Here is a 129,621-nt window from a genome sequence, read left to right as displayed (position 1 = left end):
GGTTGTGGACAGGTGTCTTTTATACTGATAACAAGTTCAAACAGGTGCCATTAATACAGGTAACGAGTGGAGGACAGAGGAGCCTCTTAAAGAAGAAGTTACAGGTCTGTGAGAGCCAGAAATCTTGCTTGTTTGTAGGTGACCAAATACTTATTTTCCACCATAATTTGCAAATAAATTCATTAAAAATCCTACAATGTGATTTTCTGGATTTTTTTTCCTCATTTTGTCTGTCATAGTTGAAGTGTACCTATGATGAAAATTACAGGCCTCTCTCATCTTTTTAAGTGGGAGAACTTGCACAATTGGTGGCTGACTAAATACTTTTTTGCCCCACTGTATATACTGGGGGGAGGGGGAATTGTGTGTTTTGTTAGGTATATTGTACTGTTGAAGCTAAAAACACAAGTATTTCGCTGTACCTGAAATAACATCTGCAAAATATGTGTATTTGACCATTTTATTTGATTGTGTGGTCGCACTCAACAGATGGGTTTTGTAACTAGGAGTAATGCTTGAAAATTTGCTCACGGACACCATTGACCTCATCCAAAAAGTACATTTCCTTGTGGATGGTTTCTGTTCCATTTTAGTGCGTAGCAGTCTAGTGCCAGGGATGTCTGGAGTGCCTCTCCAATCAGTCATTGGACAGCCTGTAATTGACTCTGATTCCCAATAGCTACAAAGCATGAAGCGTTCTCTCAGTCATTTCCCCAGACCAGAGCTCTGCTCGACTACACTGTTGCCATGTTCACCTGTTGAAGTGATAATGATAGAGAAGAAAGACAGTGTTCTTTACCCTCATGGGAGAAACTTCATTTTCACTACTTGGCAGAGCGAGAGAGAAAGAAACTGGATTGTCAAAATCAAATCAAATTGCATGTGTCACATGCAAGGTGTAGATTTACAGTGAAATGCTGTACAGAGAAAATGATAGAAAAACAATTTTAACACAAGGAATGAGTAACTTGTAAAGTAGTTAATGATTGGAGTTGGTGATTAAACTATTGCCTTGTGTTTTTTAATAGCACATCAACAAAGATGAATAGGCAGATTCCCATAGATAGAGGACTCTCAAAGACTTTCTCTGCTGACATACGCTTTATCAAAGGCTACATGACAGCTGGTAATGATGTGATTCAGGAAAGACATGATGAAGCCAGACAGTTTCCCTAGAGTCAGCTGGCTAACATGAGCCAACTGAACCTCTCTCTGCTCCAGCATGTAACCTCAGCCCCCCTGTCAGTCCTCCTCCTCCCACAGCTAGTTAAGATGCAGAGGGGGAGGGGCCTGGGGAACGGGGACAAGACATCTGCTAATGAAATGGACAAGAGGTTTAATTAGCAAATAAAATACAACTCAATGAAGGCCTCTTCTTTTAGAAACACTATCATCCCCTCATCCACTTTCATCCTAATTATTTGTGAAGGGAGCCCCTCTATTTGGTGCCATGGAACCCCACTCCTGGGCCTGTTCTGTTCTTGCTCTGGCTGTTTGGGGGCCGGGGTGTTCAGTCCAGATGACTTTACCTCCTTCAGTCAGTGGAGACTGTTCAACAATGGTGAGCACTCCAGCCAAGAGAAATTAGTACAAATTGAATATGAAATCCAATGGAATATTTTTATAATTATCCCTCTATTTGGAGGAAACAGGGAAGCACACTGTCCTTTCTCTCCTAGACCCGTCTGTCTGTTTTCATTCCTGCAATCTCCACACTTCAAATTCATTAATGGTCTGTTTTTGTTAGACAATGGCAACAAAGAAAGCAAAATGACAAATATAAAATCTGAAATGGACATGAAATTATCAAGTGGGTGTCACCCACCACTCAATGCACTGAGCCAACTTTCCTAGAAATGCAAGAACATGCAGTGCTTTCAGAAAGTATGCATACCCCTTTACTTAATTTACATTTTGTTGTGTTATAGCAGGAATTAAAAATGTATTAAATATTTTTTTAAATGCTCACCTATCTACACACTACCCCATAATGACAAAGTAAAAACATGTTTTTAGAATTTTTTTGCACATTTATTGACAGTGAAACATGTATTTATATAAGTATTCACACACCTCAGACTGAATCAGTTTTTCCTCCAGGATTTTGCGTGTGCTTAGCTCTACTCCATTTAGTTTTATAAACAAACAAAAAAACTCCCTAGACCTTGCCAATGACAAGCATACCCATAACATGTGGCTGTAACGTTCGTCTGGTGGTGTATGAATGGACCAAGGCGCAGCGGGTGATGAATACATAACTATTTATTACAAACAGACGAAACACTGACAAAACACTAGAACAAACTACAAAACAATAAACGAAGGCAACAGACCTGAAACAAACGAACTTACATATAGACGAAGGACGCAAGAACAGGAACAGACTACCTAAAACGAACGAACAAACGAAACAGTCCCATGTGGATTACACAGACACAGGAACAATCACCCACAAACAAACAGTGAGAACAACCTACCTTAATATGACTCTCAATCAGAGGAAACGTCAAACACCTGCCTCTAATTGAGAGCCATACCAGGCAACCCAAAACCAACATAGAAACAGAAAACATAGACTGCCCACCCAAAACTCACGCCCTGACCAATAAACACATACCAAACAACAGAAAACAGGTCAGGAACGTGACAGAACCCCCCCCCCTCAAGGTGCGAACTCCGGGCGCACCCCTACAACTCAAGGGGAGGGTCTGGGTGGGCATCTGTCCGCGGTGGCGGCTCCGGCGGTGGACGAGGACACCACTCCACCACTGTCTTTGTCCCCCTCCTTAGCGTCCTTTGAGTGGCGACCCTCGCCCCCGACCATGGTCCAGGAACCTTCACTAAGGCCCCTCCTACATAGAGGAGACAGCTCAGGACAGAGAGGTAGCTCAGGACAGAGAGGTAGCTCAGGACAGAGAGGTAGCTCCGGACAGAGAGGTAGCTCCGGACAGAGAGGTAGCTCCGGACAGAGAGGTAGCTTAGGACAGAGGGACAACTCTGTACTAATGGCAGCTCCGGACTGGGTGGCAGCTCCGGACTGGGTGGCAGCTCCGGACTGAGTGGCAGCTCCGGACTGAGTGGCAGCTCCGGACTGAGTGGCAGCTCCGGACTGAGTGGCAGCTCATGACTGGAGGGCAGCTCATGACTGGAGGGCAGCTCATGACTGGAGGGCAGCTCATGACTGGAGGGCAGCTCATGACTGGAGGGCAGCTCATGACTGTAGGGCAGCTCATGACTGTAGGGCAGCTCATGACTGTAGGGCAGCTCTGGCAGCTCCTGACTGGCTGGCGGTTCTGGCAGCTCCTGACTGGCTGGCGGCTCTGGCGGCTCCTGACTGGCTGGCGGCTCTGGCGGCTCCTGACTGGCTGGCGGCTCTGGCGGCTCCTGACTGGCTGGCGGCTCTGGCGGCTCCTGACTGGCTGGCGGCTCTGGCGGCTCCTGACTGGCTGGCGGCTCTGGCGGCTCCTGACTGGCTGGCGGCTCTGGCGGCTCCTGACTGGCTGGCGGCTCTGGCGGCTCCTGACTGACGGACGGCTCTAGCGGCTCGGGACAGACGGGCGGCTCTAATGGCTCGGGACAGACGGGCGGCTCTAATGGCTCGTGGCAGACGGGCGGCTCAGAAGGCGCTGGGCAGACGGATGGCTCAGAAGGCGCTGGGCAGACGGATGGCTCAGAAGGCGCTGGGCAGACGGATGGCTCAGAAGGCGCTGGGCAGACGGATGGCTCAGAAGGCGCTGGGCAGACGGATGGCTCAGAAGGCGCTGGGCAGACGGATGGCTCAGAAGGCGCTGGGCAGACGGATGGCTCAGAAGGCGCTGGGCAGACGGATGGCTCAGACGGCGCTGGGCAGACGGATGGCTCAGACGGCGCTGGGCAGACGGATGGCTCAGACGGCGCTGGGCAGACAGATGGCTCAGACGGTGCTGGGCAGACAGATGGCTCAGACGGTGCTGGGCAGACAGATGGCTCAGACGGTGCTGGGCAGACGAGCAGTGCAGGCGGCGTTGGGCAGACAGCCGACTCTGACCTGCTGAGGCGCACAGTAGGCCTGGTGCGTGGTGCCGGAACTGGTGGTACCGGACTGGAGACACGTACCTCAAGGCTAGTGCGGGGAGCAGGAACAGGGCACACTGGACTCTCGATGCGCACTATAGGCCTGGTGCGTGGTACCGGAACTGGAGGTACCGGGCTGAGGGCACGCACCTCAGGGCGAGTGCGGGGAGAAGGAACAGTGCGTACAGGGCTCTGGAGACGCACAGGAGGCTTGATGCGTGGTGCCGAAACTGGAGGCACTGAGCTTGAGACACGCACCACAGGGAGAGTGCGTGGAGGAGGAACAGGGCTCTGGAGACGCACTGGAAGCCTGGTGCGTGGTGTAGGCACTGGTGGTACTGAGCTGGGGCGGGAAGGTGGCGCCGGATATACCGGACCGTGCAGGCGTACTGGCTCCCTTGAGCACTGAGCCTGCCCAACCTTACCTGGTTGAATGCTCCCCGTAGCCCGTCCAGTGCGGGGAGGTGGAATAACCCGCACTGGGCTGTGTTGGCGAACCGGGGACACCATGCGTAAGGCTGGTGCCATGTACACCGGCCCGAGGAGACGTACTGGAGGCCAGATATGTAGAGCCGGCTTCATGGCACTTGGCTCAATGCTCAATCTAGCCCGGCTAGTGCGGGGAGGTGGAATAACCCGCACCGGGCTATGAACACGTACAGGAGACACCATGCGCTCTACTGCGTAACACGGTGTCTGCCCGTACTCTCGCTCTCCACGGTAAGCATGGGAAGTGGGCGCAGGTTTCCTACCTGCCCTCGCCACACTACCCTTTAGCCCCCCCCCCCCCCCAAGAAATTTTTAGGTTGTACTTGCGGGCTTCCAGCCTTGCTTCCGTGCTGCCTCCTCATATCGTCGCCTCTCCGCTTTAGATGCCTCCAGCTCCGCCTTGGGACGGCGACACTCCTCTGGCTCTGCCCAGGGTCCTTCTCCGTCCAGAATCTCTTCCCATGTCCAATCCTCCTTGACCCACTGCTGCTGTCGTTGCTGTCCGTTAACCCGCTGCTTGATCTGGGTTTGGTGGGTGATTCTGTAACGTTCGTCTGGTGGTGTATGAATGGACCAAGGCGCAGCGGGTGATGAATACATAACTATTTATTACAAACAGACGAAACACTGACGAAACACTAGAACAAACTACAAAACAATAAACGAAGGCAACAGACCTGAAACAAACGAACTTACATATAGACGAAGGACGCAAGAACAGGAACAGACTACCTAAAACGAACGAACAAACGAAACAGTCCCATGTGGATTACACAGACACAGGAACAATCACCCACAAACAAACAGTGAGAACAACCTACCTTAATATGACTCTCAATCAGAGGAAACGTCAAACACCTGCCTCTAATTGAGAGCCATACCAGGCAACCCAAAACCAACATAGAAACAGAAAACATAGACTGCCCACCCAAAACTCACGCCCTGACCAATAAACACATACCAAACAACAGAAAACAGGTCAGGAACGTGACAGTGGCCACCATCATGCTTGAAAATATGAAGAGTGGTACTCAGTGATGTGTTGTTTTGTGTTGGATATGTGTTTGAATTCAGGCTGTAACACAACACAATGTGAAAAAATTTAAGGGTTGTGAATTCTTTCTGAAGGCACTGTATCAAACCAAATCAAATGTATTTATAAAGCCCTTCTTACATCAGCTGATATCTCAAAGTGCTGTACAGAAACCCAGCCTAAAACCCCAAACAGCAAGCAATGCAGGTGTAGAAGCACGGTGGCTAGGAAAAACTCCTTGGAAAGGCCAGAACCTAGGAAGAAACCTAGAGAGGAACCAGGCTATGAGGGGTGGCCAGTCCTCTTCTGGCTGTGCCGGGTGGAGATTATAACAGAACATGGCCAAGATGTTCAAATGTTCATAAATGACCAGGGTCAAATAATAATAATCACAACGGTTGTCGAGGGTGCAACAGGTCAGCACCTCAGGAGTAAATGTCAGTTGGCTTTTCATAGCCGATCATTCAGAGTATCTCTACCGCTCCTGCTGTCTCTAGAGAGTTGAAAACAGCAGGTCTGGGACAGGTAGCATGTGCGGTGAACAGGTCAGGGTTGCATAGCCGCAGGCAGAACAGTTGAAACTGGAGCAGCAGCACGGCCAGGTAGACTGGGGACAGCAAGGGGTCATCAGGCCAGGTAAACCTGAGGCATGGTCCTAGGGCTCAGGTCCTCCGAGAGAAAGAAAGAATTAGAGAGAGCATACTTACATTCACACGGGACACCGGAAAAGACAGGAGAAATACTCCAGATATAACAGACTGACCCTAGCCTCCCAACACGTAAACTACTGCAGCATAAATACTGAAGGCTGAGACAGGAGGGATCGAGATACACTGTGGCCCCGTCCGACGATACCCCCGGACAGAGCCAAACAGGCAGGATATAACCCCACCCACTTTGCCAAAGCACAGCCCCGACACCACTAGAGGGATATCTTCAACCACCAACTTACCATCTTGAGACAAGGCCGAGTATAGCCCACAAAGATCTCCGCCACGGCACAACCCAAGGGGGGGCTCCAACCCAGACAGAAAGATCACGTCAGTGACTCAACCCACTGAAGTGACGCACCCCTCCTAGGGACGGCATGGAAGAGCACCAGTAAGCCAGTGACTCAGCCCCTGTAATAGGGTTAGAGGCAGAGAATCCCAGTGGAGAGAGGGGAACCGGCCAGGCAGAGACAGCAAGGGCGGTTCGTTGTTCCAGTGCCTTTCTGTTCACCTTCACACTCCTGGGCCAGACTACACTCAATCATATGACCCACTGAAGAGATAAGTCTTCAGTAAAGACTTAAAAGTTGAGACCGAGTCTGCGTCTCTCACATGGGTAGGCAGACCATTCCATAAAAATTGAGCTCTATAGGAGAAAGCCCTGCCTCCAGCTGTTTGCTTAGAATTTCTAGGGACAGTTAGGGGCCTGCGTCTTGTGACCGTAGCGTACGTGTAGGTATGTACGGCAGGACCAAACCAGAAAGATAGGTAAGAGCAAGCCCATGTAATGCTTTGTAGGTTAGCAGTAAAACCTTGAAATCAGCCCTTGCCTTAATAGGAAGCCAGTGGAGAGAGGCTAGCACTGGAGTAGTACGATCCAATTTTTGGGTTCTAGTCAAGATTCTAGCAGCCGTGTTTAGCATTAACTGAAGTTTATTTTGTGCTTTATCCGGGTACCCGGAAAGTGGAGCATTGCAGTAGTCTAATCTAGAAGTGACAAAAGCATGAATTACATTTTCAGCATAATTTTTGGACTGAAAGTTTCAGATTTTTGCAATGTCACGTAGATGGAAAAAAGCTGTCCTTGAAACAGTCTTGATTGATATGTTCGTCAAAAGAGAGATCAGGGTCCAGAGTAACGCCGAGGTCCTTCACAGTTTTATTTGAGACGACTGTACAACCATCAAGATTAATTGTCAGATTCAACAGAAGATCTCTTTGTTTCTTGGGACCTAGAACTAGCATCTCTGTTTTGTCCGAGTTTAAAAGTAGAACATTTGCAGCCATCCACTTCCTTATGTCTGAAACACACGCTTCCAGCAAGGGCAATTTTGGGGCTTCACCATGTTTCATTGAAATGTACAGCTGTGTGTCATCTGCATAGCAGTGAAAGTTAAAAATATGTTTTTCTAAATGACATCACCAAGAGGTAAAATATATAGTGAAAACAATAGTGGTCCGAATACGGAACCTTGAGGAACACTGAAATGTACAGTTGATTTGTCAGAGGACAAACCAGCCACAGAGACAAACTGATATATTTCCGACAGATAAGATCTAAACCAGGCCAGAACTTTTTCGTGTAGACCAATTTGGGTTTCCCATCTCTCCAAAAGAATGTAGTGATCGATGGTATCAAAAGCAGCACTAAGGTCTAGAAGCACGAGGACAGATGCATAGCCTCGGTCCGACGCCATTAAAAGGTAATTTACCACCTTCACAAGTGCAGTCTCAGTGCTATGTGTCATGGCCGTCGTAAGAAGCGGACCAAAGCGCAGCGTGGTGAGCGTACATTTTCCCTTTATTAAAAATGACGCCAACAAAAACAATAAACCATACAAAACGACCGTGAAGCTTAAGGGCTATAGTGCCACAAACAAAGACAACTTCCCACATAGAAAGGAGGGAAAAGGGCTACCTAAGTATGGTTCCCAATCAGAGATAACGATAGACAGCTGTCCCTGATTGAGAACCATACCCGGTCAAAACATAGAAAACAAAAACATAGAATGCCCACCCCAAATCACACCCTGACCAAACCAAATAGAGACATAAAAAGGCTCTCTCAGGTCAGGGCGTGACACTATGATGGGGTCTAAAACCAGACTGAAGCGTTTCGTATACATTGTTTGTCTTCAGGAAGGTAGTTGCGCAACAGCTTTTTCAAAAATATTTGAGATGAATGGGAGATTATAGGCCGTTAGTTTTTTATATTTTCTGGGTCAAGGTTTGGCTTTTTCAAGAGAGGCTTTATTACTGCCACTTTTAGTGAGTTTAGTACACATCCGGTGGATAGAGAGCCGTTTATTATGTTCAACATAGGAGGGCCAAGCACAGGAAGCAGCTCTTTCTGTAGTTTAGTTGGAATAGGGTCCAGTATGCAGCTTGAAGGTTTCGAGGCCATGATTATTTTCATCATTGTGTCAAGAGATATAGTACTAAAACACTTGAGTGTCTCCCTTGATCCTAAGTCCTAGCGGAATTGTGCAGACTCAGGACAACTGAACTTTGGAGGAATACGCAGATTTAAAGAGGAGTCCGTAATTTGCTTTCTAATGATCATGATCTTTTCCTCAAAGAAGTTAATGAATTTATCACTGATGAAGTGAAAGCCATCCTCTCTTGGGGAATGCTGCTTTTTAGTTAGCTTTGCGACAGTATCAAAAATACATTTTGGATCGTTCTTATTTTCCTCAATTAAGTTGGAAAAATAGGATGATCGAGCAGCAGTGAGGGCTCTGCGGTACTGTCTTTCCAAGCTAGTTGGAAGACTTCCAGTTTGGTGTGGCGCATTTTCCGTTCCAATTTTCTGGAAGCTTTTTTCAGAGCTCGAGTATTTTCTGTATACCAGGGAGTTAGTTTCTTATGACAAATGTTTTTCGTTTTTAGGGGTGCGACTGCATCTAGGGTATTGCGCAATGTTAAATTGAGTTCCTCAGTTAGGTGGTTAACTGATTTTTGTATTCTGACGTCCTTGGGTAGGCGGAGGGAGTCTGGAAGGGCATCTAGGAATCTTTGGGTTGTCCGAGAATTTATAGCACGGCTTTTGATGATCCTTGGTTGGGGTCTGAGCAGATTATTTGTTGCGATTGCGAACGTAATAAAATGGTGGTCCGATAGTCCAGGATTATGAGGAAAAACATTAAGATCCACAACATTTATTCCACGGGACAAAACTAGGTCCAGAGTATGACTGTGGCAATGAGTAGTTCCGGGGACATGTTGGACAAAACCCACTGAGTCGATGATGGCTCCGAAAGCCTTTTGGAGTGGGTCTGTGGACTTTTCCATGTGAATATTAAAGTCACCAAAAATTAGAATATTATCTGCCATGACTACAAGGTCCGATAGGAATTCAGGGAACTCAGTGAGGAATGCTGTATATGGGCCAGGAGGCCTGTAAACCGTAGCTATAAAAAGTGATTGAGTAGGCTGCATAGATTTCATGACTAGAAGCTCAAAAGACGAAAACGTCGGGGGGGTTTTGTAAATTGAAATTTGCTATCATAAATGTTAGCAACACCTCCACCTTTGCGGGATGTGCGGGGGATATGGTCACTAGTGTAACCAGGAGGTGAGGCCTCATTTAACACAGTAAATTCATCAGGCTTAAGCCACGTTTCAGTCAGGCCAATCACATCAAGATTATGATCAGTGATTAGTTAATTGACTATTACTGCCTTGGAAATGAGGGATCTAACATTAAGTAGCCCTATTTTGAGATGTGAGGTATCACAATCTCTTTCAATAATGGCAGAAATGGAGGAGGTCTTTATTCTAGTGAGATTGCTAAGGTGAACACCGCCATGTTTAGTTTTGCCCAACCTAGGTCGAGGCACAGACACGGTCTCAATGGGGATAGCTGAGCTGACTACACTGACTGTGCTAGTGGCAGACTCCACTAAGCTGGCAGGCTGGCTAACAGCCTGCTGCCTGGCCTGCACCCTATCTCATTGTGGAGCTAGGGGAGTTAGAGCCCTGTCTATGTTCGTAGATAAGATGAGAGCACCCCTCCAGCTAGGATGGAGTCTGTCACTCCTCAACAGGCCAGGCTCGGTCCTGTTTGTGGGTGAGTCCCAGAAAGAGGGCCAATTATCTACAAATTCTATCTTTTGGGAGGGGCAGAAAACAGTTTTCACCCAGCTATTGAGTTGTGAGACTCTGCTGTAGAGCTCATCACTCCCCCTAACTGGGAGGGGGCCAGAGACAATTACTCGATGCCGACACATCTTTCTAGCTGATTTACACGCTGAAGCTATGTTGCGCTTGGTGACCTCTGACTGTTTCATCCTAACAGTGGTGCCAACGTGGATAACAATATCCCTATCCTCTCTACACTCGCCAGTTTTATCTTTAGCCAGCACCATCTTCAGATTAGCCTTAACGTCGGTAGCCCTGCCCCTGGTAAACAGTGTATGATCGCTGGATGATTCGTTTTAAGTCTAATACTACGGGTAATGGAGTCGCCAATGACTAGAGTTTTCAATTTGTCAGAGCTAATGGTGGGAGGCTTTGGCATCTCAGACCCCGTAACGGGAGGAGTAGAGACCAGAGAAGGCTCGGCCTCTGACTCCGACTCGCTGCTTAATGGGGAGAACTGGTTGAAAGTTTCTGTCGGCTGAATGAGCGACACCGGTTGAGCATTCCTAAAGCATTTCCCTCCAGAAGCCATGAGAAAGTTGTTCGGCTGCGGGAACTGTGCGAGGGGATTTATACTACTATCTGTACTTACTGGTGGCACAGATGCTGTTTCATCCTTTCCTACACTGAAATTACCCTTGCCTAACGATTGCGCCTGAAGCTGGGCTTGCAGCACAGCTATCCTCGCCGTAAGGCGATCGTTCTCCTGTATATTATGAGTACAGTGACTGCAATTAGAAACCATCATGTTAACGTTACTACTTAGTTTCGGCTGGTGGAGGTACTGACGAACCACATCCAGATAAAGCGTCCGGAGTGAAAAAGTTGAATGAAAAAAAAGTTGAGCGACGGAAAAACCAAAAATAAAGTAAAAACCGTAAAGTTGTCAGGTAGCAAAGTAAGGTTAGCAACAAAACGCACAGCAGCACGTAAACAAGTCAGCACGTAAACAAAAATCCCATTTTATTGGTAGCATTAACATATTTTGCAGATGTTATCGCAGTGAAATGCTTGTTTCTAGCTCTAGCTCCTACAAACACAAATCCCCAAAATAAAAATAACGAAATGATGAAATATCAGAAAGAGCAAAGGGTGGCTACTTTGAAGAATCTCAAATATAAAATATATTTTCATTTGTTTAACACTTTTTTGGTTACTACGTGATTCCATATGTGTTATTTCATCGTTTTGATGTCTTCACTATTATTCTACAATGTAGAGCATTTTAAAAATAAAGAAAAACCATTGAATAAGTAGCTGTGTTCAAACCTTTGACTGGTACTGTACGTCTGGTGTCTGAGCCATTGAATTACAACTCCACTTTGTCCATGTACTGTCGTTTTGCCTCTATGATTGCCTTACGGAGGCCATAGCTGGTCTGTTTGTGCACATGCATGTTCCCAGTCACCTTGCCGTAGTTGAATGCTGTGGTTTGCACTTTCTATCCACAGTTTTTGGTTTGAATAAGTTCTAATCATCACAGTGGGAACAACATCCTCTATGCACTTCCTGATGAAATCCGTCACCGAGTCATTATCAGAGGCAACCCGGAACATTTCCCAGTCCGCGTGATCAAAACAATCTTGAAGCATAGATTCCGATTGGTCAGACCAACGTTGAACAGTCCTTACCACGGGTACTTCCTGTTTAAGCTTCTGCCTATAGGAGGGGAGTAGAAAAATGGAAGTGTGATCTGATTTGCAGAAGGGAAGGTCGGGGAAAAGCCTTGTTGCCATCCCGGAAAGGGGTGTAGCAATGGTCCAGAGATCTCGATGTGCGAGTAGCACAGGAGATGTGTTGATAGAACTTTGGTAGCATTTTTCTGAGATACATTTTTTAAAATTCCCCAGCTACAATAAATAATGCCTCAAGAAATGCAGTTTCGAGTTTGCACAAAGTCCAGTGTAGTTCCTTGAGAGCTGTCATGGTGTCGGCTTGGGTTGGGATATACACGGCCGTGACGATTAAGAAAATTATCTCAGGAGGTAATGTAGTCGGCATTGTGTTTGTGTGTGTTTGTTGGTGTTGGTGTGTCATTGTATGTGCGAGTGTGAATAGGATGGATGGGACATTTCTGAGTAGTCTATGACAAGTCCTGCTACACCTTTATTGCTGCCTTTATTAAAATATGGGTTGTGGGTTGCGGACATGTTAATGGTGGGTCACGACGTGTCAGAGTATAATTATTTCATTAATTACTTGAATTGATTTGGCCAAGTGCAACTGAGCTCTCTGTTCAGTGCGCTTTTTGCTTTGCTGAGGTGTCTATGCTCAGTTTGGCAGCTGCGCGAGTGGGAGTGAGATGCACATGTGCTTCGCTGTTTGACAGATCTTTTATCTGCAGTTTTCTTCAAGATCACTCCGCGACCCACACGCTGCAGCGCTGTCGTTCAGCAGCAGATGATGCGCTGTCAGCCACTGACTTGTCATTCCCACTCACCATCACTCACCGATGTCACCAAATGGACCCAAGCTAGCCACAAGTTCTGACTGAGCTCAATCGTCATGAAATGCAAATACAGCAATGACTTTCTCTCTCTCGGTTTCATACAAACTTTGATATATAACAAGGAGCGCCCACAATGTTTTTTTTGTGCGGGGAAGTGCTTAGTGATTAGTCTCTCAAAACGAACAAATTAATAACGATACATCCTGACCAAACATCCACAGCATGATGTTAAACCCAGGGAGTACTTTCAGAACAGGGCATAATGCTTCAGGAAACAGTGTTTCGACAATGGAAGAGTAAGTCAACTAGCAAGGCAATGTTGTCATTTTATAACAGGTGATGATAAGCAGAAAAAAGGGAGTACTATCTCTCATAGTTGTCACGTTCCTGACCTTATTTCCTTTGTTCTGTATTGTTTAGTTGGTCAGGACGTGAGCTGGGTGGGCATTCTATGTTATGTGTTTCTATGTTGGGTTCATTGTCAACTAGCCTGATATGGTTCTCAATCAGGGGCAGGTGTTTTACGTTTCCTCTGATTGAGAACCATATTAAGGTAGGCTGTTCTCACTGTTTGTTTGTGGGTGATTGTTGCTGTGTCTGTGTTTGTTCGCCACACAGTACTGTTTCGTTTCGTTCGTTCGTGTGTTCCTTCCTGTTCGTGCGTTCATGTTTTATGTTCTCAAGTTCAGGTCTGTTCACGTCGTTTTGTTATTTTGTACAGTCTTACAATCTCTCTCCACCAGGTGTAGCACTTCTCTCATCGTTTAAAAACAAGAAATGGACAGTGACGGGGTTAAGGGGGGGATACCTAGTCATTTTTTTCGTCATCATTGCATGCGATCATCATTCTCAAAGCCGATGTTTACTTCTAAGATCACTTTAGCACCGCCCTAAAAACCAGATTCAAATTCGACACAAACCTTCAAATAGGTATGTAATGACACATTATATAAACTCTTTATAGTGTTTTATTTACATTTTAGAGGCGATAAGGTGATAAGTTGGACAGATCGAGTGAAAAAAGCAATTTTCCCACACGACATCTGTCCTTCTCACTATAACGCATTAGTTTCGCTTCCCCACCCGCCATTTTTAAAAAGTCCCGACGGGGCTCATTGCCTGCTTGAATTATGCAGAAACGCGCAGTGTTTAGGTCATGTAATTGATTTTGTTGGAAAGGGGAGAAATTGTGCTTTACAATGGTATTGACACTACAGTTGATCTGGAAGTATTACGTTTTTGGGGCGCTAAAATAAGGGCAATTGTACGGACCAAGGCTATGTACGAGTTTACGTGAGTTTACGTTACTGTACATCTTACTGTAGAAAATATTTTTGAAAACAAGTCTAGGTTGGAACTGTTGCTGTTAAAATACAAATTATTTTTATTCTGAACTGGAAGAAAATTATTAAACCCATCACACAGATGTAGACCAGAACACACACCCACAGCTGATAAGATAAATCAAGAGTAGGTCGAATTCAATTCAACATATTTCGAATTCATTTTAGTGCATGATAGTTCATTGTAGGTGGCTAACAGGCATTCAAAGGGAACAGAGCTATCCTCAAAGCTTCATACCAGGTGAGTGTGAATATTGCCAAGGGAAAAAAGAAGCCCCACAATATAGGAGAGGAGCTCATCAAACCCTGCCTGAGGGATGTCTGTGTCTCTTGGGTGAAGAGGGAGCAAAAAAAGTGAACTCAATCGTACTTTCCAATGACACAGTGGGCAAAATAATGAGATATGTCAGTTGACATACAAGCATCTGTGACAGAAAAGATGAAACAGCACAATAAATTATCTCTTCAATTAGATGAGTCTGTGGATGTGGCTGGAATTCCGCAGTTGATGGTATATGCAAGATACTTATTTGATGATGAGGAATTTATTCCAGGAGGAATTTATTTTCTGTGACCATATACAAACAACATCAAGGGGAGAGGACATGTTCAGGGTGGTAGACACTCATTTGAAAGACTTGCAACTTGAATGGGGAAATTGTGTTTGGATTAGCACTGATGGTGCAAGATGCATGATTTCATAACGCATGTCCGCAGAGTGGTGCCCAACGTGAAGCTGACACATTGTATTCTGCACAGGTAGTCTTTAGCCAGCAAAGCATTAAACCTAACCTAAGGGCCGTTTTTGACTCAGTGTTAACAGTGTTGAATCTGATCCAGAAGAGACCTCTTCAAACAAGGCTGTTCAGAGAGCTTTGCAAGGAGATGGGAGCAGACCATGAGCACCTGCTCTTTTATTGTGAGGTTAGGTGGTTTCCAGGGGGAGGGTCCTGGAGAGGCTGTGGGAACTGAGGAGATCAATTCACCCATGTGTGAAGCTGTGAAGAAAGACATGGCTGAGATCACATGGCCAGCCTTCAGCAGAACTTTGACCGGTACTTCCCTAAACAACAGAGATCTCAAAAACTTCAATGGGTGAGATATCCCTTTCAGGCAGTCTCCTCATCAGACCTAGGACTGTCTGACAGAGATAGAGGCCTTAGTGACATTGCAAGCAAGCAATGGCAGCGAGATGCTTTTTGAGGCAAACACACTCATACAGTTCTGGGTTGCTCATCTATAGCAGGAAGCGGTCTCCTGCCTGGCTGAGAAAGCAGTAGATGTTCTGATCCAGTTTGGCACCACATACATGTGCGAGTCAGGGTTCTCAACTCTGGAGTACTTAAAAAACAAGTACAGAAACAGACTCAATGCTGAGCATGACCTCAGTGCTGCACTGTCAAAAACAGAGCCCAGAATAGACCTGCTTGTTGAAAACTTCAACCAGCCACACACCTCTCATTAGGAGTGTGTGTGTGTTTGTGTTTTCTGTTATACATCTGTATGATGTGGTCAATCACTTTATTCCAGTTCAGAAGGAAAAGCATTTCTTGTATTTTAACAGCAACAGTTCCAACCTAGACAGATATGTATGTGTTATTAATAAGGAAAAATAAACATGAATTGATATTTATATGGGTATTTCATTTAATTGTTATTTGTTTTTGCCTATATTGCATTTGAGCTAAGCATAAGGGCAATGAAATGTACCGATATTTACTTATAGTTGCATGTTTTTATAAGCTTGGGTCCCAGGAAAACACAGAATTTCTCATTTGGATCCCAGGCTGAAAAAGTTTAAGAACCCTTGCTTTAGTGGATAACAATGATGTAATCAGATCACCTCAGTGACGTTATTTCGTAACAGGTCATTTGATCAACACAATAGTATTTCATTTTTTTATGATGGTAAGGAAAAGAAAAATACTACATACACATTACACCAGAGCTCTCCAAACCTCTTCCTGTTTTTTTGCTCCAACCCTAATCTAGCGCACCCAATTCTAATAATTAGCTGGTTGATAAACTGAATCCGATTAATTACAACTGGGGCTGGAGCAAAAACCTAAAGGCTAGCTCTCCAGGAATAGGTTTGGAGAGCACTGCATTACACCAATAAAAGTGCAATGCACTTTTGATGATATTTGGATGAAACCAGATCAAAAAAGTAGGATAACCAAAGTATAAAAAATTACTGTTGCTGGTACATTGATAAAGTTTGATCATAAAGTTACTGACCCCTTCCCCCGTGTCAAAAACTTGAATTCAGGAGGCAGGATTATTAAGGGCTTAGTGTGACATCACATGAAGCCTCTCATTTGAATACATCAATGGTAACATCTTATCTCTTAACTAATTTAAATAAGAACCCTCTTGTAACTGTCATTGCAGCAAGCATGTTCGCAGAGTGGTGTGGTTTACATAGCTAGCTAGCTTGTCTACTGGTGCCAAAATTTGACTGTAGGGTGTCAGCAAATATAATTGCAGGTTTTCCCTATTTATTTATGGCAAAGATACTTATAGGTTTTCCCTTTCATCTGTGTCTGGTGTTAGCTAGTTACGGGCTAGCTAGGTCTTCAGCCAGCATAGAGCAAAAGGGAGGGAAGAGTTGTTCAAAACTCCCACAGAGTTGTCATGTCAACACATCTGTCAGTGCTGCGGCAAACTGGAACAGATGAGAGAAGCCAAACTGGAGATGTACACTGACTATACATAACATTAAGAACACCTAAGCTGTGTTCGAATACTTTTGGACCTAGACTTGGCGCTCCGGTACCGCTTGCCGTGCGGTAGCAGAGAGAACAGTCTGTGACTAGGGTGGCTGGAGTCTTTGACAATTTTTAGGGCCTTCCTACCGCCTGGTATAGAGGTCCTGGATGGCAGGAAGCTTGACCCCAGTGATGTACTGGCCTGTACGCACTACCCTTTGTAGTACCTTGCGGTGGTAGGCCGAGCAGTTGCCATACCAGACAGTGATGCAACCAGTCAGGATCTTCTCGATGGCACCATCGGAGAGGATCTGAGGACCCATGCCAAATCTTTTCAGTCTCCTGAGGGAGAATAGGTTTTGTCGTGCCCTCTTCACAACTGTCTTGGTGTGCTTGGACCATGTTAGTTTGTTGGTGATGTGGACACCAAGGAACTTGAAGCTCTCAACCTGCTCCACTACAGCACTGTCGATGAGAATGGGGGTCCTCCTTTTCCTGTAGTCCACAATCATCTCCTTTGTCTTGATCACTTAGAGGGAGAGGTTGTTGTCCTTGCACCACACGGTCAGGTCTCTGACCTCCTCCCTATAGGCTGTCTCATCATTGTCAGTGATCAGGCCTACCACTGTTGTGTCATCAACAAACTTAATGATGGTGTTGGAGTGAACAGGGAGTACAGGAGGGGACTGAGCACGCACCCCTGAGGGGCCCCCGTGTTGAGGATCAGCGTGGTGGATGTGTTGTTACCTACCCTTACCACCTGGGGGCGGCCCGTCAGGAAGTCCAGGATCCAGTTGCAGAGGGAGGTGTTTAGTCCCAGGGTCCTTAGCTTAGTGATGAACTTTGAGGGCACTATGGTGTTGAACGCTGAGCTGTAGTCAATGAATAGCAATCTGACATAGGTGTTCCTTTTGTCCAGGTGGGGAAAGGGCAGTGTGGAGTGCAACAGAGATTGCATTATCTGTGGATCTGTTGGTGTGGTATGCAAATTGGAGTGGGTCTAGGGTTTCCAGGATAATGGTGTTGATGTGAGCCATGACTTTCAAAGCATTTAATGGCTACATACGTGAGTGCCACGGGTCGGTAGTCATGTAGGCAGGTTGCCTTAGTGTTCTTGGGCACAGGGACTATGGTGGTCTGCTTGAAACATGTTGGTATTACAGACTCGGACAGGGAGAGGTTGAAAATGTCAGTGAAGACACTTGCCAGTTGGTCAGCGCATGCTTGGAGTACACGTCCTGGTAATCCGTCTGGCCAAGCGGCCTTGTGAATGTTGACCTGTTTAAAACCTTTTTGGGATAGGGGGCAGCATTTTCACTTTTGGATGAATAGCGTGCCCAGAGTGAACTGCCTCCTACTCTGTCCCAGATGCTAATATATGCATATTATTATTAGTATTGGATAGAAAACACTCTGAAGTTTCTAAAACCGTTTGAATGATGTCTGTGAGTATAACAGAACTCATATGCCAGGCGAAAACCTGAGAAAAATCCAACCAGGAAGTGGGATATCTGAGGTTTGTAGTTTTTCAAAGCTTGGCCTACCGAATACACAGTGTCTATGGAGTCAAGTTGCACTTCTTACGGCTTCCACTAGATGTCAACAGTCTTTAGAAACTGGTTTGAGGATTCTACTATAAAGGAGGGGCTCATGAGACCTGTTTGAGTCAGTGGTCTGGCAGAGTGTCTCAGGCTCGTGACGCACGCTCCTGACAGAGTTAGCTCTTGTTCCAGTGCTTTTCTTCAGACATAGGAGTTCTCTGATAGAAAACACTCGCAAGTTTCTAAAACTGTTTGAATTATATCTGTGAGTAAAACAGAACTCATTTTGCAGCAAACTTCCATACAGGAAGTGAAAAATCTGAAAAAGAGGCTCTGTTTCAGAGCCTGCCTATTCAACTGGCTTTTATTTATTGATATGCATGCACTTCATACGCCTTCCACTAGATGTCACCAGGCAGTGGAAGGTGGAATGGGGTGTCTAGCTTGATCTGAGGCCGAACAAGAGCTTTTGGAGTGACAGGTCCGGTATTTTCTTTGTCTTCGACGGCGCGCGAGGGACCTCGACATTGTCTTCTGAAAAGCGTTCGGTATACACGGTTAATATCTCCGGCTCTGATTTTATTTGATACATATGATAATAACATCATAAAGTGGGTTTTTTCAACCGAGTTTTATCAGGTTATTCAACATTTATTGGGACTTTTGGAGTTTTCCGTTCTTTGCGCCAAGAGAGGATGGGAATGTTAGCAACCTTGGCTAGCATTGTGGCGCGAATTCGACAGAAGAAATGGACATTCTAAAACCAAACAATGATTTATTCTGGAAATAGGACTCCTTGTACAACATTCTGATGGAAGCTCAGCAAAAGTAAGACAACATTTATGATGTTATTTCGTATTTCTGTGTAATATGTTGATGTCTATTCTCCGCCGTGTTGGTGAGCACTGTCTCACAATAACCCAAGCTGTATGTTGTGGTAAAGTTATTTTAAAAAATCTAACACAGCGGTTGCATTAAGAACCAGTGTATCTTTCATTTGCCATACAACAAGTATTTTTATGTAAAGTTTATGATGAGTTCTTTGGTCAGATTAGGTGAGTGTCCAAAATATCTCCGGAGATTCTGGTGAATCGTTGCTACGAATTCACAATGTATAACCAGGATTTGTAGCTATAAATATGCACATTTTCGAACAAAACATAAATGTATTGTATAACATGATGTTATAAGACTGTCATCTGATGAAGATCTTTTGCTGGTTTTTGCGAAAGCTACCTTTGCGGTGAATAAATGCGTTTGTGTGTTTGGCTATTGTGGTAAGCTAATATAATTCTATATTGTGTTTTCGCTGTAAAACACTTAAAAAATCGGAAATATTGTCTGGATTCACAAGATGTTTATCTTTCATTTGCTGTACACCATGTATTTTTCATAAATGTTTTATGATGAGTATTTATGTATTTCACGTTGCTCTCTGTAATTATTCTGGCTGCTTTGGTGCTATTTTTGATGGTGGCTGCAATGTAAAACTATGATTTATACCTCAAATATGCACATTTTCGGGCCTCCCGGGTGGCGCAGTGGTCTAGGGCACTGCATCGCAGTGCTAACTGCGCCACCAGAGTCTCTGGGTTCGCGCCCAGGCTCTGTCGCAGCCGGCCGCGACCGGGAGGTCCGTGGGGCGACGCACAATTGGCATAGCGTCGTCCGGGTTAGGGAGGGTTTGGCCGGTAGGGATATCCTTGTCTCATCGCGCTCCAGCGACTCCTGTGGCGGGCTGGGCGCAGTGCGCGCTAACCAAGGGGGCCAGGTACACGGTGTTTCCTCCGACACATTGGTGCGGCTGGCTTCCGGGTTGGAGGCGCGCTGTGTTAAGAAGCAGTGCGGCTTGGTTGGGTTGTGCTTCGGAGGACGCATGGCTTTCGACCTTCGTCTCTCCCGAGCCCGTACGGGAGTTGTAGCGATGAGACAAGATAGTAATTACTAGCGATTGGATACCACGAAAATTGGGGAGAAAATGGGATAAAAATAAAATAAAAAAATATAATAAAAATAAAAATATGCACATTTTCGAACAAAACATAAATGTATTGTATAACATGTTATAAGACTGTCATCTGATGAAGTTGTTTCTTGGTTAGTGACTAATTTTATCTCTATTTTGTCGGTTTTGTGAAAGCTACCTATGCGGTGGAAACATGGTGAAAATATGCGGTTGTGTGTTTGGCTATTGTGGTTAGCTAATAGACATACATATTGTGTTTTCGCTGTAAAACATTTTAAAAATCGGAAATGATGGCTGGATTCACAAGATGTTTATCTTTCATTTGCTGTATTGGTCTTGTGATTTCATGAAAATTATATTATATGATATCCCTGTCCCGTTAGGCTAGGCTATGCTAGTCAGCTTTTTTGATGAGGAGGATCCTGGATCCGGGAGGGTGATGAAGTAGAGGTTAACATGCTGATAGAGATGTTGTAAAACTGATTTAAGTTTCCCTGCATTAAAGTCCCCGGCCACTAGGAGCGCCGCCTCTAGATGAGTGTTTTCCTGTTTGCTTATGGCGGAATGCAGCTCATTGAGTGCGGTTTTAGTGCCAGCCTCGGTCTGTGGTGGTATGTAGACAGCTACAAAAAATACAGATGAAAACTCTCTAGGTACATGGTGTGGTCTACAGCTTATCGTGAGATATTCTACCTCAGGCGAGCAAAACCTTGACTTCTTTAGATATCATGCATCAGCTGTTGTTTACGTATATGCATAGGCCCTCACCCCGTGTCTTACAAGAGGCTGCTGTTCTGTCCTGCCAATAGAGTGTTTAACCCGTCAGCTGTATGTTCTTAATGTCGTTTAAGATATTACAGTTTTTAATGTCCTGTTGGTAAGATATACGTGCTTTCAGTTCGTCCTATTTATTTTCCAGTGATTGAACGTTAGCTAGCAGGATGGAAGACAAGGGCAGATTAGCCACTCGTCGCCTGATCCTCACAAGGCATCCTGATCTTTTTCCGCAAAACTTACATTTCCTTTTCCAGCGAATCACAGGGATCTGGGCCTGGTCGGGTGTCTGTTGTATATCCCTCGCATCTGACTCATTGAAGAATAACTCCTGGTCCAATTTGAGGTGAGTAATCCCAGTTCTGGTGTCCAGAAGCTCTTTTCGGTCATACGAGATGGTAGCAGCAACATTATGTACAAAACAAGTTATGAATAACGCGTAAAACAAACAAAATAGCATGGTTGGTTAAGAGCCGATAAGACGGCAGCCCTGCCCTACTACGCCATCTTTAGGTCTCGAACACAGCTCTACTCTTTCCATGACATAGACTGACCAGGTGAATCCAGCTGAAAGCTATGATCCCTTATTGATGTCACTCGTTAAAACCATTTCAATCCATGTAGATGAATGGGAGGAGACAGGTTAAAGAATGATTTGTAATCCTTGAGACAATTGAGACATGGATTGTGCATCTGAGGCATTCAGAGGGAGAATGGGCAAGACAAAAGATGTAAGTACCTTTGAATGGGGTATGGTAGTAGGTGCCAAACATAGGGCTGTCACGGTCGTCTTGAGGTGAATGAATGGACCAAGGCGCAGCGTGATATGAATACATCTTCTTTTATTTTACGACGAAGATGAACACGAAACGAAACACTTATACAAACTATACAAAACAACAAACAACCGTGAAGCTACAAACGAAAGTGCACACACAAGCTACTTACGTTCAACATAGACAATCTCCCACAATCACCTAAAGCCTATGGCTGCCTTAAATATGGCTCCCAATCAGAGACAATTAATGACATCTGTCTCTGATTGAGAACCAAACCAGGCAACCATAGACTTTCCTAGAACTCTCTCCTGAACACAACCCCATACACTATACAACACCCCCTAAACAATACACACACCCTAAACTAGACAAAACACACAAACTTCCCATGTCACACCCTGACCTAACTAAAATAATAAAGAAAACAAAGAATACTAAGGCCAGGGCGTGACAAGGGCTGTTGTGGTGTCAATATTACCGGCAGTCAGGAGTCATGACTGCTGTCATGGTAACTAGCCTTCTTCAAAACTGCGCTCTGATGCCTCTGATGATCATTAGTAGCCTACCAAACTTGAGCCTACAATATGTGCGTCTCCACATACACAGACCTAGGCTATTGATGGATTCAAGACAAAGTCTTTTTTATTGATCTCAGATTCTCAGTTTGTCAGTGGCGAAGTAGCCTGTCATTTCGATAATTTGTGCGATATTAAAAAAGATTTTGCCTGTCTCCAGTCATCTAAAATGACTTGCATGAAATGCGTTTATAAAAGGACACATTTCTCCGGAATCCTAGGCTACTAAAAATGTTCCCCATGTGTGCAACTTCTGTAAGTGCCTTAACTCTACTGTTCTATGCCACAATGCAAATGTGAAGATATGCATGCAATGCTTTATTATAAAGGTGATTTTTTTTTTAATCATGCATTCCGCTCGCCAGGTCACCACCCTCTTGAGCTCACTTTTTGTTCCGGCACCTTTAAAAAAAAAAGTTTTTTCGTCGTATCCAATTGGTAGTTACAGTCTTGTCTCATCGCTGCAACTCCCGTACGGACTCGGGAGAGGCAAAGGTTGTGTTCAAAAATGCTTTCCAGTCTCTCTGACTCACCCATTGATGCGCAGCTCACTCGCTGGTGATGGCCGATGCGTATGTGCCAAAAGCCTATCTCGCTCTGGTTTTACTTAAAACAATATTTGGAACTTGATCAAATATTTTGGTAGCCTACAGCATAAGGATTAGAGTCTTCTCTTTTCAGCAGGAGTCATTGCTTTTCAACCTGTGTTTTCCCGCGATTGTATTTGAACTATTACCTGTTTTGTCTGCATGCTGTTCACTTACTGATTTTCACATTATGTGGCAGGGGAACTACTGGAGAGGCAACTCGAATAAACTTAGATTTGCTTTATTATAATTTTAACATTGCAAAAAGTGAAGAAAAAAATGTAATGCATTGTGAGGTACCGGATCCAGCCAAATAGATTCTGGAACGAAACAGTCCAAAACTGAGAGGTGCAGTGACCTGTTCCGGCAGGATCCGGCTTAAGTAAGTACTGGTAAAGACAAGATTAAATTAAGAATAGTCTGAATGGTGAGAATATTATCACTTGTGGATGATACACAGCCCATGCATTTCTTTTGTGACTTTTTCAAATCATAGTCATCATGTAACCTAGCCCATAAGCCTATTTGTTTTGCTAAGGTTTGTATCACAACTGAAGTGGCCAAATAACTCCAAACGTAGCCTATAGGCCCAAGACCTCTGGAACATGATTGGAGAGCCCATAGCCTGCAACAGTGTTTTCCAAACTCGGTTCTGGGCGCACTTTTGTTTTTTGCCCTTTGCCCTTGCCCTAGCACTTCAAATAGTCAAAGTTTGATGATGAGTTTGAAATGGTTTGTCGAGATCTGTGTGGAAGAACTTGACTGGCCTGCATAAAGCCCTGACCTCAACCCCATCGAACACATTTGCGATGAATTGGAACGCCAACTGCGAACCAGGCCTAATCGTCCAACATCAATGCCGATCTCCCTAATGTTCTTGTGGCTGAATGGAAGCAAGTCCCTGCAGCAATGTTCCAAAATCTAGTGGAAAGCCTTCTCAGAAGAGTGGAGGCTGTTAAAGCAGCAAAGGGGGGATGTTCAACGAGCAGGTGTCCACATGCTTTTGGTCATGTAGTGTAAGTTCAGAAGTAAAAATGTGCTCAACAAGTCACATAATGAGTTGCATGGACTCACTCTATGTGCAATAATAGTGTTTAACATGATTTTTAATTACTATCTCATCTCTGTACCTCACACATATAATTATCTCAGTCGAGCAGTGAATTTCAAACACAGACTCAACCACAAAGACCAAGAAGGTTTTTCCAATGCATCGCAAAGTAGGGCGGGCACCTATTGGTAAATAGGCAAAAATATTTTAAAAAGCAGACATTGAATATCCCTTTGTGCATGTTACAGAGTTTAATGGCTGTGATTAGGGCTGTTGTGGTGATGGTATTACCGCCACACCGGCGGTCACGAGTCACGAAGGCAGTCAAATTCCATGTGACCGTTTAGTCACAGTAATTAGGCTTCTTTAATAAGATCTGATGCTGATGGTCATTAGTAGCCTACCAAACGTGCTAACTGCCTGATACTCAGCACTCTATTGTCTCTCTAATCACTGTGACATCAATGCAAATGTATTTGAAAATCTAATCAAACACTTCATGAGAGCCCATGAGCTCATGTTGCGCAACATTTCAATAAGCTATGCAATTGCATGAGAAAACAGAGTGATGGCCTCTACTAAAAAGAGGAGGATCAGCTTTTTATAGGCTAAGCCTACTATATTTATTTCTCAACTTTCCTAATATTAAGCAAATTGCTTATATTTACAACAGGAGTATGGCCTACCTGGCTGGCATAAAAATAAACCACAGGGAAAAGTGTCCTCCATTTGCCATAGAAGTGCATATATTTTGTTCCCGCTGCCCATTTCGATACAGGTGCATGATAATGGTCCATTCTAAATCAAAACAAATTTCACACATATATTATTTAATAAATGTAAAGACAAGATTAAATCAAGAATAGTCTGATGGGTGACAATATTAGCCTATCAGTTGTGAATTATATATTATCAATGATTCCCAGCATAAGAAACAATACCTTTTCCCCCAACTTTTTCACATCATAGTCACACACCTAATGTAGCCTAGCCCATAGGTCTAAATGTTTTAATAAGGTTTGTATCACAACTAAAGTGGCCAAATAACTTCTTAAAATTAAGCACATTAATCCGCTTTACAAAGGGTGTAGAGCCTAACTGGCATACATAAGCAGCGAGTGAGATTCAAGTTTGGGGAAGATCATTTTCACCATAAACATACACCTTTATAATAAAAGCATTACATGCAAATTTGCATTATACTTCACTTTTGATAATGTTTTTTTCTGCTAATGGAACATTCACACATATAGCCTACTACCATGTGCGTATAGCTACGCTTATAATGTGAAGAAATAGCCTAATAGTTTATCAACATTTTAAGCTAAACGTTCTGATCTGTTGCGTCAGCCACATTGCGTAGAAACATTTTTTTGATGCTAGTGGTTGTATTCCTTTGGGATCTATCGCATCCCACAACTGTGAAATATTTGGGATATTTATTTCTCGCACAGAATAGAATGTCGACCTTTGTACTATGGGGGATAGTAGATTTACATAGGCTAGTGCTTTTGCTGTTCGATAGGCCTACTCATCTTGTTGGCTGACGAAAAGTATATGTGGACAGTTCTTCCAATATCTTCTATATGCACCTCAGAATTGGATAAGGACACGGGTAGTTTCGTCCCCGATGTGTAGGTCTTTACTTTGTAACCTGTGAGAAAGACCCGATCACCTGATCGCACAGCACTCAGGGAGAAGGGCACAACCACCACTGGCCGCAAACAGCATGGATTTTTTAGCGTGCATTACGGCCACACAAAGGGGATGCAGCTGTGAAATTCTAGGCATTATCAAGTTATTGTCAAATTGTGAATGAGTGACTAATGTAGTGTGTCCAACCTGCTCAGAAAACAAAGCAGAGCTCATGCCTTTCAAATTACTTTTTTAGATCATCATTAGAGCCGCATCATGCTGTCATCAAGGCATTTGGTAAAAGACCAAGTCCATATTGTGGCAAGAGCAGCTCAAATAAGCAAAGAGAAATGACAGTCCATCATTACTTTAAAACATGAAGGTCAGTCAATACAGAACATTTCAAAAACTTTAAAAGTATCTTCAAGTGCAGTCACAAAAACCATCAAGCACTATGATGAAACTGTCTCTCATGAGGAAAGGAATTCCCAGTGTTACCTCTGCTGCAGAGGATAAGTTCATTAGAGTTACCAGCCTCAGAAAATGTAGGCCAAATAAATGCTTCACGGAGTTCAAGTAACAGACACATCTCAACATCAACTGTTCAGAGTAGACTTCATGGTCGATTTGCGCAAAGAAACCACTACTAAAGGACACCACTAAGAAGAAGAGACTTGCATGGGCCAAGAAACATGAGCAATGGACGTTAGACTGGTGGAAATCTGTCCTTAGGTTTGGTGAGTCCAAATTTGAGATTTTTGGTTCCAACCGCCGTGTCTTTGTGAGACGCAGAGTAGGTGAACGGCTAATCTCCACATTTGTGGTTCCCACAAATAGAGCAGGAGGTGTGATGGTGTGGGGGTGCATTGCTGGTGACACTGTCTGTGGTTTATTTAGAATGCAAGGCACACTTTACCAGCATGGCTACCACAGCATTCTGCAGGGATACGCCATCCCATCTGGTTTGCGCTTAGTGGGACTATTATTTGTTTTTCAACAGGACAATGACCCAACACACCACCAGGCTGTGAAAGGGCTATTTCACCAAGAAGGAGAGTGATGAAGTGCTGCATCAGATGACCTGGCCTCCAAAATCACCTGACCTCAACCCAATTGAGATGGTTTGGAAAGAGTTGGACCGCAGAGTGAAGGAAAAGCAGCCAACAAGTGCTCAGCATTTGTGGGAACTCCTTCAAGACTGTTAGAAAAGCATTCCAGGTGAAGCTGGTTGAGAGAATGCCAAGAGTGTGCAAAGCTGTCATCATGGCAAAAGGTGGCTGCTTTGAAGAATCTAAATTATATTTTGAATTGTTTAACAGTTTTTTTGGTTACTACATGATTCCATACGTGTGTCATTTCATAGTTTTGATGTCTTCACTATTATTCTACAATGTTGAAAATAGTCAAATTAAAGAAAAACCCTGGAATGAGTAGGTGTGTCCAAACGTTTGACTGGTACTGTATATATCATTTTAAATACAGTTGAAGTCGGAAGTTTACATACACCTTAGCCAAATACATTTAAACTCAGTTTTTCACAATTCCTGACATTTAATCCTAGTAAAAATTCCAAGTCTTAGGTCAGTTAGAATCACCACTTTATTTTAAGAATGTGAAAAGTGAGAGTAATAGTAGAGAGAATTATTTATTTCAGCTTTTATTTCTTTCATCACATCCCCAGTGGGTCAGAAGTTTACATACACTCAATTAGTATTTGGTAGCATAGACTTCAAATTCTTTAACTTGGGTCAAACGTTTCACGTAGCCTTCCACAAGCTTCCCACAACAATTTGGGTGAATTTTGGCCCCTTCCTCCTGAGTCAGGTTTGTAGGCCTCCTTGCTCGCACACATTTTTTCAGTTCTAACCACAAATATTCTATAGGCTTGAGGTCAGGGCTTTGAGATGTCCACTCCAATACCTTGACTTTGTTGTCCTTAAGCCATTTTGCCACAACTTTGGATGTATGCTTGGGGTCATTGTCCATTTGGAAGACCCATTTGCAACCAAGCTTTAACTTCCTGACTGATGTCTTGAGATGTTGCTTCAATATATCCACATATTTTACCTCATGATGTCATCTATTTTGTGATGTGCACCAGTCCCTCCTGCAGCAAAGCACCCCCACAACATGACACTGCCATTCCTGTGCTTTACGGTTGGGATGGCGTTCTTCGGCTTGCAAGCCTCCCCCTTTTTCCTCCAAACATAACGATGGTCATTATGGCCAAACAGTTCTATTTTTGTTTCATCAGACCAGAGGACATTTCTCCAAAAAGTACGATCTTTGTCCCCATGTGCAGTTGCAAACCGGAGTCTGGCTTTTTTATGGCGGTTTTGGAGCAGTGGCTTCTTCCTTGCTGAGCGGCCTTTCAGATGATGTCGATATAGGACTCGTTTTACTGTGGATATAGATACTTTTGTACCTGTTTCCTCCAGCATCTTCACAAGATCCTTTGCTGTTGTTCTGGGATTGATTTGCTCTTTGAACCAAAGTACGTTCATCTCTAGGAGACAGAATGCGTCTCCTTCCTGAGCGGTATGATGGCTGCGTGGTTCCATGATGTTTATACTTGCGTACTATTGTTTGTACAGATGAACGTGGTACCTTCAGGCGTTTTGAAATTGCTCCCAAGGATGAACCAGACTTGTGAAGGTTTTCTTGCTTTTTCTGATTTCTTTGGATTTTCCCATGATGTCAAGCAAAGAGGCACTGAGTTTGAAGGTAGGCCTTGAAATACATCCACAGGTAAACCTCCAACACCCTGGCCTTAGTTATCTTTGTTTTCTTTATTATTTTAGTTAGGTCAGGGTGTGACATGGGGGATGTATGTGTTTTTGTATTGTCTAGGGTTTTTTGTATGTTTATGGGGCAGTGTTCAGTCTAGGTGTTTGTATGCCTATGGTTGCCTAGATTGGTTCTCAATTAGAGACAGCTGTCTATCGTTGTCTCTGATTGGGAGCCATATTTAGGCAGCCATAGTCATTAGGTGGTTTGTGGGTGATTGTCTATGTCTTTACGTTAGTTGCTTGTGTCTGCACTTTCGTTTTATAGCTTCACGGTTATTTGTTGTTTTTGTATAGTTTGTCAGTGTTCGTTTCGTGTTCGTCTTCGGTAATAAAAGAAGATGTACTGTTATCACGCTGCGCCTTGGTCCTCCTCTCTTCATTGTTACGACGATCGTGACAGTTTAACTTCTTTGGGACTGGGGGGCAGTATTGAGTAGCTTGGATAAAAAGGTGGCCAGAGTAAACTTCCTGCTACTCAGGCCTAAAAGCTAGAATATGCATATAATTAGTAGACTTGGATAGAAAACACTCTGAAGTTTCTTAAACGGTTTGAATGATGTCTGTGAGTATAACAGAACTCATATGTCAGGCAAAAACCTGAGAATAAATCCAACCAGGAAGTGGGAAATCTGAGGTTTGTAGTTTTTCAAGTCATTGCCTATCAAATATACAGTGTCTATGGGGTCATATTGCACTCCCTAAGGCTTCCACTAGATGTCAACAGTCTTTAGAACCTTGTTTGAGGCTTCTACTGTGAAGGAGGGGGGAATGAGAGCTGTTTGAGTCAGGGGTCTGGCAGAGTGCCATGAGCTCAGTCTCGCGCACTCCCGTGAGAGTTAGCTGCGTTCCATTGCATTTCTACAGACAGAAGAATTCTCCGGTTTAAACATTATTGAAGATTTATGATAAAAACATCCTAAAGATTGATTCTGTACTTCATTTGACATGTTTCTAAGAACTGTGATATGACTTTTCGTCTGAACTTTCGCCTGGACTTGCCCGTGCCTCCTGAGTTTGGATTTGTGTACTAAACGCGCGAACAAAAAGGAGGTATTTGGACATAAATTATGGACTTTATCGAACAAAACAAACTTATTGTGGAACTGGGATTCCTGGGAGTGCATTCTGATGAAGATCATCAAAGGTAAGTGAATATTTATAATGCTATTTCTGACTTCTGTTGACTCCACAACATGGCGGGTATCTGTATGGCTTGTTTTTGTGTCTGAGCGCTGTACTCAGATTATTGCATGGTGTGTTTTTTCCATAATGCTTTTTTGAAATCTGACACAGCGGTTGCATTAAGGAGAAGTTTATCTATAATTCCATGCATAACACTTGTATCTTTTAGCAATGTTTATTATGAGTATTTCTGTAAATTGATGTGGCTCTCTGCAAAATCACCAGATGTTTTGGAAGCAACACATTACTGAACATAACGCGCCAATGTAAACTGAGATTTTTGGATATTAATATGAACTTTATCTAACAAAACATACATGCATTGTGTAACATGAAATCCTATGAGAGTCATCTGATGAAGATCATCAAAGGTTAGTGATTAATTTTATCTCTATTTCTGCTTTTTGTGACTCCTCTCTTTGGCTGGAAAAATGGCTGTGTTTTTCTGTGACTAGGTGCTGACCTAACATAATCGTTTTGTGTGCTTTCGTCGTAAAGCCTTTTTGAAATCGGACACTGTGGCTGGATTTACAACAAGTGTATCTTTTAAATGGTGTAAAATACTTGTATGTTTGAGGAATTTTAATTATGGGATTTCTGCTGTTTTGAATTTGGCGCCCTGCAATTTCACTGGCTGTTGGCGAGGTGGGACGCTACCATCCCGAATATCCCAGAGAGGTTAAAGGCACAGTCAACTTACTGTATGTACATTTATGACCCACTGGAATTGTGATACAGTGATTTATAAGTGAAATAATCTGTCTGTAAACAATTGTTGGAAAAATTATTTGTGTCATGCACAAAGTAGATGTCCTAACCGACTTGCCAAAACTATAGTTTGTTAACAAGAAATTTGTGGAGTGGTTGAATAGTTTTAATGACTCCAACCTCAATGTATGTAAACTTCCGACTTCAACTGTATATATTTTTTTAAATATATTTTCCTTCTTTATTATTTCCCCCTAACCCTGCCACCCTTACCCTATTTGGAGTAAACTAATGGACCACAATAATTCTACTTCCAGCTTATACATACTATATACATTTTACGGGCACACTATATTTTACATTAGTTTTCTTTTGTTTGTTTTTAGTCCCAGCCTTCAGCTACCCTCAACCCCTCCCATTTATCTCTGAAGACCATCCAGTTTTAACTGCCATATATGTTTCCACTGTGCTGTGATGTTTAATTAACAAAAGTTCAGAATCTTTCTATTCTCATAGTTGCTACAGATTATAAAAATAACATTTTTGCTAAGAGTATTGTTATATTATTGATCGATTGACAATGACTTTTCAAATCTTCCAACAGTGCTATTTGCAGAGTTAGCTCCAAGTTAGCAACTAAAAACAAGCTACATATGGTCAGTACCAAAACAAGTGATCTAATAATTCAGTCTCTTCCCAGCAAAATCTGCAGAGCTGGGATGGTTGTATCCCCCTTATATAGAACATTATATTGGTTGCCAGAATCCTGTATAATAATTTAAATAGAAAAACTCTAAGTTTTGTTTTGTGTATCAGTTCATAAACCATGTGCCATGGAATGGGTACATCGAAAATCTCCTGCCAATTATTTTGTAACCTGTATGGCACAACTGTACTTTTTTTGGTCCTTAAATGGAACTGGCATACTTTTTTATTTAGCACAATTTTCTTTAGTCTTTAATGCCGACAGACATGTTCCTTACCTTCTACCCTTTCCACTTTTTGCGATAATGCTGCAATCAGTTGGTTGTAATTTTGGGATTGAGCAGACATTTCCATATATTTCTGTTAACTGCATGTGTGAGGGAATCAGTTAGTATATTTTAGTTTAACCATAATATTTGTTGAAATATTTTTTCTGTCTTTTCAGGTGGATTAAACTGAAATATTAACCAGCTTTCTATGGCTTGCATTAAAAATAGCAGTATTTTGGAGATCATTTAATTTTCAAATATCCAAAAGTGAGAGGATGTAATCTGAATGAAGTGAAAAGGGCCAATCTTGAACACAGGGTGAGCCATTCTTACTAATCCGCTAGAGAACCAGTTTGGATGTAAGTATAGTTTTTGTATGACTGAAGCCTTTAGTGAGAGGTCTAATGCTTTAATATTTAATCATTTCTGCCCTCCAAATTCATATTCATTATATAAATATGCCCATTTACATGTTATTATGTTTATCTTTGGTCTATTACGGGGGCACTCGGCACTGCTGCAGGAGGGATCCCTCTCCATACATACAGTGTGAGGAGATTTACTAGGTGATGAAAGTGCACGGAACATTGTGGTTCACATTTCTTTCGAGGGTTTGGAGACCACACAACCACAACTTCACTCAGAGAAATACAGATCTTATAACGCAGATGTCCAGAATGAAAGTGTGAATTTGTGTAGTGCTATATTCCTATAGCCAGACTCAGGATTACAGTCAGTGATGAGGTCTAGGTTAACATTTTATGAGTGTGAAATCGATATAATTAAAAAGGTGCACAGTGGTGTGCCTGTCTGCTCTGCTCGTTGGAATGGCTGAGTGCTGAGCTGAGCGCTGACATAGACCTGATGTGTATTAAAGAGACCTGATTCTTTCCTATCTCCATAATTCTATTCCTGTCTGTGGAGCCATAAGGAGCCGTGTTGGGTCCTGTGACAGAATGTGAAATGGAGAGGGTGAAATATGTTTTTAATGGACCTCTCTGATTAAGGCACCTCCAGTTGTCATGGGGATTGTAAAGGAGCGTAATAAGATGAGGGATAAAGGAGCCATCAGCACTTTTGTGAATTAGTATTGAACCGAACATAGAGCCTGTAATAATTCCAATGGCTGGGAAATTAAATGGTTCCTTGGCGACATCACATTATGTTCACAATGTCGAAGCTGCTTAACTGCAAGGCTGCTCAGCTCACCAGAGACAGGTCCTTATAGTGCTGTGTGTTGTTACTATGTAATAACCACTTTAGCTCCTTCACATGTTATTTACTGGATTAGATGCCAGCACTATATAATTCAAGAGGAGGGAACGAGATGGGCTAAGGAAGATTGAATTTCCAGGACTGCACTTACTGACAGATGATGCATGTGGTAGATGTATAATTTCCACCTGCAAATGACTACTACTGTATATCTTCCTACTTACCACATATTAGGTGTGAAGTCACATCCGTAAATCCTCTGAACCATATGCATCTATCAACACGCCGATGCATGAAAGCAGACCTCACTATTCAAATCTCTTTTCTCCTTTGCTTAGTTATATTCAAGTTGGGACCTTTCTCCAGCATTGCGTCACAGTTCCACTGAATATTTCAGAACAAACATCCATTCCACCATGCAGGCTGCACCATAGAAATAGAAATATCATTACATTTCTATAGACCGCAAACTGGGAGCTGTACTCCTGTGGGAGGTTCTAACATTCCAGTCAGAACCTGAGGAATGCCCCAAGGTGGGGTTTCCCGGACTGGACCCGCAGTTAGGCTTCCGTCCCTGGGCTGTGTTGGGCCAGACATCCATCTACAGGCTGTGGATGTCTCTTCCACTGGTCTGACTACAGACGGATGTAGACAGAGTTGTAGGACAAATAGTGCAGACAACATTCTGTTAGGCCAAATGTTCTCTGCTGCATGCTGCAGTACAGCAGAGCAAACGTTCCTGGCTGTAGCGGCTGGTCCGGAGTTATTACTGGCCTCTGTGGGCCTCATTAGCACCTCTGAACAGAGCCCCATTACCTTTACATTCTCTCTTCCTTGTTCTCCCTCTCACTCTGTCTCATTTTGATATGATACATATCACCTCCCTCTGCCCCTAGGGATGTGTATCCATATCCACAGCCAGTTCCATGTCAAACTAGCCTACTATGCAGGGGCACACTGGCTGCGGACATGGCTCTCTGGTTACAGAGTATGGATGATGACATTCCTCATCCATCACGACTGGCACTGATGATGGACCGTAAAGGCCTTTGTTATCTTTAGGAAACACAGAGTACGGGGGAGTGGTGGTGTAAAGGTCCTTTAGTCCCATATGAAAAACTAACATCCATTCCAATTTCCTACAGGGTATATACTGTAGTTAAAGAAACCATCCTCCTCTCTCATTTGTACTGAGGAGGCCAGGTGAATGACATTTGTCATCATAGTGCTATATCATCCCATTCTTACAGGCAACATGGGATAGAGAATACACATTAATGTGAGAGAATATCAGGGATAACATCCATGATCTCAGTCACATGGGATGTACACTCAAAAGAAAATGTTCCTGAAGGCACCTTTAGGGGCTCCTCAGATTGCAACACCGGCAGAACCCCTAAAGGTGCCTTCAGGAACCTTTTCCCTGAGGAACCTTTTTCATATAACTTTCTAGGGTTTTACATTTCTGTAGGAACCTTTTATGTCCCATGTATTCTATTAATAATAACAATAATAAATACTTAATAATAATACAAAAAACATTGAGTGGCAAACTTGTAAAGACACAAATTAATTGTATTAACTTTGAAAGTTACAGAAATCCAAATGTGCAATCAATAAATAAAAACACAATAACAATTATTGTTATTAACTATACCAATCAAAAGACCCCATCTTACAGATACAAATTATATGTTTAGATACATACAAAATATTTCACAGGCCAATAATAAAACTCATAGGCATGTAGAGACACTAAAAGCATTAGCACATTGAATAACAGCTTCTAAGTGGTTTCTAATTTGAGTAGTTTGGCTGTTACAACTGACCTGCCGTTACTTCGTGCTCTGGTCTCCCCTATCCCTCTCCGCAGCAAAAAGTTTGCCATTCAACTTTTGTTTAGCAATTTACCTCCCTCATCAATTCCCACAGAACATTTCTGAATGCACAGAATAGTGCTTTTCACTGATGCTGCATACCAAATATGAAAAAAGAAATGAACCCCCATTGCCAGTCCCAATCACATGGAGATGTCCTCAGGCTCTTCAGTGAGTAGCTCCTCTCCATCCAGGAAGACTTGGACGTGGCTCTCATCCTCAAAGGGATTCCCAACTATTCTTATGGTTGGTGATGGGAACTTTACACAATGTAAGAATAAAAAAATAAAAAATAAGATTAAAGTTGCTCAAGTCATATTTCTAAGTAAGTTAACTTACTCACTAGCTTTAAGCACCAGCTGTCAGAGCAGCTCACAGATTACTGCACCTGTACATAGCCCATCAATAATTTAGCCCAAACAACTACTGTACCTCTCCCCCTACTGTATTTATTGATTTTGCTCCTTTGCACCCCATTATTTCTATCTCTACTTTGCACATTCTTCCACTGCAAATCTACCATTCCAGTGTTTTACTTGCTATATTGTATTTACTTCGTCACCATGGCCTTTTTTTTGCCTTTACCTCCCTTATCTCACCTCATTTGCTCACATTGTATATAGACTTATTTTTCTACTGTATTATTGACTATATGTTTGTTTTACTCCATGTGTAACTCTGTGTTGTTGTACGTGTCGAACTGCTTTGCTTTATCTTGGCCAGGTCGCAATTGTAAATGAGAACTTGTTCTCAACTTGCCTACCTGGTTGAAAAAATGTGAAACAAATAAATAAATATAAAAACAATGTAGCACATTGAGAGCATCCTGAGTGGTTGCATCACTGCCTGTTATGGCAACTGATCGGCCTCCGACCGCAAGGCACTACAGAGGGTAGTGCGTATGGCCCAGTACATCACTGGGGCCAAGCCCAAGCTTCCTGCCATCCAGGACCTCAATACCAGGCAGTGTCAGAGGAAAGACCTAAAAATTGTCAAAGACTCCAGCCACCCTAGTCATAGACTGTTCTCTCTGCTACCGCATGGCAAGAGGTACCGGAGCGTAGTCACTTTTACTCTTTTACTCACTTTTACCTACATGTACATACTACCTCAATTACCTCGATTAACCGGTGCTCCCGCACCTAGCCACCGTGCTTCTACACCTGCATTGCTTGCTGTTTGGGGTTTTAGGCTGGGTTTCTGTACAGCACTTTGAGATATCAGCTGATGTAAGAAGGGCTATATAAATAAATTTGATTTGAATTTGATTTGATATAGCCTCCACATTGACTCTGTACCGGTACCCCCTGTATATAGCCTCCACATTGACTCTGTACCGGTACCCCCTGTATATAGACTCCACATTGACTCTGTACCGGTACCCCCTGTATATAGCCTCCACATTGACTCTGTACCGGTACCCCCTGTATATAGTCTCCACATTGACTCTGTACCGGTACCCCCTGTATATAGTCTCCACATTGACTCTGTACCGGTACCCCCTGTATATAGACTCCACATTGACTCTGTACCGGTACCCCCTGTATATAGCCTCCACATTGACTCTGTACCGGTACCCCCTGTATATAGACTCCACATTGACTCTGTACCGGTACCCCCTGTATATAGTCTCCACATTGACTCTGTACCGGTACCCCCTGTATATAGCCTCCACATTGATTCTGTACCGGTACCCCCTGTATATAGTCTCCAAATTGACTCTGTACCGGTACCCCCTGTATAAAGCCTCCACATTGACTCTGTACCGGTACCCCCTGTATATAGCCTCCACATTGACTCTGTACCGGTACCCCCTGTATAAAGCCTCCACATTGACTCTGTACCGGTACCCCCTGTATAAAGCCTCCACATTGACTCTGTACCGGTACCCCCTGTATAAAGCCTCCACATTGACTCTGTACCGGTACCCCCTGTATAAAGCCTCCACATTGACTCTGTACCGGTACCCCCTGTATATAGCCTCCACATTGACTCTGTACCGGTACCCCCTGTATAAAGCCTCCACATTGACTCTGTACCGGTACCCCCTGTATAAAGCCTCCACATTGACTCTGTACCGGTACCCCCTGTATAAAGCCTCCACATTGACTCTGTACCGGTACCCCCTGTATAAAGCCTCCACATTGACTCTGTACCGGTACCCCCTGTATATAGCCTCCACATTGACTCTGTACCGGTACCCCCTGTATAAAGCCTCCACATTGACTCTGTACCGGTACCCCCTGTATAAAGCCTCCACATTGACTCTGTACCGGTACCCCCTGTATAAAGCCTCCACATTGACTCTGTACCGGTACCCCCTGTATATAGCCTCCACATTGACTCTGTACCGGTACCCCCTGTATAAAGCCTCCACATTGACTCTGTACCGGTACCCCCTGTATATAGCCTCCACATTGACTCTGTACCGGTACCCCCTGTATATAGCCTCCACATTGACTCTGTACCGGTACCCCCTGTATAAAGCCTCCACATTGACTCTGTACCGGTACCCCCTGTATATAGCCTCCACATTGACTCTGTACCGGTACCCCCTGTATAAAGCCTCCACATTGACTCTGTACCGGTACCCCCTGTATATAGCCTCCACATTGATTCTGTACCGGTACCCCCTGTATAAAGCCTCCACATTGACTCTGTACCGGTACCCCCTGTATAAAGCCTCCACATTGACTCTGTACCGGTACCCCCTGTATAAAGCCTCCACATTGACTCTGTACCGGTACCCCCTGTATATAGCCTCCACATTGACTCTGTACCGGTACCCCCTGTATATAGCCTCCACATTGACTCTGTACCGGTACCCCCTGTATAAAGCCTCCACATTGACTCCGTACCGGTACCCCCTGTATATAGCCTCCACATTGACTCTGTACCGGTACCCCCTGTATATAGCCTCCACATTGACTCTGTACCGGTACCCCCTGTATAAAGCCTCCACATTGACTCTGTACCGGTACCCCCTGTATATAGCCTCCACATTGACTCTGTACCGGTACCCCCTGTATATAGCCTCCACATTGACTCTGTACCGGTACCCCCTGTATAAAGCCTCCACATTGACTCTGTACCGGTACCCCCTGTATAAAGCCTCCACATTGACTCTGTACCGGTACCCCCTGTATAAAGCCTCCACATTGACTCTGTACCGGTACCCCCTGTATATAGCCTCCACATTGACTCTGTACCGGTACCCCCTGTATAAAGCATGGCTGTTATTTTACTGCTGCTCTTTAATTATTATTATTTTTTATTTTAAAATGTATTTATTATTTACTTGACACTTATTTGTTTTTAAACTGCATTGTTGGTTAAGGGCTTATAAGTAAGCATTTCACTGTAAGGTCTACACCTGTTCTATTTGGCACATGTGACAAATAAAATGTTATTTGATTTGATTTGACCTTACACAGTATTACTTCTAACTTTGCATTTGACCGATGTCAGTGGAGCAGACTCAGTCAATTACATAACCTGCGATTGTCTCGCTATGCTGCTAAAAATGTGATGGAATAAACAATGTGAGAAGAAAAAATCCAAACCAGCACATTATGATCTGGGTGGGCACAATGTGGTGTAAAAACTGTATTAGTGTGTGAATAATGTGAGAAGGACAATTAAAGAATTCTTACAAATCCCTTCCCCTTGTGGTCTCTCAACGAGGAGTACTTCTGAATGAGTGCTGTTCACACATCCATGTATTTCTGGTTAGAGGGGTACCCAAAGCAAAATAGAAAAATACAAGATTGCATTTAGACTAACAATTATGTTTGGAATACAAATTACATTGTTTGAAAGCGTTGATTATTATCAAGTAAAAGTTTAGTATGTGCTTTGCTATCAGCTGCAGTGATTATGACAAGACAGTACTAAACATTCAGTTAGTATTGGAAAAGACAAAGGAATAACACAGAACACAATTTAATCACACTTCAAATACATCCAAAGACTTTACAGAGGCTAAACTGTTTGTAGATCCATAGTGAACTTTAAGAATTGTCTTGTTTTGGTCTGAAATGCAGAAGACAGATCAGGCCACCCAATACACCAACCTGAAATACATCAGTAAGAAATAAACACAACATAAACAACATGAGTATTCAATATCAAATGCATCTAACTAATTTCATCTGTTTTATCTATTCTTCTTTTTGTTAAGTTGAACATAACCTACATATATTGGGTCTTCTCTCTCTCTCTCTGTATGTATGTATGTATGTATGTATGTATGTATGTATGTATGTATGTATGTATGTATGTATGTATGTATGTATGTATGTATGTATGTATGTATGTATGTATTGTGCATTCGGAAAGTATTCAGACCCCTTCACTTTCTCCACATATTGTGACATTACAGCCTTGTTCTAAAATGAATTTAAAAAAATGTTTCCTCATCAATCTACACTCAATACCCCATACTGACAAAGCAAAAACAGGTTATTAGAAATTTTTGCAAATGTACAAAAAAAACAACCAGAAATGCCTTCTTTACATAAGCAGACCCTTTGCTATGAGATTAGAATTTGAGCTCAGGTGCATCCTGTTTCCATTGATCATCCTTGAGATGTTTTTACAACTTGATTGGAGTCCACCTGTGGTAAATTCAATTGATTGGACATGTTTCAGAAAGGTTCACACTTGTCTATATAAGGTCTCACAGTTGACAGTGCATGTCAGAGCAAAAACCAAGCCATGAAGTCGAAGGAATTGTCTGTATAGCTACGAGACAGGATTGTGTCAAGGCACAGATCTGGGGAAGGGTACCAAAACATTTCTAAAGAATTGAAGGTCCCCAAGAACACAGTGGCCTCCATCATTCTTAAATGAAAGAAGTTTGGAACCACCAAGATTCTTTCCTAGAGCTGGCCGCCTGGCCAAACTGAGCAATAGGGGGAAAAGGGCCTTGGTCAAGGAGGTGACCAAGAACCCGATGGTCACTCTGACAGAGCTCCCAAGTTCCTCTGTGGAGATGGGAGAACCTTCAAGAAGGACAACCATCTCTGCAGCACTCCACCAATCAGGCCTTTATGGTAGAGTGGAAACACGGAAGCCACTCCTTAGTAAAAGGCACATGACAGCCAGTTTGGAGTTTGCCAAAAGGTACCTAAAGACTCTCAGACCATGAGAAACAAGATTCTCTGGTCTGATGAAACCAAGATTAAACTGTTTGGCCTGAATGCCAAGCGTCACACCTGGAGGAAACCTGGCACCATCCCTACGTTGAAGCATGGTGGTGGCAGCATCATGCAGTGGGGATGTTTTTAAGCAGCAGGGACTTGGAGACTAGTCAGGATCGAGGGAAAGATGAAAAGAGCAAAGTACAGAGAGATCCGTGATGAAAACCTGCTCCAGAGCGCTCAGGACCTCAGACTGGGGGAAATGTTCACCTTCCAACAGGACAACAAACCTAAGCACACAGCCAAGACAATGCAGGAGTGGCTTCGGCACAAGTCTCTGAATGTCCTTGAGTGGCCCAGCCAGAGCCCGGACTTGTACCCGATCTAACATCTCTGGAGATACCTGAAAATAGCTGTGCAGCAATGCTCCCCATCCAACCTGACAGAGCTTGAGAGGATCTGCAGAGAGAATGGGAGACACTCCCTAAATACAGGTGTGCCAAGCTTGTAGTGTCATACCCAAGAGGACTCGAGGCTGTAATCGCTGCCAAAGGTGCTTCAACAAATTACTGAGTAAAGGGTCTGAATACTTATGTAAATGTAATATTTCTGTTTTTTTACTTTTAATGAATTAGCAAAAAATATATATATATTTTTTTGCTTTGTCATTATGGGATATTGTTTGTAGATTGATGAAGAAAGGCTGTATCACAACTGTGATTGGGAGTCCCATAGGACGGCGCACAATTGGCCCTGCGTCGTTCCAGGTTTGATCGGTGTAGGCCGTCATTGTAAATAAGAATTTGTTCTTAATTGACGGCATCCCTAGCCACGTCCTCAGAGCATGCGCAGACCAGCTGGCTGGTGTGTTTACATACATTCAACCAATCCGTGTCCCAGTCTGTTGTCCCCACATGCTTCAAGGTGGCCACCATTGTTCCTGTTCCCAAGAAAGCTAAGGTAACTGAACTAAATGACTATAGCCCCATTCCACTCACTTCTGTCATCATGAAGTGCTTTGAGAGACTAGTCAAGAACCATATCACCTTCACCCTACCTGATACCCTAGACCCACTCCAATTTGCTTACCGCCCCAATAGGTCCCCTGACGATGCAATCGCCATCACACTGCACACTGCCCTATCCCATCTGGACAAGAGGAATACCTATGTAAGAATGCCGTTCATTGACTACAGCTCAGCATTTAACAGCATAGTACCCTCCTCAATAAGCTCGAGACCCTGAGCCTCGACTGTGCCCTGTGCTACTGGGACCTGGACTTTCTGACGTGTCACCCCCAGGTGGTGAAGGTAGGAAACAACATTTCCACCCCGCTGATCCTCAACACCGGCGCCCCATAAGGGTGCGTTCTCAGCCCTCTCCTGTACTCCCTGTTCACCCATGACTGCGTGGCCATGCACGCTTCCAACTCAATCATCTAGTTTGCCGACGCACTATAGTGGTAGGCCTGGTTGCCAATAACGACGAGTGATGAGGGCCCTCAGAGTGTAGTGTCAGGAAAACTACCTTTCACTCAACGTCAACAAAACGAAGGAGATGATCGTGGACTTTAGGAAACAGCAGAGGGAGCACCCCACCCATCCACATCAACGGGACAGTAGTGCAGAAGGTGGAACGTTTTAAGTTCCTCAGCGTACACATCACGGACAATCTGAAATGGTCCACCCACACAGACAGCGTGGTGAAGAAGGTGCACCAGCGCCTCTTCAACCTCAGGAGGCTGAAGAAATTTGGCTTGTCATCTAAAACACTCACAAACTTTTACAGATGCACAATCGAGAGCATCCTGTCGGGCTGTATCACCGCCTGGTACGGTAATTGCACCGCCCTCGACCACAAGGCTCTCCAGAGGGTAAACTACCTGCCCTCCAGGACACCTACAGCACCCGATGTCACAGGAAGGCCAAAAAGATCATCAAGGACAACAACCACCCGAGCCACTGCCTGTTCACCCCGCTATCATCCAGAAGGCGAGGTCAGTACAGGTGCATTAAAGCTGGGACCGAGAGACTGAAAAACTTCTATCTCATTGCCATCAGACTGTTAAACAGCCATCACTAACATAGAGGCTGCTGCCAACATACTGACTCAAATCTCTGGCCACTTAAATAAACAGACTTAATAAAGGTATCACTAGTCACTTTAAATAATGCCACTTTATATAATGTTTACATATCCTACATTACTCATCTCATATGAATATACTGTATTCTACACCATCTACTGCATCTTGCCTATGCCGCACGCCATCACTCATCCATATATTTATATGTACATATTCTTATTCATCCCTTTACATTTGTGTGTATTTGTTGTACTCAACTAGTCTAAAGAAGGCCAGTTTTATTACTTCTTTAATCAGCACGACAGTTTTCAGCTATGCTAACATTAATGAAAAAGGGTTTTCTAATGATCAATTAGCCTTTTAAAATTATAAACTTGGATTAGCTAACACAACGTGCCATTGGAACACAGGAGTGAGGGTTGCTGATAATGGGCCTCTGTACGCCTATGTAGATATTCCATTAAAAGTCAGCTATTTCCAGCTACAATAGTAATTTACATGAACAATGTGTATCATTTTGTTTAAATTAGGACTAACATTTCTAAATATTGAATCTAGCTAGCTAAAGTTAGCTAACGTTAGCTAAAATATACATGTAGCTACCAAAGATTATAGCTACAACAATTACCAGCTAACATTAGGCTACAGTCTATAGCTTTGCTGATGAAAAATGAAGAGTCCATTACATGATGTACATTATGTTTTTTTTTTGTTTTTTGATAGTTTGATTAATTATTATCTTAGCTAGCGAATAGCAAACGTTCGCTCACCTTCCCCGTCGATCCATTGCAAGTCATCTCTTATCTGTCGCGTCTCCAACCATCTGTGCACTTCCAGCTTCCAGTCTTTTAACCAACCTTCTCAATTTTAATTACGAGCGCCCTTTACTCATGAGCGCACCACTGATTCCAAAACGAACCCTTCTTTTGAAAAGGGTTCTTCAAAGCACCCCTTAAGTCTACAAAGGTTAAAAAAACTAACTGACGGCAGAGTATAGGTTCTTAAATTAACCTTAAGGTTCTTTTTTTTAACCTTATATTTTCCTAAAGGATCCTACAGGAACCTTAAGGTTAATGTTTTACCTTAAGATTTCCTGAAGGATCCTCCAGGAACCACTTATTTTTAGAGTGTAGTACAGGTTTGTGCAAATTTCATTAAGACGAACAGCAACACTAAGACAAAACATCAAAAGAAGCGGATCCGGCATTAAGTCTTTTAAAATGCAAACTGAAATCCAATATGCCCAGGATTTCTCACTTTCTTCCATTTCTTTAGGCAGCAAAGCAGTTTTCATTAGTCACAGATCATATTGAATATTTTTTTTATATTACAACAAACAGATTTCTATCAGATTAGCTGTGTAATGGCTTCAGTTTCACAGTCTTACCGTTCTAAGAGTTTCTGAAGTGTTTTTGATAAAGCTATCATTTTCAAGCCAACACCAATTCAATTTCGACTCAACTGTTGTAAATAATTAAAGGCCCAATGCAGCCATTTTTACATAAATATCAAATAATTTCTGGGTAACAATGAAATACCTTATTGTAATAGATTTTCATTAAAATGGGCATAAATACTGAAAACTAGATTTTATTGGCAGAGAGGTTGGGAACAATTTTTTTTATTGGTCTAATAACCAATTTACCGCATGGTGATGTAACCATGGAAAGCTGAACCTCCCACCCATGAAAACCTGCTGATTAGAAGGTCCTGTGTATATTGTATTTTCAACCAGCAACTAACAGGACATTTTTTCATACTTTTACAGTGTTAGTTTCATCAGCTCTTGTACAATATGATACAAACACAGGAAAACATATTTTGACTGCACTGTGTCTTTAATCGTGTAGCCTGTCTTAAAATATGCTGAATTGCCCCAGTGTAATGGAAATACCATGGGTTAGAAAGCAGAAGGTTTTGTCAAACAAATTTCCTGCGAAATAGAAATGGATAGTTTCTTTCTAGAATGTTCTTAAGACATTGCGATTTGTCTTTTATGTCGGCAGTATTTTCAATGGTTTGAACATCCTATCCTCTGCCTGGTCATTCAAGTATCAATGGAAGAGAAATTGTGCCATCCAGTTGTCACACAGTATTACGTTTACTACTTTTAGACTTCTACAGTAATGGTCAATGTCATTGCCAGACATGTTCTTAGTGGAGCTGCTCTGACACACTAGTTCTGTCCTGTCATAGAGATTGCATGTAGCTGATTGGGACCCATAACATTTTTAAGTGAATTTCACTTTAATACTGTGTCACTTGTTTATGCTCCTTTCTGTGTCAAACCAGTTTTTGATAACTCACTTATGAACCTACAAATAGGGCCTCGAAAATGTAAGAACACCATGTTTACTTGATTGATTAAGTGCTCTTCATTACCCTGGCATGACACAATGCCACAATCTGAAAAGTCCATTAACAATTGCCCATCATGTAGAGTATCAATGTCGACGATAATCTGAGCAAACTCCATATTTGAGCATGCACCAAGTTTGGCTGTTTTCTACAGGTTGATGAGGTATTTCAAATGTAGACCTGCAGTTCTGTTTCTTTTATCAGCAACTGTAACATTCAACGTAATCAGTGCTTTATGTTTCAGGGAGACCACTACGTTTGCCTGGAATAAATCTAAGTAATCACAAGTAATCTAATCTAGTATAATCTTATTTGAGGTCCATTTTATAGATTATACAGTGAATTAAAATGATCTGGCAAGCTGCAAATCAGATAAAGGATCAAATAGTTGTTTTATAAAATCACAATTACACTGAGATCTACTTTAAGATCTCCTGTGGGGTCTTAAATTCCAACCTCTGATCATAGTACACACAGTGCAGTACAGCACATCATAAATGGTAACTAAATATTAGTGTCATGGACAATATTTTCTTACTTTAATTCCTCTCAGATTTAGTTCAATAGAGGACTTTTATTGTATTTGATAGAATTCAGTGATAAAGTGAGCCTTCAAAGTCTAAAGCCTTCAAACTCAACTCTGGACCACGAAGCCAGTTCCACTGAATCTTTTTATTGCCTCCCTCTAATCAGGGACTGATTTAGACCTGAGACACCAGGTGTGTGCAATTAATTATCAGGTAGAACAGAAAACCAGTGGGCTCCGGACTTCGTAGGGTAAGAGTTGAATACCCCTGGTTCTGAGTATCTGTATTTTCTCCTGCTAATTCCTCCGATTACTTTATTGGAGTTCCCGACACCTTTGACCCATATTACATCCAAGCAGGATATTAGGGAAAGTTATTTAGTTAATCTCTAACATCAGTGCATGCGCATTATTGCATTTTTATTTGATGGGATCCTCTTCATTGAACTAATATCATGTCCTGTAATCCAAATTGGTCCAGTAATTGGAGAGGCTATATCTATGGTGACCGACGGGCGTGGGCAACCAAGATGAGCACCGTGTGATAACAAACATTGCCTCTGACGAGACCCGGCGTAGAGGAGAGAAGGAACAAACAAAATAAACAATAGGAGGACAGGGAAGTGAAATGGGATTAGTAAACCAGACAGGAATGACAGGAATGACGGGAAGGATTAAACACACACAGCTTCAAAGCATCACCTTGGCTGGGACTGCCTGCCAAACCGTCAGATATTTTCTTCATCTGAAGAATCCCCTTTACTCTCATTCCTTTTCTAGAATCAACTTCCTTGTGTCTTGTAAAGATTGAGGGAGAAGCTGGAGTGAAAATGGATTGACTGGAGTTGCCTTCTCTGTAGTCATAACTGCCTAGCTGTAACATTGCCTATGAGGTAATGCCTCGGGCATGTAACAAACCACTGATGCTCTCTCACTATGTGGTCATTCAGCAGTAGGCTATGCATATAATGTGTATTATTATTTTCTCTCACCTGTAAAGTGTGAATGGAGTGAAAAACTCAAACTAGCTTGACAAATGTTTGTAGGCTGACCGACAAACTGAACAAAAGAGCGGGGCGAGTTTTAATGGGCTCACCCTGCCTTACTAATAAGCTAAATTTCAAGAGCTAAGAGGATTATGTTTTGTTTCAAGTAAATGAGATTTATCAGACAGTGATTTCATGCTCTTGGTGCTGAGATTGGGAGTGGGGCAAAAGTTCACTCCTGTAATTCCCACCTACTGCCCAACAATAACATAATTAAACTCTTATGACTTCTGACACATGCAGAGGTTTTTGAGCTACGGTTCTTTCTTAAAAGCTACTAAGAGCAGTCTCCTGCACGCTATGGCTTTCTGCAACTGTATGAGTGTTACGCAATCTGCTAGGCAGATATCATCAATCTACAATCTAAACAGCCCATGGATTATTCAAAAGAGCTTTTTTGGATGTACCTTACTGTTCAGTTTTGTTCTTAACCTTAAAATATGGGGGAAATAGTTTTATATGAGCCTATACATTTTCATATTTCCCATTATCTGACATTTCTGTATAGTCCTCCTGAGGCTTTTTGTCTCTTACCTCACCGTACTGTCAAAACAGTTGAACAACAACCTTGTGGAGAGGTGAGGTGAGAGGGATTGAGGGATAATAATACACATCTCAGGTACTCCAGTGCATTGTGGGCCAAGCCAAACCTTCAGATGCTTCCTCTGACCTGACAGCACTTAGTCTATTCATTCCATCTATGGCTGATCAATCACAATCTGTCCACAATCCAATGGATTTTAGTTTGATTGAAAAGAAAGCCTACTGTGTTTTTTATGTTCCCTCTGTTATTTCATTTTGTCTTTATAAGAAGCCCTGCTTCCAAAATCCGAGTGAGAAACGTCTTTATGATGCAGCCATGGCAAATTTTGCCTGCTGGGGTACGATAATGACTAGCATTTTTACCAACTTCGTTCCCATCCTAACTCAAAACATAAACATGCTAAAACATATTTCTCACGAGAAAGAAACATAACTGGAGTTGTTTTCCTGACTGTGAGCTCCCTTGTGGTATGCTAACTCACCATGACGTTGTGACAGATAGCAGAGTTGGTCTGACATGAATTAAATCTGAAATGAGAGCCAAAAGCTAAACCCTTGCCAAAGAGCAGAGCCTTGGACGCCGTCCCGCTGGTGTGAAATATGAGAGCCCCAACTAACCCCTCCAGTCCACACACACCTAACCCCACAGTGATCAGATACCAGGTGTATTGGTCATGATAAACTCAACAACAACAAAAAATTGACAGATTTTTCACATTGTTGGCTTGGGTATTCAAACCTGAAACCTTTTGGTTACTGGCCCAACTCTCTAACCACTAGGCTATGTGCCCCTTCTGGGAAGGATGTTTATCCTCCCATACTCTTGCACACACACATACATATACTATACACACACAAACATGCTTCTGCTGGGTCTGTTCGGACTTATAACATGGGAGTCCAATAACCTGTTTCTTATCATCCTCTCTACATTACCTGAGTAGTGATGGAGAGCAGTAAGATGGTAAGACAACAGTTGGGATGGACAATACCTTTTAAATCCTAATTTAGAGACAAAATAAGAACAGGGTAGAGTAGTCTTACCTTGGTCACATGGACAAACTCTAAATTAGTCCAAAAAATATTAACATCATTCAGTAATCATTACTTATTTTTGTCTTCCCACATCAATGCAGTGCATTCGGAAAGAATTCAGATCCCTTGACTTTTTACAATTATTTTTAAGTTACAGCCTTCTTCTAAAATTGATTAAATCGTTTCCCCCCCTCATCAATCTCCACAAAATACATTTGTTTTTGCTAATTTATAAAAATAAAAAAAAATTGGTATCGCTTTTACATAAGTATTCAGACCCTTTACTCAGTAATTTGTTGAAGCACCTTTGGCAGCAATTACAGCCTCGAGTCTTCTTGGGTATGACGCTACAAGCTTGGCACACCTGTATTTGGGGAGTTTCTCCCATTATTCTCTGCAGATCCTCTCAAGCTCTGTCAGATTGGAGGGGGAGCGTCGCTGCTCAGCTATTTTCAGGTCTCTCCGTAGATGTTTGATCGGGTACAAGTCCGGGCTCTTGCTGGGCCACTCAAGGACATTCAGAGACTTGTCCCAAAGCCACTCCTGCATTGTTTTGGCTGTGTCGTTGTTCTGTTGGAAGGTGAACCTTTGCCCCAGTCTGAGGTCCTGAGCGCTCTGGAGCAGGTTTTTATCACAGATCTCTCTGTACTTTGCTCTTTTCATCTTTCCCTCGATCCTGACTCCCAGTCCCTGCCGCTGAAAAACATCCCCACAGAATGATGCTGCCACCACCATGTTTCAACGTAGGGATGGTGCCAGGTTTCCTCCAGGTGTGACGCTTGGCATTCAGGCCAAAGAATTCAATCTTGGTTTCATCAGACCAGAGAGTCCTTTAGGTGCCTTTCTGGCAAACTCCAAGCGGGCTGTCATGTGCTTTTTACTGAGGAGTGGCTTCCATCTGGCCACTCTACCATAAAGGCCTGATTGGTGGAGTGCTGCAGAGATGGTTGTCCTTCTTGAAGGTTCTCCCATCTCCACAGAGGAACTCGGGAGCTCTGGCAGAGTGTCCATCGGGTTCTTGGTCCCCTCCCTCCCTGACCAAGGCCCTTCTGTCACAATTCCAATGGTGAAATGAAGGAGTCAGGTGCAGAGAGCAGGGTAGTTCCGAGCAAGTGGGTATTTATTATTTCAACCAGAAATAATCTATGAGACGGCTACGCCACACAACAAAGGGCGCGTCAAAAAATACAGTCCAACATAAATTAGGACAGAATCCACTATATAAATCACCACCACAAAAAACAGAATAACAAGCCCGCCCAAAAGTCGGCGGGCCAACTGGGTTTAAATAACACACTAACCCTAAACACAAAACAGGTGTAACCAATTAGACAAACCTAAATGAAAACAGAAAAGGGGATCGGTGGCAGCTAGTAGGCCAGAAACGACGACCGCCGAGCGCCGCCCGAACGGGAAGAGGCACCATCCTCGGCGGGATTCGTAACAGGACCCCCCCTCCCGACGCGCGGCTCCCGCAACGCGCCGACCCCGGCCTCGAGGACGACCCGGAGGGCGAGGAGCAGGGTGATCCGGGTGGAGGCGGTGAAAGTCCCTCGAGGGAAGGATCCAAAATGTCCCCCACCGGTACCCAGCATCTCTCCTCCGGACCGTACCCCTCCCAGTCCACGAGGTACTGCAGGCCCCTCACCCGGCGTCTCGAGTCCAGAATAGTTCGTACCATGTACGCCGGGGACCCCTCGATGTCAAGAGGGGGCGGAGGGACCTCATTTTCCTGAAGGGGACCAGCTACCACCGGCCTGAGGAGAGACACATGAAACGAGGGGTTAATACGATAGTAAGAGGGAAGTTGTAACCTATAACAAACCTCGTTTATCCTCAGGACTTTAAATGGCCCCACACACTGCGGCCCCAGCTTCCGGCAGGGCAAGCGGAGGGGCAGGTTTCGGGTCGAGAGCCAGACCCTGTCCCCTGGTGCGAACACAGGGGCCTCACTGTGGTGGCGGTCAGCGCTCCTCTTCTGCCGTTCACTGGCCTGCCTGAGAGAGTCCTGGACTGCCCGCCAGGTCTCTCTAGAGCGCTGTACCCACTCCTCCACCGCAGGAGCGTCGGTCTGGCTCTGATGCCACGGAGCCAGGACCGGATGGTACCCCAGTACGCATTCGAAGGGCGACATGTTCGTTGATGAGTGGCGGAGTGAGTTCTGGGCCAACTCTGCCCACGGGACGTACCTTGCCCACTCTCCTGGCCGGTCCTGGCAATACGACCTCAGAAACCTACCCACTTCCTGGTTCACTCTTTCCACCTGCCCATTACTTTCGGGGTGATACCCAGAGGTAAGGCTGACCGAGACCCCCAGACGCTCCATAAACGCCCTCCACACCCGGGACGTGAACTGGGGACCTCGATCAGATACGATGTCCTCCGGCACCCCGTAATGCCGGAAGACGTGGGTAAATAGAGCCTCCGCAGTCTGTAGGGCCGTAGGGAGACCAGGCAATGGGAGGAGACGACAGGACTTAGAGAACCGATCCACAACGACCAGAACGGTAGTGTTCCCCTGAGATGGAGGAAGATCAGTCAGAAAATCTACCGATAGATGAGACCATGGCCGTTGTGGAACCGGGAGGGGTTGTAACCTCCCTCTCGGTAGGTGCCTAGGAGCCTTACTCTGTGCGCATACCGAACAGGAGTAGACATAGAGTCTCACGTCCTTAGCCAAGGTGGGCCACCAGTATTTCCCCCGAAGACCCCGCACTGTCCTCTCAATCCCCGGATGACCCGAAGAAGGTAGTGTGTGAGCCCACCGAATCAATCGATCATGGACACCAAGCGGTACGTACGTAAGGCCAGTCGGACACTGAGAAGGCGCAGGTTCTACCCTCAACGCCCGCTCGATGTCCGCGTCCACCTCCCAGACCACCGGGGCCACCAGCCAAGAGGCTGGAAGGATGGGAGTCGGATCGATGGGCCGGTCCTCGGTGTCATAGAGACGGGACAGCGCGTCGGCCCTAGTGTTGAGGGAACCTGGTCTATAAGAGATCGTAAATCTAAAGCATGTAAAGAACATGGCCCACCTAGCCTGACGCGGATTCAGTCTCTTCGCCGCTCGGATATACTCCAGATTGCGGTGGTCAGTCCAGATGAGGAAAGGGTATTTAGCCCCCTCAAGCCAGTGTCTCCACACCTTCAGGGCTTTTACCATAGCTAGTAACTCCCGGTCCCCCACATCATAGTTCCGCTCCGCCGGACCCAGCTTCTTAGAAAAGAAAGCACAGGGACGGAGCTTCGGTGGCGTGCCCGAGCGCTGTGATAGCACGGCTCCAACACCAGCCTCGGACGCATCCACCTCCACTATGAACGCTAATGAAGGGTCCGGATGCGCCAACACGGGAGCCTCAGTAAACCGTGCCGTCAACTAGTTGAAGGCTCCCTCTGCCTCGGCCGACCACCGTAGACGCACCGGCCCCCCCTTCAGCAGTGAGGTAATGGGCGCCGCCACTTGGCCAAAACCCCGGATAAACCTCCGGTAGTAATTGGCAAACCCTAAAAACCGCTGCACCTCCTTTACCGTGGTCGGAGTCGGCCAATTACGCACGGCGTTAACGTGGTCACACTCCATCACCACCCCTGAGGTGGAAATGCGATAACCCAGGAAGGAAACGGCTTGTTTGGAGAACACACATTTCTCAGCCTTGACGTATAGGTCATGCTCCAGCAGCCGCCCAAGGACCCTGCGCACCAGGGAGACATGCGCGGCGCGTGTGGCAGAATAGATCAAGATGTCATCAATATATACTACCACACCCTGCCCGTGCAAGTCCCTGAGAATCTCATCTACAAAGGATTGGAAGACGGCTGGAGCATTCTTCAACCCATACGGCATGACGAGGTACTCATAGTGGCCTGATGTGGTACTAAACGCTGTTTTCCACTCGTCTCCTCCCCGAATACGCACCAGATTATACGCGCTCCTGAGGTCCAGTTTTGTGAAAAAACGCGCTCCGTGGAATGATTCCACCGCCGTAGCGATGAGAGGTAGCGGATAACTAAATCCCACTGTGATTGAATTGAGACCTCGATAATCAATGCACGGACGCAGTCCTCCCTCCTTTTTTCTCACAAAAAAGAAACTCGAGGAGGCGGGTGACATGGAGGGCCGAATGAACCCTTGTCTCAGAGCTTCCGTGACATATGTCTCCATAGCCAACGTCTCCTCCTGTGACAATGGGTACACGTGACTCCTGGGAAGTGCAGCGTTCTTCTGGAGGTTTATCACGCAATCCCACCGTCGATGAGGTGGTAATTTGGTCGCTTTTTTCTTACTAAAAGCGATAGCCAAATCGGCATATTCTGGGGGAATGCGCACAGTGGAAACCTGGTCTGGACTCTCCACCGACGTGGCACCGATGGAAACTCCCACACACCTACCTGAACATTCCTCTGACCACCCCTGAAGAGCTCCCTGTCTCCAGGAAATGAGGGGATTGTGAATAGCTAGCCAGGGAACCCCCAACACCACTGGAAACCCAGGTGAATCAATAAGGTAGAAACTGATCTGCTCCCTATGATCCCCCTGCGTTACCATGTCCAGCGGAATCGTGGCCTCCCTGATCAGCCCTGACCCTAACGGTCGGCTATCTAAGGAGTGCACAGGGAAAGGTGGGTCTATCTGCACCAGCGGAATACCCAACTTACGGGCGAGTCCGCGATCCATAAAACTCCCAGCTGCGCCTGAGTCGACTAGCGCCTTATGCTGGAGAGAGGGGAAAAACGCAGGGAAATAAATAACCAAAAACATGTGACCGACAGGAAGCTCTGGGTGAGTCTTGTGCCTACTCACCTGGGGTGGCCGAGAAGTATTCCGCCTGCCATCTCTACTCCCAGAGGCACTCCTCCAGCACCGGTCCGAAGTGTGTCCTCTTCGGCCACAATAGGTGCAAGAGAAGCCACCTCCTCCGGCCCCCCTAGATGCAGCCCCTCCCAACTCCATCGGAGTTGGAGCGGGAGGGCTGGGGGGTGGAACTGACAGGACCCCCTCTGAACGCCGCAGGCCCACTACTCTGGGTAGTGGTCTCGAACCGAGTCTGGGCCGTTCCAGACCGCGTTAGCCCATTCCAGGGCTCTACCCGTCAGACAGGAGATGAGGAGGCTAACACTCTCCTCTCCCGAGGGAGTCGGATGAACAGTAGCCAAGTAGAGCTCCAACTGGAGCAAAAACCCCTGGCACCCAGCCACCGCTCCGTCGTACTCCCTCGGGAGCGCGAGACGCAACGCGCCGGAACCAGACGCTGACGTGGAAGGAGTAGGTTGCGACGTCCGTGAAGGAGCTGGGATAGACGTCGGGAAACCACTCCTCTCCCATCGCTCCATCCTCTCCATCATCATGTCCATCGCCGACCCAATCCTATGGAGAATGGCGGTGTGATGGAGGACACGCTCCTCCATCGATGGAAGAGGGGTGGTTGCTGCTTCTGCTGACTCCATGGTTTGGTGCGGGTTTCTGTCACAATTCCAATGGTGAAATGAAGGAGTCAGGTGCAGAGAGCAGGGTAGTTCCGAGCAAATGGATATTTATTATTTCAACCAGAAATAATCTATGAGACGGCTACGCCACACAACAAAGGGTGCGTCAAAAAATACAGTCCAACATAAATTAGGACAGAATCCACTATATAAATCACCACCACAAAAAAACAGAATAACAAGCCCGCACAAAAGTCGGCGGGCCAACTGGGTTTAAATAACACACTAACCCTAAACACAAAACAGGTGTAACCAATTAGACAAACCTAAATGAAAACAGAAAAGGGGATCGGTGGCAGCTAGTAGGCCGGAGACGACGACCGCCGAGCGCCGCCCGAACGGGAAGAGGCACCATCCTCGGCGGGATTCGTAACACCTTCTCCCCCTATTGCTCAGTTTGGCCGAGCGGCCAGCTCTAGGAAGTGTCTGGGTGGTTCCAAACTTCTTCCATTAAGGAAAGACAGAGGTCACTGTGTTCTTGGGGACCTTCAATGATGCAGAAATGTTGAAGCATTGAAGGTCCCTTGCCCAGATCTGTGCCACGACACAATCCTGTCTCGGAGTTCTATGGACAATTCCTTCGACCTCATGGTTGTGTTTTTGCTCTGACATGCACTGTCAACTGTAGGACCTTATATAGACAGTTGTGTGCCTTTCCTAATCATGTCCAATCCTTTGAATTTACCACAGGTGGACTCCAATCAAGTTGTAAAAACATCTCAAGGATAATCAATGGAAAGAGGATACACCTGAGCTCAATTTCGAGTTTCATAGCAAAGGGTCTGAATACTTATGTAAATAAGCTATTTCTGTTTCAAATTTTGGATAAATTTGCAAAAATGTCTATTTTCGCTTTGTCATTATGGGGTATTGTACACACAAGATTGATGAGGAAAAAAGTTTTTTAATCCATTTTAGAATAAAGCTGTAACGTAACAACAAGTGGAAAAAGGGAAGGGGTCTGATTACTTTCCGAATGCACTGTAGCAATTACTGCTATAATGATTATGTTTTTGACTGGCCAATTCTCATAACCATTAACTTCAATTTAAGAAACCTTGATTTCCCTAGTGAAAGTGGAATCTCCATCTCACAGTGCATGTCTCTCTGCTGCCAGTCAGTTTGCTGTGAATGTGACATTGACAATCCAGTGGTGGTGAGTCAGACTCTGTATCATGTGACTTTAGAAGGCTGTCCAGTCCCGATCAGGGCCACAGTGCCCTTGGCTCAGCCTACGCACTGTCCATTAGCTAGCATTAAAGCCCTACACTGCTCTTGCAGTTCCCTCCCAGCTCCCAGCCTGTCCTTGCATTAGCTTAGGCTTCAAGGTCCTTCTGCTTTTACAGACAGAGGAGAGCCCCGCTTAGAATGGTGGTGTTCTGAAGGTCAACCTGCACTTGATTGTTCCATTTTATTGCACTGGATGGATTGGATTCTAACTTTGGAGCTGACGCTGGTCCATTGTGGGGAAAAAAACATACATTTATCTGAAATAAAGGTTCAGAGAGTAGAGCCTACTGCTCTCTAACAGAAATCAGTAATTTAATTAATTAATTAAAATGTATAATCTCATAGTGGCAATGGGAAAGAGAGATTATTTCTGAAGCAGACGAACAGAGCTGTGTGTGATTGTCAATAAAGACAAACAACATTAAGCTGCCAGGTGTGATAGTGTGATCCCTAAACCCTGGCTAATGTTGATACTAGACAGGTAGAGGACCAGTGGCTGAGACACGTGTGGCTATTAACTGGACAGGATCTGTCATGAGCTATAAACTGGTTTCCACAGGATGGCTTCACTTCCTAGGCAGTTATAGTCAATGAACTAATCACTGATCATAATCGTGATGTGATTGGCCTGACTGAAACATGGCTTAAGCCTGATGAATTTACTGTGTTAAATGAGGCCTCTCCTCCTGGTTACACTAGAGACCATATCCCCTGCGCATCCCGCAAAGGCGGAGTGTTGCTAACATTTACGATAGCAAATTTCAATTTGCCTCCCCAAAAAATGACTGCGTTTTTGTCTTTTGAACTTCTAGTCATGAAATCTATGCAGCCTACTAAATCACTTTTTATAGCTTTTGTTTACAGGCCTCCTGGGCTGTATACTGCATTCCTCACTGAGTTCCCTGAATTCCTATCGGACCTTGTAGTCATGGCAGATAATATTCAAATATTTGGTGACTTTAATATTCATATGGAAAAGTCCACAGACCCACTCCAAAAGGCTTTTGGAGCCATCATCAACTCAGTAGGTTTTGTCCAACATGTCTCCGGACATACTCACTACCACAGTCATACTCTGGACTTACTTTTGTCCAGTGGAATAAATATTGTGGATCTTAATGTTTTCCTCATAATCCTGGACTATCGGACCACCATTTTATTACGTTTGCACCTACCCAAGGACGTTTGAGTACAAAAATTGGTTAACTACCTAACTGAGGAACTAAATTTAACCTTGCGTAATACCTAAGATGAAGTCGCACCCCTAAAAACAAAAAACATTTGTCATAAGAAACTAGCTCCCTGGTATACAGAAAATACCCGAGCCCTGAAGCAAGCTTCGAGAAAATTGGAACGGAAATGGCGCTACACCAAACTGGAATGTCTTCCGACATTTTTTTCACTGCTGCTCGATCATCCTATTTTTCCAACTTAATTGAGGAGAATAAGAACAATCCTACATTTATTTTTGATACTGTCGCAAAGCTAACGAAAAAGCAGCATTCCCCAAGAGAGAATGGCTTTCACTTCAGCAGTGATAAATTCATGAACTTCTTTGACGAAAAGATCATGATCCTTAGAAAGCAAATTACGGACTCCTCTTTAAATCTGCATATTTCTCCAAAGCTCAGTTGTCCTGAGTCTGCACAACACTGCCAGGACCTAGGATCAAGAGAGACACTCAAGTTTTTTAACACTATATCTCTTGACACATTGATGAAAAAAGTCTTGGCCTCTAAACCTTCAAGCTGCATACTTGACCCTATTCCAACTAAACTACTGAAAGAGCTGCTTCCTGTGCTTGGCCCACCTATGTTGAATATAATAAACAGCTCCCTATCCACCGGATGTGTACCAAACTCACTAAAAGTGGCAGTACTAAAGTCTCTCTTGAAAAAGCCAAACCTTGACCCAAAATATAAAAAACTATCGGCCTATATCGAATCTCCCATTCCTCTCCAAAAAAAATTGGGGAAAAGCTGCTGTGCAGCAACTCACTGCCTTCCTGAAAACAAACATTGTATACGAAACGCATTAATCTGGTTTTAGACCCCATCATAGCACTGAGACTGCACTCGTGATGGTGGTAAATGACCTTTTAATGGCATCAGACCAAGGCTCTGCATCTGTCCTCATGCTCCTAGACCTTAGTGCTGCTTTTGATACCATCGATCACCACATTCTTTTGGAGATATTGGAAACCCAAATTGGTCTACACGGACAAGTTCTGGCCTGGTTTAGATCTTATCTGTCGGAAATATATCAGTTTGTCTCTGTGGATGGTTTGTCTTCTGACAAATCAACTGTAAATTTCGGTGTTCCTCAAGGTTCCGTTTTAGGACCACTATTGTTTTCACTATATATTTTACCTCTTGGTGATGTCATTTGGAAACATAATTTTAACTTTCTCTGCTATGCGGACGATACACAGTTGTACATTTCGATGAAACATGGTGAAGCCCCCAAATTGCCCTCCCTGGAAGCCTGTGTTTCAGACATAAGGAAGTGGATGGCGGCAATTTTTTTTACTTTTAAACTCGGACAAAACAGAGATGCTAGTTCTAGATCCCAAGAAACAAAGAGATCTTCTGTTGGATCTGACAATTAATCTTGATGGTTGTACCGTCATCTCAAATAAAACTGTGAAGGACCTCGGCGTTACTCTTGACCCTGATCTCTCTTTTGACGAAGGACAGCTTTTTTCCATCTTCGTAACATTGCAAAAATCTGAAACTTTCTGTCCAAGAATGATGCAAAAAATGTATCCATGCTTTTGTCCCTTCTAGATTAGACTACTGCAATGCTCTACTTTCCGGATACCCGGATAAAGCACTAAGTAAACTTCAGTTAGTGCTAAACACGGCTGCTAGAATCTTGACTAGAACCAAAAAATGTGATCATGTTACTCCAGTGCTAGCCTCTCTACACTCGCTTCCTGTTAAATTCAAAACAACTATCATTTTGACCACTAAACCAAAGAGTTTGACAAAAATATATTGGATTAAAACTTCCCTCTACTTCTCTGCTTGTCAAATGCGGAGAAGGTTTATTCAGTATGGAACTTACGTTACAGCAGTTTTACTAAATGCACTACCATGTGTTTTTTAAACTTTCACAAACAACTGCCGTTTTGACCCCTTTCCCAACATTTTACAGAAAACAATGTTTGCTATATAAAATCGACCCCTACTCTTCTGCTTTTCAAGCAAGAAGTCGGATTTCAAATCGGGGCTACCAATCTGTAACTAGAGCTATTTTTGTAACCCTTCGCCTGTTTTTCTGGCTTCGGTAAAAAATGTCAGAAGTTATCAGATTCATTAAGGCAAGGGCTGATTTCAAGGTTTTACTGCTAACCTAAAAAGCATTACATGGGCTTGCTCCTACCTATCTTTCCGATTTGGTCCTGCAGTACATACCTACACGTAGGCTACGGTCACAAGACACAGTCCTCCTAACTGTCCATAGAATTTCTAAGCAAACAGCTGGAGGCAGGGCTTTCTCCTATAGAGCTAAATTTTTATGGAATGGTCTGCCTATCCATGTGAGAGACGCAGACTTGGTCTCAACCTTTAAGTCTTTATTGAAGACTCATCTCTTCAGTGGGTCCTATGATTGAGTGTAGTTTGGCCCAGGGGTGTGAAGGTGAACGGAAAGGCACTGGAGAGACGAACCTCCCTTGCTGTCTCTGCCTGGCCGGTTCCCCTCTCTCCACTGGGATTCTCTGCCTCTAACCCTATTACAGGGGCTGAGTCACTGTCTTACTGGTGCTCTTCCATGCCGTCCCTAGGAGGGGTGCGTCACTTGAGTGGGTTGAGTCACTGACATGATCTTCCTGTCCGGGTTGGCACCCCCCTCGGGTTCATGCATGGGGGAGATCTTCGTGGGCTATACTCTGCCTTGTCTCAGGGTAGTAGGTTGGTGGTTGAAGATATCCCTCTAGTGGTGTGGGGGCTGTGCTTTGCCAAAGTGGGTGGGGTTATATCCTGCCTGTTTGGCCCTGTCCGGGGGTATCGTCAGACAGGTCCACAGTGTCTCCCGACCCCTCCTGTCTCAGCCTCCAGTATGTATGCTGCAATAGTTTGTGCCGGGGGGCTAGGGTCAGTCTGTTATATCTGGAGTATTTTTCTCCTGTCTTATCCGGTGTCCTGTCTGAATTTAAGCATGCTCCCTCAAATCAAGTTTATTTTATTTTATATAGCCCTTCGTACATCAGCTAATATCTCAAAGTGCTGTACAGAAACCCAGCCTAAAACCCCAAACAGCAAGCAATGCAGGTGTAGAAGCACGGTGGCTAGGAAAAACTCCCTAGAAAGGCCAAAACCTAGGAAGAAACCTAGAGAGGAACCAGGCTATGAGGGGTGGCCAGTCCTCTTCTGGCTGTGCCGGGTGGAGATTATAACAGAACATGGCCAAGATGTTCAAAATGTTCATAAGTGACAAGCATGGTCAAATAATAATCAGGAATAAATGTCAGTTGGCTTTTCATAGCCGATCATTAAGAGTTGAAAACAGCAGGTCTGGGACAGGTAGGGGTTCCATAACCGCAGGCAGAACAGTTGAAACTGGAATAGCAGCAAGGCCAGGTGGACTGGGGACAGCAAGGAGTCATCATGCCCGGTAGTCCTGACCTATGGTCCTAGGGCTCAGGTCCTCCGAGAGAGAGAAAGAAAGAGAGAAGGAGAGAATTAGAGAGAGCCAAGATTTTCAAAATGTTCATAAATGACAAGCATGGTCAAATAATAATCAGGAATAAATGTCAGTTGGCTTTTCATAGCCGATCATTAAGAGTTGAAAACAGCAGGTCTGGGACAGGTAGGGGTTCCATAACCGCAGGCAGAACAGTTGAAACTGGAATAGCAGCAAGGCCAGGTGGACTGGGGACAGCAAGGAGTCATCATGCCCGGTAGTCCTGACCTATGGTCCTAGGGCTCAGGTCCTCCGAGAGAGAGAAAGAAAGAGAGAAGGAGAGAATTAGAGAGAGCCAAGATTTTCAAAATGTTCATAAATGACAAGCATGGTAAAATAATGATCAGGAATAAATGTCAGTTGGCTTTTCATAGCCGATCATTAAGAGTTGAAAGCAGCAGGTCTGGGACAGGTAGGGGTTCCATAACCGCAGGCAGAACAGTTGAAACTGGAAAAGCAGCAAGGCCAGGTGGACTGGGGACAGCAAGGAGTCATCATGCCCGGTAGTCCTGACGTATGGTCCTAGGGCTCAGGTTCTCCAAGAGAGAGAAAGAAAGAGAGAAGGAGAGAATTAGAGAGAGCATACTTAAATTCACACAGGACACTGGATAAGACAGGAGAAGTACTCCAGATATAACCAACTGACCCTAGCCCCCCGACACATAAACTACTGCAGCATAAATACTGGAGGCTGAGACAGGAGGGGTCAGGAGACACTGTGGCCCCATCCGATGATACCCCCGGACAGGGCCAAACAGGAAGGATATAACCCCACCCACTTTGCCAAAGCACAGCCCCCGCACCACTAGAGGGATATCTTCAACCACCAACTTACAATCCTGAGACAAGGCCGAGTATAGCCCACAAAGATCTCCACCACAGCACAAACCAAGGGGGGGAAGATCACGTCAGTAACTCAACCCACTCAAGTGACGCACCCCTCCTAGGGACGGCATGAAAGAGCACCAGTAAGCCAGTGACTCAGCCCCTGTAATAGGGTTAGAGGCAGAGAATCCCAGTGGAGAGAGGGGAACCAGCCAGGCAGAGACAGCAAGGGCGGTTCGTTGCTCCAGAGCCTTTCCGTTCACCTTCACACTCCTGGGCCAGACTACACTCAATCATATGACCTACTGAAGAGATAAGTCTTCAGTAAAGACTTAAAGGTTGAGACCGAGTCTGCGTCTCTCACATGGGTAGGCAGACCGTTCCATAAAAATGGAGATCTATAGGAGAAAGCCCTGCCTCCAGCTGTTTGCTTAGAAATTCTAGGGACAATTAGGAGGCCTGCGTCTTGTGACTGTAGCGTACGTGTAGGTATGTACGGCAGGACCAACTCGGAAAGATAGGTAGGAGCGAGCCCATGTAACGCTTTATAGGTTAACAGTAAAACCTTGAAATCAGCCCTTGCCTTAACAGGAAGCCAGTGTAGGGAAGCTAGCACTGGAGTAATATGATCAGATTTCTTGGTTCTAGTCAGGATTCTAGCAGCCGTATTTAGCACTAACTGAAGTTTATTTAGTGCTTTATCCGGGTAGCCGGAAAGTAGAGCATTGCAGTAGTCTAACCTAGAAGTAACAAATGCATGGATTAATTTTTCTGCATCATTTTTGGACAGAAAATTTCTGATTTTTGCAATGTTACGTAGATGGAAAAAAGCTGTCCTTGAAACAGTCTTGATATGTTCGTCAAAAGAGAGATCAGGGTCAAGAGTAACGCCGAGGTGCTTCACAGTTTTATTTGAGACGACTTTACAACCATCAAGATTAATTGTCAGATTTAACAGAAGATCTCTTTGTTTCTTGGGACCTAGAACAAGCATCTCTGTTTTGTCCGAGTTTAAAAGTAGAAAGTTTTCAGCCATCCACTTCCTTATGTCTGAAACACAGGCTTCTAGCGAGGGCAATTTTGGGGCTTCACCATGTTTCATTGAAATGTACAGCTGTGTGTCATCCGCATAGCAGTGAAAGTTAACATTATGTTTTCGAATAACATCCCCAAGAGGTAAAATATATAGTGAAAACAATAGTGGTCCTAAAACGGAACCTTGAGGAACACCGAAATGTACAGTTGATTTGTCAGAGGACAAACCATTCACAGAGACAAACTGATATCTTTCCGACAGATAAGATCTAAACCAGGCCAGAACTTGTCCGTGTAGGCCAATTTGGGTTTCCAGTCTCTCCAAAAGAATGTGGTGATCGATGGTGTCAAAGGCAGCACTAAGGTCTAGTAGCACGAGGACAGATGCAGAGCCTCGGTCTGACGCCATTAAAAGGTCATTTACCACCTTCACAAGTGCAGTCTCAGTGCTATGATGGGGTCTAAAACCAGACTGAAACATTTCGTATACATTGTTTGTCTTCAGGAAGGCAGTGAGTTGCTGCGCAACAGCTTTTTCTAAAATTTTTGAGAGGAATGGAAGATTCGATATAGGCCGATAGTTTTTTTATATTTTCCGGGTCAAGGTTTGGCTTTTTCAAGAGAGGCTTTATTACTGCCACTTTTAGTGAATTTGGTACACATCCGGTGGATAGAGAGCCGTTTATTATGTTCAACATAGGAGGGCAAAGCACATGAAGCAGCTCTTTCAGTAGTTTAGTTGGAATAGGATCCAGTATGCAGCTTGAAGGTTTAGAGGCCATGATTATTTTCATCATTGTGTCAACAGATATAGTACTAAAACACTTAAGTGTCTCTCCCGATCCCAGGCCCTGGCAGAGCTGTGCAGATCCAGGACAGCTAAGCCCTGGAGGAATACGCAGATTTAAAGAGGAGTCCGTAATTTGCTTTCTAATGATCATGATCTTTTCCTCAAAGAAGTTCATGAATTTATTACTGCTGAAGTGAAAGCCATCCTCTCTTGGGGAATGCTGCTTTTTAGTTAGCTTTGCAACAGTATCAAAAATAAATTTTGGATTTTTCTTATTTTCCTCAATTAAGTTGGAAAAGTAGGATGATCGAGCAGCAGTGAGGGCTCTTCGATACTGCACGGTACTGTCTTTCCAAGCTAGTCGGAAGACTTCCAGTTTGGTGTGGCGCCATTTCCGTTCCAATTTTCTGGAAGCTTGCTTCAGAGCTCGGGTATTTTCTGTATACCAGGGAGCTAGTTTCTTATGACAAATGTTTTTCGTTTTTAGGGGTGCAACTGCATCTAGGGTATTGCGCAAGTTTAAATTGAGTTCCTCAGTTAGGTGGTTAACTGATTTTTGTCCTCTGACGTCCTTGGGTAGGCAGAAGGAGTCTGGAAGGGCATCAAGGAATTTTTGTGTTGTCTGAGAATTTATAGCACGACTTTTGATGCTCCTTGGTTGGGGTCTGAGCAGATTATTTGTTGCGATTGCAAACGTAATAAAATGGTGGTCCGATAGTCCAGGATTATGAGGAAAAACATTAAGATCTACAACATTTATTCCATGGGACAAAACTTGGTCCAGAGTATGACTGTGGCAGTGAGTAGGTCCAGAGACATGTTGGACAAAACCCACTGAGTCGATGATGGCTCCGAAAGCCTTTTGGAGTGGGTCTGTGGACTTCTCCATATGAATATTAAAATCACCAAAAATTAGAATATGATCTGCTATGACTACAAGGTCCGATAGGAATTCAGGGAACTCAGAGAGGAACACTGTATATGGCCCAGGAGGCCTGTAAACAGTAGCTATAAAAAGTGATTGAGTAGGCTGCATAGATTTCATGACTAGAAGCTCAAAAGACGAAAACGTCATTTTTTTTTTTGTAAATTGAAATTTGCTATCGTAAATGTTAGCAACACCTTCGCCTTTGCGGGATGCACGGGGGATATGGTCACTAGTGTAACCAGGAGGTGAGGCCTCATTTAACACAGTAAATTCATCAGGCTTAAGCCATGTTTCAGTCAGGCCAATCACATCAAGATTATGATCAGTGATTAGTTAATTGACTATAACTGCCTTTGAAGTGAGGGATCTAACATTAAGTAACCCTATTTTGAGATGTGAGGTATCACGATCTCTTTCAATAATGGCAGGAATGGAGGAGGTCTTTATCCTAATGAGATTGCTAAGGCGAATACCGCCATGTTTAGTTTTGCCCAACCTAGGTCGAGGCACAGACACAGTCTCAATGGGGATGGCTGAGCTGACTACACTGACTATGCTAGTGGCAGACTCCACTAAGCTGGCAGTTTGGCTAACAGCCTGCTGCCTGGCCTGCACCCTATTTCATTGTGGAGCTAGAGGAGTTAGAGCCCTGTCTATGTTGGTAGATAAGATGAGAGCACCCCTCCAGCTAGGATGGAGTCCGTCACTCCTCAGCAGGCCAGGCTTGGTCCTGTTTGTGGGTGAGTCCCAGAAAGAGGGCCAATTATCTACAAATTCTATCTTTTGGGAGGGGCAGAAAACAGTTTTCAACCAGCGATTGAGTTGTGAGACTCTGCTGTAGAGCTCGTCACTCCCCCTAACTGGGAGGGGGCCAGAGACAATTACTCGATGCCGACACATCTTTCTAGCTGATTTACACGCTGAAGCTATGTTGCGCTTGGTGACCTCTGACTGTTTCATCCTACATCCTAACAATATCTCTATACTCTCTACACTCGCCAGTTTTAGCTTTAGCCAGCACCATCTTCAGATTAGCCTTAACGTCGGTAGCCCTGCCCCCTGGTAAACAGTGTATGATCGCTGGGTGATTCGTTTTAAGTCTAATACTGCGGGTAATGGAGTCGCCAATGACTAGGGTTTTCAATTTGTCAGAGCTAATGGTGGGAGCCTTCGGCGTCTCAGACCCCGTAACGGGAGGAGTAGAGACAAGAGAAGACTCGGCCTCAGACTCCGACTCGCTACTTAATGGGGAAAACCGGTTGAAAGTTTCTGTCGGCTGAATGAGCGACACCAGTTGAGCATTCCTACAGCATTTCCCTCCAGAATCCATGAGAAAGTTGTCCGGCTGCGGGGACTGTGCGGGGGGATTTATACTAACGTTACTATCTGTACTTACTGGTGGCACAGACGCTGTTTCATCCTTTCCTACACTGAAATTACCCTTGCCTAACGATTGCGTCTGAAGCTGGGCTTGCAGCACAGCTATCCTCGCCATAAGGCGATCGTTCTCCTGTATATTATGAGTACAGCGACTGCAATTAGAAGACATCATGTTAATGTTACTACTTAGCTTCGGCTGTTGAAAGTGCTGATGAACCATGTCCAGATAAAGCGTCCGGAGTGAAAAAGTTGAATGAGGGAAAAAAGTCCCTCAAATTCTCTCTCTTTTTCTGTCTTTCTCTTTATCCCTCTCTCTCTCATTCTCTCTCTCTTCTCTCTGAGGACCTGAGCCCTAGGACAATGCCTCAGGACTACCTGGCCTGATGACTCCTTGCTGTCCCCAGTACACCTGGTCATTCTGCTGCTCCAGTTTCAACTGTTCTACCTGCGGTTATGGAACCCTGACCCGTTCACTGGACGTGCTACCTTGTCCCGGACCTGTTGTTTTGGACTCTCTCTCTACCGCACCTGCTGTCTCTAACTCTGAATGATCTGCTATGAAAAGCCAACTGACATTTACTCCTGAGGTGCTGAGGTGGAAGCAAAATACCCTCTACAACCACTGTGATTATTATTGTCTGACCTTGCTGGTCATCTATGAACGTTTGAACATCTTGGCCATGTTCTGTTATAATCTCCACCTGGCACAGCCAGAAGAGGACTGGCTACCCCTCAGAGCCTGGTTCCTCTCTAGGTTTTTTCCTAGGTTCCGGCCTTTCCAGGGAGTTTTTCCTAGCCACCGTGTTTCTACATCCGCATTGCTTGCTGTTTGGGGTTTTAGGCTGGGTTTCTGTACAGCACTTTGTGACATCGGCTGATGTAAAAAGGGCTTTATAAATACATTTGATTGATTGTCAGCTGGTTGATTTTGTACTCAGGTGTAACTGGACAATAACATTTCCCTCTCGTGCAGATCCATTTTGTCTGGTCAATAAAGCAATAGAGCGACTCACAGGCGCAATTAGGGTTTAGCGCCTTGCGCAAGGGCACGTCGATAGATTGTTCATCTTTTTGACTCAGAAATTCAAACCTTTTTGACTCAGGAGTTCTAACCAGTGACCTTTTGGTTATTGGCCCAACACTCTTAACCACTAGGCTACCCACAGTGGGGTCTGAATTGATTGACACCCTTATAAAGATGAGCAAAAATGACTGTATAAAATATATAATTCAAATACTAAGCTGTGTTCATGCAACAACAAAAAATTAGAAATTATATTATTTAATACTAATACAATTACTCTGAGAAAAATATTTTGTTGAACAAGTAATACATTTTTTTCTCAAAAAGGTAAGGGTCAGATTATTGACACCCCTGTTTTCAATATCTTTCAATACCTCACCTTGCGATGATAATGACACTGAGCCTTTTTCAACAACAAGAAAATGAGTTGGAGAACACACTGGGAGGGATCCTAGACCATTCCTCCATACAGAATCCTTCCAGATCCTTGATATCCTTCGTCTGTGCTTATGGACTACCCTTTTCAATTCAAACCACCGGTTTTCAATGGGTCTCAAGTCCGTAAACTGAGATGGCCATTGCAAAACATTGATTTTGTGGCAAATTAACCATTTATTTATTCTCTTGCTGGAAGATCGACTTGCAGCTTCCTGGCAGAGGCAACCAAGTTTTGGGCTAAAATATCCTGGTACTGGGTAAAGTTTCTAATTCCATTGACCTTACCAAGGGCCCCAGAACCAGTGGAAGCAAAATAGCCCCATAACATCATAGATCCACCACCATATTTTACAGTAGGTATGGGGGTGTTTCTGCTCATGCATTCTCATTTTGACACCAAACCCAGCACTGGTGTGTGTAGCCAAAATGCTTAATTTTCATGTCATTTAACAAATGGAAATGCCAGGAGTTTGCTAAATGACATTGGCACTTGGATTGGTCAGCTGACATGAAAATAGAGCTCTTTGGCCACGCACACCAGTGGTGGGTTTGACATCGAAATGAGAATGCATGAATTGTATTAGTATAAAATAATAACATTTTCCCATATTTTGAGCATATACAGTAGCTCAGTATTTGAAGTATTTATTTTATACAGTCATTTTTATTCATCTTTATCAAGCGTGTCAATCATTCTGGACCCCACTTCATATCAGTTTGTTTCTTAAGAATAAAAGTATACTTATTTCTGAAGTATGAAATAATACAGTTGGTAAAGAAGCTGCAGCACAGCTGCAAGAGGAGAGGGACTACCCACTGGGCACACACTGGTTGAATCAACGTTGTTTCCACGTTATTTCAATTAAATTACGTTGAACCAGTGTGGAATTTTTTTTGTATTGACATCTCTACCCAATGGGTACATAAACTGTTTCTTGTTGAATATGTATTGGAAAGAGAACCGGACAAGCCGCTGTGTATTCTTTGGTCAAACTAACGAGGAGCTGAAAAAACAGTAATATTTTAGGACTGTTGCCGATAGGATTGTGAATTCAGAAAACCCAATTATTCCGGTCTGACATCGACTCCACTTGAAATGAAAAGTGGATGAAAATAACACCTCGAATCACTGTGTTCTAGCTGTTTCCATCTTTACTCCTCCTAGAAATAGAGAAGCATGACTCATCCACATCCACCTATTATGATAATGGATGTTTTCATCATGAAGACAGGCAAAATGTGAATTACTAGTAATTGGTTGCTCAGTTAACACTGGATCCAAATACAGGACAGCAGCACCCTCGCTTGTTGTGTTGTGTTCCATATGAACAGGACATAATCCTCTGAAATGAAAGATGGATATTGTTGGACTTGTTAGTTTCATTTCCCCCTGAGGAGCAGCCAGGGTTGACCACCCCTGCCCACGCCGTGCCCCTCAGACTGGGCTAGCCCAAATAAACACCTCTCCCAGAGGCACTCCACAGACACCACAGGAGTCTTCATCCTGCTATTATTTGGGAGCGAGAGGGCTGGGGTCCTGACTTTACAAACAGACTGAGTCAGGCTCTGAAGAGGCTCTGCGGAGGCTGTCAGAGTGGGCCACTATTTGTGGCCAAAGCATAAATCGAAGAGAAAATACTTCAAACACCCCACCTCAAACTTGTATTTAAACAGACCGTTTAAAAAATGCTTGCTATTTCCTCACAGAACATGATGTCATGTTGGCTCATAGGCTGAGCTGACCAATCAGCGGTCTACTCACATTCTGTTATTGGGGTGCACCCACACCATTCTAACATAGAAAAGCTATTTTTTAAACATAATACACATTTTTGGAAGGAAAACCATTTCACTCATATTGTAATGAATTATTATGGGTTATGTTCATAAAAATCTGGAAAACATAGAACAGTTACTTTAAAGGGTAGAATCACAACACACATCCTATTAGAATGTGTAACCTGGGTCTGCTGGCCATGTGCCTCGACTAACAGAGAGGGGAAGAGAAGAGAAGTGTCTGGTCCCCGGGGTGTGCTTATGCAACCAGTGATCCTTTTGTTAGTGATATCGCCATCCTCATCATCAGGGCTATAGAATAATTAACTCCGTAGCTGGCCCCTGCGTCAGTGGGAATTCCACAGCCACTGGAATCTGTGGGAGAATGTAGAAGTGACTGGGAGGAGCTCTGGGTAGGATGTGGGATGTGGGCTACAGTAGATTTTGGGAGTGATTTATGTCACATAGTTGAGTTTTCTTAAAGTCTCAATGAGACTCAATGAGGATTCTACAGCGGGGCGTAAAGTGGGGAGAGCCAAGTTAGGGAGCTTATGTAAGGTCCACCATCATTCATCATTCATTACCACAATTACTAGTATAACTATAATAAACCATACTGAACAAAAATATTTCATCAGCTGAAATAAAAGATCCCAGAAGTTTTCCAAATGTTTACATCCCTGTTAGTGAGCATTTCTCCTTTGCCAGGATAATCCATCCAGTTGACAGGTGTGGCATATCAAGAAGCTGATTAAACAGCATGATCATTACACAAGTGCACCTTGTAGTGGGGACAGTAAAAGGCTATAAGCCGCCTCCACTGTCGTTTTAGAGAATTTGGCAGCACTTCCAACTGGCCTCACAACCGCAGACCACGTGTGACCATGCCAGCCCAGGACCTCCAAATCCGGCTTTTTCACCTGCGGGATCATCTGTCTGTAATAAAGACCTTTTGTTGGAAAAAACATATTCTGATGGACTGCGCCCGGGTCCCAGTGGCTACGCCCCTGCGCAGTCATGTGAAATCCATAGATTAGGGCCTAATTTATTCATTTCAATTGTCTGATTTCCTTCTATGAACTGTAACTCAGTAATATCTTTGAAATTGTTGCATGTTGTGTATAAATTTTTGTTCAGTATATCTTAAAAAATGTGAACTATGTAGTTAATGGAAACAGATTATGTTTGAGGGGGTGGATAATTAAGTTAAAACATTATTATTTTCCCCCTCAACTCCCTTCAAAGGAGAAAGAAGAGCACAGTTTGATATAGAAAACTTCTACCCAAGGTCTTGTTCACCATCCAGAGCTTCCTAGGACCACGTAAACGTCCTCTGTCTAATAAATGTTTATTTCCCTCCCTCTGGTGGTCGGCTGCATCATTACATCAATTTATATCACTTCACTGCAACTTTAGGTTAGATGGGCATTCCTTAGAAAAACATTTATCCAGCCCGACTGCCTCACAGCACAGACATGGCAAAGCAATCGCTGAATTTGTACGAGCAGGCAGATCTAAATACATAACTTTCATATAACTATAATAAAGCATGCAATCCACACACTTCCTTAAACCTAAAATACAGTGGGGGAAAAAAGTATTTAGTCAGCCACCAATTGTGCAAGTTCTCCCACTTAAAAAGATGAGAGAGGCCTGTGATTTTCATCATAATGTACACTTCAACTATGACAGACAAAATCACATTGTAGGATTTTTAATGAATTTATTTGCAAATTATGGTGGAAAATAAGTATTTGGTCACCTACAAACAAGCAAGATTTCTGGCTCTCACAGACCTGTAACTTCTTCTTTAAGAGGCTCCTCTGTCCTCCACTCGTTACCTGTATTAATGGCACCTGTTTGAACTTGTTATCAGTATAAAAGACACCTGTCCACAACCTCAAACAGTCACACTCCAAACTACACTATGGCCAAGACCAAAGAGCTGTCAAAGGACACCAGAAACAAAATTGTAGACCTGCACCAGGCTGGGAAGACTGAATCTGCAATAGGTAAGCAGCTTGGTTTGAAGAAATCAACTGTGGGAGCAATTATTAGGAAATGGAAGACATACAAGACCACTGATAATCTCCCTCGATCTGGGGCTCCACGCAAGATCTCACCCCGTGGGGTCAAAATGATCACAAGAACGGTGAGCAAAAATCCCAGAACCACACGGGGGGACCTAGTGAATGACTGCAGAGAGCTGGGACCAAAGTAACAAAGCCTACCATCAGCAAGGGCATTGAAGATGAAACGTGGCTGGGTCTTTCAGCATGACAATGATCCCAAACACACAGCCCGGGCAACGAAGGAGTGGCTTCGTAAGAAGCATTTCAAGGTCCTGGAGTGGCCTAGCCAGTCTCCAGATCTCAACCCCATAGAAAATCTTTGGAGGGAGTTGAAAGTCCGTGTTGCCCAGCAACAGCCCCAAAACATCACTGCTCTAGAGGAGATCTGCATGGAGGAATGGGCCAAAATACCAGCAACAGTGTGTGAAAACCTTGTGAAGACTTACAGAAAACGTTTGACCTCTGTCATTGCCAACAAAGGGTATATAACAAAGTATTGAGATAAACTTCTGTTATTGACCAAATACTTATTTTCCACCATAATTTGCAAATAAATTCATTAAAAATCCTACAATGTGATTTTCTGGATTTTTTTTCCTCATTTTGTCTGTCATAGTTGAAGTGTACCTATGATGAAAATTACAGGCCTCTCTCATCTTTTTAAGTGGGAGAACTTGCACAAGTGGTGGCTGACTAAATACTTTTTTGCCCCACTGTAAGTAAAGAAGTGATTTTGTGTGGAAGTCAAACATTTGTTTTACGTGTGAGGCAGACACATTGTAGAATGACAAAATCCAGCCCTTCTCCCCTTGTCTATAGCAGAGACACATGCTGTTTAAATGGCCCAAATGTTGATTTAGACATTTACAAATGTAACAGATTTTGACTATCACTAATGTAATGATTGTTTGGTAAAGTAATAAAGAATGTGAAATATGTTGGGTAGATGTTCCTAAAACAGAATATAACTATATATGGACATAATATAAAGTATGAAAAAGATTATTCATTCACATTAAAAAATAAAAAATAAATGATCATTTTGGATTTATTTACAACCATCCTATATTTGCTTTATTATACTTTTATTGTGTACTAGATCATATGGGTTGAAAAGTTGTTGTTTTTAGTCAGACATAAATTAACAATTCCAGGTGAAAGCTAAAGGACAAAGATTTCTGGGGGGGGGGGCACTACTACATTAATCAAATGTTGCCATCTTGCAAGATTGATGACTAAAACCATAGTGAAACAGTGCAAAACGGCTGTCAGTTCAACTGCTTTTAAGGGTAGGCAAACATTTGAATGAGTGATCTACAAAGGGCATCTCCTAATTTTGTTCTGTTAAACAAGCGACACCATTGACTAATTATGAAAATAAGCCCCTTTAACCTTTGCCATGTTTTAAACTAATGTGGGTGACATAAAAAACAGCAGCAGTGTCGAAACTAATGGCATGTAACATCAGCGTGTGGGCCGATTGACCTGCAGTCAGGAAGCAAAGGAGCGGTAACTAGGCCTATAATAATGTTCTAAGATTAGGCTAAGACAAGTCAGTCCACACATAGTAGTCTCTTCTAAGGCTATCTGCACAGTATCTCATAGGCCGACTTCTTCCTCAATAATCGTCCAGCAACCCCATACTTCTTATGGCTATTTTTGGGAACTTGTTGACTTTTAGAATTCAGAAGAAGTTTGTCTGCTGGCCCGGGGGACTCGGATGCAGACGAGCTCATTCCTTTCAGTGGCTGGGGTAGTGCGGTGTGGTTCATCACAGGCATACAGAATAGATTTCTGTACCGAAAGGCTTTGTAAAACATCATCAATGAGACAAATATGCCATTTCAAGGTTATGCATGGCATGGATGTAGTCAACATTTGTATTTACAACCATGCTAAATTCGATCAATCATTTAGGCCTATGTACCTTGAGCAGCAGGCTGCCGAGGAAAGAACCCACTGGGGCACAAATTAAACTTCTATTCCACGTTGGTTCAACATAATTTCATTGAAATTACGTGGAAACAACATTGATTCAACATGTGTGCTCAGTGGGATAACATTTTTTCCACAATTGTTTCAGAGGCATTCATGGGATTAAATGGAATGTTGCACTATCCTAGCCATTTTTTATTATTATTTTTATTTCACCTTTATTTAACCAGGTAGGCCAGTTGAGAACAAGTTCTCATTTACAACTGCGACCTGGCCAAGATAAAGCAAAAGTAGTGCGAAAAAAACAACAATACAGAGTTACACATAAACAAACATACAGTCAATAACACAAAAGAAAAGAAAAATAGAAAAATCTATGTACAGTGTGTACAAATGTAGAAGAGTAGGGAGGTTGGCAATAAATAGGCCATAGAGGCTAAAATAATTACAATTTAGTATTAATACTGGAGTGATAGATGTGCAGATGATGATGATGTGCAAGTAGAGATACTGGGGTGCAAAAGAGCAAGAGGGTAAGTAATATTATGGGGATGAGGTAGTCTGGTGTGCTATTTACAGATTCAGCCAATCGACTGCTGTCTACTGTAAAGCTAGTGTCCATATATTTCATCTCTAGTGTGAAGTTATTTAATTAGCCATTTAATTATGATTGTTCGTTATGTTTGTCATTATAGGCTTTTAGTTGACTAGGGTAAATGATGATGATGATGATGATGATGATGATGATGATGATGATGACCACTTCGTTTTCGGAAATAGGACAGTTGTCAGTGTTTTCATTTCAGATGGAGTGAATTGTTCAGTACCAGGCCATCATCTATAAGTGGCGCACATGGACACCTAGTGGAAATAATGTCTAAATCCATTTCTCGTGTGTAATCTTGGCCAGGGATACAAGTGGTATAAATATCATGATACTGGCCATTCCGATCGCTACTAGTGAGGGAGGCTCACTGGTTTATGAGAAAAAAAGCACTGTGGCGTTCCAGTATTCTATTTACAAGACAGAGGGTAAAGCAGATGCACATGTAAGTAGTCTACATTTACATTAGGAAAACCCATCATAATAGGCTATTTATTACTTGTAGGCTATGTTAAAATATAATTTGGATGTCTGAAGAATATGCATAGACAATGTGTTACACATTGGTGAGCCTCTATCAATCATTTCTTAAATCATATTATGTGGTTCTGTTCATTTTTCGTTTAAAGGGGCTATCTACATTTTAAACAATAACAAAGCAGACAGAGCTATGAATACAAAAACCTTCCATGCTATCAAAATTATAGTTTTAATCATATTTTTTTACTGTAAAATGTTTGTTTACAATTAAATGAGCATATATTTTGGGTTCTGATGGGGTTCGACAGTTGAACTAAGCTCATGAGGCATGTATAAGGTATATTCTTAGGAGCTACGGGTAGCCAAATCGCATTCATTTTAAATGACAAAAATGGATGCACCAATCTCAGATTGCCCCTTTAATTTGGTATTGTATAATTTAATTGTTTTGAGTTAAAACAAGGTGTTTATGTGTTTCCTCTATTTCCTCTCCTTCAGTGTCTGATCCTATTCGGATATGAATAAGAAATAAGGCTTCAGCGCAAAATTGCGATTACATTTTCCCACGTGCGTAAAAGGTAACAACACAGCTCCACACTAGGACGCTTTGCCTTGACACCTGTTAGACGAAGAGGCAAAGAATACGCGGTACTTTAAAACAACCCTCCACTGTTTACCGGTGGCTGAACATTGCTGCAATTGAATTTTGGGCGTCGCACGCGGACTGGCAGAGGATACGGTCAACACAATGGAAAGTACCATATTAAATGAGCAGGACTTTTGGTCATTCAACAAATCCTGGAGGAACTCAACCCTTGGCAACGGGACCACCGGGGGAAACCAGACTAACCCCCTGAAACGGAACGACGAGGTGGCTAAAGTGGAGGTGACCGTGCTCGCCCTGGTCCTGTTCCTGGCCCTGGCTGGGAACCTGTGCGTTCTGGTGGCCATTCACACCACCAAGCACACACAGTCCCGAATGTACTACTTCATGAAACACCTCAGCATCGCGGATCTGGTGGTGGCTATATTTCAGGTCCTGCCACAACTTATCTGGGACATTACTTTCCGTTTCTATGGACCCGATATCCTGTGCAGGTTGGTGAAATACCTTCAAATCGTCGGGATGTTCGCCTCTACCTATGTGCTTGTTTTGATGTCCGTAGACAGGTGCTTGGCGATTTGTCAGCCGCTTCGGTCTCTGCACAAGAGAAAGGACCGCTTCTATGTGATTATATCGTGGGTCCTCAGCCTATTGTTCAGCAGCCCACAGATGTACATATTTTCTCTGAAGGATGTTGGAGCCGGAGTGTATGACTGTTGGGGTGACTTCGTTGAGCCCTGGGGTGCCAAAGCGTATATAACTTGGATTAGCCTTACCATCTACATCATACCAGTTGCCATACTGAGCCTTTGCTATGGGCTAATAAGCTTTAAGATATGGCAAAACTTTAGAATGAAAACCAAGAGGGACCAGTGCATAAGCCTCACCCCGAAGACTTCGAAAGGTCATGCGCTCGCCCGGGTGAGCAGTGTAAAGCTCATCTCCAAAGCGAAGATAACCACCGTTAAAATGACATTTGTCATAGTCCTGGCGTATATTGTTTGCTGGACACCTTTCTTCACCGTGCAGATGTGGACGGCTTGGGATCCAGCGGCGCCCCGGGAAGGTAAATTTAAACTCCACCTCGAAAAGAACAAGTAAAATGCAGTGTGGTGAGCTTATGTGCGTAATAGGAGCTACTTTAACGATGGGCTTCGCAATTCTAGACTGAAGCAATTATTAATATGTACATTTTAAAGTTAAACGACAATGAATGTCCATGGTTAATTTAAAACGCTCAGAACGTATTCTGCCTTGGGGTTTATCATGCGGCGTGCGTAATGTTGCATGCGGTGTACTATTATTTATCAGACTTCGGCATTCTGGGCACCGGAGCAGCCCACAGCTCCAGTAATGGTTTACGTAAATACTTTAATAATTACGAATAGCTAATAGCCTCGATGGTAATACAAATATACAAAGATACACTATACAACCTTTGCCATTGACAGTCAATTGAAATTCGCACAATATTGGACACTGCACTTTTACCCATGAAATGTTGGCCAACCTGAGGAACATCAGAGAATGTATGCCATTGTAAGATTAGACGCATCATATGGAGTAGCCGCCCACCCACACAGGCAGTGGATGAAATTACATAAATTTAGATAATTCCGCAACATCTCATTATAGGCCTCCAGCCAACCAAAATGCCATGTTGCAAATGAAGCTCTGCCCACCTATCGAATGTTATTGTGACTTGTGGAGACGCGGGTGCAACGATCCGAATATGTATGGCATAATGTTACATTTGCAAAAAAAACATTATTCGTTTTATTAATTTCATATATCCCTATATAAGCCATCAACATATCCTTCATTTTTGAAAAGTTTTGAATTTGACAATGGTTTTCAAGAATTGGTACAGTTTGTTTTATGAAGACAAAAAAACACCACCACCGTCCATTTGATTCACTCTCTGTAACGAACAACATCAACATTGACAACAGTGATCTTATTAGGCTATAATACCCCTCCACTGAAGCGAAGCAAATTATCCTACGCACGATAATTTACATGCTACCAAAATAAGTCACTGGAAGCAGTCTTTCATGAGTGTAACCTGCGTGGTTTGCGCGCATCTCTGAAGCCCAACCATCCGAGTCTGCCTGCAGTTAATCATTAGTTTGAGTATACATGTACGCCGAGCTATTGTTACCTGGGAGGCACATCGGCGCGCAAGAGTGGGGCCACGCATGTCATCTCCTCAGTCCAGCACACAGGGCAGCCGCACCGCACGACACCCTAGAGCTCTTCGATGGAGCAGCAGACAGTCCACTGCAATTAATCTCTTAATGACCCGCTTTATGGCCACATCCAATGTTATTCATTAACTCATTGGTTTTCGTCAAATATGCTATTGCTGTTGGCAGTGGCGATTTTAGCATATAAATCTTGGTGGTGCAACAAAAAAAAGAGTGGGATGCATGCCAGCAAAGCCAGTGCACAACACAACACTAAACAATACATTAATTGCACTATAACGGTGACAAACGGTGCCCACAAACTGCTAGGTCCTACATAAAGCTGTCCCAACAACAGAGTCCCAACAGCATTTCCAACACATTACCACTGCTATGCCTGGCTATCAGCAGAGCCTTGTCTGGCAGCGAAACAGTTCATTCAGCCTCATTTACTGTCTTAAAAAAAAACATAGCTGATATGGCTGACTTGCTTAAACAAATGTGGTTTCTACTGACAATTGAGATGTACAAACTATGGCATAAGGGGACGAAAAGCGAATAAGAGGAAATCCATAATTTCGATTAAGACATTAATGAGCGAGCTAGGACAGACATAGTCAATATAATTATTTGTTCAACACTTTTGAAATGTACAGCGAAAGAATTCAGAACATCTTACAGTGTTCTCCCTGTACACCAAGTCAGAACCATAAGATAAATAAAAGGGGCATATAAGCAAACAATGAAAGCTCTTACAATATTCTCATCTTGCCTATGTCATTTGGCCATCGCTCATCCATATATTTATATGTACATATTCGTATTAATTCCTTTACACTTGTGTGTAAAGTTGTGAAATTGTTAGATTACTTGTTAGATATTACTGCATGGTCGGAACTAGAAGCACAAGCATTTCGCTACACTCGCATTAACATCTGCTAACCATGTTTATGTGACCAATAAGATTTGATTTGATTTGATGATTACGGTTCTCAAAAACAGGTTATAGGCTACATGTGCACCACCAAGTCAGAACAGTAAGTAACATTTTAAGAGGTGAAAATAAACCAAATTATTAGAGTGAGGCACATGGGCTACTAACAGCTTACTACATAACATACACTTAGTATTACTTTCTTAGCTACAGTATACATATCTCTCTGGCATATTACATAATTTATGCAGAAGCATACAATACATTTTAGGACTCACCTTGTTGTGCTGTGCTCACTTGAAGTGGTGGTCCTACTTGTGGGCAAATTTTGTCATCAAACTTTGTCATCAAAGTCTGGCATTCTCTGGATTTATGGTGCTTTCAAGACAACTGGGAACTCGCAGAAAAAAGGGTTGAATCATGATGACGCCAGTGATCTTCAGGTCATAGCTCTAGAAAGAGGCCCGAGTTCCCAATTTACAATTCCGAGTTGGATGAAAGTTCAAAACGTATTTTTCCAGTCGTGGCTCGTTTTTCCCCGAGTTCTCAGTTATCTTGAACTCACTAAAGTCAGATTTTGCAGTTCCGAGTTAACAGTTGTTTTGAGTGCAGCACAAATCATGCTTCATTGACAGCATGGCCAATGTTGAATGTTTATAATTTTGAACTAGGAAAAGAGACCCTTAATCTTAGACTTGGGACCACACAGCCACTCCACTGAACAGCAGGCTAGTGATTGCTTTGCAATGCTTGCAGTTAGCCACTGATTCCTTCCAAACCACTCATTGTTGAAGTTGCAATTTCCTACTTGTTGTGTGTTAATGTTTATGTCCAATGGCCAATGAGCACCAGCTACATTTTATCTATAATTTCTATTAATTATTTATCTTCATTTGACAAGGATTAAAAAGGATTTGCCAGTAGATTGTCGACCGGATTCATGATGATGACTGCTAGCTAAGATTTTGAAAGTATGATGTTGACATGATCAGTCCAATCAAAGCTAATGTAGATAAAACATGATTGGATGTAATTTTATCTGTGGCCAATGACCTTCTTGGTGGGCACTTCTAATGTAACTCTATGGCAGCACCCAAAGGGGCTTGAATATTTGAGGTGACATAGTGTCCCCATGAGGGACAGAACACTGAGCCTGTGAGGACCGACACTGGAGTAGAGAAGCAGGTACGGGGAGTCAACATTTAATTAGGAACAGACATGGAACAGGACAGGAACAGCGTCAGAACCGTGTAATACACAGATGTAAGACAATTACTGCAGCAGAGGGGAACAGAGTTGGGGAACTGACAAAAATAGGGGAGGTAATAAACATGTAATTGAGTCCAGGTGAGTCCAATAAATCACTGATGCGCGTGACAAGGGGGGGAAGAACGTGAGCAGGCGTGACAGAGCCAATCACGGCACAACGCTCCGTATTTTCTGCTGGCTTGCCCCACCACCACAGAAAGCACTGAGCTAGGCTGAAACACCTACATTTTGGAGCTGTCTTACTCAAGAAAACAGAAAAGAGACCACGTTTGTATGCAGCTTTATTAACTCAATTATATATATATATTTTTTTTTTACATTGTTTTCAAACTGATATGTGACACATATTAATGCCAAAATAACATGCAAAACAGGCAAGCCCAAATTGTACTTTATTTATTTTTGCTAAAAATGTGGAGCTCAAAACCGGTGGGGCTCTGCCCTGAATGACAGGTCGCCGCTGGCAGTTCGAGTTTTGCATGCCATTTTTGTTTACATTCCTTTATAACCAAATTGGCCTATAATTACTGTCCAGAAGGCATACACATTACACCAAGGTTAACCTCAGGTCTCCCCACTGGAAGCCTGAGGTAGGGGAGGGGAGAATCTATGAAATAGGGCACCTCTAACTTTGTACAGTACTAATGCAATTAGCAAAATCAGTCACACTACGAAATGCTACCAAATAAACCATTTGGCACATTCATTCATAATATTGTGAATATATAGTTTCACAGACATATTGTTGCATTATTTCTGGTTTGTGCTAAATCGTTAAGAATAATATAAAACCAGTCTGCACACCACCAAGGTGAATTGGTTTAGTCTTGACTCTTGGTTGACAGTGTTGGGGAATTTAGGAATTTGTTTCTATTTGTCTTTGTTACTTCTTTTTGATATTTATGAGTCTTATTTTTGTATATATTTTTATATTTATATAGTTTTAAATGTTATGATAAATTATTTGTGTGGTTCCAAATGTCTGAATAAAAATGACAGTTACGGCAGAATGGTGCTTTGTTGTTGGCGGGGGGCTTCGCCCTGGGAGCCATACTAGCTAGCACCGCCACTGTGCACATTGTCAAGAAAGATACTATGTGGCACTGGTGGAAGATCATACCTCACCACCATTTGACTTATGTTGGGTGCATGGTTCTTTAAACATCTTTTCCAGTTGTGGATCAGTGCTCAAGATGTGCCAGTGTTTTTTAATGATGTGGTCGAGCTGTTTACCAAGTGGGGAGTATTGAAGGAAGCATTGAACGCTTTGGTTGGGAGGGCGGGGCAGTTTGGGTGTGAGGCTGTCGTCCTGGGTCATATTTTTATAAAGTTCCCTTGCGTCATGCAGCCATTCCTCTGGGTATCCCCGTTGTCTGAAACGCTCATCCAGATAGTCGGCTTGTTTGTCATAGTCACTTTGTGTAGTACAAATTCTGTGTATGCGACTGTATTGGCTAATTGGGAGGCTTTTTCTAGGGGTGAAGGGTAGGAGCGGTCTCCGTGTAACAGGGAATTCCTGTCTGTCTGCTTCCTGTAAAGATCCGTGCTTCCACCCTACACCCCTAAAAAATAGCCTCCCCATTAGCCAATAATGTGGTTGCTCCACTAAAAGTTTTGCAATTACGCTGTGGGACTTCATTTGTGGTTTAGTACAGTACCCTGCGTCACTACTTCATTGCTCCAGACCAGCGCAAGGGGGAGTTATACCACTGATTATGCTTTTGGGTCCCAAGGTGCTACTGTGTCTCTGTAGTACTGTAGCCTACTCCCGACCAGTCATGGTGTACAGTACAGTGCCTTAGTGGCACAACGGTCTAAGACACTGCATTGCAGTGGAAGCTGTGTTGCTACAGATGCTGGTTCAATCCCGGTGCTGGCCTTGACTGTAGGTTTTTGGTTTCTCTCCCTCTAAAAACAGAAAGAAAGCATTTTAAATAACAAACTGGCTTTATTTGCAAATTAGTAACAAGAATGGTCTTTTTGGCCTTACAATAACTAATTTTACGTTATTTGAAAACAAAATAATCTCCAAAATATTGTTATTTTTTAAACAAAGCGATTAGTATTATTAATTTAGAATTATGTACGGGCGTGCAAGGTTCAAGGCACGAGGGCAGGGGGCACGGGATGGGCCGCAGAGCCGTGCACAGAAGACGGACCTACCCCATGGGGAAGGGAGCTGGAGGAAGGGAGGGGTGGTGGACCCCCACCCCGCCCCACTGGGTAGCAAACGGCTGGACAACGGACTGCACTGAAAAAACGCATGGTTGCCAAGAAAACGGTGTGTTTTGCTAGATTCTTAAAATGTATACGCAGCATGTGTATGTTGGAGTCACTTTTAATTCTTAATTGATCAACCGTTTCTATCATAGGCCATTGTAATCGAAGGGGGCTCAGGGCGGTAGCATTCTGCTCATCTGATGAAGGTGCACATGGATCAGATTCAAACTTTGAAGACCGAGATCGAGTCATTGAAGGCAAACCAGCAGAAAGAGAAACATTATCTGAGGGCAGAGGTACGGGCGACAGCTGATCCATTGGTCCAGAGCCAGGCGGCATCGGCGGAGAGTAAGGTGGAGAATGACGCGTTGGAGAGGGCGAGGATCCATGCCAGGCACACCTGTGAGCTCTGGAACTCCACCTCCGACAGGCAGAGTCAACATACCTGGCGGGTTCATCAGGTCGTCGGTTCACCCTGCCATTTCTATTCCTCTTCTGGCAACAGAACTTGACCAACTACTCACTAGGCACAGCAAGGGCTGTTCTGCTACAGCCTAATAAACAAATGCAGGTGGCTTATATCTTCAAAATGCTTTAAATGCTTTATTATACAAATGTATACAAATGTATATACTGTACAGTACTGTATTTCTTCATCATCATGTTGATGCTTTCGTTAATAAAATAATGATAAAAATACTCTTTCAAAATGCCAATGTTTATTTAGTTATGGATCCATAACGAATTACTATGGGAAAAAAATATCACTGAATTAGAGAAATATCAGAACAAAGTTGTCTAATGAAGGTAAACAAATTGTTGCTTACTGGAAAATACTCTTTCAAACACACATGGTCACGTTGTACAACGCCATTATGGCTATTAGCAGGGCTATATTTTGGACTTTATAAATATTGTTTGGCCTTTATTCAGATTACAATCGCTCACTGTCGTTTAAAAAAAATAAATAATAATGTCCAAAATATCGTTATATATAGCCTACCCGCTGTGGATGACTATTTCAGCACCGTTTCGCATTTCTCTGAGACAAGCATGGAGAAACGAAAATGTTCAATTATATTCCATGATATTCTTAAAATATATGTGTTGACTGAATATAAGCCAACATCTCTCTGTATTTTGATACGTTGTGAATGAGGCCTCTCGAGTGACGCAGCTGTCTAAGATACTGCATCGCAGTTCAAAATGCATTGTTACAGATGGAGGTTCAAAACCTGTGCTGGCTGCCACTGGGAGACCCATGAGGAGGCTTTTGGTTTTAATTTAGAATCCTCCAATCCTCTATATGTAATTATTGGCGGAGAGTCACGTCTTATTTGTTGATATACTGTAGGCCTACCATAGGCGACATGAGTCTCACCAGTGTTGAGTAATGTGCTGTTAAAAGTGGGTGTAGGTCTGATTTATTTAATGAGCATATTGAAGTTAGAAGCATTAGGATACAACTATTTTAGCAATGTTTCACACTGCTCTGAGACAAGCATGGGGACTGGTCTTGATTAATCAAAGAGATTTTTATATTCACTGAATCTCCATTTGGGTGTAGAAATGTTATGCTCTTAGTGTAACCTTTATTTAACTAAGAAAGTCAGTTAAGAACACATTATCTTTTACAAGGACAGCCTACTCCTTCCTCCCTATCAGGGAATTGAACCCCGGTCTCCCACGTGACCGCACGACACGAGGATTCTTTAGTTGAATAGCCCAGTACTGCAGCCTACTCCTGACTGTCACGTTGTACAGCGCCATATTTTCCATTCCATCCTTATATATTTAAAAAGCATATTGAAGTTAGAAGCAATAGGATTTGAAGCAATAACTATTTCAGCATCGTTTTGCGCTGATATGAAACAAGCATGGGGACCGGTCTTGATAAATCAATGAGATTTTTATTTTCACTGAATCTCCGTTTGGGTATTGGTTACACTACAATTAGGGTGTGGAAATGTTATGCCCCTTAGATATTAATTTAGAATCCTCCAATCCTCTTATGCTCTTAGTACTGTAGCCTTCTTGGAACAGAAACACCATAATATTAATCAAATTAATTAAGCTAAATTTATTAAAATCAATCCCATATACTATGTTCTTACAAGAAAGGTTTTAAATTCTCTAGTAATGCCAATATTGAAGACTATCAAATGCTTCTCAAAGATGCCCTCTAGTGGTCAAACTAGCACTAACTTGCATTAATGGTGAAAATGGCTGACAATTAAATAATGTGCCATAGAATTCTGCAGCAGTCCGCAAGGTGTGCTGCAGTATGACGCAACTTTTAAAGGAGGAAACACTGTATGTCCTTTTGATTTGTCTTGCCTTCCAGGTCACCTACTTGGTCATTTGGTATATATATATTATTTTCTGGAACTACTACATGTACCAATCGCATTGTTATTCAATTATTAGAGACACACAAATTGTTTTTGCACCCAGCATGCGTCATGTCCGTAATGGTCATGTGAGGTGAAATGTGTATATTTTGGCATGTGAGCACTCAGTTTGTTTGTTTGACCTGATGAAGATCCGTTTCGGATTGAAACATTGTCAATAAAGCGGTGAATTGGGAGTTTTCTTGTTCTTTACTAATATACGGTATGACCAGGGTTCAATACCCAGTCAATCACACTTTACACAACTGTTCTCTTCTGTTCTGTTCCCTTCTGATTCCCACAGCAGCAGCATCACAAATGATTTCCCAACATTTCAAGACAAACACCAGGAAATAAAACGAGGTGGTAAACAGTTATTAGAATCCCCAAACAATCTTGCATTACAAGTGTATGGAAAACTATAGAAATAACAATTCTCAGCCAAAGTTATCTTTAAAAAAAAAAGTAGAGGAGATGTCCGCGCCCCCATGGAAATATATTTAGCATAATCAAAAAAAATCATCCAAATCCATCTGTTTAAGCTAGAGATAACAGTTTTTGCATGGGCTGCGTCTCAATCCACCGCATCCACCGCAATGGCAGCCTTCAACATATGCGTTGGAAGGTGGCCAAGCTACAGCTGTGTTTGTCAGACCATGAGACATCCCGAAAATCGGTCTTGTCACGGAAACGTCTGTAGCGTCAGCATGGTTTGGCCTACAGACGAATATGACCACTCTATGGAAAGATGAGACCTGTTTTGCACCAGCCTCAAAAGACTCATCTGAAGGAAGTACAGTGGAAGTGGTTTAGTGCCCCCAAATATTTTGTATGGGCAAAATAAATAAATAATAATTTCCTGATCTTTATTATATCTTTCTGATATAGAACAGACACCTTAAAACCAACTTCCTTTTGATTTATTTTTGGACTATGTCACGTGTGCTTATGTTTATTGATTAAATGATTCACTCCCTGGACTTGCTTCCCGACTCCCAGCGCACATGTTACAGAATAACGCCTCACCAAAGGGAAGCATCAGGGAGTGTTTTTTTTGTTTTTGTGTTGGAGGTGATGTTGGGTCCGGGTGTCAGTACCGGAGCTACCAGGGAGGCCTCAGGCGGTTCGTCGGACTCTCATGCCTCAGCTGGCTTGACAGGTTCCCATGCCTCAGTGGGATCGATAGGCTCCCATGCCTCAGCTGGGTGAAAAGGTTCCCGTGCCTCAGCCAATGCAACCAGGGAGTTTTCAGCCGGGTCATCAGGATCTCACGCCTCAGCCGGTTTGTCAGGTTTCTGCGCCTCAGCGGAGGCAACCGGTCCGCTCCTGTTCCCCGGGATCGTCCCTTTGGTTGGCGTCCTGCGGCTGGAGCCCCGTGCCAGTTAGGAGGTACTGCCACGTGTGCTCTCTCTCCAGCCCTCTAGGTCGCGATGCTCCCGCGCCTCAGCTGGATTGACAGGTTCCCGCGCCTCAGCAGAGGTGACCGGTTCGCTCCTGATCCCCTGGATTGTCATTTTGGTCGGCATCCTACAGCTGAAGCAGCGCATCGGGGAGGGTGTACTGTCACGTGTGCTCCCTCTCCGGCCTCTAGGTCACCAGGCTGCTGATTATTGCGCACACCTGCCACCATCGTCACGTGCATCAGTGCCTAATGACATTCACCTGGACTCCATCACCTCCTAGATTACTTGCTCTATTTATGTCACTCCCTTCGGTTCCTTCCCCAGGTGTTGTTGTTTCAGTTTCATGTCTGTGCGTTGTTCGTGTTTCTTGTTTTGTATTATGTTCCGTTTATTGATTAAATGATTCACTCCCTGACCTTGCTTCACGACTCCCAGAGCACACGTTAGACTATCTGTTGTTCCATGTAGTGAATCTTTTATTTGTTGAGTTTCTATGGGCTAACAGCAGTAAGGCCGATGCAGTTATATTGCCATATTGAGCATTAACTCTCACGGATACACATGGGATGCAACATGGTGCAAATAGTTTATTTTCACTATACGTTTCCATAAAATACAATTGGAAAATCCATAATATATTGGCTTTAAAATGGAAAAAAAGTAGCTTATAAACTATTTGAAAGCAGCCATTATGGAAGAGAACCTGGCTGCATGTGGCTATGGAGAGATAAGGTATCCATTAGCTAGCAACACCACAGCCAGCAGAGTGAGCCCAGACAGCCGTACAGACTAATGGCTATTACTGAGGAGGCCATTAGTAACACATGCAGTACTTTGCTAATGTTTGATAAGGACCACATCACACTGCCTATTACCTCCATCATGGCAGATAATGATGTCAGCATTACACCTATTCACATTCAGATAACAACCTATCAAGACACACTTGTAATACTATTCTGATGAAACTATAATGTAGGATTTAAGTCATGACACTTTATTACAGAGCAGATTATTTGACATACCCCTTGATAGAGCTAAAATAACCTGTAGCTTCCTTTTCTTGCCACAGAGAAGCTAAACTGTAAATTGAAAACATCAGTACAGAATGGTTGTCAGTGGTGTTTTTCCTCCTCGAAAACCGTTATACATTGGCTCCCCAGAGATGGGCTCAAATAAGATAATTTTCCACCACTCTCGCAATAAAATCAAACTGCAAACACAAAAATTAAAGTTCTCTGTTTCCTGCTTTCCCTGAAAAGGGATGAACTCAGCAGAAACATGATTCCCAAACAGCAACCCACAGCAATATCATTGATTGAAGCTTCATGTGGACCTGTGCTTCCTCCCTCTTGCTACACAACAGTACCATAGCTCAAATGTAAGGGATTTAGGACTTGAATACCTTCTCATACTCATATAAACAAACACACTCTAGAGTGCACACATGTAAATACATAATCACACACACACACAGTGTACAAAACATAGACTCACCAGGTGAATCAAGTCAAATGAAATCAAATGTTATTTGTCACATGCGCCGAATACAACAGATGTAGACCTTACCGTGAAATGCAGGTGAAAGCTATGTATGTGACCTCCTGGGGGTATAACTCAATATTAGGAAGGTGTTCTTAATGTTTTGTACACTCACTGTATAATATATACATATAGTAATACTACAGTACTATAGTCTTTTTTTACAATATTTTACAATATAGTGCTAAACCCACAGGAACAAGCTCATTGTTCCTGTGGGTTTAGCACTATATTGTAATTTGTTTTGAATGGCAATATAATGAAGAAAACTGGCTAAACCGTATTTTTTTTGACCAAGACAAAGTTTACTGCCTATGTTGTCTCAATATTGATTATCAGGTGCTGCTCTGCAGCATCCCATCTATGAGTTGTGTCCATGCCCATCCATACCTGAGTGTACAGCCTTCATACTCCCCAAGTTGCCTCACCCTCTGCTCTGCTGTGTGATGCTGACTGGCAGTGACTCCATCGATCAGCATTCTGTGGTAGAAATTCTATAGTAAGAGAGACTGCAGATTCTTTCAAACAACAACTTTATTATAAGATTTGCAGAAATGAAGGAATCAACCATTACTAAGAATAGTTCAGAGTTGAAAGCTCAACGAACAGAGTTGTCTCTCTCCTTTTATAGTAAGTACATCCTTATATCTTTGTGACAGTTAGCAGTTGTACAGAAACAGGCCCTGGGAACAGAGTTGTTAAAAGTAATTTAGCTCGTCTGTGTAGATCAAGATAGCTGATATTGCCACCATTCTCTGTTCCTCCCAGCAATTCCCACATAGCTAAATTCCTGCCCATCGCAAAAACAGGAGGTCACATACTGCGGTCGCACCCAAAAAGTTTGTATCAGTAAAAAATACTAGCATGTAGCAATGGACAATTATTTAAATAAAAAACAGTATGTCTAATTAAACAGTTTAGTATGTAATGAATATTAATTTCCTCTACAAGTCTGCCTTGTCCCCATGGACTCCTTTTGTCCATGGCCACGGTGTGCTCCTCCCTGCATTTAAAGAAGCTTTACTAAAGAGACACCAAGCCTCATTATTGATATAGTCATTCGAAAAGTAAAGTTTTATTTTCCCCCCCCCTTTTTTTTACCCCCTTTTCTCCCCCAATTTCATGGTATCCAATTGCATCTCCTGTACAGACTCTGGAGAGGCGAAGGTCGAGAGCCGTGCATCCTCTGAAACACAACCCAACCAAGCCGCACTGCTTCTTGACACAATGCCCACTTAACCTGGAAGCCAGCTGCACCACTATGTCAGAGGAAACACCATATATGATGGGACAAAGACATCTCTGCCGGCCAAACCCTCTCCTAACCCGGACAACGCTGGGCCAATTGTGGACCGCCCCATGGGTCTTCCGGTCGCAGACAGCTGCGACAGAGCCTGGACTCAAACTCAGAATCTCTAGTGGCACAGCTAGCACTGTGGAGGCCTTAGTAAAGTGTTATTAAATATAATGTTAGATGTGCCTTTTTATTAAAACACGGAAGTCCTTTTCAGTTGTGTCGACTCAAACAATCATGTGATCAGAGACTAAATAGAGAGTTATTGTACCAGCTTCCATTTAAGGAGTTAATAGTGTAGTGCATCTGATAGCCAGGTCAGTGGTTGGCTGAGAGCCAAAACAGAGTCTTGTTTTGGAATTCTACTGCTTAGCTTCTCTGGCAGTGAATCATGTGAAGTGCAGTCTTGATATTAAACTCAGATGATTGTAAATAATTGTCTTTCTTAGAAGAGGAAATAAAATAGTTTGATGTTGTGTCAGCCTTTATGAATGTGCTAAAGAGCCTAAACCGTGGCTACCAGTCAGTACAGGACCTGACAGCAGATTTACGAATCAAGGGAAAGATTCTAATTTGCCAGTTTAGTGTGATTGATCGTCTCCTGGTAAACGGCACCATGAGCTAATCTACCAAAGGTTATTTATCATCATAATTCCTTCCTTCAAATGACATCTTGGCCCCATTCTCAGCCATGCTCCACCTTTTACAAAGCCATAAAACATTTTTATAGACATGATCTGGCAAGACATGTATTTAACTAGGCAAGTCAGTTAAGAACAAATGCTTATTTACAATGACTGCCTACACCAGCCAAACCTGGATGATGCTGGGCCAATTGTGCACCGCCCTATGGGACTGTCAATCACAGCCAGTTGTGATACAGCCTGGATTTGAACCAGGGTGTCTGTAGTGACACCTCTAGCACTGAGATGCAGTGTCTTAGACCACTGCACCCCCCAGGAGCCGATATACTGTATGCTATTTAACATAGCATACAGTATATATTGAATGTACTGTGGCATACACAGAACATTAATTTACATTTGGACCATTATTATTACTGGTAAATACTTCCAAACACGGAAGCTCTGGCTTTGCCTAACAGAGTTAGAACAAAGAAGCTGTGTGTAAGTGTTAGTCTGTGTTTGTCTGTTTGACTGCTGCTTAGTGCCCCTTGTGGTGTCTCTGGGTCTCAACCACCTGTCATGCCTCAGTGAAAAGATAATCGATCCAATGCCAAGATGCATTCATTCATATCCTTCCCTACCTCACATCTATCCAAGAGCAAGATTATGAATATGAGAGAAGAAACGCATTGAGTTATTCATTCATTTATCATACTGCCTTGTGTTCCTTTGAGATTTAAGTTGTGTCATTTTGTGGCTCAAAGTAAGCTACAAAGCAATAGAATTACAGAGTACCTACTTTACTAGCTGCAGGACATCCTAATGCTGCAGGATATCCTAATGCTGCAGGATATCCTAATGCTGCAGGATATCCTAATGCTGCAGGATATCCTAATGCTGCAGGATATCATAATGCTGCAGGACATCCTAATGCTGCAGGATATCATAATGCTGCAGGACATCCTAATGCTGCAGGATATCCTAATGCTGCAGGATATCATAATGCTGCAGGACATCCTAATGCTGCAGGATATCCTAATGCTGCAGGATATCCTAATGCTGCAGGATATCCTAATGCTGCAGGATATCCTAATGCTGCAGGATATCATAATGCTGCAGGACATCCTAATGCTGCAGGATATCATAATGCTGCAGGACATCCTAATGCTGCAGGATATCCTAATGCTGCAGGATATCATAATGCTGCAGGATATCATAATGCTGCAGGACATCCTAATGCTGCAGGATATCATAATGCTGCAGGATATCCTAATGCTGCAGGACATCCTAATGCTGCAGGATATCATAATGCTGCAGGATATCCTAATGCTGCAGGATATCATAATGCTGCAGGATATCATAATGCTGCAGGACATCCTAATGCTGCAGGATATCCTAATGCTGCAGGATATCATAATGCTGCAGGATATCCTAATGCTGCAGGATATCATAATGCTGCAGGATATCCTAATGCTGCAGGATATCATAATGCTGCAGGATATCATAATGCTGCAGGATATCATAATGCTGCAGGATATCCTAACGCTGCAGGACATCCTAATGCTGCAGGATATCATAATGCTGCAGGATATCCTAACGCTGCAGGATATCCTAATGCTGCAGGATATCATAATGCTGCAGGACATAATGACTTGTCATATGACTGAGTTTACTTTGTTTCGTATTACCTCTTCATTGTAGTTATCTAGTAGATCAATTCCACTTTACTCTTGCATCACTGAAAGTTGTTTCCCCCACATGTCGGCCCTATCCCCGGTAAATGTGTGTCCTCCCTGCTCTGACACTGTAATCACCAGACAAAAGAATGAGTTACAGTGTTCACATCTGGACACTTGTGCTCATATAACTCACAGCCTTAATGACTGACGGATCAATTAGTCCCTATTTACTCGGGTTGTGCTCCTGTGCCCTCCCGCCGATTGCTCCCAGTGATTTAGATTTGAGCAACCTTCGTATTAGAGCTAGAGCGCCAGTCATTAAAGATGATGTGAGAGGAATATTGGAGGAAAGGGACGTATGGAGAGAGATTAGCCATCACCAAGAAGATGTTAAATACAGGAGATGAGACAATTCCATTAAATAATTCCAATTCCAATTCCATTGCCCCTAAAAAGCTAATTCTCCTTTTGAAAATATGTGTCATAAAATGTTTTCTAGTGTCAAAATTGACTACTAAGTATAAATAGGATAAAATTGGTCATAAAGTCAGTCTCATCCCAAACAGAGATTTGCGGGATGGTAGGAAAAAATGGTATGTCACAGAATGAAGGATACAGTAACAGTTTTCATTGGGTTGGATTTATTTCAATCTTGCCCAAATGCCCACAGCTGGCAGCACCCAAGTAATCATCAATTCGGAACCCAGCTGCATTGCATGCGACCCAATCGTAATGCCCATGGTCAATTTGGTTAGGCATTCGATATCCTTACGGGGCTAGTTAGGGACCTTCACTATATTACACAATGTACATGGGACAATATTTTTAAATGTCAACATCACCAAAATCCAATGACTTAAAAAAATTAAATCTACCATACATTTACACAGTGGCGGTGCTAGCTTGTATGGCTCCCTGGGCGAACCCCCCCTTCAGCCCCCCCCGCCAACAACAAAGCACCATTCTGCAGTAACTGTAATTTTTATTCAGATATTTGGAACAACACAAATAAATAATCATAACATTTAAAACTATATAAATATAAAAATAAATACAAACATAAGCCTCTGAAATATCAAAAAGAAGTAACAAAGACAAATAGAAACACATTTGTGTTGATTTGGCACTCAGGCACCAACACATTACCCATCTACCAACACTGTCAACCAAGAGTCAAGACTAAACCAATTCACCTTGGTGGTGTGCAGACTGGTTTTATATTATTTTATTATAACGATTTAGCACAAACCATAAAAAAATGCATCAATGTGTCTGTGAAACTATATATTCACAGTGTTATGAATGCATTGTGATTTATTTGGTAGCATTTCGTAGTGATGATTTTACTAATTGCATTAGTACTGTACAAAGGTATAGGTGCACTATTTGATAGATTCCCCCACTCCCCCTACCTCGGGCTTCCAGTGGGGAGACCTGAGGTCAACCTACCCCCGCCCCCTCCCCATCTCGTACTTCTGAATGGGAGACCTTCCCAGGCAGTAGCCTGCCTAGCTCACAAACTAGAATCAGGGCGCCCACTCCGACAAAGTTAATTAACCCACAGTCCCATGTGTTGACATGATATCATTGACGTGACGTGTAAATGAGCGATAGAAAACCAATCACGCAAATGTCACCATTACAATTTTTTTTTGTGCAGCCGCCCCCGGCAAGATGCCGCCCTGGGCATCTGCCCATGTCGCCTATACCTAAATCCGCCACTGCATATACACATATTGAAAGCATTTAATGACACATTGACGGACCCAAACTAGCCCCATAGATAGGCTATCCAATCAGTAGCGGTGTGTGGGTAAAATCACTGGGGAAGAGAAAGAGAGAGAAAGAGTGAAAGGGAGAAAGGAGAAAGGGAGAGATAATTAAGATGTAAATGGTTTCCTCATGTTTGTCCTTAGAAGAACCAGAGGATAATTTCATAATGAGAACGGCTGTCATGTGTATAAGATGTTAAGCTCTGTCTGAAATGTAGATCATTACAACGTGTGAATGAGATCAATGGAAATCGATCGATCCAATCAGATATCATCTTTAAAAATGTATTGGCAATTTGCAATCAATTAAAATCTAAGTGTGTGTGTGTGTCTTGTTTCCCCAGCCATGCCCTTCATCATCTCCATGCTGCTGGCCAGTCTGAACAGTTGCTGTAACCCGTGGATCTACATGTGCTTTGCGGGCCACCTGTTCTCAGACCTGAGGCAGAACTTTGTGTGCTGCTCGGCCCGCTACCTCAAGTCCTCCCAGTGCCACTGCGAACGTGACAACGACTCCAGCCGCAAAAGCAACTCCTCCACTTACGTCATCAAGAGCACCAGTAGCCAGAGGAGCGTCACACAGACCTCCACCACATGAGACGTCTTCACTCCCCACAATGGTACCCCCCCAGTCAGAACTGTAAACCCCTCACACACACCCTCCACCACCTCCCCAAACCCACATTTCTCCTTCCCCTACTGTTGTCCCGCTCCGGGGGAGGCTCACCTAAAACTATTGCACAGATTTTTACATTTTAGTCTCAGACATGGTTTGTCGAGAGTAAATTGAACAATTGATTGTTGTACAGATGGAGATTTATTTGGGGACATGTTGAACGTCTCCACTTACAGGCAAAGTTCAGAGTGAGTCATCCATTGATTGTGTTTTCAGACTGATGGATTTACATATTTGGTCCGTGGAGGAGGACAGGAGATGGTAAATGAAAAATGAAGCACTGACTGTCTGTCACTCCCAACCAAGGAGAGGAGGGAGCTGTGTTCTCCTCACCATGGACTTAAAGTCCATTAACATAGGCCTCCCATGCCACAGATTTCGTGTCAATCAGATCTGTAATGGTGGTTTGGATTGTGAAGACTGACCAAGACAGTGACATTTCTTCTTAATTTTGTCAGCCTGAAGGTAAAGCTACTCTCCTCTTGCATTGCTTTGCACATATTGACATATAGGATGTCTCCTGTGCTATGTTGCTCATGTCTGTTGCATCACACCATCCGTTAGGTCACACACACAGTACGTTTCCACTATTACACAGTTTGTGAAATGACAACTGCCATATCTGTCATGCTGTACATGTTTACTTACTTAATTTTACAGAAGGCTACTCAATAAACTAGCTACCATTTTCTTCTAGGATGAACACAAACATCCAAATGTATTTCTTTGAAGATTGTGGTGTACTTTGGCAAAAATGTTCCTACACAATTAATCTGTCTGTACTTTTTGAGTGGTAGGCTGATGTCTTCTTCATTGCAAAATAGGATTGAGAAAATGGATTACACACACTCAGAACACTCAGAATTGGGAGAGCAATTTCATGAATCCTGCTTTGATCTATCTGGATTATTCAATGTATTTTAAAACCTATTGCATAAAGAGGGTGACCTGCCTTAATTATGAATCTACTTGAAACTCTGTTCCTTGTGCACATCACAAATGGCAGTATTATTTTATTTTACTTTTTACAAAGTTGGCTTCTGCTTTTACTGTAAACGTCTTGGTTTTCAATTTATCCTTAAACCTACTGAACATTTAATAGAAAACATAATTTCCTTATTTGCATTTAGAGTGTTGTATTTTGGAAAGTACATACTGTATGTATCTCTTATTTATTTTAAATAAATTGTTTGTGTTCTATCAAGTGAGTCTGAAAATATTTTTTTTGTGCATCAAATGGAGTTGAGCCTTTTGGACCTCATAACTTTATAAAAAAGTATATATATTTTTATTTAAATGTTATATTCTATGATAAAAAGGACATGTTTGACTTTCAGTAAAACATATTAGTCAAGCTCATGTACTTTTTTTTTGGGGGGGGGGGGGCATTTTTCTACATGTTAGGTCCATAATCCTAACAGGGTGTACATTTGGAGCCCAAATTAGCCATAGCTCTGTGAGTGAGCAAGACTGAGCTAGCATAACACTTGAAAATTATTTTTTACTTCTCTACCAAACATATTTTAACATTTTGAAATGTTAATTGCCCCTGAACAAGGCAGTTAACCCCACTGTTCCCCGGTAGGCCGTCATTGTAGATAAGAATTTGTTCTTAACTGACTTGCTTAGTTAAATAAAGGTTAAATTAAAACATTTAAAATAAACATTGTTTTACCACCAAAGAAATGATGACACTTTCTGAATGTGGTTTAATTTTACAAAGGGCTATTTTCTTTATTGGAGAACTATAACAAACTAACATGGTTCAAAGTGATATCAGGGGCATACAGCAAATCTTAAATAAAATAATAATAAATACAATAATCATGAAAAAAACATTATTGATGATAGAGAATTTAACTATAAAATAAACGTATTACTATTTTAATGCTTATATTTCTCATGGAAGTTGATGAATAGAATGGTCCAACACACCAAGACAGTCGTGAAGAGGGCACGACAAAGCCTATTCCCCCTCAGGAAACTAAAAACATTTGGCATGGGTCCTGAGATCCTCAAAAGGTTCTACAGCTGCAACATCGAGAGCATCCTGACTGGTTGCATCACTGCCTGGTACGGCAATTTCTCGGCCTCTGACCGCAAGGCACTACAGAGGGTAGTGCGTACGGCCCTGTACATCACTGGGGCTAAGCTGCCTGCCATCCAGGACCTCTACACCAGGCGGTGTCAGAGGAAGGCCCTAGAAATTGTCAAAGACCCCAGACACCCCAGTCATAGACTGTTCTCTCTACTACCGCATGGCAAGCGGTACCGGAGTGCCAAGTCTAGGACAAAAAGGCTTCTCAACAGTTTTTATCCCCAAGCCAAAAGAATCCTGAACAGGTAATCAAATGGCTACCCGGACTATTTGCATTGTGTCCCCCCAACCCCTCTTTTTACGCTGCTGCTACTCTCTGTTTATCATATATGCATAGTCACTTTAACTATACATTCATGTACATACTACCTCAATTGGGCCGACCAACCACTGCTCCCGCACATTGGATAACCGGGCTATCTGCATTGTGTCCCGACACCCGCCACCCACCACCCGCCAACCCCTCTTTTACGCCACTGCTACTCTCTGTTCATCATATATACATAGTCACTTTAACCATATCTACATGTACATACTACCTCAATCAGCCTGACTAACCGGTGTCTGTATGTAGCCTCGCTACTGTATATAGCCTGTCTTTTTACTGTTGTTCTATTTCTTTACTTACCTATTGTTCACCTAGCACATTTCTTGCACTATTGGTTAGAGCCTGTAAGTAAGCATTTCACTGTAAGTTCTACACCTGTTGCATTCAGCGCGCGTGACAAATAAACTTTGATTTGATTTGATAACACCCAGGGACATGTCAAAAACGCCTATATCCACTGAAAAAAAGTTTCAAAATGCATAGAATTCCCTTTCAAAATCCACATTTTTGTGTTTTTAAGGTAAAGGACACCGACCTTCTACTTAAAGGCTTTTGGAATCGACATTTTACACTAAATAAGAAGTGATATTTCCTGGGGACAGAAAAGGCACCACATTGTAGGAATGACCCAGCTCATAAAGTATGTTGAACTTCTGTATCTTACATTTAAATTAATGTGCACATACATACATGTCATAGAAAGATAGGAAAAAGATTTGGGATGGGATAATGCTACTTTTATAGGCATGGCCTTATGTGTCTGGATCCAGACCACTGGTTCTCAATTGGCTTTTCTATCCCTAACTTCCAATGAGAATGACTGGTCCACCTGGTTACAAAAAGAAGTTTGTAATTTCCACTTTCAAATTTCAGACTTGATTTTCCCTCACGAAAAATGTATCAACCCCTAAAAAAATTAATTATAATCCACATAATAATTCAAATTTCCTGTTTCTGCAGGATTATTTTACTGTTGTAGCAAACTGGTTCAAATTAAGATCCTACATCTATAGAGGCCAAGAGGATAATAATAATCTGTGATATCAATTCAAAGAAACCCAAATACTGCTCTGGAATATTTATAGCCAGTCTTATCCATCAAATAATTATGTGCAAATGCTGATAGAGCAAATTCCCCACAGATTAGGTTCGGCCCCACTCATCAAAAATCGACAACAGATATTTGTACTTCTCTTTCTCAATCAATATATAAACAAATGCAATAATACCAATGTCGTATATCTTTAGTGAGATAGTTGGCGTCCTCTGATGCCACATACTTGGCTGAATTGTAGGACCTGCAAATAGAAAAATCTATTTATAATTTTAAAACCTGAGGCTCCTTTCTTTCTAACATTCTTACAGTTTCAACAGCCACACAGTCAAGTTATTGATAGCTTATGTGAAAGAAATGTGAAGCAAAATTTACAATTTAGAATGTGTTTAATCAAAATTATTCAGTTGAGAAAATGCATCTTATTGATTCTGTAAAAGGTGATATAATCTTGTTGAAGCACTACAATTCCCATTTCTATTGTACAACATCAACTAGTTTATCAGCAGGCACAAAATGCACGCATACACACACACACACACACACACACACACACACACACACACACACACACACACACACACACACACACACACACACACACACACACACACACACACACACACACACACACACACACACACACCTGACTGTCTAATATACTGTATATCAATTCAGAATTGGGCTCTCCAACCCTGTTCCTGTGAATTACCCTCCTGTAGGTTTTCGCTCCAACCCTAGTTGTAACTAACCTGATTCAGCTTATCAACCAGCTAATTATTAGAATCAGGTGTGCTAGATGAGGGTTGGAGCGAAAACCTACAGGATGGGAGCTCTTCAGGAACAGGGTTGGAGAGCCCTGTGTAGGCAGTATTGTCCTACAGGTGCTGCAATGCCATTAGAGTAACTGGGGTGTGTATGTCATGTGACCGAGAAGCCACTGTCCTCAGCATCTCAAGATACATTCCATGGTTGCCATGGCTGCCAGCGCTCTATTCCCTCAATGAACAGGCAGCTCTCTGCCTTCCAACGGAGCCAGAGCTGTCACCCAACCATGCTGCAGCTATCACAGAGCCTCTAATGGCGCTGGTCGTTCTGAACATGTCAGGACTCAAAGGGCAAGACGGGCAGGACGGGGCCCAGGGCTCCAGGCGGGGTGAGGGTAACGGGGGGTGTCTTGGGAAATATGAGGACACCAGGACTGGTTATCTGGTCTGGCATATAAAAAGGGTGCAACATTTCATCCAAACACATGTAAACACTGTGGTGGGTGTGAGTCAGTGGTGGCTGGTGACACTTTAAATGGGGAGGACAGGCTTACAGTAATGGCTGGAACAGAATAATGGAATGGTCTCAAACACATTAAACACATGGTTTCCATGTGTTTGATCCATTCCATTGACTCCATTCCATTCATTATTATGAGCCTTCCTCCTCTCACCAGCCACCTCTGTCTAGACCTCTTTGCGCAGGGCCACTTTCACACTGCTGAAGATCTTGCCCAGGGCTTCAAAGAAGGGGTCACAGAAGGTCTGGATGCAGAGGGAGTAGATACGACTGATGCACTGTGACTCGATCAGGCAGCTCTTGATGCAGGGCACCACGGCCCAAATATGACAGAACGAGATGCAGGCGAAGAGGAATCCCCAGAGCAGAGCCACGGGGATGCCGAAGATGGCTGAGAGGATGCGGTAGCACCAGTACTTGGACACGGTGAAGGTGGTGTAGCTGAGCTTCCACACCCCATCCAGACTGTGTGTGCCGTCGGGCTCTGCGATTACATCCTCAAACTCTACCTGCAGGGAAGGAATACCATGGACGATGTTTTGAAAATATGTGTCATAAAATGTTTTCTAGTGTCAAAATTGACTACTAAGTATAAATAGGATAAAATTGGTCATAAAGTCAGTCTCATCCCAAACAGAGATTTGCGGGATGGTAGGAAAAAATGGTATGTCACAGAATGAAGGATACAGTAACAGTTTTCATTGGGTTGGATTTATTTCAATCTTGCCCAAATGCCCACAGCTGGCAGCACCCAAGTAATCATCAATTCGGAACCCAGCTGCATTGCATGCGACCCAATCGTAATGCCCATGGTCAATTTGGTTAGGCATTCGATATCCTTACGGGGCTAGTTAGGGACCTTCACTATATTACACAATGTACATGGGACAATATTTTTAAATGTCAACATCACCAAAATCCAATGACTTAAAAAAATTAAATCTACCATACATTTACACAGTGGCGGTGCTAGCTTGTATGGCTCCCTGGGCGAACCCCCCCTTCAGCCCCCCCCCCGCCAACAACAAAGCACCATTCTGCAGTAACTGTAATTTTTATTCAGATATTTGGAACAACACAAATAAATAATCATAACATTTAAAACTATATAAATATAAAAATAAATACAAACATAAGCCTCTGAAATATCAAAAAGAAGTAACAAAGACAAATAGAAACACATTTGTGTTGATTTGGCACTCAGGCACCAACACATTACCCATCTACCAACACTGTCAACCAAGAGTCAAGACTAAACCAATTCACCTTGGTGGTGTGCAGACTGGTTTTATATTATTTTATTATAACGATTTAGCACAAACCATAAAAAAATGCATCAATGTGTCTGTGAAACTATATATTCACAGTGTTATGAATGCATTGTGATTTATTTGGTAGCATTTCGTAGTGATGATTTTACTAATTGCATTAGTACTGTACAAAGGTATAGGTGCACTATTTGATAGATTCCCCCACTCCCCCTACCTCGGGCTTCCAGTGGGGAGACCTGAGGTCAACCTACCCCCGCCCCCTCCCCATCTCGTACTTCTGAATGGGAGACCTTCCCAGGCAGTAGCCTGCCTAGCTCACAAACTAGAATCAGGGCGCCCACTCCGACAAAGTTAATTAACCCACAGTCCCATGTGTTGACATGATATCATTGACGTGACGTGTAAATGAGCGATAGAAAACCAATCACGCAAATGTCACCATTACGAATTTTTTTTGTGCAGCCGCCCCCGGCAAGATGCCGCCCTGGGCATCTGCCCATGTCGCCTATACCTAAATCTGCCACTGCATATACACATATTGAAAGCATTTAATGACACATTGACGGACCCAAACTAGCCCCATAGATAGGCTATCCAATCAGTAGCGGTGTGTGGGTAAAATCACTGGGGAAGAGAAAGAGAGAGAAAGAGTGAAAGGGAGAAAGGAGAAAGGGAGAGATAATTAAGATGTAAATGGTTTCCTCATGTTTGTCCTTAGAAGAACCAGAGGATAATTTCATAATGAGAACGGCTGTCATGTGTATAAGATGTTAAGCTCTGTCTGAAATGTAGATCATTACAACGTGTGAATGAAATCAATGGAAATCGATCGATCCAATCAGATATCATCTTTAAAAATGTATTGGCAATTTGCAATCAATTAAAATCTAAGTGTGTGTGTGTGTCTTGTTTCCCCAGCCATGCCCTTCATCATCTCCATGCTGCTGGCCAGTCTGAACAGTTGCTGTAACCCGTGGATCTACATGTGCTTTGCGGGCCACCTGTTCTCAGACCTGAGGCAGAACTTTGTGTGCTGCTCGGCCCGCTACCTCAAGTCCTCCCAGTGCCACTGCGAACGTGACAACGACTCCAGCCGCAAAAGCAACTCCTCCTCTTACGTCATCAAGAGCACCAGTAGCCAGAGGAGCGTCACACAGACCTCCACCACATGAGACGTCTTCACTCCCCACAATGGTACCCCCCCAGTCAGAACTGTAAACCCCTCACACACACCCTCCACCACCTCCCCAAACCCACATTTCTCCTTCCCCTACTGTTGTCCCGCTCCGGGGGAGGCTCACCTAAAACTATTGCACTGATTTTTACATTTTAGTCTCAGACATGGTTTGTCGAGAGTAAATTGAACAATTGATTGTTGTACAGATGGAGATTTATTTGGGGACATGTTGAACGTCTCCACTTACAGGCAAAGTTCAGAGTGAGTCATCCATTGATTGTGTTTTCAGACTGATGGATTTACATATTTGGTCCGTGGAGGAGGACAGGAGATGGTAAATGAAAAATGAAGCACTGACTGTCTGTCACTCCCAACCAAGGAGAGGAGGGAGCTGTGTTCTCCTCACCATGGACTTAAAGTCCATTAACATAGGCCTCCCATGCCACAGATTTCGTGTCAATCAGATCTGTAATGGTGGTTTGGATTGTGAAGACTGACCAAGACAGTGACATTTCTTCTTAATTTTGTCAGCCTGAAGGTAAAGCTACTCTCCTCTTGCATTGCTTTGCACATATTGACATATAGGATGTCTCCTGTGCTATGTTGCTCATGTCTGTTGCATCACACCATCCGTTAGGTCACACACACAGTACGTTTCCACTATTACACAGTTTGTGAAATGACAACTGCCATATCTGTCATGCTGTACATGTTTACTTACTTAATTTTACAGAAGGCTACTCAATAAACTAGCTACCATTTTCTTCTAGGATGAACACAAACATCCAAATGTATTTCTTTGAAGATTGTGGTGTACTTTGGCAAAAATGTTCCTACACAATTAATCTGTCTGTACTTTTTGAGTGGTAGGCTGATGTCTTCTTCATTGCAAAATAGGATTGAGAAAATGGATTACACACACTCAGAACACTCAGAATTGGGAGAGCAATTTCATGAATCCTGCTTTGATCTATCTGGATTATTCAATGTATTTTAAAACCTATTGCATAAAGAGGGTGACCTGCCTTAATTATGAATCTACTTGAAACTCTGTTCCTTGTGCACATCACAAATGGCAGTATTATTTTATTTTACTTTTTACAAAGTTGGCTTCTGCTTTTACTGTAAACGTCTTGGTTTTCAATTTATCCTTAAACCTACTGAACATTTAATAGAAAACATAATTTCCTTATTTGCATTTAGAGTGTTGTATTTTGGAAAGTACATACTGTATGTATCTCTTATTTATTTTAAATAAATTGTTTGTGTTCTATCAAGTGAGTCTGAAAATATTTTTTTTGTGCATCAAATGGAGTTGAGCCTTTTGGACCTCATAACTTTATAAAAAAGTATATATATTTTTATTTAAATGTTATATTCTATGATAAAAAGGACATGTTTGACTTTCAGTAAAACATATTAGTCAAGCTCATGTACTTTTTTTTGGGGGGGGGGGGGGGGCATTTTTCTACATGTTAGGTCCATAATCCTAACAGGGTGTACATTTGGAGCCCAAATTAGCCATAGCTCTGTGAGTGAGCAAGACTGAGCTAGCATAACACTTGAAAATTATTTTTTACTTCTCTACCAAACATATTTTAACATTTTGAAATGTTAATTGCCCCTGAACAAGGCAGTTAACCCCACTGTTCCCCGGTAGGCCGTCATTGTAGATAAGAATTTGTTCTTAACTGACTTGCTTAGTTAAATAAAGGTTAAATTAAAACATTTAAAATAAACATTGTTTTACCACCAAAGAAATGATGACACTTTCTGAATGTGGTTTAATTTTACAAAGGGCTATTTTCTTTATTGGAGAACTATAACAAACTAACATGGTTCAAAGTGATATCAGGGGCATACAGCAAATCTTAAATAAAATAATAATAAATACAATAATCATGAAAAAAACATTATTGATGATAGAGAATTTAACTATAAAATAAACGTATTACTATTTTAATGCTTATATTTCTCATGGAAGTTGATGAATAGAATGGTCCAACACACCAAGACAGTCGTGAAGAGGGCACGACAAAGCCTATTCCCCCTCAGGAAACTAAAAACATTTGGCATGGGTCCTGAGATCCTCAAAAGGTTCTACAGCTGCAACATCGAGAGCATCCTGACTGGTTGCATCACTGCCTGGTACGGCAATTTCTCGGCCTCTGACCGCAAGGCACTACAGAGGGTAGTGCGTACGGCCCTGTACATCACTGGGGCTAAGCTGCCTGCCATCCAGGACCTCTACACCAGGCGGTGTCAGAGGAAGGCCCTAGAAATTGTCAAAGACCCCAGACACCCCAGTCATAGACTGTTCTCTCTACTACCGCATGGCAAGCGGTACCGGAGTGCCAAGTCTAGGACAAAAAGGCTTCTCAACAGTTTTTATCCCCAAGCCAAAAGAATCCTGAACAGGTAATCAAATGGCTACCCGGACTATTTGCATTGTGTCCCCCCAACCCCTCTTTTTACGCTGCTGCTACTCTCTGTTTATCATATATGCATAGTCACTTTAACTATACATTCATGTACATACTACCTCAATTGGGCCGACCAACCACTGCTCCCGCACATTGGATAACCGGGCTATCTGCATTGTGTCCCGACACCCGCCACCCACCACCCGCCAACCCCTCTTTTACGCCACTGCTACTCTCTGTTCATCATATATACATAGTCACTTTAACCATATCTACATGTACATACTACCTCAATCAGCCTGACTAACCGGTGTCTGTATGTAGCCTCGCTACTGTATATAGCCTGTCTTTTTACTGTTGTTCTATTTCTTTACTTACCTATTGTTCACCTAGCACATTTCTTGCACTATTGGTTAGAGCCTGTAAGTAAGCATTTCACTGTAAGTTCTACACCTGTTGCATTCAGCGCGCGTGACAAATAAACTTTGATTTGATTTGATAACACCCAGGGACATGTCAAAAACGCCTATATCCACTGAAAAAAAGTTTCAAAATGCATAGAATTCCCTTTCAAAATCCACATTTTTGTGTTTTTAAGGTAAAGGACACCGACCTTCTACTTAAAGGCTTTTGGAATCGACATTTTACACTAAATAAGAAGTGATATTTCCTGGGGACAGAAAAGGCACCACATTGTAGGAATGACCCAGCTCATAAAGTATGTTGAACTTCTGTATCTTACATTTAAATTAATGTGCACATACATACATGTCATAGAAAGATAGGAAAAAGATTTGGGATGGGATAATGCTACTTTTATAGGCATGGCCTTATGTGTCTGGATCCAGACCACTGGTTCTCAATTGGCTTTTCTATCCCTAACTTCCAATGAGAATGACTGGTCCACCTGGTTACAAAAAGAAGTTTGTAATTTCCACTTTCAAATTTCAGACTTGATTTTCCCTCACGAAAAATGTATCAACCCCTAAAAAAAATAATTATAATCCACATAATAATTCAAATTTCCTGTTTCTGCAGGATTATTTTACTGCTGTAGCAAACTGGTTCAAATTAAGATCCTACATCTATAGAGGCCAAGAGGATAATAATAATCTGTGATATCAATTCAAAGAAACCCAAATACTGCTCTGGAATATTTATAGCCAGTCTTATCCATCAAATAATTATGTGCAAATGCTGATAGAGCAAATTCCCCACAGATTAGGTTCGGCCCCACTCATCAAAAATCGACAACAGATATTTGTACTTCTCTTTCTCAATCAATATATAAACAAATGCAATAATACCAATGTCGTATATCTTTAGTGAGATAGTTGGCGTCCTCTGATGCCACATACTTGGCTGAATTGTAGGACCTGCAAATAGAAAAATCTATTTATAATTTTAAAACCTGAGGCTCCTTTCTTTCTAACATTCTTACAGTTTCAACAGCCACACAGTCAAGTTATTGGTAGCTTATGTGAAAGAAATGTGAAGCAAAATTTACAATTTAGAATGTGTTTAATCAAAATTATTCAGTTGAGAAAATGCATCTTATTGATTCTGTAAAAGGTGATATAATCTTGTTGAAGCACTACAATTCCCATTTCTATTGTACAACATCAACTAGTTTATCAGCAGGCACAAAATGCACGCATACACACACACACACACACACACACACACACACACACACACACACACACACACACACACACACACACACACACACACACACACACACACACACACACACACACACACACACCTGACTGTCTAATATACTGTATATCAATTCAGAATTGGGCTCTCCAACCCTGTTCCTGTGAATTACCCTCCTGTAGGTTTTCGCTCCAACCCTAGTTGTAACTAACCTGATTCAGCTTATCAACCAGCTAATTATTAGAATCAGGTGTGCTAGATGAGGGTTGGAGCGAAAACCTACAGGATGGGAGCTCTTCAGGAACAGGGTTGGAGAGCCCTGTGTAGGCAGTATTGTCCTACAGGTGCTGCAATGCCATTAGAGTAACTGGGGTGTGTATGTCATGTGACCGAGAAGCCACTGTCCTCAGCATCTCAAGATACATTCCATGGTTGCCATGGCTGCCAGCGCTCTATTCCCTCAATGAACAGGCAGCTCTCTGCCTTCCAACGGAGCCAGAGCTGTCACCCAACCATGCTGCAGCTATCACAGAGCCTCTAATGGCGCTGGTCGTTCTGAACATGTCAGGACTCAAAGGGCAAGACGGGCAGGACGGGGCCCAGGGCTCCAGGCGGGGTGAGGGTAACGGGGGGTGTCTTGGGAAATATGAGGACACCAGGACTGGTTATCTGGTCTGGCATATAAAAAGGGTGCAACATTTCATCCAAACACATGTAAACACTGTGGTGGGTGTGAGTCAGTGGTGGCTGGTGACACTTTAAATGGGGAGGACAGGCTTACAGTAATGGCTGGAACAGAATAATGGAATGGTCTCAAACACATTAAACACATGGTTTCCATGTGTTTGATCCATTCCATTGACTCCATTCCATTCATTATTATGAGCCTTCCTCCTCTCACCAGCCACCTCTGTCTAGACCTCTTTGCGCAGGGCCACTTTCACACTGCTGAAGATCTTGCCCAGGGCTTCAAAGAAGGGGTCACAGAAGGTCTGGATGCAGAGGGAGTAGATACGACTGATGCACTGTGACTCGATCAGGCAGCTCTTGATGCAGGGCACCACGGCCCAAATATGACAGAACGAGATGCAGGCGAAGAGGAATCCCCAGAGCAGAGCCACGGGGATGCCGAAGATGGCTGAGAGGATGCGGTAGCACCAGTACTTGGACACGGTGAAGGTGGTGTAGCTGAGCTTCCACACCCCATCCAGACTGTGTGTGCCGTCGGGCTCTGCGATTACATCCTCAAACTCTACCTGCAGGGAAGGAATACCATGGACGATGTTTTGAAAATATGTGTCATAAAATGTTTTCTAGTGTCAAAATTGACTACTAAGTATAAATAGGATAAAATTGGTCATAAAGTCAGTCTCATCCCAAACAGAGATTTGCGGGATGGTAGGAAAAAATGGTATGTCACAGAATGAAGGATACAGTAACAGTTTTCATTGGGTTGGATTTATTTCAATCTTGCCCAAATGCCCACAGCTGGCAGCACCCAAGTAATCATCAATTCGGAACCCAGCTGCATTGCATGCGACCCAATCGTAATGCCCATGGTCAATTTGGTTAGGCATTCGATATCCTTACGGGGCTAGTTAGGGACCTTCACTATATTACACAATGTACATGGGACAATATTTTTAAATGTCAACATCACCAAAATCCAATGACTTAAAAAAATTAAATCTACCATACATTTACACAGTGGCGGTGCTAGCTTGTATGGCTCCCTGGGCGAACCCCCCCTTCAGCCCCCCCCCCGCCAACAACAAAGCACCATTCTGCAGTAACTGTAATTTTTATTCAGATATTTGGAACAACACAAATAAATAATCATAACATTTAAAACTATATAAATATAAAAATAAATACAAACATAAGCCTCTGAAATATCAAAAAGAAGTAACAAAGACAAATAGAAACACATTTGTGTTGATTTGGCACTCAGGCACCAACACATTACCCATCTACCAACACTGTCAACCAAGAGTCAAGACTAAACCAATTCACCTTGGTGGTGTGCAGACTGGTTTTATATTATTTTATTATAACGATTTAGCACAAACCATAAAAAAATGCATCAATGTGTCTGTGAAACTATATATTCACAGTGTTATGAATGCATTGTGATTTATTTGGTAGCATTTCGTAGTGATGATTTTACTAATTGCATTAGTACTGTACAAAGGTATAGGTGCACTATTTGATAGATTCCCCCACTCCCCCTACCTCGGGCTTCCAGTGGGGAGACCTGAGGTCAACCTACCCCCGCCCCCTCCCCATCTCGTACTTCTGAATGGGAGACCTTCCCAGGCAGTAGCCTGCCTAGCTCACAAACTAGAATCAGGGCGCCCACTCCGACAAAGTTAATTAACCCACAGTCCCATGTGTTGACATGATATCATTGACGTGACGTGTAAATGAGCGATAGAAAACCAATCACGCAAATGTCACCATTACGAATTTTTTTTGTGCAGCCGCCCCCGGCAAGATGCCGCCCTGGGCATCTGCCCATGTCGCCTATACCTAAATCCGCCACTGCATATACACATATTGAAAGCATTTAATGACACATTGACGGACCCAAACTAGCCCCATAGATAGGCTATCCAATCAGTAGCGGTGTGTGGGTAAAATCACTGGGGAAGAGAAAGAGAGAGAAAGAGTGAAAGGGAGAAAGGAGAAAGGGAGAGATAATTAAGATGTAAATGGTTTCCTCATGTTTGTCCTTAGAAGAACCAGAGGATAATTTCATAATGAGAACGGCTGTCATGTGTATAAGATGTTAAGCTCTGTCTGAAATGTAGATCATTACAACGTGTGAATGAAATCAATGGAAATCGATCGATCCAATCAGATATCATCTTTAAAAATGTATTGGCAATTTGCAATCAATTAAAATCTAAGTGTGTGTGTGTGTCTTGTTTCCCCAGCCATGCCCTTCATCATCTCCATGCTGCTGGCCAGTCTGAACAGTTGCTGTAACCCATGGATCTACATGTGCTTTGCGGGCCACCTGTTCTCAGACCTGAGGCAGAACTTTGTGTGCTGCTCGGCCCGCTACCTCAAGTCCTCCCAGTGCCACTGCGAACGTGACAACGACTCCAGCCGCAAAAGCAACTCCTCCACTTACGTCATCAAGAGCACCAGTAGCCAGAGGAGCGTCACACAGACCTCCACCACATGAGACGTCTTCACTCCCCACAATGGTACCCCCCCAGTCAGAACTGTAAACCCCTCACACACACCCTCCACCACCTCCCCAAACCCACATTTCTCCTTCCCCTACTGTTGTCCCGCTCCGGGGGAGGCTCACCTAAAACTATTGCACTGATTTTTACATTTTAGTCTCAGACATGGTTTGTCGAGAGTAAATTGAACAATTGATTGTTGTACAGATGGAGATTTATTTGGGGACATGTTGAACGTCTCCACTTACAGGCAAAGTTCAGAGTGAGTCATCCATTGATTGTGTTTTCAGACTGATGGATTTACATATTTGGTCCGTGGAGGAGGACAGGAGATGGTAAATGAAAAATGAAGCACTGACTGTCTGTCACTCCCAACCAAGGAGAGGAGGGAGCTGTGTTCTCCTCACCATGGACTTAAAGTCCATTAACATAGGCCTCCCATGCCACAGATTTCGTGTCAATCAGATCTGTAATGGTGGTTTGGATTGTGAAGACTGACCAAGACAGTGACATTTCTTCTTAATTTTGTCAGCCTGAAGGTAAAGCTACTCTCCTCTTGCATTGCTTTGCACATATTGACATATAGGATGTCTCCTGTGCTATGTTGCTCATGTCTGTTGCATCACACCATCCGTTAGGTCACACACACAGTACGTTTCCACTATTACACAGTTTGTGAAATGACAACTGCCATATCTGTCATGCTGTACATGTTTACTTACTTAATTTTACAGAAGGCTACTCAATAAACTAGCTACCATTTTCTTCTAGGATGAACACAAACATCCAAATGTATTTCTTTGAAGATTGTGGTGTACTTTGGCAAAAATGTTCCTACACAATTAATCTGTCTGTACTTTTTGAGTGGTAGGCTGATGTCTTCTTCATTGCAAAATAGGATTGAGAAAATGGATTACACACACTCAGAACACTCAGAATTGGGAGAGCAATTTCATGAATCCTGCTTTGATCTATCTGGATTATTCAATGTATTTTAAAACCTATTGCATAAAGAGGGTGACCTGCCTTAATTATGAATCTACTTGAAACTCTGTTCCTTGTGCACATCACAAATGGCAGTATTATTTTATTTTACTTTTTACAAAGTTGGCTTCTGCTTTTACTGTAAACGTCTTGGTTTTCAATTTATCCTTAAACCTACTGAACATTTAATAGAAAACATAATTTCCTTATTTGCATTTAGAGTGTTGTATTTTGGAAAGTACATACTGTATGTATCTCTTATTTATTTTAAATAAATTGTTTGTGTTCTATCAAGTGAGTCTGAAAATATTTTTTTTGTGCATCAAATGGAGTTGAGCCTTTTGGACCTCATAACTTTATAAAAAAGTATATATATTTTTATTTAAATGTTATATTCTATGATAAAAAGGACATGTTTGACTTTCAGTAAAACATATTAGTCAAGCTCATGTACTTTTTTTTTGGGGGGGGGGGGGGCATTTTTCTACATGTTAGGTCCATAATCCTAACAGGGTGTACATTTGGAGCCCAAATTAGCCATAGCTCTGTGAGTGAGCAAGACTGAGCTAGCATAACACTTGAAAATTATTTTTTACTTCTCTACCAAACATATTTTAACATTTTGAAATGTTAATTGCCCCTGAACAAGGCAGTTAACCCCACTGTTCCCCGGTAGGCCGTCATTGTAGATAAGAATTTGTTCTTAACTGACTTGCTTAGTTAAATAAAGGTTAAATTAAAACATTTAAAATAAACATTGTTTTACCACCAAAGAAATGATGACACTTTCTGAATGTGGTTTAATTTTACAAAGGGCTATTTTCTTTATTGGAGAACTATAACAAACTAACATGGTTCAAAGTGATATCAGGGGCATACAGCAAATCTTAAATAAAATAATAATAAATACAATAATCATGAAAAAAACATTATTGATGATAGAGAATTTAACTATAAAATAAACGTATTACTATTTTAATGCTTATATTTCTCATGGAAGTTGATGAATAGAATGGTCCAACACACCAAGACAGTCGTGAAGAGGGCACGACAAAGCCTATTCCCCCTCAGGAAACTAAAAACATTTGGCATGGGTCCTGAGATCCTCAAAAGGTTCTACAGCTGCAACATCGAGAGCATCCTGACTGGTTGCATCACTGCCTGGTACGGCAATTTCTCGGCCTCTGACCGCAAGGCACTACAGAGGGTAGTGCGTACGGCCCTGTACATCACTGGGGCTAAGCTGCCTGCCATCCAGGACCTCTACACCAGGCGGTGTCAGAGGAAGGCCCTAGAAATTGTCAAAGACCCCAGCCACCCCAGTCATAGACTGTTCTCTCTACTACCGCATGGCAAGCGGTACCGGAGTGCCAAGTCTAGGACAAAAAGGCTTCTCAACAGTTTTTATCCCCAAGCCAAAAGAATCCTGAACAGGTAATCAAATGGCTACCCGGACTATTTGCATTGTGTCCCCCCAACCCCTCTTTTTACGCTGCTGCTACTCTCTGTTTATCATATATGCATAGTCACTTTAACTATACATTCATGTACATACTACCTCAATTGGGCCGACCAACCACTGCTCCCGCACATTGGATAACCGGGCTATCTGCATTGTGTCCCGACACCCGCCACCCACCACCCGCCAACCCCTCTTTTACGCCACTGCTACTCTCTGTTCATCATATATACATAGTCACTTTAACCATATCTACATGTACATACTACCTCAATCAGCCTGACTAACCGGTGTCTGTATGTAGCCTCGCTACTGTATATAGCCTGTCTTTTTACTGTTGTTCTATTTCTTTACTTACCTATTGTTCACCTAGCACATTTCTTGCACTATTGGTTAGAGCCTGTAAGTAAGCATTTCACTGTAAGTTCTACACCTGTTGCATTCAGCGCGCGTGACAAATAAACTTTGATTTGATTTGATAACACCCAGGGACATGTCAAAAACGCCTATATCCACTGAAAAAAAGTTTCAAAATGCATAGAATTCCCTTTCAAAATCCACATTTTTGTGTTTTTAAGGTAAAGGACACCGACCTTCTACTTAAAGGCTTTTGGAATCGACATTTTACACTAAATAAGAAGTGATATTTCCTGGGGACAGAAAAGGCACCACATTGTAGGAATGACCCAGCTCATAAAGTATGTTGAACTTCTGTATCTTACATTTAAATTAATGTGCACATACATACATGTCATAGAAAGATAGGAAAAAGATTTGGGATGGGATAATGCTACTTTTATAGGCATGGCCTTATGTGTCTGGATCCAGACCACTGGTTCTCAATTGGCTTTTCTATCCCTAACTTCCAATGAGAATGACTGGTCCACCTGGTTACAAAAAGAAGTTTGTAATTTCCACTTTCAAATTTCAGACTTGATTTTCCCTCACGAAAAATGTATCAACCCCTAAAAAAAATAATTATAATCCACATAATAATTCAAATTTCCTGTTTCTGCAGGATTATTTTACTGTTGTAGCAAACTGGTTCAAATTAAGATCCTACATCTATAGAGGCCAAGAGGATAATAATAATCTGTGATATCAATTCAAAGAAACCCAAATACTGCTCTGGAATATTTATAGCCAGTCTTATCCATCAAATAATTATGTGCAAATGCTGATAGAGCAAATTCCCCACAGATTAGGTTCGGCCCCACTCATCAAAAATCGACAACAGATATTTGTACTTCTCTTTCTCAATCAATATATAAACAAATGCAATAATACCAATGTCGTATATCTTTAGTGAGATAGTTGGCGTCCTCTGATGCCACATACTTGGCTGAATTGTAGGACCTGCAAATAGAAAAATCTATTTATAATTTTAAAACCTGAGGCTCCTTTCTTTCTAACATTCTTACAGTTTCAACAGCCACACAGTCAAGTTATTGGTAGCTTATGTGAAAGAAATGTGAAGCAAAATTTACAATTTAGAATGTGTTTAATCAAAATTATTCAGTTGAGAAAATGCATCTTATTGATTCTGTAAAAGGTGATATAATCTTGTTGAAGCACTACAATTCCCATTTCTATTGTACAACATCAACTAGTTTATCAGCAGGCACAAAATGCACGCATACACACACACACACACACACACACACACACACACACACACACACACACACACACACACACACACACACACACACACACACACACACACACACACACACACACACACACACACACACACACACCTGACTGTCTAATATACTGTATATCAATTCAGAATTGGGCTCTCCAACCCTGTTCCTGTGAATTACCCTCCTGTAGGTTTTCGCTCCAACCCTAGTTGTAACTAACCTGATTCAGCTTATCAACCAGCTAATTATTAGAATCAGGTGTGCTAGATGAGGGTTGGAGCGAAAACCTACAGGATGGGAGCTCTTCAGGAACAGGGTTGGAGAGCCCTGTGTAGGCAGTATTGTCCTACAGGTGCTGCAATGCCGTTAGAGTAACTGGGGTGTGTATGTCATGTGACCGAGAAGCCACTGTCCTCAGCATCTCAAGATACATTCCATGGTTGCCATGGCTGCCAGCGCTCTATTCCCTCAATGAACAGGCAGCTCTCTGCCTTCCAACGGAGCCAGAGCTGTCACCCAACCATGCTGCAGCTATCACAGAGCCTCTAATGGCGCTGGTCGTTCTGAACATGTCAGGACTCAAAGGGCAAGACGGGCAGGACGGGGCCCAGGGCTCCAGGCGGGGTGAGGGTAACGGGGGGTGTTTTGGGAAATATGAGGACACCAGGACTGGTTATCTGGTCTGGCATATAAAAAGGGTGCAACATTTCATCCAAACACATGTAAACACTGTGGTGGGTGTGAGTCAGTGGTGGCTGGTGACACTTTAAATGGGGAGGACAGGCTTACAGTAATGGCTGGAACAGAATAATGGAATGGTCTCAAACACATTAAACACATGGTTTCCATGTGTTTGATCCATTCCATTGACTCCATTCCATTCATTATTATGAGCCTTCCTCCTCTCACCAGCCACCTCTGTCTAGACCTCTTTGCGCAGGGCCACTTTCACACTGCTGAAGATCTTGCCCAGGGCTTCAAAGAAGGGGTCACAGAAGGTCTGGATGCAGAGGGAGTAGATACGACTGATGCACTGTGACTCGATCAGGCAGCTCTTGATGCAGGGCACCACGGCCCAAATATGACAGAACGAGATGCAGGCGAAGAGGAATCCCCAGAGCAGAGCCACGGGGATGCCGAAGATGGCTGAGAGGATGCGGTAGCACCAGTACTTGGACACGGTGAAGGTGGTGTAGCTGAGCTTCCACACCCCATCCAGACTGTGTGTGCCGTCGGGCTCTGCGATTACATCCTCAAACTCTACCTGCAGGGAAGGAATACCATGGACGATGTTAGTGAATTCTCACTGATGAAAGGAAGTCTAGTGTTTTCTGAGTACCTAACACCAGGGCCAGGATTTAATCAACGACTTGTTGTCAACAAACCCATTGCACTGTCGACAATATGCCTTTTGAAGGTAATTTTCTTAATATTCACGGAAAAGTCATGGTAAATGCTGTGAATGTCGGCACAAGTGTAAATTCCCTTTTAAAGTCAAGAGCAATGCGCTTGGCAACAGTGCACCCTTGATTGAATCCCTGCCCAGTTTCCTCACAAATCAATGGATATGATTATGCAAAAATACATGTGTTATTGTGACTTAACAACATTACTGTTATCATTAGTAGTGCCTGGGATACATAGTGGATGAAATAAACACAACTATACTGAGGGCCTATACCACACTTCAATCTGTTCTGTGTACTGTACTAACATATAGACCCCTTTCTGTGTTTGCAAACATTGCCACACGAGGGACACAGGGAGTTCTCATAGACCGCTAGCAAAAAAGCCTCCATTTACATGTTGCTTATGAGTGCATTTCACACTACCTTGGATTATGATTGGATTGTAAAGCTTGTATGAATGACCTGCTTATTATAATGTGTGTGTCATCGTTGCCCATCAACTGCATTATACGTAAAAAAACAAAAAAACACTTAAACTTCAACCAGTAAACATACCCTTTGCTAACTTTACTACAGACTATATCAATGAGCATTAACTACTGAATCCAAAATAGGTATTTGGCAAAGATCACAACTAAATATACTCTTAGCAACTGCTCAAGCAATAATCAAAACAACATTGTAAGCGTATCAGAACCCCAAAAACGTGTTTTGCTTAGAAGTAATAACTACAGTATGTAAATGTGGTCTATGTTGAATGGGCGCAGATGGTGATGGCTTTCATTCTGCCTCCAAAAGTCAGTGCGTGACGTCATTGTGTTGTGTACTGAAAAGGGGCCTATATCTTTGTTTATTTATGAGTGATGAGAACCCTGTCAACTTTCACCCTCATATGGTAATTGTTTGTTACTTTGCATTTATCTCAGTGCTAGCGTAGCTCAAATTGTCCCACAGTTTTTTTCTTTTCTCAGAGGACGATTTGGATAAAGTTTCTGGAAACCCAGAGTTTCTTCACGTAAAATGCATGTCTATGATGGCCCAGTTTGTAATTGCTTGTTGTATTCAGTATCCAACACCTGGTCCTTACAAAATCCTGGCTCACTGTTGCATAGACATCTGCAACTCAACCCTGAATGGTAATTAACTTGTTACACTCAACAGATGCCTAACAGATGTAAACCAATTTCTAGAATTTGAAATATTACTACTGAATCACTGTCTATTCATTTTAATTAACACAACTTTAAAATTGATTGTAGGCATGCTTTCCAAACTGAAAAGTGGTGTGTGCGTATGTATTCACCCCCTTTGCTATGAAGCCCCTAAATAAGATCTGGTGCAACCAATTACCTTCAAAAGTCACATAATTAGTTAAATAAAGTCCACCTGTGTGCAATCTAAGTGTCACATGATCTGTCACATAATCTCAGTATATATACAACTGTTCTGAAAGGCCCCAGAATCTGCAACACCACTAAGCAAGAAACACCACCAAGCAAGTGGTACCATGAAGACCAAGGAGCTCTCCAAACAGGTCAGGGACAAAGTTGTGGAGAAGTACAGATCAGGGTTGGGTTATAAAAAAATATCAGAAACTTTGAACATCCCACAGAGCACCATTAAATCCATTATATATATATTTTTAAGAATATGGCACCATAACAAACCTGTCAAGAGAGGGCCGCCCACCAAAACTCACGGACCAGGCAAGGAGGGCATTAATCAGAGAGGCAACAAATAGACCAAAGATAACCCTGAAGGAGCTGCAAAGCTCCACAGCGGAGATTGGAGTATCTGTCCACTTTAAGTCGTACACTCCACAGAGCTGGGCTTAATGGAAGAGTGGCCAGAAAAAAAGTCATTGCTTATTAAAGAAAAAAAAAAGCAAACACTTTGGTGTTCGCCAAAAGGCATGTGGGAGATTCCCCAAACATATGGAAGAAGGTACTCTGGTCAGATGAGACTAAAATTGAGCTTTTTGGCCATCAAGGAAAAATGCTATGTCTGGTGCAACCCAACACCTCTCATCACCCCGAGAACACCATCCCCACAGTGAAGCATGGTGGTGGCAGCATCATGCTGTGGGGATGTTTTTCATTGGCAGGGACTGGGAAACTGGTCAGAATTGAAGGAATGATGGATGGCGCTAAATACAGGGAAAGCCTTGAGAGAAACCTGTTTCAGTCTTCCAGAGATTTGAGACTGGGACGGAGGTTCACCTTCCAGCAGGACAATGACACTAAGCATACTGCTAAAGCAACACTCGAGTGGTTTAAGGGGAAACATTTAAATGTCTTGGAATGGCCTAGTCAAAGCCCAAACCTCAATCCAATTGAGAATCTGTGGTATGACTTAAATATTGCTGTACACCAGCGGAACGCATCCAACTTGAAGGAGCTGGAGCAGTTTTGCCATGAAGGATGGGCAAAATTCCCAGTTAGATGTGCCAAGCTTATAGAGACATACCCCAAGAGACTTGCAGCTGTAATTACTGCAAAAGGTGGCTCTACAAAGTATTGACTTTGGGGGGAGGGTGAATAGTTATGCAGGCTCAAGTTTTCTTTTTTTTTTGTCTTATTTCTTGTTTGTTTCACAATAAAAAATATTTTGCATCTTCAAAGTGGTAGGCATGTTGTGTAAATCAAATGATACAAACCCCCCAAAAATATATTTTAATTCCAGGTTGTAAGACAACAAAATAGGTAAAATGCCAAGGGGGGTGAATCCTTTTGCAAGCCACTGTAAGTAATGAAAATACTGAGCTATAGTATACGCTGAATTTTGTTTTTTTAACAAGTCATACTTTTTTTCTCTCTAAAAATATCTAAAATATTTCTCTAAAAAATATTGACACCCCGAAAGATTCTTAGAAATAAAGTAGTCAAAAGTTTAGTATTTGGTCCCATATTCCTAGCATGCGGTGACTACGTCAAGCTTGTGCATTTGAAGTTCATTTGGATTGGGTTTCAGATTATTTTGTGCACTATAGAAATGCTAAATAATGTATTGTGTCATTCTGGAGTCACTTTAATTGTAAAGAATAGGTTTCTAAACACTTCTACATTCATGTGGGTGCTACCATGACTACAGATAATCCTGAATGAATCGTGAATAACACAGAGGGTCAAAGATCACACCCCCAAGACATGCTAACCATTACCAATAACAGGAAAGGTTAGCATGTCTTGGGTGTACATTACAATCTTTGACCCTCTGTAATTTTCTCACTCATCATCATTATTCACGATTCTTTCAGGATTATCTGTAATCGTAGTAGCATCCACATTAATGTAGAAGTGTTTAGAAATATGGTTTACTCTTATTTAGAAAAAATGTCACTCCAAAATGACTCAATACATTATTTAACATTCATTTATATTGAACACAAAATAATCTGAAACATAACTAAGACAAACTGTAAATGCATCCAACAAGTTTAATGCAGTCATTGCATGCTAGGAATATGAGACCAAATACTAAACTTTTGATTACTTTATTTATACGAATCTTTAGGGGTAACAATTTTGACCTACCTTTTTGAAAAAATATACATTACCTTCTCTGAGCAATTATATTAGTATAAAATAATATAATTTCCCCCAAGAAATGTTTTGCTTACAATATAGTTCAGTATTTAAGTTTTTTATTTCATACAATCATTATTGCTCATCTTCATCAAAAATTTCTGACCCCACTGTACATGCTATACTTAACAGATGACTCACTCAAGTTAATAAAAGTTTTTCCATACGACCTGTTTAGCCAGGCAGTAGACTATCTACTTCCACGCTCTCCTGAGCTCTGGGGAAATATAGCGCATGATAGATATTACTGTATGTAAACATGACGACAAACACAGGAAAAGCAGCGATAAAGCTCTGAAAAGAAACTACCTCATAATATCCCTGTCTGTCACAGCCCTTTAGCCCCATTCCAGAAATAAACCATGGGTGCCGTGCTGGGGCATAAGGAATAGGCCTGGGACTATTTTGGGCCCTTCATGGCAGCAACACAGCAACATACTGAAGTGTACAGTGTTGGCTTTAAGTTTAGACTTTAGACTTAATTTTAAACTAAGGTTTAAAACGTGTCTTTCCTTACTTGAGGCAAAAAGAGTTCAACCTGTAGATTCAGTGTGTGTGTGAGTGGGTGGCGCAGTCATGGTTTACCTACCTTGATCACATCCTCATTGATCAATTTAGGGTCTCTGTTGATCAGGTCGATCTCCTTGGTGTGGCTGTCTTTTACAAATTTCTCCTCGTTGGTGTTGTACTGGTACTGGTCGGCCATGGTGGGGCCTTGGGCTGGGGCAGAGGCAGGGAGAGTAGTGGGGCGTGGAGGGCAGGGGCAGAGGACAGTGAGTGTGAACCCACTGAAGCAGACTGCAGGCAGCCCCCTCAGTCACACTGATCCTCCCTGTTACTACTGTGACAACACGGCTGAAATTCCGGTGGACAGCTGCTGCCCCCACATGCGCACACACATACACACACATTCATGCACACACCCACACACACACACACACACACACACACACACACACACACACGCACACACACGCACACACACGCACACACACACACACACACACACACACACACACACACACACACACACACACACACACACACACACACACACACACACCTACACATGCACACACACTTACACACCCACACACCTAGACTCACACACCTAGACACACACACACACAGAAAAAGCATGTCTTAAAGGGGACCCCAGAGCCGTGTCAAATTTCACACTGGGCTGTGGGGTCAGCAGGGCAGGGCTTACATTGTAGCATGAATTTCCACTCTAGTGTGATGCAGTGACGACTCTCCTACTCCTGCTCCCACTAACACCAACAGTTCACTACAGTACCATCCACACTGACCAACAACTTCCAGACAGGAAGAATGTAGGACTTTGTCATAAACAGTAATCGACTGTATTATGCTTAGTCAACAAAGTATATGTGAATGCATAGAACATTTTCAAAACAAGATACTTAATTGATAAAGGGTTCAAGTAAAGAATGAGAAAGTATACATATTGGATTTACCAGATCATTCATCATTCATCCATGTTTTGTTGTTGTATGATTTGTTTTTGTTTTTTATAGAGGCCAAAAGTCATTGAATGTTGTTTGACTGTGTAACAGTCCTCAGCCCTCGCATTTTTTGGAATGTAATTACTTTTAATAAGCAATGGATGATGTGCATTTCAGCCGTGAACTGACCATCATTATACAATGTCAAATGAGTTTCAGCTAGCCTTGTAGACAAAAGCCCTCTTGAGGTGCTCATTTTCATTAAGCTGTCACCCACTGTGATAAAAAAAATATTTTATCGAGAATCTTGTCCAGCTTTATATTGATAAACTACCGCTGACATTGCAAATGTTACAGTTAACAAGCAGTCAGTGACATATTTTACAACTTCCTTTATGTCTATTAACAAATTCTATGGGCTGTACAGCGAGCAATTAGACAAAAAAATAAAATGACATTTTCAATTATGAGTCAAGCCTCAGTGGTGGTAGAACACTGTGCAGTGTGTCACTGTCTCAATACGTCCACTATAAAGTATTTAATTGACCTATGGCACCTATGGCATATTGCTGGACAGCACATAGTAGTGAGTCAGTGCCAATGTATCTTGGCAAGACTAGTTACTGTAAAACGTAATAATAATGTTCATAAATAATCATCAATAAAATATGAATAGATACTACTAATAAAAGTGCTGCTGATTGAGGTGACCACTGTTTATTTCACAGTGGTTTAAGTTGATCATGCTGAGACAGGGTGATGCTGAAAGGTTTTATTAAAAAGATAGGCAAGGAAGCAATGACACGACAATTCCACCTAGATATTCCAGATATAATGGATATAGGCTATATCCCCTTTAAGATTAAGTACTGAGAATAACGGTATATGTTTGTAAATATACAGTTTGTTTTGAAATGGGATTGTAAGGGAATCAAACCGTCTTTAATTATTATTATTATTTACATGTAAATGTTTTAATGTACCTAAATGGTTGGTGCTGTATTTTAAAGATAGCTTCCACAACACTACAGTGGCAATTCCATTGCAAAACCAGACAAAATAATACAATTTAAAAAATACAATTCAACTCTGTTGAATCAATGTATGATTATGTATGTGTCACGAATCCCGCCGAGGATGGTGCCTCTTCCTGTTCGGGCGGCGCTTGGCGGTCTTCGTCACCGGCCTACTAGCTGCCATCGATTCTTTTCTTTTTGTTTCTGTTAGTTTGGGCTGATTGGGTGCACCTGTTTTGAGTTTAGTTTGGTGGGTAGGCTATTTAAGGGCAGGTAGCCCGCTGGCTTTTGTGCGGGCTTGTTTATCTGTTATTTGGTGTTGGATAGTGATGTGGATTTTATTATTTTCTCGGGACAGTTTAGTCCGGTGTTTTTGGACTCGTCTTTTTCATGCGCCCGTGTGTTTAGGGCATGATCGTTTTCCGTGTCAATTGGAAAATAAATCCACTTTCTTGAAACCCTGCTCTCTGCGCTTGACTCCTCCACCCAGTACTCCTAGCAGCTCTGACAGAAGCCCGCACCCGATCCTATGGAGTCAGCAGAAGCAGCGACCACCCCTCTCCCAACTATGGAGGAGCGTGTCCATCATCATACAGCTGTCCTTCATCGTATCGGGTCAGCGATGGACCAGATGATGGAGAGGATGGAACGATGGGAGAGGAGTGGTCTCCCGACGCCCCCTTCAGCTCCCCTGCAGACGACACAACCCACTCCTACAGTGTCATCGGCTGGGACCAGCACATTGCGTCTCACCCCCCCGAGGGTGTACGATGGAGCAGCGGCTGGTTGCCAGGGATTTCTGCTCCAGCTTGAGCTTTACCTGGCTACCGTGCGTCCGACTCCCTCGGGTGAGGAGAGTGTAAGCCTCCTTGTCTCCTGTTTGTCGGGGAGGGCCCTGGACTGGGCCAACGCAGTCTGGAACAGCCCAGACTCGGCTCGGGACCATTACGCGGAGTTCACCCGCCGGTTTCGAGCGGTGTTCGACCACCCACCAGAGGGCCGAGCGGCGGGTGAGCGTCTGTTCCACCTCAGACAGGAGACGAAGAGCGCCCAGGATTTCGCTTTAGAGTTCCGGACCTTGGCTGCTGGTGCGGGGTGGAATGACAGGGCCTTAATAGACCATTACCGTTGCAGCCTCCGGGAGGACGTCCGCCGGGAGCTAGCTTGTCGGGACACCACACTCTCCCTCGATGAACTGATAGACATGTCGATCCGACTAGATAACCTGCTAGCTGCCCGCGGGCGTTCAGAGGGGGTCCTGTCCATTCCACCTCCCAGCCCTCCCGCTCCAACTCCGATGGAGTTGGGAGGAGCTGCATCTAGGGGGACCGGAGGAGGTGGCTCCTCTTGCACCTACTGTGGCCGGAGAGGACACACTTCGGACCGGTGCTGGAGGAGTCCATCTGGGAGTCGGGATGGCAGGCGGAATACTCCTCGGCCACCCCAGGTGAGTAGGCACAAGACTCACCCAGAGCTCCCTGTTGGTCACATGTTTTTGGTTATTTTTTTCCCTGCGTTTTTCCCCTCTCTTCAGCATAAGGCGCTAGTCGATTCAGGCGCAGCTGGGAGTTTTATGGATCGCGGACTCGCCCGTAAGTTGGGTATTCCGCTGGTGCAGATAGACCCACCTTTTCCCGTGCACTCCCTAGATAGCCGACCGTTAGGGTCAGGGCTGGTCAGGGAGGCCACGATTCCGCTGGACATGGTAACCCAGGGGGATCATCGGGAGCAGATCAGTTTTTACCTTATTGATTCACCTGGGTTTCCAGTGGTGTTGGGGGTTCCCTGGCTAGCCATTCACAATCCCCTCATTTCCTGGCGACAGGGAGCTCTTCAGGGGTGGTCAGATGAGTGTTCAGGTAGGTGTGTGGGAGTTTCCATCGGTGCCACGTCGGTGGAGAGTCCAGACCAGGTTTCCACTGTGCGCATTCCCCCAGAATATGGCGATTTGGCTATCGCTTTTAGTAAGAAAGAAGCGACCAAATTACCACCTCATCGACGGTGGGATTGCGTGATAAACCTCCAGGAGAACGCTGCACTTCCCAGGAGTCACGTGTACCCATTGTCACAGGAGGAGACGTTGGCTATGGAGACATATGTCACGGAAGCTCTGGGACAAGGTTTCATTCGGCCCTCCATGTCACCCGCCTCCTCGAGTTTCTTTTTTGTGAGAAAAAAGGAGGGAGGACTGCGTCCGTGCATTGATTATCGAGGTCTAAATTCAATCACAGTGGGATTTAGTTATCCACTACCTCTCATCGCTACGGCGATGGAATCATTCCACGGAGCGCGTTTTTTCACAAAACTGGACCTCAGGAGCGCGTATAATCTGGTGCGTATTCGGGGAGGAGACGAGTGGAAAACAGCGTTTAGTACCACATCAGGCCACTATGAGTACCTCGTCATGCCGTATGGGTTGAAGAATGCTCCAGCCGTCTTCCAATCCTTTGTAGATGAGATTCTCAGGGACTTGCACGGGCAGGGTGTGGTAGTATATATTGATGACATCTTGATCTATTCTGCCACACGCGCCGCGCATGTCTCCCTGGTACGCAGGGTGCTTAGGCGACTGCTGGAGCATGACCTGTACGTCAAGGCTGAGAAATGTGTGTTCTCCAAACCAGCCGTTTCCTTCCTGGGTTATCGCATTTCCACCTCGGGGGTGATGATGGAGTGTGACCGCGTTAACGCCGTGCGTAATTGGCCGACTCCGACCACGGTAAAGGAGGTGCAGCGGTTTTTAGGGTTTGCCAATTACTACCGGAGGTTTATCCGGGGTTTTGGCCAAGTGGCGGCGCCCATTACCTCACTGCTGAAGGGGGGGCCGGTGCGTCTACGGTGGTCGGCCGAGGCAGATGGAGCCTTCAACCAGTTGAAGGCAAGGTTTACTGAGGCTCCCGTGTTGGCGCATCCGGACCCTTCGTTAGCGTTCATAGTGGAGGTGGATGCGTCCGAGGCTGGTGTTGGAGCCGTGCTATCACAGCGCTCGGGCACGCCACCGAAGCTCCGTCCCTGTGCTTTCTTTTCTAAGAAGCTGGAGCCGGCGGAGCGGAACTATGATGTGGGGGACCGGGAGTTACTAGCTATGGTAAAAGCCCTGAAGGTGTGGAGACACTGGCTTGAGGGGGCTAAATACCCTTTTCTCATCTGGACTGACCACCGCAATCTGGAGTATATCCGAGAGGCGAAGAGACTGAATCCGCATCAAGCTAGGTGGGCCATGTTCTTTACTCGTTTTAGATTTACGATCTCTTACCGACCAGGTTCCCTAAACACTAAGGCCGACGCGCTGTCTCGTCTCTATGACACGGATGACCGGCCCATCGATCCGACTCCCATCCTTCCAGCCTCTTGTCTGGTGGCCCCGGTGGTATGGGAGGTGGACACGGACATCGAGCGGGCATTGAGGGTAGAACCTGTGCCGTCCCAGTGTCCGACTGGCCTTAGGTACGTACCGCTTGGTGTTCGTGATCGATTGATTCGGTGGGCTCATACACTACCTTCTTCGGGTCATCCGGGGATTGAGAGGACAGTGCGGGGTCTTAGGGGGAAATACTGGTGGCCCACCTTGGCTAAGGACGTGAGACTCTATGTCTCTTCCTGCTCGGTATGCGCACAGAGTAAGGCTTCTATTCACCTGCCGAGAGGGAAGTTACAACCCCTCCCGGTTCCACAACGGCCATGGTCTCATTTATCGGTAGATTTCCTGACTGATCTTCCCCCGTCTCAGGGGAACACTACCGTTCTGGTCGTTGTGGATCGGTTTTCTAAGTCCTGTCGTCTCGTTCCATTGCCTGGTCTCCCTACGGCCCTACAGACTGCGGAGGCTCTATTTACCCACGTCTTCCGGCACTACGGGGTGCCGGAGGACATCGTATCTGATCGAGGTCCCCAGTTCACGTCCCGGGTGTGGAGGGCGTTTATGGAGCGTCTGGGGGTCTCGGTCAGCCTTACCTCTGGGTATCACCCCGAAAGTAATGGGCAGGTGGAAAGAGTGAACCAGGAAGTGGGTAGGTTTCTGAGGTCGTATTGCCAGGACCGGCCAGGAGAATGGGCGAGGTACGTCCTGTGGGCAGAGTTGGCCCAGAACTCACTCCGCCACTCCTCAACTAACATGTCGCCATTTGAATGCGTATTGGGGTACCAGCCGGTCCTGGCTCCGTGGCATCAGAGCCAGACCGAAGCTCCTGCGGTGGAGGAGTGGGTACAGCGCTCTAGAGAGACCTGGCGGGCAGTCCAGGACTCTCTCAGGCAGGCCAGTGAACGGCAGAAGAGGAGCGCTGACCGCCACCGCAGTGAGGCCCCTGTGTTCGCACCAGGGGACAGGGTCTGGCTCTCGACCCGAAACCTGCCCCTCCGCCTGCCCTGCCGGAAGCTGGGGCCGCAGTGTGTGGGGCCATTTAAAGTCCTGAGGAGGATAAACGAGGTGTGTTATAGATTGCAACTCCCTTCTTACTATCGCATTAACCCCTCGTTTCATGTGTCTCTCCTCAGGCCGGTGGTAGCTGGTCCCCTTCAGGAAGGTGAGGTACCGGAGGTCCCTCCGCCCCCTCTGGATATCGAGGGGTCCCCGGCGTACACAGTACGAGCTATTCTGGACTCGAGACGCCGGGTGAGGGGCCTGCAGTACCTCGTTGACTGGGAGGGGTACGGTCCGGAGGAGAGGTGCTGGGTACCGGGGAGAGACATTTTAGATCCTTCCCTCTTGGTTGATTTCCACCGCCGCCACCCGGATTGTCCTGCGCCTCGCCCTCCGGGTCGTCCTCGAGGCCGGGGTCGGCGCGCTGCGGGAGCCGCGCGTCAGAGGGGGGGTACTGTCACGAATCCCGCCGAGGATGGTGCCTCTTCCTGTTCGGGCGGCGCTCTGCGGTCTTCGTCACCGGCCTACTAGCTGCCATCGATTCTTTTCTTTTTGTTTCTGTTAGTTTGGGCTGATTGGGTGCACCTGTTTTGAGTTTAGTTTGGTGGGTAGGCTATTTAAGGGCAGGTAGCCCGCTGGCTTTTGTGCGGGCTTGTTTATCTGTTATTTGGTGTTGGATAGTGATGTGGATTTTATTATTTTCTCGGGACAGTTTAGTCTGGTGTTTTTGGACTCGTCTTTTTCATGCGCCCGTGTGTTTAGGGCATGATCGTTTTCCCTGTCAATTGGAAAATAAATCCACTTTCTTGAAACCCTGCTCTCTGCGCTTGACTCCTCCACCCAGTACTCCTAGCAGCTCTGACAGTATGTCTCTGTAGCAATCGCCCTTTATGATATTGTCTCTAAGTATTCGACTTAAAGTCAACTCAAAACAGTTTGTGTGCAAAAGAAAATCAGACTATTGGCAAAATGCCTTTGCACTCTCTGTTTGGACTCCTCTACACTATGAAGTACGAAGTATCTATCTCGCAAGGAGAGTGTTGGCGGTGTTGACTTTACTGGAACAGCTGATGTCATCAAAGCCTGTTTTATCTGCAGAGGAGAATGTCCTTATGAGTCTCAGGGCAAGACAACAGAACAAGAGTGACCATAGATCATTTCTGGATAACCAGGGAATTCATTCAATTTTCCCAGAATTTTGCAACCCTAGTTAGTAGTAGCTGATTTCATTGATTAACCAAAATCAATATTAAATTAGAGTACTTTGGAGACAAGAAATTGTATGTTTTATCCCATGGCTCCCGTCAACCCAGGCATATCCATCTTCTACCAGGGAAAGAGCATACTCAAACTCGTCATTGTACTGTAGGTGATAGACGCTAGGGATCCACTTCTTTGATGGCATGCATTCTGTATGAAGAAAGCAAGAGCATGTCATTAACTTCATATAAGCCTTTATTATTATTTGTATTATTACTTAATTATCTTTATCATCCTTAAAAGCTCAACTAACTCACCAGTGCATTTTGTATCTATTCTGTATTATAAGTCTGCACAAATGATCTCTACTTCTTATGGACATCATGAGTTTTAGTGGTATTTTAAAGTGGGTATTATGAAGTGGATATTATGGCCTCGAGATGGGAAAACTGGGTCCATAAACTCAACAGAACCACAGTGACTCTCGACCCCACCTGTCTCAGCCTCCAGTATTTATGCTGCAAAAGTTTATGTCGGGGGGTTAGGATCAGTCTGTTATATCTGGAGTATTTCTCCTGTCTTATCCGGTGTCCTGTGTGAATTTAAGTATGCTCTCTCTCTCTCTCTCTCTCTCTCTCTCTCTCTCTCTCTCTCTCTCTCTCTCTCTCTCTCTCTCTCTCTCTCTCTCTCTCTCTCTCTCTCTCTCTCTCTCGGAGGAGGAGGAGGAGGAGGAGGAGGAGGAGGAGGAGGAGGAGGAGGACCTGAGCCCTAGGACCATGCCTCAGGACTACCTGGCCTGATGACACCTTGCTGTCCCTAGTCCACCTGGTTGTGCTGCTGCTCCAGTTCCAACTGTTCTGCCTGCGGCTATGGAACTCTGACCTGTTCACTGGAAGTGCTACCTTGTCCCGGACCTACTTTTTTCGACTCTCTCTCTCTACCGCACCTGCTGTCTCTAACTCTGAATGATCGGCTATGAAAAGCCAACTGACATTTACTCCTGCACCCTCTACAACCACTGTGATTATTATTATTTTACCCTCAATTTGAACATCTTGGCCATGTTCTGTTATAATCTCCACCCGGCACAGCCAGAAGAGGACTGGCCACCCCTCAGAGCCTGGTTCCTCTCTAGGATTCTTCCTAGGTTCCTGCCTTTACAGGGAGTTTTTCCTAGCCACCGTGCTTCTACGTCTGCATTGCTTGCTGTTTGGGGTTTTAGGCTGTGTTTCTGTACAGCACTTTGTGACATCGGCTGATGTAAAAAGGGCCTTATAAATACATTTGATTCAAATACAAATGTTTTGATTAACTAGTTAAAGATGAGTAAGCAGATTTGACCTCCTAATATGAACAATAAGCTTATATATACCACTACCAATATGTCCCATAGTAGAACCGAAACAATTTTGGTCCTTCTCACATGCATATTATGTTGAGATGATGACACCAATGCACAAGAAAGAATTTAAACTGGGATCTTTCATGATTTACAGTGTCAGCTCTTACATACCCCTATAAAACACAATACTCTCTCAAAATAAATGTATCATCTGATTTAGGATTCCTTACAGTTCAGTCATTACATCCTATATTTACTTGTTGCATAAACAAGACCATAGAAACATTATGATGATATGGAAAAGAGGGAGGAAGGAGAGGAGGAAAAAGAAGCGTTAGCTAAGCAAGCAACAGTAATAGCAGTGTATCACTATTGTAAGCCTGTTGCAATATATCTCCATCAACAGACTGCTGTCCAGTAGCATGCAAAAAAAGATTGTATTGAGTCAAGTGAAGTGTGTCTTTAGGGAAGAGCAGTGGCTTGATCATGTTTCCTGTACCAGTTCCCTTTGGGCAGAGAGACAGAGAGTGGGAGAGATGGAAACAGGGGGTGGGAGAGAGGAAAGGGGAGTGGTGGAATGGGATCATAGTGTGGTCTGGGGGCTGGTGGGCTGGGGGTCGGGGCACGGAGAAGGAGGAGGGACAGAAATAGATCCCTGATTGCCACGGAGGGCATGCCTGTGTCTCCTGTGTGTGTTAATGCTGTAAACTGCAGTGGGTCCTGACGGACAGACTGAGACAGACAGACAGACAGATGGCACCCCCACAGATAGACCTCATGGGAGTAAAATTGATCGTCTAAGACTCCTAGATGTTTTGACATTGATGTTGACTTCTTTACTGAACAGTACGGTCCACCAGACAACTTAAAAGGGTTTCTTACAATCCCAGAGAAGTTGAAGAATGTATCCCTGTTGTATAGGCAAGGTTCACTGCAACTTCCATTGAAAATGAACTGTATCACAAAATTAGTTGCTTCATAAGTTTGGCCCTTTCCCCTGCTGTATCTTTGCACAGCTCCTAGCTCCAGAGAATGGTAGTGTATGCATGCTAAGGGTCAGAAATCCCAATGATTAGGTCGGTAGAGTGCATTAGCATCTCACAACAGCTGTGCAGTGCTTTTAAAGTTTACATAATTTGAATTGCTGGGGCAACTATAATTGCCAAAGTCTATTTAGGCTCCAGAGACAAGTCAGTAGCTCATTATGTTTGATCTTAATTGCTAACACATTTCTTCAAGCTATGGTTTAGAGATGAAACTGACTCCAATGAACCAATAATAGTTCTAAATTAGTATTTTGTACTAAAATAAAAACATAAATTATACAATTTTTAGATACGGTGTAATATGATTGAACAGATTTACTAAATAAATATGACAAGTTCTGCTTTTTTAAATCTGTCCTTTGCAGAGTAAAGGTTGCAAAGTAGTTTTTTCTTTGAGAATAAGACATGACTGCAAACAACCAGTGCCAATGTAGTGTGCTTCAGCCCAGCCCACTACCTCCACCCTCCCTCCACTTTCCCTCCTTCCCTTCACCATCCCTCCACCCTCCCTCCACACTCCCTCCACCCTCCCTCCACCATCCCTCCACACTCCCTCCACCCTCCCTCCACACTCCCTCCACCCTCCCTCCACACTTCCTCCCTCCACACTCCCTCCACCCTCCCTCCACCATCCCTCCACCCTCCCTCCACCCTCCCTCCACCATCCCTCCACACTCCCTCCACCCTCCCTCCACACTCCCTCCACCCTCCCTCCACCATCCCTCCACACTCCCTCCACCCTCCCTCCACCAGCCCTCCACACTCCCTCCACCCCCCCTCCACCATCCCTCCACACTCCCATAGAAGGTAGAAGAGCCCAACATCAGTCCCTGGCTAGTCGGACGTTGATGCTACCACAGCACTTTCCCATACTCTTAAAGAAGTGAGTGATGACGATGTTTAACACACTGCTCCACACGGTCTGAACCCTGTGCATGTTGATCAGGAAGAGCTGCATACAGGGCATGATCAGCCTGGGGACGGACAGGCAGACAGACAGACTGAGCATTAACAGGCCAGTGCAATATCTCTTAAAGCAAGTTTATACTATACATAATGCATTGAAACAACAGGCACATCATTCAACTCCATCAAGCACCAACTGAAGACATTGGATGGACCACATCAGAGGAGGTCAAAGGTGAGAGGACCCACCAGATGTGTAGGCAGCTGAGGACAGCGAAGAGGATCCCTGCTACCAGAGAGACGGGCACGGCCAGGAGGAGGGAGATGAGCCGGTAGCACCAGAGACGGGACACTTCAAACAGGGCGTAGCTCCACAGCCACACCTTATCGAAGCTCCGCACCGAGGGGGGCTCAGCTATCACGTCCTCAAACGTCACCTCAGGAGACACAGAGTACAGACAGGGCATGGCCTAGTGGGAGCTCTCTTTAGCATGGGACTTTAGTGAAGTTCTATGTATAGGGATGGTCAGAATAAGGAGGTTGGGAGGTTCTCAAATACTTTATATTTTTTATTTATTTAATGTGATGCAGAGAAGCCACAGACATGAACTGAATCACACTCACTGCAATAACCACATTACAATGGGACTGAATCATTACTTATAACATGGTCACGGTGCGAGATGAAAAACAAGATATAGTTCAAACTGTGTCCACATGAGGTCAGCATCGCTCAGCACACCAGTTTTCAACATCAGATTCCACTTTGTTGGATGCCAGATCTCCCTCTCTATTGCCTTCAGATGTATGTCCAGTCTACCATTAAAGCTATGGGGTTTGAGATACATGAGTGCTCATCTCAATAAAATCCTAGCCAGTTAATCCATACCACTGAACATTGTATGCATTGTATAGACATTACCTAACAAGTTTACCATTAACGGCTCATGGTGTACAGAGAACTCTATGTAGGTGACCCAAATCCTTCCCTATCTCAACCATAACATTTCCAGAGTATCTCAGAACATCAATACTTGATTATATCCATACTGTCTCTCTTATTTCATCCCTGTGTTTAAACCTCCCCTTCCCCTATCTGGAAGTCAACAGACAGGGGATGTGTGGTATGTGGAATATTTGCAAGCACACGCAGTGCTTTTATCTCCCACGGAGTGCTCTCTGTCTGTATAAACCTTCACTTTAACTGGCTGTTTACCGGGCTGTGCAGCCGTGTGTGTCAGTTCCCTTTAGACACTTGTTGACTCCCCTTGGGTCCCTGTCCTTCACCAGAGGCCTGGTGTAACTGTGGATAGAGATGGAGAGTGAGACAGAGTCATCCTCCTGGGCTGGTTCCTTTGCCTCCACTACTTCCTCCAGTAGTCCCTCTGCTGTGTGTCTGTCTGGAGGGATCCCCAGGGGTGGGACCCACAGAGGAGTCTCCTGCTCCATGTCTTCCAGGTCTAGCCTGGTCTTGGCTGGTGTACGCCCCGTGGCCATGGTGTGTGTGTCTCAGTGGCGTGCACCTTCACTGGGCTGGGACAGAGGATGAAGGGGGGCGGGGTCGCTCTGGAGGTTGACCACCATAGACCAATCCTACTCCTCTCGCCCTAGCAGCCCAGTCGCTGACACCCCAGTGGGACATAGTGGACTGGTGACTGCATCTGTGCATACTCCCTCAATGTGGAATTCCCAAATTGGCTTTCACAGGCCCATAACGTATGACATTCTACAACTGACAGGCCAAATGAAGGAGATCATTTTGACCTGTGTGAGAACTTTCCTAAAGGAGGAGCTGTCCTCCACATTGTAATTGACAGAGTAAAATTAGCGAATTATATACAAAAAATATCTGAGGCACACGTGTTGATTTGAGTCCATTGATAACACTGTGCTAATTATAATGATGTTGGTAATGCTGCTGTACCAGTACAGCATCCGTCCCTCTCCTCGCCCCTACCTGGGCTTGAACCAGGGACCCTCTGCACACATAGACAACTGACACCCACGAAGCATCGTTACCCATCGCGCCACAAAAGCCACGGCCCCTGCAGAGCAAGGGGAACAACTACTTCAAGGTCTCAGAGCAAGTGACGTCACCGATTGAAACGCTATTAGCTAGCCATTTCACATCGGTTACACTGCTTCGTCCTGTAAAACATATTTTGCCGGATTTCAAGACACAAAATACATAGTGAGACAATGATATACACTATATATATATACAAAAGTATGTATATATAATTAGTGGATTGGACTATTTCAGCCACACCCATTGCTGACAAGTATATAAAATCGAGCACACAGCCATGCAATATCCATAGACAAACATGGGCAGTAAAATGGCCTTACTGAAGAGCTCAGTGACTTTCAACGTGGCACCATCATAGGATGCCACCTTTCCAACAAGTCAGTTTGTCAAATTTCTGCACCGCTAGAGCTGCCCCAGGTCAACTGTAAGTACTGTTATTGTGAAGTGGAAACGTCTAGGAACAACAACGGCTCAGCCACAAAGTGGTAGGCCACACAAGCTCACAGTACGGGACCGCCAAGTGCTGAAGCGCGTAAAAATCGTCTGTACTCGGTGGCAACACTCATTTCCGAGTTCCATACTACCTCTGGAAGCAACGCCAGCACAAAAACTGTTCGTCGGAAGCTTCATAAAATGGGTTGTCATGGCCGAGCAGCTGCACACAAGCCTAAGATCACCATGCACAATGCCAAGTGACAGCTGGAGTGGTGTAAAGCTCGCCGCCATTGGACTCTGGAGCAGTGGAAACGCATTCTCTGGAGTGATTAATTTTGCTTCACCATCTGGCAGTCTGAAGGAAGAATCTGGGATTGGCGGATGCCAGGAGAACGCTACCTGCCCCAATGCATAGTGCCAACTGTAAAGGTTGGTGGAGGAGAAATAATGGTCTGGGGCTGTTTTTCATGTTTCGGGCTTGGGAAATCTTAACTCTACAGCATACAATGACATTCTAGACGATTATGTGCTTCAAACTTGGTGGCAACAGTTTGGGGAAGGCCCTTTCCTGTTTCAGCATGACAATGCCCCCGTGCACAAAGTGAGGTCCATACAAAAATGGTTTGTCGAGTTCGGTGTGGAAGAACTTGACTGGCCTGCACAGAGCCCTGACCACAGCCCCATCGAACACCTTTGGGATGAATTGGAACCTAGACTGCGAGCCAAGTCTAATCGCCCAACATCAGTGCCCGGCCTCACTAATGCTCTTGTGGCTGAATTGAAGCAAGTCCCTGCAGCAATGTTCCAACATTTAATGTAAAACCTTCCCAGAAGAGTGGAGAATGTTATAGCAGCAAACGGGGGACCAACTTTATATTAATGCCTATGATTTTGGAATGAGATGTTCATTGAGCAGGTGTCCACATACTGTTGGTCATCTAGTGTATCGCAGGGCATATACAAGGGTCAGACATTGAATTGGTTCAATAGGTTGAATAGATCCACACCCAGCATGATTCACATGGATGTGATGTGATTTTGTTGTCATGCTGGGGGTGTCATCCACATCGCCTGGTTGAACAGCACAGGAGACAGAGCTGACGCAGTATGCCCTTCAGTCTGCAGACATGGAGAGCCAGCAAGCAGCCTGTTCAAAGCCTTGTAATAGAGCCATTGAAAGTGAGATAGAATGTATGGCTGTATAGCGCTCTCTGCTGGCCAAGACTTTGTACTCTGCATTTGTCTATTTAGAAGCCTATGAAACATAATTGCCAAACATGCATGCTGACAGGGTGAATTAGTTTCTGCACACATCTTTGTCTGCTGTACTGTACCACTACCCATTGCGTACTGAATTGTACTGAATGGAGTGTCTCCCCCAGGTATTGATGAGGGGATTGGTTTTACAGCAGCTGTTCTGGAGTAGGGTATTGAGACTGGATGTGATGATTGATGTGTGGTGAAATCATGGTGATGGAGTGCACCAGGCATCTTGGTGGGTGAGCCGCACAGACAGAGACAGAGATGTGCCTGCTCTTTATCACACAACAGAAATGATGTAGCCTAACTCAAGCCACTGTGGCTTTGTTAATCCGTCATATTCATGTATTCAAGTATTCATACACCTTGACTTATTCCACATATATTCTA

The 129,621-nt window shown here is 43.5% G+C and overlaps 5 protein-coding genes across 5 annotated transcripts; 1 reads left to right on the top strand and 4 right to left on the bottom strand.

Moving 5' to 3' along the window:
• The first annotated feature begins 72,748 nt into the window (after positions 1-72,748).
• Positions 72,749-90,517, top strand: LOC120064562 (isotocin receptor-like). The gene is made up of 2 exons (XM_039015152.1): positions 72,749-73,670; positions 90,264-90,517. Exons 1-2 carry the CDS (start codon positions 72,749-72,751, stop codon positions 90,515-90,517), a joined length of 1,176 nt encoding a protein of 391 aa, XP_038871080.1.
• Positions 90,518-95,529: 5,012 nt separating this feature from the next.
• On the bottom strand, positions 95,530-96,125 carry LOC120064751 (caveolin-3-like). The gene is made up of 2 exons (XM_039015366.1): positions 96,090-96,125; positions 95,530-95,871 (listed from the first exon to the last, which is right to left on the bottom strand). Exons 1-2 carry the CDS (start codon positions 96,123-96,125, stop codon positions 95,530-95,532), a joined length of 378 nt encoding a protein of 125 aa, XP_038871294.1.
• Positions 96,126-102,809: 6,684 nt separating this feature from the next.
• LOC120064750 (caveolin-3-like) lies at positions 102,810-103,405 on the bottom strand. Its single transcript, XM_039015365.1, has 2 exons — positions 103,370-103,405; positions 102,810-103,151 (listed from the first exon to the last, which is right to left on the bottom strand). The coding sequence occupies exons 1-2, from the start codon at positions 103,403-103,405 to the stop codon at positions 102,810-102,812; spliced, it is 378 nt and encodes a 125-aa protein (XP_038871293.1).
• A 6,695-nt stretch (positions 103,406-110,100) lies between these two features.
• LOC120064895 (caveolin-3-like) lies at positions 110,101-114,877 on the bottom strand. The gene is made up of 2 exons (XM_039015484.1): positions 114,761-114,877; positions 110,101-110,442 (listed from the first exon to the last, which is right to left on the bottom strand). The coding sequence occupies exons 1-2, from the start codon at positions 114,875-114,877 to the stop codon at positions 110,101-110,103; spliced, it is 459 nt and encodes a 152-aa protein (XP_038871412.1).
• Positions 114,878-125,424: 10,547 nt separating this feature from the next.
• On the bottom strand, positions 125,425-127,004 carry LOC120064749 (caveolin-2-like). The gene is made up of 3 exons (XM_039015364.1): positions 126,755-127,004; positions 125,757-125,946; positions 125,425-125,575 (listed from the first exon to the last, which is right to left on the bottom strand). The coding sequence occupies exons 1-3, from the start codon at positions 127,002-127,004 to the stop codon at positions 125,425-125,427; spliced, it is 591 nt and encodes a 196-aa protein (XP_038871292.1).
• Between the last annotated feature and the right edge of the window lie 2,617 nt (positions 127,005-129,621).

Source organism: Salvelinus namaycush, chromosome 20, assembly GCF_016432855.1.
Source record: "Salvelinus namaycush isolate Seneca chromosome 20, SaNama_1.0, whole genome shotgun sequence".
NCBI classification, from domain to species: Eukaryota; Metazoa; Chordata; class Actinopteri; order Salmoniformes; family Salmonidae; genus Salvelinus; species Salvelinus namaycush.
This window is presented reverse-complemented; position numbering and strand designations above follow the sequence as displayed.

What these genes read in the sequence shown, in the direction of transcription:
- LOC120064895 (XM_039015484.1), bottom strand. Translation starts at nt 114,877, where the DNA reads ATGGCCGACCAGTACCAGTACAACACCAACGAGGAGAAATTTGTAAAA. An exon ending in TCAATGAGGATGTGATCAAG is followed by an intron (nt 110,443 to 114,760) that starts GTAGGTAAACCA and finishes CCTTCCCTGCAG; the next exon opens with GTAGAGTTTGAGGATGTAAT.
- LOC120064749 (XM_039015364.1), bottom strand. Translation starts at nt 127,004, where the DNA reads ATGGCCACGGGGCGTACACCAGCCAAGACCAGGCTAGACCTGGAAGAC. An exon ending in GGGAGTCAACAAGTGTCTAA is followed by an intron (nt 125,947 to 126,754) that starts AGGGAACTGACA and finishes CTGTGTCTCCTG; the next exon opens with AGGTGACGTTTGAGGACGTG. An exon ending in CTCAGCTGCCTACACATCTG is followed by an intron (nt 125,576 to 125,756) that starts GTGGGTCCTCTC and finishes GTCCGTCCCCAG; the next exon opens with GCTGATCATGCCCTGTATGC.
- LOC120064562 (XM_039015152.1), top strand. Translation starts at nt 72,749, where the DNA reads ATGGAAAGTACCATATTAAATGAGCAGGACTTTTGGTCATTCAACAAA. An exon ending in TCCAGCGGCGCCCCGGGAAG is followed by an intron (nt 73,671 to 90,263) that starts GTAAATTTAAAC and finishes TTGTTTCCCCAG; the next exon opens with CCATGCCCTTCATCATCTCC.
- LOC120064750 (XM_039015365.1), bottom strand. Translation starts at nt 103,405, where the DNA reads ATGATTACTTGGGTGCTGCCAGCTGTGGGCATTTGG. An exon ending in TGCCAGCTGTGGGCATTTGG is followed by an intron (nt 103,152 to 103,369) that starts GCAAGATTGAAA and finishes CCTTCCCTGCAG; the next exon opens with GTAGAGTTTGAGGATGTAAT.
- LOC120064751 (XM_039015366.1), bottom strand. Translation starts at nt 96,125, where the DNA reads ATGATTACTTGGGTGCTGCCAGCTGTGGGCATTTGG. An exon ending in TGCCAGCTGTGGGCATTTGG is followed by an intron (nt 95,872 to 96,089) that starts GCAAGATTGAAA and finishes CCTTCCCTGCAG; the next exon opens with GTAGAGTTTGAGGATGTAAT.